We start from the raw sequence: 144179 nt of genomic DNA, 5'->3' as shown, positions 1-144179 counted from the left end.
GTGTCTTGACCGTTCCATCAACTGGCCAGTCCCCCGTATCTCTCCCTCTCCTCTGAGCTCTCTATTCTCTGAGACAGGACAATATCGAGATTGGGCCAGTTAGTAACCTTACAGTCGTCTCTAAGTGTTCAAATGAAAGGAAGGGTCACGTGTCTCTCACTTGAAATCAAAACCTAGAAATGAGTCAGCTCAGTGAAGAAGGTATGTCAACAGCTTATAGGCTGAGAGGCAGGGCTCTTGCAACAAACAGTTACCCAAGTCGTGAATGCAAAGGACAAGTTCTTGGAGGAAATGAAAAGCACTGCTCCAGTGAACACATGAATGAGAAGAAAGGGAAGCAGCCATGTTGCTGATCTGGAGAAAGTCTGAGTGGTCTGGATAGGAGATCAAACCAGCCACAACCTTCTCTTAAGCCAAAGCGTAATCCAGAGCAACATCCTCACTTGCTTCAATTCTGTGCAGGCTCAGAGAGGTGAGGAAACTGCAGGAGAAAAGTGTGAAGCTAGCGGAGGTTGGTTCATGAGGTGGAGAGACAAAAGCCATCTCCATAACTTACTAAAAGTGCAACACAAAGCAGCAAGTGCTGATGTGGAAGCTATAGCAAGCTCTCCAGAAGATGTAGCCGAGATAAGTCATGAAGGTGGAGACGCTAAGCAACAGATTTGCAGTAGATGAAACAGCCTCCTCTTGGAAGAAGATGCCATCTTGGGACTTTCATAGCTAGAGAGGAGAAGTCAATGTCTGGCTTCAGAGCTTCAACATATAGGCTGTCTTGTTAGGGGTCATGTAGCTGGTGACTTTTTCTTAAAGTCAATGCTAATTTACCATGTGAGAATCCTAAGAACCTTAAGAATGGTGCTGAATCTACTCTGCCTATACTCTAGAAATGCAACAACAAAGTCTGTATGCCAGCACATCTGTCTGCAATATGGTTCACTGAATATTTTAAGTCCACTGTTGAGAACTACTGCTCAAAAAAAAAAAAAAAAAAGATTCCTTTCAAAAGATTACTGCTCACTGACAATGTACCTGCTCCCTTAAGAGCTCTGATGGAGATGTACAATGAGATTAATGTTGTTTTCTTGCCTGCTAATATAGCATCCTTTCTACAGCCCGTGGATCAAGGAATCATTTTGACTTTCAAGTCTTATTATGTAAGAAACTTATTTTGAAGGCTGCTGCTGCCATAGATAGTGATTCCTTTGTTGGATCTGGGCAAAGTAAATTGAAAACCTTCCAGAAAGGGTTTACCATTCTAGATGTCATTGAGAGCATTCATGATTCATTGGAAGAAGTCCAAATATCACCATGAACAGGAGTTTGGAAGAAGCTGATTCCAACCCTCATGGATGACTCTGAGGGGTTCGAGGCTTCCGTGGATGAAGTCACTGCAGATGTGATGGAAACAGCAAGAGAATTAGAACAAAAAGTGGAGCCTGAAGATGTGACTGAATTGCTACAATCTTGTGTAAAACTTGAATGGATGAGGGGCTGCTTCTTATGGAGGAACAAAGAAAGTGGTTTCTTGAGATGGAATCTCCTCCCAGTGAAGATGCTGTGAAGATTGTTGACATGACAACCCAGGGTTTAGAATATTACACCTACTTAGTTGTTAAACAGTAGCAGAGTTTGAGAGGATGGATTTCAATTTGAAAGAAATTCTCCTGTGGGTAAAATCCTATCAAACAGCATCCCATACTACAGACACATTGTGCGTGAAAGGAGGAGTCAGTGGGTGTAGCAAACTTCACTGTTGTCCTATTTTTTTTTTCCAACGTTTATTCATTTTTGGGACAGAGAGAGACAGAGCATGAACGGGGGAGGGGCAGAGAGAGAGGGAGACACAGAACCGGAAACAGGCTCCAGGCTCTGAGCCATCAGCCCAGAGCCTGACGCGGGGCTCGAACTCACGGACCGCGAGATCGTGACCTGGCTGAAGTCGGACGCCCAACCGACTGCGCCACCCAGGCGCCCCTCACTGTTGTCCTATTTTAAGAAATGGCTGCAGCCATCCCACCTTCAGCAACCACCACCCTGACCAGTCAGCAGCTGTCAGCATTGAGGCAAGACCCTCCACCAGCAAAAAGACTATGACTCATTGAAAGTTCAGAGGATGGTTAGCATTTTTTAGCAATAAAATATTTTTAAATGAAGGTGTGCATTTTTTTTTTTACATTTTTTAAAATGTTTATTTTTGAGAAAGAGAGAGAGAGACAGAGCGTGAGTGAGGAAGAGGCAGGGAGAGAGAGGGAGACACAGAATCCGAGGCAGGGTCCAGGCTGTGAGCTGTCAACACAGAGCCCGATGTGGGGCTTAAACCCACAAACCGTGAGATCATGACCTGAGCCCAAGTCAGACGCTTAACTGACTGAGTGACCACGTGCCCCTAAATTAAGGCTGTGTATTGTTTTTTGACGTAATGCTATTACACACTTAATAGACTATGGTATAGTGTAAACATAACTTTCATATGTGCTTTTTAATGCAAAGATTCATTTGACTTGTCTCATTGTGACATTCACTTCATTGCAGTGCTCTAGAACCAAATCCACACCATCTCGAGGGTATGCCCGTAATTAGAAGTCGAGTCGCCATTACGAAAGTGCTGATGGCGACCTACAACGTGACAAGAGGAGTATGCAGGGTGGGAACCTGATGATCTGGGGGAAATCTGCTTCCCAGGTGGATAGGAAGAGGACAGTTTAGTGGTCCAGGAACATTGACTGAATACAAGATCCTCAGTCCTAAATCTGATTAATACTGGCCCCAAGGTATCTGATCAGTTGCTTGGAGTATAGCAACAAGATATTAAGGTGTGGGTCAAATACTGTGAGTTAAGCTAGATTTTTGTTTTCATCCAGGAATCTTTCCAAAGGTGACTGATGTATGTGGTTAAATCTGGGGGTAGAAGGGAAGGATAGGAGTCCAGAAAAGAGCCAGGTGGGGTCTTAAATTCTTATGTCAGTGGGTTGGGTTGAGGGTGTGGCTTCTGGTCCTAGACAGGAGTCCTCATCAGGGCACACAAACAGAATTAAGTCTTCTTCCTTATAAGGTTAAAGTGCTTAGGCAGATACCTAATCCCAAAATGAAGCCAACATTGTAAGCAGGTTCAGCTAGAACTTTGGAGCTACTCGAGCACCAGACTCTTCCTCAGTAGATTTGGGACCTACCTAATTTTTGGCAGATAAAGATTCCTGCAGTGAGACTAGACATCTGGGTCTGGGTCACAGGACTCACAGCTTAAGAGTAGGTCAAGTTCAAATCCACTGGGTACAGACTTTTGCTTCCTGCCATTCGGGAACAAACAGGCTGAAACCCGCATGTGGATACCATCAATAGATCTGGTTGTGAGGAGATGGGGATGAAACATACAGAGGAATCAAGTAGGTACTAACACTCTTGGTCCACAGTCACACTATGAATCAGTTTTGAGCAGTACTCCGTCAACTTTTTTACTGAGTATCTGGTATGTTCCGTATATTGAAATATATTCTTTAATTTCCTAATCCTTATAACAAGTTCCTGAGCTAGTTGATTCAGAGAGTATAATAATTTATCCAAGAGAAATTCTTGTCAGAATTATTTTTGTGGGAATAATACTGGAACACAAACCCAAATCTTTATGCTTCCATAGGAGATGGTGTACTTGTTTCCTCTTGCTGCTGTAACAAATTATCACAAATTTAGTGGCTTGAAATGGCACACATTCATTCTCTTATGGTCCTGGAGGTTAGAAGTCTGAATCAAGGTGTTGGTAAGTTGGTTCCTTTTGGAGACTTAAGGACAGAATGTGTTGCCTGGCTTTTCTTAGCTCCCAGAGGCCACTCGCATCCATTGGCTTGTGGCCTTTCCTTGGATCATTCCAGCCTCTTGCTTCTGTCTTCACATCTCCTGCTATTCGTTCTAACCTCCGGCTTCCCTCTCATATGGACTTTTGTATTAGATAGGGCCCACATGGATAGGCTTGCCGTCTCGAGATCCTTATCACATCTGCAAATACCTTTTTATTGTGTAAGATATATATCCACAGGTTCTGGCGACCAGGAGGTAGACTTTGAGCGGGGGGGGGGGGGGGGGGAATCGTTCTGCATTATTCACAGGAAGGAATGGAAGGAAGGGCTTTGAGCTGGGGAGGCAAAGTTGGCCAAATGGAAGAGAAACCATTAACTTTCTCTGAGGCTGGTGTGGGGCAGGGAGAGGGCATGGAGGCGGGAGTACCTGGGCATGTAGGAACTTCAGCGGAGAATGCGTGCAGGAGAGCAGTTCTCAGTAGGGAAGGTTCATTGGTAGAGGGGTCTCTGGGCTGCCCGGAGCAGCAGGGTCTAGGGACAGGTGGCAGGACCATTTCTCAGCAGCAGCATCTTGTAGCTAAAGAAAACGCCGTAAAGGTGATGACCATCGTGTAGAAATGTGCACCGACTCCCCTTGGCTTTCTGGAAACATAAGCCAGGATTCTTTGTGTGACCTCATAGAGTCGGGGCCCGGGTCTCCAAAAGACCGAGATCGAATATCTGGTTGAGCTGACCAGTGGAGACTGAAACAAGATGTGATATCATCGTTTTTCAGGAGTTTTTTAAGGGAAAGGAATGTGGTCTCGGACCTTAGTATTGTGGTTTTAAAGTCATACGCCTTGCAGTTGCAAACTTTTGCCATGGCTAGCAAAGGTGGAGGGGCCGCTGAGGGCCGAGAACAAAGAATTTTCAGCCAGTGTGCTCCAAGCAACCTTACTGCCGGGACTAAAGACGAAGGGCATCTCCCTTGCAAACGCTCCTTACTTGGGGTCTAAACCTAAACCAAACAAGCTGCTAGTGAGTCAGGCTCCTTCGATGGCAGATATTACCTGAATAACAATAGCCATATTAATAAGTATGCCCAGCAGGGGGTATACAAAGGTGGTAGGGTATTCCCAAGAGGAAAATTAATTTCTCTTTATAATCCTCCGTAGTTTATTTCACATTATTCACGACCCGCCCAGTATGCTTTTTTTTTTCTTTATGACGAGCCATAAAAATGACAAAATACATTAGCCAAGTTCTTCGTTTCTGCTAAAATGACCATATTCAAAAATAATAACAGAGACTTGTATCAGCGATGCAAAAGATGCATGAAGTAATTGGGGCTTAATTTGTACACAAACTGTCAAGGCAGTTTTCCTCACGGCCTGCATCTTCTGAATTCATTAGTCTCTAATTACGGCCAGTGGGGACCAGCAGTTAGAAGGTTAAAGAGGTTCTGACAGGCCTAATCATTGCTCAGGAAGCTGAAAATGTATGCAAAGTCTCAGCAGATGGGGTGAGAGCGGCTTCTGCCAAGTGATAACTGTTATTCCTTTGCACCTCCAAAGCTGTCATCCTAATAGGCACATTTTAAATTTATTAATGCTCTAGTTACAATGCATACACAGTCTCTAATGGTATGTTATTCTGAGTATATAAACTGAGCAATTAACACATATTACCTGGTAATGGTAAAATTATTTGTTGCCCGTTTGATTTTTTTTTTTTTGGTCGTCTCCTATTCCAATAAGAATTGTCCCAGGAAAATCTTCCCTTTGTTAAAATAGAAGCAAAGCTGTATTGTAGACGGGTGTCTCTTCTTACTCTGATATTCTAATCAGTCTGAATGGCTTCGTCGACACTCTCTGTACTCGACCTGTCTGGACTTCTGGCCTCCCATCTCAGGATCTAGTAGCCAAAAAACAACTCAAGGGAGAGGCTTCATCAGACTTTTGGGAAGTGGCAGAGAATCCCAAGTTGGGATGAAGTGACCCTTTAACGTGAGAAGAAACCCAGGGTCGTAGCTCTTGTCTGTGACTTTATCCTAAGTCGTAAAAGGAGAGGTGATGTGCAGTGTCCAATTCAAAAGTCACCCATATCTTACCCTTCTTCGGTGGGCCTCCGTGACTTTAATCCTGATTGCTTTAATGCTAACTAATCTCCAGCAAGAAGTGTGTGTGTGTGTGTGTGTGTGTGTGTGTGTTTAAACAAATGAGGTCTCTTGTCTTTCCTGTGACTATACCCATGACATGGGAAGGGCCTTTAATTAAATGCAGCACTTAGCGCAACAATTGTTTGCATGTAGGAGGCCACAGAAATGGAGACAGCTGGAATGGATAGTCCCTAAATTGTAGGCTTTGTCAGGACTACAAGATTCATAAGCGGTCCTAATAGCATGATAAGGTGTTAATCTCAGCAACAGAGCAATTATCTGTCCAGTGACTGACCGCCACTCTCTGGACCCACTAGCCAGTTTCAGTTAATTGATTTACGCCCTTTAGAAGTAATATAACAACAACAAAAAATGTCGCAGAGACTTTACGTTAATTAAAAACTGTGATTACATTTCCCTCCTAGGTGATGTGTTTGAGATTTTCATACCACACAGAAAAGATATCCAACTGTTAGGTAATAAGTTTTCTTTGCCGGAGACCAAATAACCCATCCATTGTGGTTCCTTCAGTGGCTGGAAGAATAGTCCCGATTGATTCACAGACTTGAGTTGTGTGGCCTCGGGCAAGTGTCCTCATTTCTCCGAGCTGAGCTCAGTTTCATCATCCCCCAAGAAGAGAAGTCAGCCCAGACAATCTCCGACCTCTCAGATCTTTCTCGGTTCTGAAAGTCCTCACTTCTCTGAGTTCGAGTACTGTGTAGCCAGGGGAGGCTTATCCCACGGGGCCAGAGGACTAGCTCCGAGTGGGTCAGCTCTTTTATCGTCTACTTCCCATTTTCAACTTGGAAGTTCAATCTGGTTTCTGACATCCTGTTTATTTATAACTTTTTTTTCTATGTGCACAGCGGATTTTTCCGGCCCCTTTGCTGTATTTTTGCTGTATGACATAGCCATTCATTTCCAGAGATTTAAAAACTGCCTCGGCATCTCTTTAATGGGAAACCCAATGAGGAAAGTCTAGACGCGCCCTGCAGTGTTTGCTTCCTTGGTGTGATGTGGCGCTGTAGGGAGAGGGGACACCCTGGGGGGCTCTGTGGACAGATAGGTAGGGCTGCTTGGGTGGCCTCGCCTATGCATCTGAGAGTGGACCCCAGTTTGCGTCACTGGTTTCCCAGCCCATAGAGCGGACACACTGGGCTGACTGTTCCCCAATGTCTGTTTCAGCAGCAACTTTTGATGACTCTCATTCATTCTGAGGAAAAGGACTTTCCTTGAAATCAGAGCCTTAGAAGGCAAATGGGTATGTGCAAAACCGGCAGGTAGAGAGAGAAAGAGAGGCCGCGAAAGCCATTTACGGGAGCAGAGTTTGCCTGAGAAATCCTGTCATTTTGTGGACGGCAAGTCATGGGATAGGACATGACTTATTCTTCAGTGAAAAGAAAAATAGTGATGAAGATTATTAGCCAAAGGAAGCAAAACTCAGCCTTGGAATCTACCAGCCACCTGTGTGTCTTAGGGCCATGTGGCCCCTTCACGTGCACGAGCTGACCTGCTTGAACTCCCAGAAGTGGCGACGTAGCATTCTCTGCTCTTAAGATGAAGGGAGTGTGGTCAGGAGGGGATTGCTGACCTTCCTCTGGGAACATCCCCACCGTTTTGTAGATGAAGTTTCCCAAGGAATGAACTGTCTACATCAGAATTGCTGGAGGGTTTGTTAAAAAGTCAGATTCCTGGGCTCTACCCCAGACCTATGTACTCAGGACTCTAGGGGACCGAGCATGGGAACCTCCCTTGTTTTTAAAAAAGCTTCTCAGGTGATTCTTATGTACAACTGAAGTTGGAGGATGCCAGTTCTAGAAGGCAGAAGGTCAGGCTGCCTAGTCTTCTTCCATCCGGGAACAGTGCCCTTCATTTCCCCCTCAACGTGATGGACTCACAGCCTCCTGTGGGGAAGGTAGAGTGTCCAACCTGCAAGGTCACAACCATAAGCTAGAGGTCAAGGTTGTTGCAGGTAAGCCCAGTTCTGTTCAGAGCACAAGACTTTTTTCCATAATCAGAGCCTGGTGGGCTTTCTGATGTGAATCACTTGTACCCGGGCCTTAGTTCTCAAGCATCAACAGGCTTCCATCATAAGGTCTCAGTAATATGTGGGGGGTCCAGGAAAAACGGTTCCCAGCTCCCTGCCCTTACACTTACTTTGCCCACATACACCCAGAGACACACATACAAAAGACCCCAGTCGTGGCAGGTCCGCGGAAGCATGACCACCTCGGAGTCACGCAAGCCTAGTGTTAATCTCAACGGAGCAGCAAATTAAGACTGCAGAGTGGAAGTCTATTCATATAATTTCCAGAGTCACTTCTGGAGATTGGTTACTAGAAGCTGTGTAGAACCTGGTCCCGGTCTGCCTCAGTTCAAGTCTTGCTCTACCTCGTGGATCCATGGGTAGGACCTTTAACTTTCCCATGCCTCAGTTTCCCTATCATGGGGAGAATAGTAGGGCTTTTCCGCTATGGGTGTTCTGAGGATTAAATGAATCAATAGGTGGAAAGTTCTTAGCCAGCACTGGTTAAATGTTTGCTATGGTCAAGTCTGTACCATCTATGAGCAGGCTATCAGTGGATGTGTGGTCTGTGAAGCAGCAAAAGGCCCCATGCATGTTTAATACTCTGTTGTTGTTATCTTGAGAGTCTTAGTAATTTATGAAAAAGGAACCTTCCTTTTTCACTTTGCACTGGATTCCGCAAATCTGTAGCTCGTTCCGTCTACAAGGCTGTGATGCTAACATCTAAAGTCTATATGATGTCGATAGCAAGATGGCCAGCCTTGGCATTACCTTGTTGAGAAAGGTCACATTTTCCCTTAAAAGAATTTGTCTGGTGGGGTGCCTGGGTGGCTCCGTTGGTTAAGTGTCCGACGCTAGATTTCAGTTCAGGTCATGATCTCCCGGTTTGTGGGATCAAACCCCTTACCGGGTTCCGTGCTGACAGCAGGGAACCTGCTTGAGAGTCTCCCTCTATCTCCCTCCCCACTCTCTCTGCCCCTCACACACTCTCTCAAAATAAATAAATAAACATTAAAAAAGAAGAATTTGGTAGTTGAGCTGAGGTAAATATTTTGTGCATGTTTGCATGGAGGTCAACTGGACTTCTATGGTTGGTCTACATTAAAATGAACAGTAGTGAGATCTTAAACTTAAAAAAATTAAAGTACGATTCTTAATGTCTTGTATTAATTTCTCATTGTTTATAAATTCATCCTTTTTCTCCTAAAGATGGGGACAGTTTAAGTTCTCTGCATTCTCTAGAGCGCCCACCAGAGTCCTGGCAACTACTGATTAGTTAGGAAATCATTTCAAAGTTGTCCATTCCTCGCGAGGGATGGTGAACATATCTGAGTAACAGTGAAGTGAATCTACGATCGGCCCCTCCTCCCGTCACATATTTTGACTGTGCTCAGTTCATGAGCTTTGATTAAAATGTAAAAGCCAGGTTAGAGGGGGGAAATGCTGCTGCTTATTTTTGTGGAAATTGCCAGCAACCACTCTACGGAGAGCAAAGGCTCTTCTTGATAATATTCCACTAGCGGCTCTTATTAAAGTCCAGTACATTAGAGCTGGAATGTGGGACTTCAGAAATTATGTTCTCATTGCCTCATTTTGGAGTCAAGGAGCCTGATACCCACACAGGTAGAGCTGTCTGAAAGTCACGCAGTTCGTTGGTGCTTAGCAGAGGGTTCATGGTGCCCTAGGTCATTGGACGGAGGATGATCCATGCGGTGGGGCAGAGTCCCAGGGCACAGACAGATTATTCTAGCCTGGACAATCCAGGAATGAAGGGCGGGGTGCAGTACAAAGGGCTGCCATTAACTGTTTCATAGAACAGCGACAAGGACGCCTCAGTCCCAACTCAGCTTCCATCTAGCACTGGGGAGAGGCTTGAGATTTCTTTTTTGTTTTAATTTGTTTCATGTTTGTTTATTTTGAGAAAGAGAGAGAGAAGGAGGGGCAGAGACAGAGCGAGAGAGAGGATCCCAAGCAGGGTCTGAGCTTGATGTGGGGCTCCGTCCCATGAACCCGTGAGTTCTGGACCTGAGCCAAAATCAAGAGGTGAATGCTCAATTGGCTGAGCCACCCAGGTGCCCCAAGGCCTGAGATTTCTTAAACTAGTGTTTTCTGTCTCCCAGCCCTTGTCTTCATTTTATCCACATGTTCTCTGGGAGACCCGCACTACCGGTCTGCCTTCAAATCTTTCTGTATTAACATTTAGACTAGCAGTCTTTGCACATTATATTTGAGTATCTGCAGCCTTTGTTTCTGGTGCTGTGAAAGGTGAGTCCTGTCTAGCTGTGAGGAGGGGACCTGGGGGTTACCCCTGAAAGCATTTGATGAGTCCAAAAGAAGGGTGAGATGGATGTAAAGCATATTATTGATGCTTCAGAGCCTTAACTATAACCCAGGAGTCTTGCTTCCCCAGATGCCCTGTAACTCCTTTTGAAATTGGTTCCATTTATCTTTTTACTTGCTCACTTACTTGGAGAGACATCCCTCCCCTTCCCCTACTCCTTCTTCTCTGGTCTGGCACTGCCTGGAGGGGGCAGAGGCCTGCTGGGAGCAGGGCCCCAATGTCTCCTGTCAGTTCTTCCCTCGAGAAAAGCAGCAGGCCTCCAGGCAGCCTGTTTGGACCACAGCCAGCATAGCAGGAGGTGGCCATCAACACGTAGGCCTTGGGGGGCGGGGGTGTCTCCATTTCTTGGCAGAGTAGATGCTGTGATTTTTTTCAGAAGGCACATGTCTTTAGGTGCTACCTGGCAGGTGAAAGGGTTGAGGACCTAGGGCATCAGGACTCCGTTTACCAGATGGAGCTGAGCTAACAAGTGGGGCCAGGGACTAAATCAGTTGCTGCATAGACTTGGTTGTTCACTTGAGAATGTGAGGCAGACACAGCCCTGAAACCAGGCTAGGAGAGAGCGTCCACAATGAGGGAGGCAGAGGGCCCTCACAGGGCGAATGAGGGGTCACTGACTTGATGACACTTTGGGTGCAATCACATTCCCTTAGTGGGCATGGGGGTCCAGGACCTTCCTCACTGCTACTTAGGATGTCCCTAATGTTTGTTGCCCTTGTCCTCATGGTATTCTTCAAAGCTTTAAGCAAGCTGGGCTAAATCTTGACAAGAGTGAGGGTGAGGGGGCCAGACGTTCGATGGGTAGGAACTCCTGGGAGACCTTTACTGAAACATTTAAAAATCTCAGAGATATTTGGCCTTTTCTCTTACCAGCCATGTAAACTTTGAAGCTACTTAATCCCTTTTGTACCTCAGTTTCCCCATCTGAATGTGGAGATGAGATTCGTACCTGCTTCACAGAGTTGTTAAGTCATCTAGATGAGATACTCTACGTAAGAGTTTAGAATCGTGCTTGGTGCTTCGTAAGATCTTAATAAAAGTTTGTGATTAACTTTTATTACTGTTGGCGTGTGTGTGTGTGTGTGTGTGTGTGGTCATAATAGCAAGCATCAAAGTTGCCATAGTTGGTGCATGAGGAGCAAAGTCTTAATGTTTTGGATAGACAGCATGGAAAGAGGGAAATTGGCCCCTTGCTCTGGGATCCTCCAACCTGGTGGGAAAAGGAAGTTGAAGTTATTACACTTAAGGAAAATGTCCCCAAAACAACAAGCTCACACAGAAGCACAATCCTAGCTCCCTCTCTTTATTAAACTGTGGGTCCGGCTTGTCGATCACCAAGTCCTGATGGGCTCTCACAGGATGTAGAGCTAAAGACCTTGTCCATTCATTCATCAGTTCATTCATTAACTGAACAAATATTTATTGAGTGTCTACTATGTTCCAGACACTAAGAAAGGGCACTGGCCAAACCAGCAAAAATCCTTGCCCTCAAAGAATTTAGATTCTAGTTGGAAGAAAGACAGTAAGCGCACACACGGTTACATACTGGGCGATCGTACGGTAAGGATATGAAATGAAGCAGGGTGAAGGGAGAAATATTACTTGAGGATGGGATGGTCTGGGAAAGCCTTTCCGAAGGGGAGATATCTGAATAGAGATGGGAACGAGCAGAGGGAGAGCCTTCAAGCAGAGGAAATAGGACATATGAAGGCCCTGGTGCATGAAGACATGTACCTGGTGACGAAGACAATGATGGCAGTGTTCTGGGTGTTATCAGAAGACACTGGCTTGGGGAGGGGAGACTGGCATGAGATGACTAACGATTTGGAAAGACCATGGTGACTGCTATTAGAGAATAGATTATAGAGGGTCCAAGAGGCAAAGCAAGGGCCAGTAGGGACTCTGTTACAGTAATCTAGGTGACAGCTCCAGGAGGATCAGAGTGGGGGGGAGAGGTGAGAAGGGTGCTAGCGTTAACCGGACTGCCTTCTGCAGTGCAGGAGAGAGAGAGAGAGAGAGAGATTGGAAGCAAGGAGGACTGCGGGGTTTTGCTCTGAGCAACTGGAAGAATGAAATTGTCCTGAGCAGAGACGGGAGAGAACACACGTGACAGGGAAGCCTAGATTCCTGCCCTGAATTGCTCTGGTTCATTTGGAGATGCCGACCAGACACCGCAGTGAGACAGTTGGATACATGAGTCTGCGTCTCAAGGAGGTCGGGGGGTGGGGACACGGATTTGGGAGTAGCGCAGACATAGAATTCGGTGAAACCATTGAAATAGCCACTTCGTAGATGAAAAGATTGAATATCAGATGTTTCTTATGATTCAACCAATATTTAAGTCTAAGTGACAGCGATGACAAAGGGAGTTAGTGTGATAGAGAAGAGGTCCAAGGACTGAGCTCAGGCTTACTCCATCTATTAGGCATCAGGAAGAAGAGGAAGACCCAGCAAAGGAGTATCCTGGGATGTAGGAAGAAAGCCAGGAGCTTGCGGTCCCTGGAAACCAAATAAAGAATGTGCTTCAAGGTTAGTCTGAGTGTATATTGTGTCAGAGGCTGCCCAGGGATCAGGGGAGGGCATAGAGGGGATCACGAGACATTGGCCCCTGGGTCACCCAGGGAAAGTGCCTGACGTTGAGGAACTGTCAGGCCAACTTCATGCGACCAGCAGTTTCTTGGTGCCTGCATGCAACTTTGATGCTTCAACTTTGGAGGGTGACCATTCATTAGGAGCACTACAAACCTATCGGGAAGCCGCTCCTCCTTGAGGGACGCTGAGTACTAATGTCTTATTTTTCCCAATTGTTTTCCCAAATTAAAACAAATGGAATTCTCCATCGGCAGCAACCTCTCCCCGGCTCTTGGCTTTGAGTGATCTGGCTAACCTCCTCTCCCGCATGCCCTTGTCTTGTCCAAAGCCACATGTCCCCAGCAGTATCCATGTATACATTTTCTGTTCTTGGTAATTTCACCTCCTAGGAGAGGAATGAGATCTGAATGGCCCCAGGAACTGTGGCCTCACCTGCCTGCAGCCCTGGGGGGATGAGCTGGGGAAGGAGTGGCTAGGAAGGGTGGGGAAGGGCAAGGTGTCTACCCAGGGTATCGAGGCACCTGTGGTTGGGTAAGTTGTTTGGGTGTGTGAGGGAAGGAGAGTATAGATACAGGAAGAGGGAGGGAAAATCAAGACTGAAACATGGAGGTTGTCTTGAATGTTTTTATGTAACAGGCAGCAGATTTCCAGGCAAATATGTGATTTTACCAGTTACTGGCAACAGTTAGCACAAACAAGGAACGTTACGGTGGTGCTGGGCTTTGAGTAAAAGATTAACAGTCAGTGTTTTCTCTGCAGTGTCTGTTTCCTTCTGGACTTCCTTAGGGGAAAGGAGGGCTGGAACTGACGTGCCCGCTTCCCTCACCCGCAGGGGGATCTCCCCCGGGCCACTTTGTGTCGTTCGTGCATTCGTCGGTCACTCCTCAGGCATGGATGGAGCCCACTGCTTGCCCAGCACTGAGTTGGATTGCATGCGAGTCAGAGGTAAAAAAAAGTCAGAGGGAGCATGTGACAGCGACAAATGAAAGTCATGAAGGACAGCTGATCAAGGACTAAGGAGGGAAGATTAAATGGGGAGCTTTCTAGAGATAAACAATAGGACTGGCCTATGTTCCCTGGTTCTGCAGGCTCGTTCCCCACTGTGGGCTGTGCCCGTGGGGGATGTCAGGGGCTTGGGTCAGAGAGGAAGCCTAGAGATGAATCTGTTGGGCCCGAAGGGGAACATCGGAGACAGAAATACTTGCTCCATACTGGGTGTTGTATGTAAGCGATGAACCACGGGAATCTACCCACCCAAAAAACAAAAGCACACTTTACACACTGTATGTCAGCCAATTTGACAATAGATTTAAAAAAAAAAAAAAAGAAATACTTGCTCAAGGGGAGAGGATGGGGGGGTGGTCAGGGTCTGCCAATTCCCACTGTGCAGTTAGCTGACGGCATGGCTTAAACATGAGGCAGCTCTCTGGAGGAGTTTGCTCTCACCCCGAAATGCACTGTGGGATTCCAGTTTCTCCACGAAGGGCCAAAGCATGACTCCCCTCACTTTGCCCTTGAGGGACACCTGCTCCCGCGCAACTGGGTGTGGAAATGTTAAAGTTCCCCTCTCGGAACACATTCCCCACGATGCCAGAATGCACCCAAGAATGTCTGTGGGCCTTCCCTAATCAGAACTTCGGTTTCCTGTGTCTATTTGGCAATAATCGAGTAGGAGAGAGAGGTGGCCTGGGTGAAATGACAAACTTCTAGGAGGCTCTCTAAGTCCAGGCCACCAACCCTAGACATCAGCAGTTATTTCATACTTCACTGGGAGCCTCTGTTGAATTAAGGGAGGAGAGAGAGAGAGACAGAGAGACAGAGAGAGAGAATGAGAGAGGTCCCATCACAGATCGTCTGTAGGCCATCTCCAGAGCATAATTTTTGTTTTACTTTCTTCTGATATTTGCCCTTCCTTTCCCCCAGGGAGACCAGGGAAACAGTCCTAAGGCCGCCTCAGGGCAGGCTTTTTCCAGGAAGAGGCCAGAGTCTCCCTCCACCCAGCCAGGAGACCTGTTGGAGGCTGGCTTGGGTTTGGACACGATTGCCCAAGCGCTGGGAGGGTAGACGAGTCAGAAAGAAACTGGGCATGGGCTCTAACATCCTTGTCTACATCACTGCTGTCTGCTAATGATTTTTGTTTGTTTGTTTTGTACCGATCACATCAACTTAAAGCCAGTTCTCAAGAAGCCCCCCTTGGCATACCCACCAACTGTGTCCCTTTCCTCCTGTTAGTCAGTGGCTGCTAATTAGAGAACAGACCGTTGCTTATCTACCAACACCCCCACCCCAAGGCAGCTAAATGAGTCACTCTTATTAAAAAATGACTTGTTTATCAAATCCTATTTGTGTCTCTTTCATATCCCAATTTTTTTTTTTTATAGATTTAATGACTCTGAATGATAAGGTATTAGCAATAGGAACTTATCCCTTGAGTAACACAGGGCTTGGCTGTATTTCGGTGTGGAGACAACAACAGCAATAATGCTAATAATTACTAACCTTACTGAGCATTTTCTCCTTGCCAGGCACTACGTGCAGCACCTCACCTGCGTTATGTCATTGAATTGTCACAAAAATCCCTTGGAGGTAAATATTATTATCTTCATTTGCATTGAAGGAAACTAACAGTCGAGAAACTTGAAGTCAAATCCTGGCTGCTGAGGTCGCACAGGTGGTATTTCAGAGGCGTCTGTTGCCCATCCTACTTTCTCTTAGTCCAGTGCCTCTCACGATGTGGTCTTTGAACCACTGAAATCAGAAGATCGTGGGACTTTCTAACCTTCAGATCCCTAGACTCTCTCTTAGACTCAGGGGATGGAAATCCCTGGGAAGTGGTCCTGGAATCTGCATTGTAAACCACATTTTGGACCTTGGGGAGGGAATGTGTGGTTAACCCTAGGAACAGAACCGGCCCCTCCGTGTGGAGGCTGACCTGTGTTTTAGTCCTCGACTGAGTTCACACTCTTTATTTAATCTCTCTTGGCTTCCATTTCCTCATTGTAAACCAGGGTCTCCTGGTGGTTGTGAGGCTCGAAGATGATGTGCAGAAAGTAGAATAAAATGTTAGACGTAGAAAGCTCCGCGCAAATGCGTGGGGTATTAATCGTGGGCTTGCCTGGGGACCGGGGGGCCGGGGGGCAACCAGGGTACTGTGCACAGTGCTGGGTGCTTTGTGTGGAGATGGGGAAGGGAGAGCAGAGAACCTCTGGGAGCAGGATACCTTGGGGGTCTGTCCAGCCTTCTTAGGAGGAGCCACGTCCGCCCCAACTCAAAGGAAATCACTCCTTTTCTTTCAAGGGGGGCCCACTTTCTCTCTGGCCCCGGCCCTCACTTACCAAGCTATTTCACATGGGACCGAAGTGTGCTTTCTGCCTCAATTTCCCCATCTGTTCAGGGAAGAAAAAAGCACCCGCTCCCCCATGGCCGCGCTCGCTGTCGGTTGCCGTTTCCTTAGGCCAGAATTACTCAACATTCTCTGTGTGCCAGGGTCATGATCGTTCGTTTAACTCACACAACAGGGTTACGACGTCTGTAGTTCAGTCAGACCCGTTTTATAGACGAGGGGACAGACTCGGGGGGTTTAAGTGATGTGCCCAAGCCAGTAAGTGATGGAACTTCGAGACTCGAGTTCTTCCCCTCCACACCACACCCCTGGGAGAGGGCTTGGGGAAGGGCTGGGACTGAGAGTGTGCTAAGCTTTGAGCTGCTCTGAGGCGTCTGAAGGAACATCCATGTTTGAAAGCAAACTCCTTTCCCTGCCCCTCTCCACTGCGGCCTAAGTCATTCAATTAGGGAGTGAAATAATTGGCAGTGGAGAACGCCTCTAGCAGTGGTAATTACCTCCAGCGCCTTGTTGGAATAGTCAAGCTACATTTCAGTTTATGCTGTAAAACCTTAATTATAATATAAACAGCTGCCCTTCAGCCCTCCGGGGGAGCCTTTCCCCCCGCCTCCCTTCTCTGGCCTCGGAATGGTGCCTGTCTCATGAGTGGTCAGGGAGGTCCAGGAGTGGGAAGGGGCTTTCGGGAGGAGGGGAGCTAACCCTTGTGTGTGCGCAACGGGGTTTGAAAGGCTAAGCTACGGGGAGTCCCTGTCAGGGCCCCATCTTCAAACGAGGAAGCCAGAGAACAGCGTCCCCGTCTCTACACCACTCACTGAGAGTCCCTTGGGGACGTGAGGCCCCAGAAGTTAGCAGAAAGCCTAGTGCCATTGGGCTTGGATGGGGGTTAGCAAGCTGTGGTGTCGCTTCAGGGTAATATTTCTTTTTGTTTCCTCTCCTGTAAGGGATAGCAGAGTCTTTCCTTCTCGCTTCCAACCCCTTGGCCATGCACAGAGCCATACCGAGCGCCCGGCGCTCTGTAGGTACCGTACTAGGCATGGTCAAAAGTGATTCCCCACTTAAACTTCACGGGGGGATTAACTTCTCCATTTGGCTGTAGAGGAAAACGAGCCTTTGAAAATTTAATCAGAGATAAGGCTTGAAATGCAAATAACCCCATGAAATACTTAAGTCCAGGTAGGTGGATGGAAATGAGGTACTTTTGCTGATGCAGGGAGAGGCAGAGGGAGGGGCGGGTCACCACAGGGCACCGAGAGGGCCGAGGAGCAGGGGGATAGTGAGGGGAGGAGGGCACAGGAGCAAGAGACGCTGAAGATCCTGCTTTGCTGGACTCACGGGTTTGCTGATGACTGGTCCTGGTGTCCCTCAAGGGGATGATTGGGTTTAGGGCCTGGCCTGAAAAGATAAGATGTCAACGTGGTGAGGCACTGTCATCTGATGGGCCCACCTTGCTCTTCAGTTCTTGTGGGCCAGAGACAACAATGTGAGTTCTTAAGTGGGCTTCAGATAGAATACACAAGAAGATCCCCTGAAGAGCAGGTATAATTATCTGAACTTCTATTTTTTGTCATTCCTTCTTTTGCATTTCTGATTTCCCCACATTTTATCGTGGGCATATGTACAACAGGGCATTTCTCTAAATGATGCACAACTAAATATATGTGCATCTATGGATGCATGTTTCCCGACTCAAGAATAGTTTACAGCTAGGGTGGCTCCGTTGGCTTAGCACCTGACTTCGGCTCAGGTCATGATCTCACGGTTCGTGGGTTCGAGCCCCGCGTCGGGCTCTGTGCTGACAACTCAGAGCCTGGAGCCTGCTTCGGATTCTGTGTCTCCCTCTCTCTGTGCCCCTCCCCCACTCACACTTTGCCTCTCCGTCAAAAATAAATAAACATGAGAACATTTAAAAGACAAAAAGAATATTTTACAACTTGAGGTATGTGATCAAAAGGTTTGAAGTCTACTGGGCTAGATGCTCACATGGTTACATGGGTTTCTAGCTTTAAGAAAACCCATGCTCAAGGGGTAATGGCTTATTGGCTATGTTGGTGACTAGAAGCGGAGATAATTATCACTCACGGAGTACCTCTTATTTAATCCTACACAAACCAAGTAACGTGTCCAGAGTATGGATGCTGGAGCCAGACTACACAGATTCCAATCTCTGCTCAGTCATCTGCTGTGTGACTTGGGGTGAGTTACTCAGCCTTTCTGTGCCTCAGCATCTTCATCTATAGAATGCAGCTCACAGAGTCTGGTCTACATCATAGGGTAACTGTGAGGATTCCATGAGTGAATGCGTAGAAAGAGCTTCTAACAGTGCTTGACTGTAAACAAACATTCAGTAAGAATTTGTGAGCGGGGGTGGGGGGTAAGGAAAGATAAGGAAATGGAGGTTCAGGGAGGTGAGTTCGGGAGCTGCCATTCTGGCCTCCTCGTGGCTGATTCCAAAGCCCGTGTTTTGGGACCCACAATGGAAACTATTCTAAGTCTTTACCAACAACCAGATGGAGCTGAGAAGATATATCTGCTTCTGCTTCTGACAATCTCTGACTCTGAACCTCCTAGCTGCACCTGCCCTCTCTTTGCCCCCAGCCAGTGCAGAGAAAAGACGATAATGCCTTTTGGTGCTGTCCTCTCGGCGGGAAGGAGCCCTGCAAGTTGTCCCTCACTGCCATCAACCCCAACGGGTGTGCTGCTCGATCTCTCTATGCTTCTCCAGAACGCTCCCAAATCCCTCCTGTGTTTTTGCTCCAAGGAGGGATTCTAGAGCCTTCTGGAATGGCAGACAAGTAGGAGTGTTGCAGAAAGGAAGGTGCTGCAAAGGACTCAGCAAAGGGTGTGCTCCCACTGGCACTCTGGGGAAGATGTCTGGGGGGAAGGGACTGGTCTGGAACTCACATCGGTGCCTCTTCCTTCCGGTGTTCCTTGACAGTTCTTGAGGATGACGCCCACATGTTCTAATTCTGTATAAAGTTCAGGGGCAGGATATCTTTGCTGTAAAGACTTGAATCCTTTGGGGAGGTTTTAGTGACTTAATGGGCATCTCAGGTTGCTGCACTCTGACCTCCTGCCCTGATGGCAGCTGCTGGGTGCGTTTGGGGTCCATTGAATCCATTAAGCATTTCAGATTCAGCGCTTCAAGGAGGGGAGAGGTGTTGAGCGTGGGGAGAGTAGGAAACTCTGGCGAGCTGAGGGCATCCTTTGCTGTAGACTCCCAGAAACCAACTTGCCGGTCAAAGCCCAACTCTGGCCCAGCCTTGGCGCATGGCCGTCCCGCTCCCTGCTTCCAGCTGCATCCCCATAAACACCAGAGAACAGAGTCCCTGCCTCCCTCCCCCTGAAGAACATAGCCTTTAGGAGGGTTCCTAAGGGTGTTCCGTGTAAGTAGCTATCCGAAAGCAACAGTAAGTACGATTTTCAGAAACGAAGGGAAACTTTTAACGTTCTAAGGCACTTCGACGATGCACTTGAAATCAAAGTCTTGCATTAGGATTTAAATTAAAGTCCTTGAGTGGCTTTTGGTACATACATATTTTTTATTTCATGTTAACCTGACAACAACTTTATCTTCTCCATCCACTTCTAAGAAGTCCTTCTTTAATGAAGAGTTGAAGGAAGAAGCCCTTCCTTACTCTGCGTGGGACAGGCCTGCCAGCTTTGTTCTGTTGGTTTTTCCTTGTGGCTGACCGTCCTCTAAGAGATGATTAAAATGGTGCTTTAAGAAATCCTCAGCCAATAAAAAGTTGCTTACAGACTTATAACGCCTCTCTCTGTGTCAGTTTTCTTAACCTCCTGATCTCAACTGTCCAATTATAGGTTTACAAACCCTTGGGGACTGCTGTAGTAAGTAAATGGAAGAGGAATGGTCACATTTAGCATGAGCTAAAATCCCCAAGGCGAGTAGTAGGAAAAGGAGCTACCTATTAGGTCTTTCATAAAACCAGTCCCTAAAGTAGAAAGAATAGTTCCCTCAAGACTTGCCCTATGGACTGCCTTTCATGGGCTGGTTCATATTTATAAGCCAATTTGTCTGGAAATAAATCTCTTTAACACACTCAGCTAACTCCAAGAGGTGTGTCCCATGAGGAACAATCTTCCTAAATGAACTGGCTCAGGAAGGGGTATGGCAGCAGCCTGGAATTTTCAACTTCAAGAGGAAAAAAATATACACACACACACACACATACACACACACACACAGACACGTGTGTGTGTGTGTGTGTGTGTGTGTATGTGTGTGTGTATACACAAATTGAATCCAGACACCTAAAAAAAATGTTCATAGGCCTAGTTAAGGAGATGGCAAGACATAGATTTTTGTTATACAATCCTAAAGTTTAGTAATGGTCCATCTGACCTGAGGTTAATTTGGACAGCAGTTGGACTGTTTGTCTGCCATAATTCCTTCCCATATGGCCAGAAAAGAGGGCATGAAACATGGGTTTTCTTCCCTTCCCTCTCTCCTTCCCTTCTCTTCTTCCCTACCCTCCCTCCGTTCCTCCCACTCTGTATGTGTGCACATGCGTGTGTGTGTGTGTGTGTGTGTGTGTGTGTGTCTCTCTCTTTCCATCTCTTGAGGGTAAAAAAGGGCATTTCACCAAAGTTCAAATGAAGCTTCAGGAGAAAACTGCCTTTTGGTTTTGGTTGATTGTGTGTGTGTGTGTGTGTGTGTGTGTGTGTGTGTGTGTGTTGTTGTTGTTTTTCTATTTTGTTTTGGTTTGGTTTTTTGAGCTCATACAACTTCATCTCAAACCTGGAGGTGTTTTTATTACATATTTTTCTTGAGATATAATTAATATACAATAAAGCTCTCTAATTTACAGAGTTGTTTTGAGTCATAACTTAAAAGTACACATGAAAGCACCTTTGTGCTCAACATTGATACATTGATTGGATTATAGATATGACATAACCACCGAAGCCACTTGTTGACTTAAAAACTCTCATGGCTCCTCATTTCCCACAGAACACTCTAAAATCTAAAGCTCAAAACCCGAAGGCTCCTAATAATCCAATCCCAGTCTTATTTGCTGCCACCATCTCTTACACATCTCAGACAAAACCGATGACCGGGAACTTTCCTGTTTCTCAAATTTTCGCAAGCAGACCCATCTTGGCCTATCAACATCTTTCCCATCCTTGGAGGTCGGAAACCAGTTCTTCCATGGAGCTCTCCTGACCACCCCAGGTGGCACTAATACCCTTTCCTATGTCCTATTTCATGACACTGTGTTGTTTCTAAGTGAGTTGTCACATTCCTTTTGTATTATCTACTTTTGACTAGTTCCCTTCTTTCATATAATTTCGATAAACATTTTTTGAGCATCTATAATTCGTGGGCAGTGAGTTAGGCATGAGGAGCAGAGGGGCAGTGGCACAGAGACAAATGACATGGTGTTTGCTCGGGAGGAGCTTATGGCCTGGTGGGATCCATGAGGTTGGAAATTTCACCGTGCTCAGTTCTGTGCTGTATCTCTGGCAGTGTCTAAAGTGCCCCACGTAACACAAGAATGCAGATCTGAAGGGGCACATGCACCCCAATGTTTATAGCAACACTATTGAGAACAGCCAAAGTATGGAACGAGCCCAAATGTCCATCGGCTGATGAATGGATAAAGAAGATGTGGTATATATACATAATGGAGTATTAGCGATCAAAAAGAATGAAATCTTGCCATTTGCAACAATGTGGATGGAAATAGAGTGTGTTACGCTAAGTGAAATAAGTCAGTCAGAGAAAGACAAATATCATATGATTTCACTCATATGTGGAATTTAAGATACAAAACAGATGAACATAAGGGAAGGGAAGCAAAAATAATATGAAAGCAAACAGAGACACAAACATAAGGGATTCAAATACGGAGAACAAACTGAGGGTTGCTGGTGGAGTGTTGGGTGGGGAGAAAGGCTAAAAAGGGGTGAGGGGCATTAAGGAGGACACTTACTGGGATGAGCACTGGGTGTTATATGCAAGCGATGAGTCACTAAATTGTATTCCTGAAATTATTATTCCACTATATGTTAACTAACTCGGATTCAAATTTTAAAAATATATAACAAAAATAAAAATATGTCACACATACCAGATACAGATGCTAATTTAATCAAAGGGGGTTAAAGGTAAAAAAGATCTGCGTGTTAAATGTAATTTCTTCATTTAGCTAAAGAGGAAATTAAGGCTTGAGCAGGCTAAAGAACATGTCCAAGGGCACCAATGACTCCAGAATTATAAGCAGACTTACTATAAGTATGCACAATAAAACCAATGTGAGTCCAGATGGGAAGATCAGGTGGGACTGGTGTTGTTTTCCCAAAAATCTAGAAGAAATCTCGTGGTCACAAGCAGTCCCTTTTGCCCATGGAAATAAACATCATCTCCTATGAGGTGCCACCATTTGCTCAATACTCTCACGTCAGTACTCATAATGCAACTACATTCTAGACAAGCCAGCAGCTGAAATTTCAAAAGTATTTTCAACTCGACTTTCATCAAGAGAGATAGAAAAGACAAGGGAATATACTGGTAATCAGAATTAGTTACAAAAAATTATTCTAGAGATTGTGTTAGAGCGAAAGCAGATTCAGACCCATCGTGTTTACCCTCTCAGTATCCATACTGCACCATGGTCTCTGGTGGACAGATTACTACCTTATTATCAAAAGACTGCCCAGGTGCCTTGCGAATCATCAAAAGGTACAAGAGATTATATCGCAATGAGTACACTTTTGATATCGAAAATGTTGTATTTATCTCTAGTTCCTTGAAAATCAGTCATTTGTGAAGACATATATGGTAACTTTGTCCAACTAGAATATTCAGTTGTCCAGATTACTTGCATAATTCGAAGCTTTAAGAGTTCATTGAGGGGCGCCTGGGTGGCGCAGTCGGTTAAGCGTCCGACTTCAGCCAGGTCACGATCTCGCGGTCCGTGAGTTCGAGCCCCGCGTCGGGCTCTGGGCTGATGGCTCAGAGCCTGGAGCCTGTTTCCGATTCTGTGTCTCCCTCTCTCTCTGCCCCTCCCCCGTTCATGCTCTGTCTCTCTCTGTCCCAAAAATAAATAAACGTTGAAAAAAAAAATTAAAAAAAAAAAAAAAAAAAAAAAAAAGAGTTCATTGAGCTATTCTATTCTATGCCAGCTCTTTATTGGACAGTCTGGAGTGGCAATTCTTAACCTCTGTGTCTGTGGACTTCTGAGAGGTTTATGAAAGGGCTTAGGAAGTGTATGAACCCACTGAGCTTGTGTGCAAAATTTGGTATGTGTTGGTTTATGTTCATTTTTCTACGAGAGAATCCGCAGCCTTCATCAGCACTGTTGTGAGTTATAAGTAGACCTTATGTCAGGACCTTAGATGGATAGGTGTTTTCACCATTATATGTGCTTTACTATGAGCATGTCACAGATTTAAATAATGTTAACCAAGCATTAGCTATATTTCTCCCAGAACGTCATTAACCCAAGGGAGGGTTTCTGGCTCCAACAAAATCACTCCAAAAGTGATTCTGTTCTTTTTGTTGTCGTTTTATTTTGCTCAGACCCTAGAACGGCAGAGGATCCACACTCTCCTCCCCCCGCCCCATGGTGAAAATTCCTTTTCTCATTTCTTTCCTCCGCCACTTCGATTTTTTCCTTCCTGCTCTTTCATTCGTGTGCTCCAAATTCTCGCCGTCTATTTCCTCCCTTTGCTTCTCTCATTCCGTCTCAGTTCCCCCCACCCCCACCCCCGCCCTTGGCTGCAAACCTGCTCTGTAATTCACAAGAGAGCAGCTGTCGTTGGCTGGGAGCACCAGGCTCCTTGGTTTTAGCCGGCTCCGGAACAAGGCAACGACTTTGGTCTCGGGGCTCCTCAATAGACTGAACAACAAAGCTGTGGTGAAAGAAGGTGTCTTCTAAGAAGTTCACATTACGGCCCATAGTAAAGGAAAATGGTGATATTGTTACAGCCACCAGTTTCTTCCCATTGTCTTCCTTGTCAAAAACATGCCCCTCCAAAGGGCTGGGATGCGTTTCAGTACAATTTGAGAATGTTCAGTAACCCAATATTATCTTCATTTCCCTCCTTGTGTCATGTTACTTTCTGATCCTTGATTCTTCCAAGTTCACAGCAGTCCATGACATTATGGTGACTCACTAACTTTCCCATTATACTTACAGTCAATGGGAGAACAATAGATTGTGTTATTCTGTATTTCGCTTCCCTGTCACTCAGTGTTTTATCTCCGTTGATACCCCGGTACCAGACACAGAAACCAAAGTAGGTTGTCTTGTCTTCAGCGAATCTTGAATGCCTTTTGTTCAGAGAGGCGTTTTATATTCATCAGTCAACTGAGGACTCATCCTGAAGAAGCCCTCAGTCAGCACACAGCCCCAAGTGAAAAAGGGATACTCGGGTTGTGAAATATTCATAGCAAAAGGTACCTCAATCATGTTCACCTTTTGGCCCCCTGAGCCCTGAAGGATCACCAACTGTAACCTGCAAATCTTGTGGACGTGAACATTTCCTGGATGAGAGCGCCTGCCATGTCTCATATCCACGTTTGATATTAAACCTATTCACACAGGCCCATTTATCTTCCTACTCGATCTGCCAACACGCCTGTGTCAAACGGTTTAATAAAAGTCCAAAGGTGAAATGACAATGATCAAAGTTTAACCCTATTCTTCCCCCTCATCTTCCAAAGAGGTAATAGATCGCTTTCCCCCCCTCTCCCCCCCCCCCCCGCCCCACCTCCCATGCACTGCCTCTTTAACCGCCTCCCTTATGGTACTTAGAGACAGTACTAAGGCTGAATTAAATGGCAGGTTGCCTATGTTTCTAAAGAATAAAATCTTACCAAATCAATAAACTCATGTCCACGCAGAGAGTAACTGGAGAATATAATGGCTGTTAATTGGATACGATCACTTGACGACTACAAGGTGTCAAATTCAACCAGAAAATAGTTGAAGAATCTAGAGCAATGCCCAGAGACGGAGGGGATAGAGGAGGAATGGGGGAGGGGGGAGATGGGGACAGATGGGGTGGGAGGACTGAAAATACCACTTCCAATAAGAGTTTCTCTCTCAGGGTCCCTGAAAAAATAAGAGCTAAACAGTCAAGTTGCAGGGAAGCTTTGTCTTTATGTCGATCTAGATTTCAATGGTGAGGAGGATCTATTTCCACGGTAAAGAATGTAGATTGGTTACAACAAGGCAAGAAACAAGTCATATATTCCCCACTCAACTACCAGGCTCTGGGGTATGAATATCAAGAGTGGCCTCTGGCCAAGTCTTTCCGCACAAGAGAAGTCTTTAAGAGATAGTTCGTTACAACTTCCCCGGGGCCTTTGGAGATGAGAAGGATTTCGGTGAAGAACGGCAAAGAGAATCCGACTTCAATGATGCCTGGGACAGACCCTAGTTGCTGCCTTCAGTGGTGTGTTAAGCAGGATTCTGAGGCCGTGTCCAGACTCAGAGGGAAAGAAGCAAAACAAAGCTACGTTGGAAGAGCACCTTCTCCCAAGAGGCAGGCGGAAACGTTGGTAGGCTTTTGCCAGTCTGAGCTTAGACCCAGGTGTTCTTAGTTTCTGAATCTGTTTAAACCTCAGAACACAAGAAAAGCTGCAAAGGATTATGAAGCAGTTGACTCTGTTGGGAAATGTTGATGCTGACTTCAGATTAGGCACCTAGAGGTCCCTAGAGCGGAGGTTTCTGTCAATCTAATGAATAAACACAAATACAAATAAAGCTTCACCTACGTTCAAGCCCGTGTGCCCCAGGGAGACATTCTCTTGGAATGCAGTGATCGAGGTGCCTGGAAATCTGTCCTGGACCCATCAAGGGGGACCAGGCTGCATCGGTGCCCCGACTCCCAGTGCCTATCAGCAGCCAATCTGGCCCCAGAGAAAGCAAATAATTAAGCAGGTCATTAGGAAACCTATAAAAATACGGATGTGCAGCTACGCCCTGCCGTTAACTTCAAAAGGTGACCAAAAGGCAGAGATTCTTTGCAGCAAAGGAAAAAGCAATGGAAAAAGTGAAATCTCATGACACCCAAGAGCTACCCGGGGAGGAATTTATTCCACAAAAATCTGCAGCAGCCCAAGCAGGCCAAAGTGGCTTCCCTATTAGCTAGGTCTGCGCTCTTAGAATCCACCCTGGCTTAGGCTGTCACTGAGGCCTGCTCTGCCCCGTAACCAGAGCAGAGCCTGGGGGTGAACAGGGTTCCCCCAGGAGGCCAGCAGGCCTGAGAGTCTCAGAGCTTGCCCTTTGGCCTTGGCCTAAGCAAAGCTGTGAAGTGTGCGTCTTTCATTTCCTTCCTTCGGGGCCCTTCCCACTTACATGCCCAGTGACCGCAAACTACCCAGTGTCTTGTTTGGGCAGGAAAGGAGAATCAATTAAACCCTCAAATGCTACTCGCTCAAATGTAGATGACCCAAATATCCTATCTAGGTTTATTCAACATTTCAACAGTTCTCCAGAAAGAAGATGATATTGAATGCTGGAGTTTAAGGCTGCGTGGCCCTTATGTGGAGACAACGTTTTAGGCTCTTGGAAAGTCTATTTTTCCTTCTCCCCCAAATCGTATTTCTCATTCAAATGAAGGTAAAGCCACTTTATCTGCCCTAATGTAATGCAGACCCATAGCTCTAGGCCAGTGCCTGATTCCCTGGGCTTCTATGTTCTAGGCCTAAAACGGACTCTCATGGTTAGGCTAGAGCACATTGGTCCCAGGACATCCTCCAGTCCCTCCCAATTCTTATCTTGCCCTAACTGGTTTGGAGATGGTAAAAAAAAAAAGAAAAAAAAAGTTTGAAATGCCAATAATAGAGAATGAATTTGGCTGGGGTAAGACTACTCTAAGTGTGCATTTGGGAAAGTAGTTAGAATATTTTCATTAATTCTTCCTTCCCTTCTGTCCACCCTCCTGCCATCAGCTGGAAATAACATTTCATTGAGTACAGTTTTTCATTTTTAGAAGACCTGAGTTCCTTCACTAAATTTATTTATCTACTGGAGCCCTGATGTGATGTAATTTTGAGGAAGGACAACACTGAGTTGGTGTAATTATTTCTTAATATTTAAAAGCTCCCTTGGTTAATGTGTTTCGGGAACAAGCTGTTAAATCATTAGGGATGGTGTTTTGCGGCCTTTTTCTAAGCAGCAGCTAATGCCGACTGGATCCGCTGGGCTTAAAGACCATCCTGGCCTGAGCTCCCCATTAGCCCGTTGGTAATGGGTTAGTCACCACCTAACAAGTCTGATTACTACAACTGTACTTGATGGATGTGATCGTAATTGAACATTTTTTACTTTTTAAAAAAGAAAACTAAGGGAAGTTTCCCTGTCAGACTTTATGGTGAGCTCTAGAAGCTAAGGGAAGGAGAGGAAACTTCTGGAAGCCGGAATCCGCAGATGACCTAAGGGGTCCTTCAGATGTGCTCAAGAAGTAAATGGTGGTGTGAGAGCAGTTTGAGAAGGGAGAACAGGATAAAAATCACTCTATCGTGGTTCCAGGGAGCGGAACCAGGAATAAGCTCCGATAGACATGGTGAGAGGACCTTCAGCTCCATGTAAGGACACGTTTTTCTTTCCTTTTTTTTTTTCCAACGTTTACTTATTTTTGGGACAGAGAGAGACAGAGCATGAACGGGGAAGGGGCAGAGAGAGAGGGAGACACAGAATCGGAAACAGGCTCCAGGCTCTGAGCCATCAGCCCAGAGCCCGTCGCGGGGCTCGAACTCACGGACCGCGAGATCGTGACCTGGCTGAAGTCGGACGCCTAACCGACTGCGCCACCCAGGCACCCCAGGACACGTTTTTCTAATAGACAAAACTACCAAAGGACAGAAGGAGGGGTCGGTCCTACCACAAGGAATTCCACATTATCAAGTAGTGTTCAAGAGTCAGGAAGAGCACAGCTCTTGTAGAAGAAATTCGCATAGTGAATAGGAAGTGGGAGTGGTTTACCTCCAAGTTCTTTCCTGGCCTTAATTCTTCTGTGATTCAGTATCAAATTGGAGCCAAGGATTCAGGTTGAGTTATTGGTGGAGGGAGGGTCACTCTCATGGATGACGTTCACCAGTCAGTTTGGACAAATCTATTGATGGGAAAGGAGATCACAATTGCCCTGTGCTGTCCACGTGTGGGTCATGTGGGTACTGTAGGCAAGGGACAGTTCTCCTGGTGGACTAGAGTGGCTGAAGAAGACAGGAGCCACAAGCCCGGAAGTAACATCAGTCTGGTCATAATGTCATCAGTCTTTCTTATCAGACACTAAACCATCACATAGTCTTCTTTTCTCTTTTAATCCGGGAGCGGCAAATCTACTTCAAGGATTCAGCACCTGTGATGGCAGGAGGTGACTTCAGCTTTTATTAAAGTTTTGCTTTAATAAAACTTTATTAAAATAAAACTGTAGCATCTCGGTTTGATTAGAATTGAGCTAATGTTCTTCCAGACCAATGATAGTGAACCTCAGCTGATGGGACATGTGGTTTCATGAAACTCACATTGAACCTCAACCTGGCCATTGTTGTTCAAGGCTCTTTTCCCATCCGGGTCCGGTTTTCTGGCAATCTCAGTCTCTATTCCCTTGATCTGAGGAGCGAATGTGGAGTGCAGAGACGTCTGCTGAGCTGGATCTCTCTTCATCACCTGGTTTCTCTCTTGAAATTGCTGTCATTTTGTCATCTGAGTGACATCTTAATGTAGCCCCATCTGCATGGACTGGTGACAATGATGTGCTTATGATATTCTTCCAAGAGGTCACATCGTATCTAAGCAGCAAAGACATGTCTTTTGTTTCTTTAGTCTTAAAGAAATGTACACACGCTCAGCACAAGAAGGAAGTTTTTAAAATTTCAGTTTATTTCCTTTTACCTCTTTTCTAAGACACGACTATGGTTCTGTTTCCACTTCCATGTAATGTTTTAAATAAAGTCTCGATTATATTTATGACTATATATATATATTTTATAATACATATGCATTACAAATTAAACATATGTAAATACATAGGAAGAAGGGAAAAAGCAAGGATGAAACTCACTCAAAATAACTTGCTTTATTAAGGAGAAGCAAATGGCACGGGCATGTTGGTTAATGTTGAGTGCTTGTGATTTGGGCAGCCCATCATGGTATGGGGCCGCCTTCCCTGAGCTGGGCCTTTAGGAAGAAAATGGAACAAATTGGAGAGGGGAAATGGCTGGTTAAAGGCCAGATGGCTAATATGCCATGTGTAAGAAAGCGTGTACTAAGACAACTGCCCAATGGATTACTTATCCCAAATTCAGTTTTCAAACGGGATATGTGACACGAACAACGACGCTACCTGTGTTCAATGTCTTTTACGGTATCAGTAGCCACAGCTATTTCATCAGTCGGTACCAAGTCTCAAACTGGGAATTTGAATACAGAATAAATAAAGGCACTGTTTCCGCCTCTGACGATTCTTAACCTATAAAGCAGGACCTGTTACAGCTCTCCGACATATTCTAAGAAACACCAATAAGCAAATGAGTGGGAGATGAGTGGTGCACCCACCGCAGGGGAATGGCCCCAATGGAACGGAACACACCAGGCCATAGGGCAAGGAACGACCGAATGAATTTAACTCAGTTTAACTGCTACCCCTCTTTCCATAGTTTTGAATAATCCTATTGGGAAAAACACATCCCAGGCACATAGGGAAGAAGTGCTAAGAAATCCAATCTGCCGCTGCTGCTTTGGGAAGCTAACCAGCAATGGGTTTTAAACTACTTCCTGCTGGAGGTGACCCATGTCAGGAAGCCCTCCGATGTTATTGGTCACAGAAAACGGACTTGACCTCCTTGGCAGAGATACGCTTTTCCCTATCAGGGAACATGTGAGCGTTCACCTTTCTGTGGGCAGATCTGTATCTCATTTTTATGACACACGTTTTTGTATATTTGACATTTGTTAGGTGCGACTCTTTATCATGACGATCCAGGAAAAGAAGGCATTTCCACAGTATTTCTAACAATGTGATGCTTTCCCTCAGGAGATCTTGAAGACATTTTGTTGACATTATGGAACTTCCCTTTTAAAAACAGGATTTAGGGACACCTGGGTGGCTCAGTCGGTTAAGTCCCCAACTCTTAATTTCAGCTCAGGTCATGATCTCATGGTTCATAAGATTGAGCCCTGTGTCGGGCTCTGAGCTGACAGCATGGAGCCTGCTTGGGATTCTCTCTCTCTCTGTCTCTCTCTCCCCCCCCGCCCCATGCTTCTCTTGCTCTCTTTCTCTCTCTCTCAAAAACAAATAAAACATTTTTTTATAAAAATAATTATTTTATAAAAAGAAAAGAAAATAAATAAATAAATAAATAAAATAATAAAATAAAAATAAAATAAAAACAGGATTTAGCCTCGGAAACACAGAACGTTGAGAGAGCATGTTCCCCATGCCCCACCTCCTTGGCCTCTGTTTCCTTTAATGCTTGGGGTGTGGGGAGCTATCCAATCTCTGGTCTGCCATTGACAACCAATATATACATCAGAAAGAACTGGGACTGTGTCGTGTGGAGAGGAGAGGATTCTAGAGAGACATGGTGACCATCTCCACCCATGAGAGGGCTATGGAAGAAGGTAGCCAAGGAAGTTCACTTTTTCTGATTATCTGCAATGAGAGGTGCTCCAAGAGGCATTTTGCCACATCTTATGGCACCGTCACAACAACATAACCACCTTCAGAGGCAGATCGTTTAGATAAGGGAACTAAAAATCAGAGTCTCATTGCCCAGCCTGTAGCTAAGAGGCAAAGCCAGACTTAACTCTATATGACTAAAAACCCTGAAGTCCTTCCATGACCCATGATTATTCTGTATGGTCTTATGGCTAAAATGAGAGTCAGTAGACAAAAATAGTAAGGCAGTGGATTTTAGCCCATTCAATATAAGGAGGCAATTCTCAATTTCAGAGTGGTCCAGAAATGGTAGGGTCGGGGGAGGTAGTGAGGGTTATCTCTCTGGAAGCTGTGCTGGACGTCGACTCGGTGTGGGTCATCGTTCCCCAGTGTGTGTTCTCCAGAACACTCTGTCTGAAGAGGGGCAAAGGTATAGAGAAACAATGAAAAATGGGAGTGGAAAGAAGAAAGGGGTTGTGTGCTTGAATAAATGCGGACTTGAAACATGTCATTTCCTGGAGAATGTCTCTGCGGCTTTCACGTGCTAATCGTGATTTTTGAAATCTACGGACTGAGATCTACAAAACGTAGAACTCATTTCACCCTGGAACTCATTTCTCTTGGAATACCTTCAGGGACTAATGCTCCAAAGAATGCAATCAGAAAATGCTGCTGCGGATTATGCCAAAACACCGCCTGAGAGTTGGGTCGGGGGACCTTCCAGCTTCTGGCATTTCTTTCATTTATGCACTCGTTCACTCACAGACCAGGAATCACGGGGGACTTCCTGGGTACCAGCCTCTGAGCGAGGCGTGGGAGATACAAAGGTAAACAGGATCCCATCTTCTATATCTTCTCGCAACCCTGGTGACCCCCCTCGGTCCCCCAAGCCACCCTCGCTTCCCTCCAGCCAGCTGGGCCTCCTTTCGATTCTCACGTTTTTGGCACTGGCTGCTCCGCTCCCCAGAAGGCTTCTTTCCCACGTAGCTGTGTGGCCGACTTAGATCCGCCCTGCGAATTGCCAAATGCCATTTCCTCGGCACAGTCTGCTCTGCCTTGCCCCCGCCCCCGGGCACGTCTGACCCTTCGTACTCTGTTTAATATTGTTTACATGGCCCTTGCCATCTTCTGGCATAAACATAATTAACTTGATTATTTTTATCGTTGTCTGGCTCCTACACTAGAATGTAAGCTTTATAAGGACAAGTCTGCTTTGTTCACCGATATATCCCGAGCACCTAAAATAGCCCTTGTGACATCACAGGTGCTCAATAAATCCTCGTGTAAATGAATGACTGAAACAGAAAGTTCTTACCCTCCTGGAAGTAATTTTACGAACACCCAAGAAGACTGAAAACTTGTGGAATTCATTATATGAGAATTTCTTTTACATACGTTTATATCTATATACATATATGTCTATATAATATACATATACATTCTCGTCTCCCAACCCTCGTGACCTCCCTCTGTATCCATGGAGATATATATATATATATATATATATATATATATATATCAAGATATCAAAATAATTTTAAAAACTTAGATAATGTTCCAAGGAATAGATCAAAAAGTTGTAAAAATAGATACTAAGGACCACTCTGTGCTCTAGTAACATCCCTAAACTTTACATGTGAAGCCCTTTATACCCAAACCTTGCTGACATCACCACCAGGGTCTGGAACATTCAAGTCTTTTCTAGAAGTGCATTTATGGCCTATTTATATTTTACTATTTGGGAGGTCAAAATCAGGTAACAGTGAGTTGAGTCCTAAGAATTTCAGGATGGCACCTACTCAAAGGTTTCAGTCAAATATGTTAAAGGTCACCACGACTTGACTATCATTTATGCCTTTATATACGGACATGAACACTTTAGAGGCTTCTAGATCTATTCTCCCCAGGCCAAACAATTAGCTGCTACCTTTTAGGTGCTGGAAGGACACTAAAAGTGTGCCATCAGACACAGATAAGACTTCACCCTGACTTTTTGCCGACGAGACCGCTCGCTTATACATTTCAGAAACCCACCATTGTCACCGGACCAGCAAAAAAGGGAGGATTTTAAAATGGGATCTTTATTTAAACCAGCCTGGGTTTTGAGACTGTAACATTTTATTTTCCTTCTCTTTAAAGGAGGAGTAAAGCTGTGACTTGAGTTACAAAATTGCTATCACACCTTGAAGTAGTACTTGCTGAATGCCACCCCCCAAACCCATTGTGGTTGGGCTTCCTGATTCGTGTTCCCCTAATTATTGTTCTCAGCTTCGAGAAGAGAAAGGGCAGAGAGGTGAAGGTTTCATTCCAAATATGGGAGAAAGCGAGGCATCGTGAGAAACAACCCTCTCATTGTTATTTTTACCTTTATATTTATGGAACGCTTACATTTTGTTTTATGTATACATGGCAATTTAAAAAAAAAATGTTAAGTAACAGGCGTTAAGCGAATTGGAATACTTAATATGGGTTTTGAACTTCTGCCAGGAGCAGACTCCAAAGCCAGTTCTTCCTATTTGCATTGTTGCATTTATCCATTTCCAAACATTAGAAGATCCATCTATCAGATTCTGTGTCAATCCAGCACACAGATAATTTGTAAAAAAGCTTTCTTTCAAAATGTTCTGCGGTTTTTCTAATCTCGTCGCTTTTCTAATTTTCTAATCACATAACCTTGAAGTCGAAAGACACAGCCTGTGATAATCTGTGTACGCTGTCTTCATTATTATCACAGACATTTCTGGAAAAAAAAAAAAAAAAGAAAACACACACACACAAAAACACACACAAAAAAACCCCTTTCCGCCCCCCACACATTCAAAGCTGCCTTTAAAGTCCCCACTTTGGTCACAGTTCAATCAGATCCACATTAGTCCTACTCATCAGACAGAAAAGTGTTCATGAGCATAAGGGGGATATTGACTTTAAAAATTTACTGGCGAGGCGTTCAGAGCCTGCAGGAATGTCAAAACTCCAACCTGCATTTTGATGTTTTTGCCTCCGGTTAGTCTTGACTGACATGCTTGGAGCACTTTGGTCTGTGCTCTGGCACCCATTAACTGTCCTTGACTCAATGTTACACAGGCCGTTATGGGCAGCTCGGTGCCTAATGGTTCCAGTGGATTAGACGCCCCAAGGTGTAAGGAAAACTCCCGCCCCGTTTTAAGGGATCACATTGGCTATTCTTGGCTTCATTAGGGGGGCATTGTTTGATCCTAAATAATGAGAGCCTGTTAATTATTATTCTGATAATTGGGCCTCATGTGGGAGCATGGCAGGGAGCGAGGTGTTTTACAAGGAAGCGAGTTTGGAAACGGGAGAAAGAAATGTCAAGGTTGAGGTGTCTTTGAGAGGAGTTTGTTTATATGCAAAGTGTTTTCACCTAGGTGGGGACGTGGTGCTGGATGGAGGAGAGGGAAGGAGGCTAGAGCGAGCTCAGGTCTATACTTACTTCAGCTACGGCAGATTACAAAATTACTACCTTGGGCGAGCCATTCAAAAAGGCTCACCAATCCCACGACCGAACCTGCAATTCCGTACAAAGAGATTGGGAATTGGTTTCTCTCGGAGGAGAGAGAATTCATAGGGAGGAGAGGGGTCCTTAGTGGAAGCCCATCTGTTCTCTAGGGAAAACTGTGAACTTTGTTTCTTTACACGCTGTTGTTTTTGCTTTTTTCCCCCATTTAGGAAATGACAACCCAGCCCATTAAGGGTATCGCGGTAAGACTGCTGCCTGGTCAGACGGAGGGGTGGCTGTCTGTCCAAGAGACACAAATGTCAGGAGTGCCCGCGGTGGTAGGGAGGAGATGACCTTTGTGCAGAAGGTGGTGGGGACGGCGGGGGAGATTTCCCTGAGTAGTTGAGTCTCAGATGAACTTCTGACATGCTGTAAAAATGTTGCTTTCTCGGACTCTTCCATAAGTCAAAAGGAGAGCTTTAAAGTATTAAATCTGGACTTGGTCTCTTTTTTCCTTGGTGCATGCTGAGTTATAGCAGCCACAGTCATTTTTAATTACATTTAGGCCACTCATGTAATTGTGGGAGAGAAAAATCCAGAATCTACGAATCCACACAATATTGTCTCTTTCGTGGAATCCAGATAAGAGCCCACATTGTTTCTATCCACGTGAGGGAAGAGTGGGGTTTCAACAAATGCCTCGATTTAAAAGGAGGAGAGAGAGTTTGGGGGGAAGGTAAACTTGCATTTGAAGCTTTAAGCTGGGTTTTTGTCAGACTTACACATACTTCAGGTAGAGCTGGCCAGCTGAGATGAGAGCTGGCCTGCCTGTAGACCAGGTGACAGTGACCGACAGGAAGAGAAGAAATAGAGAGAAGGACCATACTCGTTTTGAGTTCCAGTCCTATGTTCACATGACTTCGCTTGGTTCTAAATCCCACTCTTCCAATTAAACTGGAGAGACTATCAGAAGTACGTGTTCAAAACAGTTACATAGCCTGGAGCTTTGGACTTGCCGGAGCCTTCTTCATACGGCTCTGTGATTCTCTTTTGTACGTGTGAATGTTCTTTGAGATGCACCATGGGAGTTAGAGCAGGAGGAAAGGGTGGGAGGGCCAGGGCCACGGTGTTGGGGAATTGAAGAGTTAGTGGCCAAAACAGGTGATCCTGTCTGTGATCTCTCAGCTGTTCCTAACAGCTTCAATGCACCTCATAGGTTCATCAAAATGACACTGCACTTCACTAGAACATGGCATCCTAAGTGCACAGTTATTAGAAAGCAGAGCCATCTTGGATCCTGTGCACAGGGGAGTATTAAAGTCAGAGTTGGCCAATAGAAGTAGGTAGGTAGCAATTGCAGGCCAGTGGAGACTTAGACTTCACTTGACCACTCATTCATGAGGTAACCTTGAGCTTAACTAACATTCTTGGTCTGATTCCTCATCCGTAAAATGAAGTTAGGTATGTCTGCCTTTGAACCTGATAAAGAAGTTACGAAGCTAGAGTAAGGTTGTAATCACAGAGCAATTTGTAAAAATGGAATACTATGCAAACACAAGGTATGTTATTATTTCCAGGTAAGTTAGGACAATAGGAACCCCTAACCCTATCCCTTCCTTCCCTCTCTATCTCCCATCTTGTTGCTTCTTTTTTAAAGTAAGCTCTATGCCCAATGTGGGGCTCGAACCGACGACCGCAAGATCAAGGGTCCCGTGCTCTACCGACTGAGCCAGCCGGGCACCCGCCATCTTGCTGCGGTAGCATTCTCAACTTTTCATCGCTGAGAGGATCACCCCCCTATTGAAATTCCCATAAGAAGGATCAGAGATTTCTTCCACTGGAACAGACTAAGGACTCTTTAGGAATAGTACCTCTAATGGTGGCCTAAGTGCCCATATCTCTTAGATTTAATGTGAATCATTGGAGCTAATGTGTTATTGTGTCTGCAAACAAGTTTGGTAGCAAAGAATATATCGCTTTTCCACCCAAGATTTACCCAGACAGGTGAAGAACGTAAGACTGACTACCCTAACTTTCCTTTAGACAAGGTTCTGGAAGAGTTATTAAAACTCTTTTTCTATCTTTTTAGATTTTCATCCCATATCATTTCTCAGAATTTCAAGTCCTGGATTTTAGTTGGCCATTTTCTTTTTTTATCTGTCCTGGAGAAGTTGTTTCATGTTTCCATGAGTGACAATGAACATGTCTTTCTGAGATTGTTGAAAAGGGGTGACATTATCCTATCCAAATCTTTCCATCTTATATACTTACTACCATGGTTCTGCAAGGCCATGACTTTCACATGTGAAGGATCCTAATCTTTTTAGTTTGTTTTCCTGCAGAAGCCTCTCTCTTTCCTTTGCCTGAAGTTCCAATTGCCAATTTTATGAGATGTTTTACTACCTTACAATTATTGCAGAAACCACAGTCTCTCTCTGGAGAGCTCACAGTTTGCTAAATTAGATGAATGATAAATCATCAAGGGCCATGGGTCAGAGGCACTCCTGGATGAAAACACTATTTAAAAAAAGGAATACAGCTTGGTTTATCCCCAGAACTTTTCTATTCCAAATAGGAAAGCTTCCTCGGGTTTACCAGTTTGCAGTGATGTCATCTTGTGTCTTGACATTCACTAGGGCAGATGATTGCCAAGGTCTTTGGTGCCTTTGAACTTGTACAAATAGTTCCACTTCAGTGACTGTGACTCAGAAGGCAATCTCACAGCTGCTGCTCTGTCCTCTGGATGGCAGGGCATTTATGTTTCATGGATGAACCCTGGATAGTGAATGTTATGGCAAAATGTATATCCATACTCTCTCTCTCTCTCTCTCTCTCTCAATAGTTATAGAGTGCTTCCTCCACTTTTTAGCTGAGGTTCCACTGGCCATTCTTCTAAGCTTAGCATTTCCTATGGCACACAAAATATTTGCAGTTCAAAATAGCATGCTCTTTTCCGACAGTGTGTTCCCTAAGAAAAGGACTTTGTCTTGTCTATCGGTCCTCTTCTCCATCTCCTGTGTCTTGCTCACTCACGTGATGGAGAGAAAGTCATAAATACCATAGATCACAAGCTCTGTCCAGGTAAAGATCACACAACTGATCAAGTGACCAAGGAGTGGATTAAAAGCTGAAGTAAACATTTAGAATTAGGCATTTGAGCTGAATAGGAACGTAGGATAAGCCAATGTGGAATGTAGTTTGGAACAACACCCAACCCCACCTCACTTCTCCCATCATCCATCCATTTATGGGGTCACTACTATGTAGATTATCTGTAGTGATTTCGGAATGCTGGTCCAGGTCAATCTTCCTACGAACCCACCTCCTCTCCTCTGCTTTGTATCCAGAGGAAAAGTGATTGAAGAAGGAAGATTTTAGGCTATTCTGCTTTGGATTTATTCATAGCATCAAGTTAATTGAAAGTTGTTAATTCAAGAGGAAATAATTTTTTCCTGACCAGGAACAAAGACACTTCCATTTAATAGCCACAAATAACCAAAGCCTATCTAAGCTCGACTTGTTCAAAAACTTCTGGTAGGGAATGGTGTGGGAAGCTGATGAGGATGGCATTAGGCAAATTTGTGAAGACATTATGAATTCATTTCTCATTTTTCTTGTCACCGTTTTCTTGTCACTGTTCTGGTAGATATAAGACTTAATGCAATTGGTCACACAGCACTCTCAAATACACTTGACAGAACACCTTATTGTCTCAAGGGAAGTATTTTTATCCCATCGTCTGGGTCAGGATGGCTTCCTAGAGCCTCTGTGACTTGTGAACAAATTTGTCTAGGATTAGGAAGGGCTAAACAGGCACAGCAGGCCATGTGCGCACCTGGTGACATAGACCAGTCAAGACAAATTACCTGAGTTACAGTTGTTAAACAAGGCATAGGGCTTTTGGCTCAAATTGAGCTATCTTGGCGGTTTAAGAAATAGCTCAGGCTTACTTCTGCAGAATTCTCTAAATACTAAACTCTTTCAGAAGCAGTGCCTATAAGCACAAATGTTTTCACTAATTCAACAAAGATTTTATATCAGATTACAACGTGCCAGGCACTACCCTAGGTGCTGGAGATGGCTAACTAGCTGAACAATATAGACATGATCCTTGTTCTTTTTGGCTGTGTGTATATCTATCTATCTATCTATCTATATATCTATCTATATAGATATATATATATTTTATAGTCTAGAAGGGAGGAAAGACATAATTAACAATGCACAACAGAAGGAAAAAACATACAATTGCTATTGACTAAACTCACATCTTCTTTTCTCAAGTAAACTGGTTCAACTGAAATAACTACTTTTTTTCTCTGCCAATCGTTTACCTCCCCACTGCATGGCTTCTTTTCACTGGATAAGAGCCAAGTGCCTGTCCCAGAGGAGTCTGGTCAAGTCTCAGGCTTTCAGACTTCTATAGAAATGTGCTGTTGGCCCCTGCTACTTTCTTCCTCTCTACCTCCAGAAAGCTATTTGAGACAGAGGTTTTAACATCCACCCCCTAGAAAGAAACTTTCTGTATGTGTGTCTATATGTCTGTGCGTGGAGAACGGGAATCTTAGAGATTATCCATATGACTCTATTTTCCAAATTCATGCATTTCAGTTGCCAGCTGAGACCGAGTTACCTACATCCCCAAACTCAGAAACTTCGTCACCAGATCGGTTAGGAGGTCAGCCCCAGGAATGTGAGAAAGAATTTGTAGCTTGGGCCATCTGTGTGGTGTCAGATGAGTAACCAGAATTGCCCTCTTTTGAGAATTTGGTGCCATTCTGCATGATTAACTCTAAGTGTCCTGTAGTCCTCATTTCCATCACAGCTGCCGCACGACTCTGATAAGTATGCGTGCAGGGGTGTGGGAAGGGAGTCAAGGGAAGAATGGAATTTGTGTGGCTTGAGTGTTGGTTTGCTTCGCTATTTTCAAACTCAGAAGAAATGCACAATAAGAAGTAGGTCAAGTTTAGCAGACATAGAAGACTTTGATATTCATCTAAGTAGATGATACACAGTCGCTTCTAACATTGTTAGTTTGGCATACCTAGTTGCTAAATAAAATCTTTGGCATAGGTTTACCGCACCACAGAAGAACAGAAGCCAGTTGTCTTTTGGTAAGATGCACTTTGCTCTGGTTTAGAATAGGCACGTTCCCTGGTCTGTATCTGCATCATCGCGAAGGAAAGTTGGGTGGTTGCTACACAGTGTTTCTATATCCTGAGTCAAAGCAATGTCTTCGCGATTCGTAAAGTGCTAAGTCATTCAATTCAAGAGAGAAAAAAAAGACAATGTTTTTACAGAATGGACCGTTTGATCTGGTAGTCCTCTATAAATGGCCCCTCTGTTTTCCACCATGCCACATGGGGTGGATTCAATGCAGAACTGTGAAGCATTCAAACCATGACTTCATTCCCTTCTTGCTTCTCCCTCCTAAACTTGATTCCCTTCTACCTGCGTCCTGGCCTCCACTCCATCATCATCGTCTAGTGGCTTGACTTTATAAGGACCACCCCCATCTCACAAGTTGATTTGACATTCCTGTTCATTGTTCCACGTAAGTCCAATTTATTGAGCACTTGCTCCACACCAGATTCTCTACTAGCCCCTTGGAATGGTGATCTCAAACACCAATAGGTAAGTATTGTTATGATGGCCACTTGTCAGATTTTCTAAATACTGCAACAATTTTATCAACATGTTACGTCTAAAGCAGAACTCTTGCCCGCCCCCCCCCCCCACCAAATCCTATCTTCCTCATTCGCCTTGTTGTCAAACTAACCCCCCAGTCATTTTTTGACTCCTCTCCTTTCCTCATCCCCATACCTAATTCAGCAACAAATATTGTCCACTCAACTTTTAATATCGATCTCAAATCTGACCATTTCTTAGGAGCCTTATTGTTATTTCCCAGATTTAAACAAGACTTTGCATTGACATTTCCTCTCCCTTGAATATTCCTCCCTCAGACTTTCCCTTTGACTCACACTCTTTCTTCATTAAGATTTAAGTAAGATACTACCTCCTCAAACAGCTTCCCTTGCCTACCCCGCGTTCCCTTCTCACCTTCTCTTCCTCTTGATTCAGTTCTTTTTATGGTAGCTTTTCTACTTCTTCTGAGTGCTTACTCTCCTGTGTTTCTCGGTTTCTATTCTGTCTTCCCTGATAAAATGTCAGCTTCATTAGGATAAAGAACTAGACTCTCAAGGTAGTTATAAGTAGTAAGACAAGGAGTAGACACTCAATAATACTTATGAATAAACAGACAGACAAAGAAACACAAGCCAACAGAGATTGGGTAAACTTGCCCAAGGTTACACAGCTGGTAAATGGCAGAGCCAGGATTGGAGCCGTTGTCAGTCTGTCTCTTAATTGCTGTGCTAAACTGTGTTGCATTCTCTTTTCCTCGCCCTCACAACACCCCAACATCCTGACCTCTTCGTTCTGGTTTCCTAAGAAATCCGACGTGTAGCCTACTTCTCTCTAAGTAAGTATCTTCCTTCTCATAGAAAAGTAGACATCTTTAAAACTTTGCTTCAGGATGGTAATTTGATTATGCAAAGGAATGAATCTCTACTTCCAGTTAGAATTCCAATCACTAAGAAACAGGAATGGGGAGACATTGAAGAAGGCTGTGTGTTGGTGGGGGGAGCTTTGAGACAATGAAGAATGTCCTTTCCTCAAAACACAAAAAGAAGTTGGATCCATCCAGGCAAACAATAGACTAGTATTATCATCCTTCACGTGCACTCAAATACACAGTTGACAAAGGTGTTTCTTGCATATTACCTTCTTGCCATCCTCAAAGTAACCCTTTAAATGAGCAAGTGAGCTTCCTCATTCCCACTTTACAAAAGAAGAAACAGAGTCTCAGACGGCTAGATGATTCTGTCGAAGGACACTCGGCCAGGATGGCAGAGAAGGGGATGATGTCTGTATCTTCTGAGTCCTCTCAGAAGGTCTCTACTCACTACCCTGTAATATATTTTCATTTCCATGTTGTCCCTCTGACAGTGTGTAGCATGGAAATAAGAAACTATATATTGACAAAGGGGAAGAGCTATGAAGTATAGTTTGTTGTGGGTGGGGTCCTCTTTTTTTTATCCAAAATAGAACAATTTTATTATAAACTCGAACGCTGATACTATGGTTTAAAAAGGGGGGAGACTTAAGAAATATTTTTTAGTGTTTATTTATTTTTGAGAGAGAGAGAGACAGAGCATGAGCAGGGGAGGGGCAGAGAGAGAGGGAGACAGAATCCGAAGCAGGCTCCAGGCTCTGAGCTGTCAGCACAGAGCCCGACGCGGGGCTAGAACTCACAAACCACGAGATCATGACCTGAGCCAAGGTAGGACGCTCGACCAACTGAGCCACTCAAGTGCCCCCAAAGGGGCTGACTTTTTATGCTTCAGAATTTCTGATACTTTGTCCCAGTCCTAGTCTCCCCACCAACTCTCTGTTCTTCCTGCCAATCTTCTAGTCCATTGTTGAATCCTTCTTTCCTCCCTCCCTTCTTCACTCCTAGTCTCCTTTCCTCCTTCTCCTACTTTTTCCTTTCTTCCCTCCCTCCTTCCTTCCCTCGTTTCTTCCTTCCTTTATCATTTAATTTTTGGAATAAGTGGAGTAAAGGGTTTTCTTGGTTAAAAGTTTGTTCCTTTCCTCCCTTATAGAATGATCCCAATTACTTGCATTTATCCATAGAGACTCATCCTCAGGCTAGTAGGTTGACCCTCTCCATCATCATCATCATCATCATCGTCCCTTCAATTTTATTAAGCACTTACTATATGGCATGCCATGTGATGATGGCTTCACATTTATTGTCATTCAACTCTCGAAACACAGAATGAGGTATTACACCCATTTTACAGAAAAGAAAACTAAGTCTGAGTAGTTCATCTAAGCTCACAAAGCTAGTAAGTGCAGAATTAGGTTATAAACTCCTGGATGAGTTCAAAACTTGTTTTAACTATTCTATCAGGTCTTGAAATTACATACATATATATGTGTCTCCACCCTTGGCAGATACTGCTAATCATTCACGATGGCTTGACTACTGAGCCCAGAGTTTTTCTTAATCCAGCCCTTCAGACCCCCGCTAGCACTTATTTAGAGTGGGCATGGAGATAAAACCATTCTCATCGTTAAATTGTTTTATCTCACCAAAACAGCTCTGATTTGCAGGGCTAGAGATCTCACGATTTTGTTTGGGGTTGATTTTCTTGTTTTGTAAAGTTGTCACAGTCCCAGTATTTCCAGAACAGATCTCCTGACACTCCCAATGTGTTCTCCTTCACTTTCAGATTTAACTGCCCCCCCCCTTTCTATTTTGAAGGTCTGGGAAGTTTCCAGGGGCCATCCTCTTTCTCCAGTTGTAAGCAGGCCACTTAGGATCCTTGGGTCAAAACCCCAAGCTACTTGGTAACCACCCACAGCCAAGTTGACATAACTACCTTGGTAGGAAGAGGCACAATGCCTGGTGTTCTCCATGCTGCCCCGGACAAAACTAAGTAATGAAGTAGCTGATTTGAGCTACTGGATCATTAAAGAGAAACAGATGGTCAAATATATTTGACTGGTGTCAAGGAGGTGGCATAGAACGTCACACACAAGTGAGATGTCTTGCACTGGACCACATCTAAATGAACAGCTTCCCCCTCTTTCCTAGTTTTTACTTCCATGAGGTGTCTCGGGGATTAGCAATTATTTCCTCTGCCTTTAGTATCTCCAAGCCCAGAGGGGATAGGGAAGAGGGAGGGTGAGAGAAACCCAGTACGCACGGTACCAGGAAGTGTTGTTCTGACTGGGTTGGGAATCCGCAGGGAAGAAGGTGGTGTGGCCGGCAGCAGGAGTTTGCAGGACTGTGACTTGTGCCTTTGGAGGCCAACCCTCACCTCTCCCTGCTGAGAAGCCCCATCCGCTGTCCACTCTCCTGCTTTCATCTGCGGGTCGGCCTCAGAGGGCTGGGCGCTAGCTGGGGCTCCCATCGCTGGGTGTCAGTCCAGCTGTGCCACACGCTCGCTGTGGGACCTTCAACAAGGGTCGGAAGCTTTCTTGTTCTCAGAAGCCTCCTTGCTCTAAGGGTTGATTCTCAAGCCTCTTTGGAAATCGGAATCATCCAGAGAACTTTTATAAATACAGGCGCCCGTAACATAGCCTCTGTGGAGCAGCAAAGCCTGAGCTTTTTCCTCCCCACCAGCCCCAACAACAAAAAGGAACTTCTCAAGGAAACTCTACAGTGGAATTCAAAAGGAACAATAGACTCGGATTTGATTTGTTTAATTCTGAAATCAAGGTCACCGGCGAGTCGCCCAAGCTCTTATTTGTGTGGTTTGGGTGGGTTTTCTTTTTTGTTTTGTTTTTTTGTTTTTTGTTGTTTTTTTTTTTTTTTTAAACAACATCTTTCTTTTCATTTGATGGTCCTGTCATCTCCAGAACTGTGTATGTTACTGATCCTGACTGTATTCAAAGCTGTTATTAAGTGGAGTCTTTTAGATTTTAGAGAAATGATAATGGTTCCAAAGATGACAGAAAGTGGCAGCTGGTGACAAAAAAACCCCTTGATAAGACGACAACAGTAAATCAAACTACCGCCACTTTTCCGTTTCATGTTTGTTAATACCACCTCGCCTTTTGAAGTTTAAAGCAAGGTTCAAAAAAGCCAGGTGCTGAATCATAATATTAAAGCAAGTAAGGAGCTCCATGAAAGCGAGGAGATCTGAGGGGGGGAAGCAACAAACACAGCTTTCAACTGCCTTTTGTCGGCCTTTCCGCAGATGTCACCAGTGGTTATCCCAGCAGAGGGTTCGGCTTGTAGCAGCGCCTCTGGCTGATTCCTGCTCTGCGTTTCAAGTGTCAATCAAAAAGGAAGGACGCAGCTTAGGTCCTGGTCATTGTCCTGTGAAAAGAGCCAAGCATTTAACATTGATTTAGCTCCCTCAATATACAAAGATAGAGCCAGCTTTGTGCATCGAAAAGGGCCTTTGGCAAGGTTACTTGTAGAGCAATTCCATTGCATCCGACGCGCCTTGGGTTCGCTGTCACACTGCGGTATCTGGAGCCCTCTGAAAAGTTATTCAGGACTGAGTGAGCAAATTAAAAAGAAATAACACATTCCCCGCAAGAGCGGTGCCGGTTAGTGGGAAAGGCCTGTTAGCGTCTCTTGGTCTTGAGAACATTTTAAATAATAACAAGAAATAGCCAGCACTTTGGAAACGAGCTGCAGCGTGCAAGAAAGGAAGCCGGAGGAGCCCCAAGAACCCTGGGTGGGTTGGGGGTGGGGGGGGAGGTGGCCTCAGCGGGGTCAGCTGGGTTTGCAACATTCCTTCCTCCGACTTCGTTCTAGTTTGTTTGTAGCCCGTGTGGCCTTCCGGGCTGAAAGTTCGCACAGGTTCCTATCGTGCCCTGCCTTTATTTATGTTTCCATTTCCTGTGAGTAGAAGCTAGCTTGGCCAAACTGGGCATGGGGCTTGGGGATGCAATTATAGCAACGTGTGAGTTTTACCAAACGCCCTTGTTGCCTTTGTTGCTCTTTTTCTTTTCTGCTTTTTTCTTTTCAAAACTCAATCAATCATTTTTCTGAAGTTCAGTTGACACACGAGGCTGCATCGGTTTCAGGGGTACAGCATGGTGATCTGACAAGTTTATACGCGATGCTATGCTCACCGCCCACATACCTACCGTCATCAGTCACCAAACAGCGCCGGTACAATACCATTGACCATATGCCCTATAATCTCTATATTCTTTTTTTCTTCTTCCTTCTCCTCCTCCTCCTCCTCCTCCTCCTCCTCCCCTTCATTCTTCTTTTTGCCTGTGTTTTCCCACAACAATATGCAATTACAGAATTATAGTTTGACTTGTGTTTTTATTTTTCAGCTGCTTGGCCTGACCCTCATGGGGATAGTCAGGCGCATGTGTTGTTCCAGTTCTCATTTTGCAGGTATTTTTCTCCTGATCACTTAAGAGTCAAGCTCCCCGAGGGGCGCCTGGGTGGCTCAGTCGGTTACGCATCCGATTTCGGCTCAGGTCACGATCTCACAGTCCGTGAGTTCGAGCCCCGCATCGGGCTCTGTGCTGACAGCTAGGAGCCTGGAGTCTGCTTCAGATTCTGTGTCTCCCTCTCTCTGACCATCCCCCTTCCCCTTCATGCTCTGTCTCTGTCTCAAAAATAAATAAACATTAAAAAAAAAAAAAAAAGAGTGGATCTCCCTGAAACTTACTAAGTGGAGGTCTTGGGATACTTGGTGGTTGATCCGGTTTAACACATGTGATGGATGCTTCCTGAATGTCTGTGTGCTCTCCTTCACTTCCCAGCTTTCTTTGCAGTTGGTTTGGGGAACTGGGATGACTTGGAGCTCATGGGAATGTGGACAAGGGGTTGTATCACTCCTGCTTTGAGATACAAATAATCAGTATGCCTCATCTATCCTTGCTGCCCCTTTAGAGACTGAGCGCTGAGATGGCAAAAGCCATAAAGTAGAAGCAACTGTTGTTACCCCTAAGTAAGGGCAAGCTAACCGGGATGGTCACCCCACCCCCAGTGGATTTTGCATGAGCAAGAAGAAATAAACATTTTGGGGGGGGGGGTTAAACCACTGCAGTAGTGCCTCACCGGTTGTGTCTGATATGCCAGGTGTAGCTAGAAGTATCCTGATCAGGCAGTCGTCGAAAGGGGTGGTTCTGGAATTTGGGCTTGGCATAGAGCTTTTCCTGGCAGCTGATCTAATCTGTGCAAATATAGCGAGATGATAAATGGAAACACAACAACGCAAAAATGGTTCATGTTCCATTTAGCCAAAGTTCTGAGTCCTCAAACAATGAGCAGAGTGTTGTACTGAGGGATCACCTCTCCCTTCACGCCCCACCCCGGACCCTCAACTCCTTTGTCCAATTGTGCTTTAGCTGCATCTGCCTGTCACCATCTTGACGCAGAATAAACCAAACCTTCTGCCTTTTTCACTCTTGAACCCAGTGTGACTTACAGAAAAGAAATCAACCACGCTGATGAGTGCCACTGCTGGTTTGGAGTCTCCAGGCTCAGTTGCCCCCTCAATGCCAATTGGCAGTTCCATCACATGTCCTTAGTTTCTTCTTCCGTCCTCTTAGCAGATTATATTGTTTTCAATTTCACAGCAAAACAACAAAGGTAATTGACATGGTTTCCCTAAAATTTCTATCCATACCTTACAAGGTTTTCTGTGTCTCCCTCCAATATCTCAAAGGATTCCTCCTTTCCTCCAAGGATGAGCCACACACCTGTCCTCTGGAATTCATCTCCTACGACTTTGCTCTCTCTCTTTTTTTTAATGGTTATTTATTTTTGAGAGACAGAGCATGAGCATGGGAGGAACAGAGAGAGAGGGAGACGCAGACTCTGAAGCAGGCTCCAGGCTCTGAGCTGTCAGCAAAGAGCCCGACGCGGGGCTCAAACCCACGAACCGCGAGATCATGACCTGAGCCGAAGTCGGTCGCTTAACCACCTGAGCCATGCGGACGCCCCAACTTTGCTCTATTAATTATCTTTTTAGTTACTGGGATTTCCAACTTCAATGGCTTCATCTTCCCAGCATAGAAACCAAGCCTGCTCTGTGGGTTTTTGGATAGAATGGTCTTCAGTGACATTCTCCTTCTTCTCATTCCCCAGCTATTACTGGCTCCACAACCATCTGCTTTCTTTCTTCTCCATTTAAACCAATAACCTCCATGTTACTTCATAGGAATATTAGATCGTTGCCTTGTCTACACCTGTCTGTTCTATGTAGACCTTTCACACTGCCTTCCTACTGCATTCTCCAATCTTGGTTTCCATCATGTTATTTTCTCCCAACTTGCCATCCTCTGCTCTGGCCTCTCTTTCTGGATTTCTTTTGCTAGATTCCTATCCCTTTGAACACCATCCCTTCCCTGGAATGCCATCTCTTGAGCTCTAACTGTGGCCCTTTTTCTTTTCCGATTCATGGTTTTTGAGATAGTCTTCATGGTGCCGGCTAGAATCTGAAAAAGGACTGAGTTAAAAAAAACTCAACATAGGGGCACCTGGGTGGCTTAGTTGGTTAAGCATCCAAATTCAGCTCAGGTCATGATCTCATGTTTCATGGGTTCAAGTCCCACATCAGGTTCTGTGCAGACAGCTCAGAGCCTGGAGCCTGCTTCGGATTCTGTGTCTCCCTCTCTCTCTGCCCCTCCCCCTGCTCTCTCTCTCTCTCTCTCTCTCTCTCTCAGAATAAATAAACATAAAACAATTTTAAAGCTCAAAATAATCTATTCATTAGCAGAGGGGTCTTCTTGGCCCAGGTCACGACTCTGTAATTGACTACTAATTCTCCCAGTACGATTGGGTTGTAATTTTGCAAATAGCTATGACTTAGATTTGCACCAACAACTGGATCTCCACAGTTTTATGATGCGAGGCCTCTGCACAGAGCTTCTATAGGTGAAGTTCCTTAGATTTGTTGTTGTTGTTTATTTAATTTTTTAATGTTTATTTATTTATTTATTTTTGAGAGAGAGACAAAGCACGAGCAGGGCTGGTGCAGAGAGAAAGGGAGACACAGAATCTGAAGCAGACTTCAGGCTCCGAGCCGTCAGCACAGAGCCTGACGTGGGGCTCGAACTCACAGACTGTAAGATCATGACCTGAGCAGAAGTTGGACACTTAATCGACTGAGCCACCCAGTGAAGTTCCTTAGATGTGTGACACTCCCTGTGCTATCTAGTGGTTATAGGGGACAGTTTGTCAACTGGTTGCTGCTTCTTGCTCCAATGCCTTTGAAAATGCACTTCCTCACCTTGAACTTCTGAACTCAAGTGCCCACCTGGGAATCAAGCTCAAAGCAATTCTACGAGAGAGAAAACTGCACCTTCGTCTGCTCTGTTCCAGAGATGCATCTCTAAAGACCGTCTTGCTTGATTCTTCGTTCTGCTGTACATCCTACCAGTGAGAAAATTCTTCACTCCTATTTATTTATTTATTTATTTACTTATTTATAGTAGGCTCCTCACCCAACATGGGGCTTTACCTCACAACCCTGAGATCAAGGGTCTCATGCTCTACTGACTGAGCCAGCCAGGCACCCCAAAAATTCTTTACTGCTTTTTAATGCTTACTGACATGAGTTAGTAATGTTACACGCGAATCTTTTCCTTCAATTTGACTTTAAACTCCCTGATTCAGAGAGCACGTTCTCTGCTCCTTATAGCCTTATACCCCATTCCTAGACACGCTCCTGAACACGTAACCACACTTATACTAAGACCTCATGCTAAAGACATAGGGACACCCTCCTCTTCAACCTTTTTCTTCTTACTATAGACACAGAACACTTCTTTACTGCAAGGATGATCTGGTGCCTTTATCCTTGAAAAGAGAAATAAACACGCTGGTCCCTTCAGAAGCTGAACTTCTCTGGGCGTCCCCATGTGGCCACTGGTTCAACCCTTTTGACTGAAGCTGTTAGTCTGGTTTACCAGGTCATCAACTTGAAGTGGTTGGATCTCAGTGCAGACACACCCTGCTTTTGTGACTTCCTCCCGGTTCCCTGGCCATGATGACAATTCGACTTTGAGTCTTAAGCTGTGATTCGTTTTCAAGCATTTACTAAGTTGCTAAACCACCAAGCACGGACACCGGTTGGCCTTCTCCTCGCTGGCCCTCCCTCAGTCTGCTTCTGTCAGAGCAACGCTTCATGAATCTCTGTTGCCAGGAGTCCCCGTTCCGCGTCTCTAGCATGTGTGAGACTTGTGCCCCTTTGACTTGTGGACAGCCAGGAAACTTGTGTTTACCTCCTGCCACCCAAACAGCCAAAGCAAAATGAAAGAGAGAGAGAGAGAAAAGAAAATTTTGAAAGAGAGTCAGATCACGTAGCTAGAGTCATGGAAATTAAAACAAAAACAAAAACAAAAACAAAAACAAACCTTCCTCTAGCACTCTGACTGAACCCAATCTTGTGTCTTCCGAAGGGAAATTGTGCCTGGGGGGGAGGAGTGCGGTGTGAAGAGAGGAGAAAGCCACATTTCAGCCTCTGCAGCCTGGGTCCAGTCGTACCAAGGCCTGGCTTTGCCGTTATTTGATTTATTGCAGTTCATCAGAGCAGTGGAAATGGGTATGAGATTCTGCATTCCACCTGGGCTGGAATAAACGAGCCACCGGGGATGTGGACAGATCAGACGCTTTCATTCTGGTTCCGTCTGGCCTTGGCTATGTCAACGGCAGACACCGATGCGTTACTGAGGTAGTTCTCTTCATAATTCGTGGATGGCTCCTTCTGCATCCCACCTCTCAGAGTCAACTAAACGTGAAAACCCTGAGGCTCCCCTGGCCAGTCAGGGAGCTGCAGTGCGATGGGACTGTGGGTTCGGACGGCCCGGGAGCAATCCTGCCTCCAGTTACCCACTAGCTGAGTGAGTGGAACTGTAGGAGAAAGATGACCGTACTGAAAGCACCCGCCTCACGTGCTGCTGGGGCTGGGGGTAAGTCAGATAATGCACAGAAAGTGCTTGAGACCATACCTGGCACCCAGCAAGTGGTCGTTGGATAAAGCTGTGACCATTATTTACCGTGGTTTCTAGTAAAAACACTCAATTCTCAATAGACAGCTCTTTCAGTTGGGAGATTCAGAAGGGCAATTAGGGTATGGTAAAAAAAAAAAAAAAAAGGAAAGCAGATTTGCTATATGAAAGGGGGGAAAAGATCGGAGAAAAAAATTAAATGATCGGGGAGCCTGGGTGGCTCAGTCAGTGAAGCGTCCGACTCTTGATTTCCGCTCAGGTCGTGATCTCACGGTTTGTGAGTTCGAGCCCCGTGTCAGGCTGTGTGCTGACAGCTCAGAGCCTGGAGCCTGCTTGGGATTCTCTCTCTCCCCTTCTCTCTGCCCTTCCGCTGCTCACTGTCTTGCTCTCACTCTCTCTCTCAAAATAAATAAATAAACATTAAAAAAATTAAATGATTAAACTCACTTATAATCTCTTTGCCCAGAGATAACTCAGGTTAATATTTGGGTACTAGTATAATATATATTTATACAAACAATGTAAATATTTACATTTATAAATGTTTTTTATTGTATACATGCATACAAACACATATACATATATATTTTGTCTCACAGGGACTATACAAGAGGTATTATTGACTAGAACCTACCCTCATCATCGAAGGAAAGAAGGTGCACTGTGAAAACGGCGGGGTCCCCATGGCTCATTTTCTCAACTCCCTTCCCTCAGGTCTCTGCTTAGATGGCCCCTGCTAATAGGTCTCCTCTGGCTACCCTAAATAAAACAGTGCCCCCCAGGACCTTCTATCGCCTGGCCCTGCTTTATGTTATGAGGCACTTCTGTAGTTTGTCAGCGAAGGTGTAAGCTTCGGCCACCACGGCACCTCCCTGTCCTAGTGCCGGGCTGGGTTGCGGTCCCTGTTGCCCATGTATTTGTGGGAGGAAGGCATACTTCCCTCCAACTCCTTCCCTGCTCACACTTTCCTAGTAACTTTGGGCCAGGATTCTTTAGTCATCAACTAATGTGCTCTGAGGGGATGCAAACCAATGTCCACGGTTCCCCAAACAAAGCATCAGAGAGAAGGTAACCCACTAGTAAATACACACATGGAATGGTTCACAGTTAAGTACAAATGGTTCTTTAGAGCCCGCCATTTTAGAGTTCATTGTACAAGGTATATGAACTCTGTCACCCGTGAAAAGGTAAACCCTCGGTTTGCACTTCTGTTCCACTGCAGATTTATGTCTCCCTTTCGTTTCTGGTTTTCTATTCACCTGCCCCTTCTAACAGTAGACTGCAAGTCCTTAGGGGCCGGGCTCAGGGAGCTCTTTCTGGGCCTTTCCTCAGCATCTACTAGACAGCTTTGGTTCTGGAAAGAGCTGAGCAGAAGGGTGCATAGATGAGCGAACCATGGCAACTCTTCCCTTTTTATTCTGAAATCACGCTGAATCAGTACTCAGGTTGCACCAAGGAACACTGGAAATGGACGGAAAGTTGACATTTTGGAGTCAGGATTTAATTCTCTGACAAGTGACATCTGTCTTACCTCTCACTGGGAATCTCTTCTCTCCAAGTCGAAACTGATTTACCACAGCCAAGGTTATCAAGTATTAACTATGGTTTTTACTCAGATAACTTGCTGAAAAGAACAACGAATTGTTTCTGGAAGATGAGATCTTGACATCACCTCCACAAGGCACAGTGGCCGGTGGGGGGTGGGGGGGTTGTTTCAAAAGCCAAGATGTGTGTGTCTGAAAGAAGATCATGCAAGTAGAGAAAATACCGTGTGAGAGAAAAGAGAGAGAAAAGGGGTGAGCACTGCTCAGAAAGTCTTATCCAAGAGGAGGGCTCACGGAGTCATCCATGGAAGGGTGGTGTGATGGCCGGATTTATGTCAACTCGGCTGAGTTATGGTCCCCAGTTTCTTAATCAAATGTCAATCCAGGTGTTGCTCTGAAGGTCTTTTTAAAATGTGGCTGACGTCTACCATCAGCTGACCTTAAGTAAAGGAAATTACCTTCAATAATTTGGGTGGGCCATACCTAATCAGTCGAAGGCTTTAAGAGGCATAACTCAGATTTTTCTAGGGAGAAGAAATTCTACCTCACGACTGCAGCATCAACCCCTGCCTGAGTCACCAGCCTTCTAGCCCGCCTTATGGATTTGGTACTTGCCATCCCCCTCAGTCACCTGAACCAAATCCTTAAAACAAATTCTGTTCTTCTGTTGCTCTAGAGACCCAGGACTGATACAGTGGGGAGGCGGGTACTACTCAGAAGGATTGCCAAGGAAAAAGGGGAAGGAATTCAAAGCCATTCCTGTCACTGCTGTCAGGAAAGAAGGACATGCCAAATGAGAGAGAGTAATTGAGACACGAAATAGGTCTGAAACGCAGTGTCGGTAAAGAACAGTGCACGTGCCTCAGGGCCCAGGCGGCTGACAGAAACCACTTGGACTTGAGTGGGTGTTGGGACAGATGTCATGGTTACTTCCCAAAGCTGTCCCCGTGTTTCCTGGTTTGGTTCCCATTCCGACCCTGCGAGCTGGCAAGGGCAAGGATTAACATGCCCATTTCACAGATCAGAAAATGAACAGCCACTGGGACTCCCAAGGCTGGGGACCCCTGGACGCAACTGAGAAGTTTTATCCTGAAGAGCTGGAATGGCGCCTCAAACCTTGAGGTGGGCCGGGGGGCTGGGTCGGCCCCCACAGCAGCATCACCTCAGACCGAGGGGGCCGACAAAGGTCGTCTGCAACGTTAGAAATTACCTACCTGCGATTGGTCTTGAAGAGAGTCCCTGTGGACCAGAAGACATTTCACAGGAGAGCTGAAGCGGAAAGGCTTTGGAGGACAGAGTCTTTTCAAGGGGACGTTGAGTGGTGGCAACAAAAGTTACCCATCGGCAAAAACAGCTGGGGAGCCATCTGTCTGGGAGAAGCCTCCGGCCCATTTCATTACCCCGCTCCCGCATTTGTGAGAGGCCTGGCCGCCGACGGGAGGCGGTTTATAGCAGAGGGAACAGAAGGAAACCAGTTGGCCCTTGTATAACCTTGGCCTCATTAGCATCAGACCCAAGCCCACTGCGCTATTGACTTCTACTAAATATCCACCCATCAAGAAGATTTCCCCGAGCCCTGCCTCAGGGGTGTTCAGACAGACAGGGCCTCCTTGCTCTCCATCCCTGGCTTTGTGATCCAGGAGGGGTTCCTCCCCACCCACAAAGATCCAAGCTTAGCAACCACTCCATCTTCCCGGAGAGGAAAGTGGGGGGAAGGAAGGAAACCTCCGTGGTCCCCTCTCTGAAAGCCTCCCTTCCCTCGCTCCAAAGGGCCAAGCAAATAAACCCTAGAGAGGCGGCTCGGCAAGTGAAATGCACACAATTATATTTCCGACTGCTTGGCAAACTTTTATTTCTGTACAGCAAATGACACATTATCTTTCCGGAGGTCAGTGAATAATGCAGTCAGATTCTTGCAACGTTGTGAGAGTTAATGTTTCTATTTGCCATTGTGTCCTGTGCAAAGAAAGGCGGCTGGTCACCTAGGGTTACCGCAACACAGCGTGGAGATGGTCGAATCCACGAGAAGTGCTTTGATAACGTTGGACACTATTGTGCAGACGGCCTGCTTCCTGGCCCACGCTGCATAATGGGCCTCCGAGCACTAAGGAGATAAACCGTCCTATCCTTGCAGTGTCAGAGGTAGAGCTCTCCAGAAGCTGCATTCATAATTTCCTCGAACTTGAGGACTTCGATTTTTTAATAGTAATTGAAACATATAATTCAATAGAAGTGTCACTCTAATGTAATAATTGCCAAGGAAATTGAGCCACAAAGGAGTATCATAAATTGCAATTTACCTTTATTAGAGTACTTGGAGCTGGTAATGTTTTCTCATCAAGAAAGCCACCCCCCTCCCCAGATACCTTCCCCTTCCGTCTTTCGAATGTTCATCCTCATTCACGCGGCCCTCTTCAGCAGTACCTTCGCTACTTCTTAGGTTTCCAATCTCTGGGTTTGACCCCTCTTAAAATGCTTATCACGGCAAAGTGTTTATATTAATTGCTCTGGTGAAAGCTTTATAATATAAACTTCAGCGAAACTCTATTGTCAAATGTCAGCTTCCTCACATTCCACCCAGAACATTTTCTTTCCTTTTGTGGGTATGAGTGATATAATGGTGCTTTGTGTATTTAAAGGACCGTGTGAGTATCAGTGGATGTTATTGTGATGCCTTCCGCACATCTTTTTAAAAAAATGAAACAATCTTCTCTTCGGTTGTGTCTTAACACCACTGAGCTAAATCCGGGACTTAGAACAAAACAAGAAGCCCACTCACCCTCCTCAGGAGGCCTTGCTTGGAACCATCTGAACAATTATTACCATTATTCTTTCTGATTGTCAGTAGGCAGTGAAGCGCTTCGTCTCCTTGTGCCGTGGAAACGCACAACGCGCTCACTTCCTTTCCCTTCCTACAGCCACTGAGCCGGCATGGCATGTCCCCACCCTTGATTCTGCTGGATTCTGACCCATTGCTATCCCACCCCCTCCCCTTCTTCCGCTCACTTACCCCGATATACTTCTGGGAGGCATCTGGCCTGAGACTGACCCGAGACAGGAGGCTGCTTGGAGCTAGATTCCTGCGCTCCTGGAAAAGAAAGCAGGTGTCCTAACCCAGTCAGGACTCACTGTTCCCAAGACTCTTAGGAACCTACAGCAAGTTTTAGGCTGGATTACAGGAGAAAAACATAGAGGGGGGGAGAGACGAAGGGACAAGGAAGGAACAGGGGCGGTGAATAAAAGAAAGGAAGGGAAGAGAGGCGCTAGAGAGGAAAACAGGCTAACCACGCACATCCTGGAGAAAGTTGATGACACAGAGTGAAGTGGGGAGGGGAGGGGTGGTGGGATACAAAGCATGTGCCCATTATGACTATAACCATTAAAATCTATGTTTTTGGAAATACAGAATGGGAATAGAATTTACCAAAATGGAGCCCTATACATATACATACATATACATATATAGACCGTCAGGATCATACGTATCATTTTTCCGTTTCCTGGACTTTCTATCAGGCCCCATCTTTATCACAGAAAAGCGGATGCGATGCGGTGCTAGGGATCAGAGAATAGATGCACATCCACAGGGGCCCTTCCGGGCCCCTCCACCCCCAGGCCCCAGCTTGTGTTGTGTTGAAGTTCATGGGCCTGGAGCCTGGGTCTGAAGCATTACCCACAGGTGGGTATCTCCTGCTATCCTCACTCTGAGCCCACCAGGCTTGAAGGATGAGCTGAATAAACGTGGAAGTCAGTTCTTTATGTAGGGATGTGCTGATACCAAAGGACCTGTTTATCATTCTTTCTTTTTTTTTTCCTTAATGTTTATTTTTGAGAGAGACAGACAGACAGACAGAGCTCGAGTGGGGCAGAGAGAGGGGGAGACAGAGGATCGTGCTGTCAACACGGAGCCCCACATGGGGCCCAAACCCACAAACCATGAGATCATGACCTGAGCGGAAGTCGGATGCTCAACCAACTGAGCCACCCAGTCGCCCCGAGAATTCTTTTTACGTCGGGAGCAGCACATGACAATTAAATGACTCTTTCTAGATGTTTGAATTCAACTTTTCTTTAATTGAAATTTTTTCTCATTGTCTCCTTTCTTGCCTTTCTTTCTTTCTTTCTTTCTTTCTTTCTTTTTCCATATACAGCCATCCCCCACAGAAGCACATATCCTGGAATTGGCACCAAGGGAAGTGAGTCTGGCCCTGCATAAGGGTGGCATGAAAAGCCAAAAGCATCCCGTTGTCAATAAATACAGAAGCCTCGCGTTCTGAAGTCACCCAGACTTGACTTGTCTTCCTCATTTGGCAACTCAGTTCATTGTGCTGGGCTTCACTCACCACCGTGGCTGGATGAGGGTCATTTATGCTGCTTCACTGGGCTGCTGGAAGAAGGTCTGGGGAGTGCGGCACGTGTAACATACTTGGAACACGTAAGTGGTCAGCTGGTGCGGTTCTCACTTCCTCCAGACCCAAGGATCCCTGTTCATTCCTATGCACTTGGCTGGACCTCTTCTACTTCAAAAGAACTTAGAATAACACTCTGGGATGACCTTAGTCATTATTGAGCGCATTTAGACATGCTACCGATTCAATCATGACCCCTAAAGTGTTCCGACCAGAGAGAACAACAGTGTCTTATAAAACACACCTGCTTGACAAGTTCTGGTATCTCCAGGGTGTGGCTGGGGGCTCAGGAGAAATGCTCACTGGACAAGGAACAAGGAGTTCCGGGCTTAGGTCCACATCGCCACCAATGCGTGGGGTGACTTTGGGCAAGACCCTGCTTCTCAGATGCTCAGTTTTCTATCTGTAACCTGAGGGGATGTGGTCAAAATCAGGAATTTTAAAACAATCTTTAGCAGTACTTTTCCGTCAAGTTGAATCTTAGCCAAAAGCAGGGACGCTCTGGGGGGCAGTGTCCCCCCATTCCCTCTCCCCACCGAGTCGGTGACTCTCACTCCCTGGTGGTTGACCTTGAGGCCCATGTGCAAGGCGACAGAGCAGAGCTGCAAACCACAGATTTCCACACTCTCTTGAACCACTTAGCAATCTGCCTCATCCACAATTTCACATATTTCCATTCTACTCTACCGACACCCAGTCACAAGACATGACAAATATTGCCAATATATACCAAAGCATATTATCACATTGCCTTGGTCACTCTGCATTTCTGGACATCGAAAGAATATTCAGCTCATGGTTTTGCTTTCCTGAGTGCCTTCACTTTCTTTTTCTGCCTCTTCTTCTTCTGTTCCCCCCACCCCTCATTATTTTACTTTTTTTCATTCCTGCCCTTTTCCAGAAGGAATTCTCCATCCTGCTGATACTCTACCGAATTCCTCAGCCACCTCCCTCCCTGGGATCGCCTTGTGTACTTGAGAGTGAGGGGAGAGGGGCAGGAAAGTCAGCCGCTGGACGCCTGTCATTTGGCAACACTTTTCTCTTTCAGATTTCCCTTCCAAGCCCTTCCCGTCTATCTCCAGACATCCCCTGAACTGGCCCGAGGACCATCGGCAATGACATTACCTTGAAGGCTTTTAGAAACCCAGATTCTCGGGTCTCATCCTCTGTCTCCACGGTACGGCTTTAGGCAAGTAGATGATAAAATGAGGTCCCAAAGTGATTTTCCATATCTTTAAAATTGGAAAACTAACTACCTTTCAAATCACTTTCCCCGCGTTCCCCCATTTCTCCGTCTCTTGCTCCCCAGTTTCTTTCCCTTCAGTGTCATCCTAATTACCAGCTAACTGGTGGATGTCACTGCTACTTAAACGCGCTCCCACTCTGGATCCCTAATCACGCCCATTGTGCTCCTCAAAGCTAAGTCAAGAATTGCCGTCTTTTGATTTCCCTCTCTCTCTATATTGTGGAAGGAAGCAGGTCCCGGCGCTTTTGTTGTCCCTACTTCTGGGCTGAGCTCCATTTGCTGGTGAACGGGGCTTATCTTTACTCCCCCCTCTAAATACTGTAACATTCAGCATCCTTTCATGTCTGTGCTTTTAAAGTAAATCTTTGGACAATTAAAGATATGAAATGGCTAAATAGAGTTTCTGCCGGCGTTGTTCTCTCCTTTTTAAAGGTTTAATCACACTTAATGGCTCTCTTCAAAACTTGAATTTTCCATTTTGGTGTTTTGACTCCATTGAAAGAGTTTACTAATATTCTTTCAAAAGTATTCTCTACTCAAATGAGCTATTCAATAAAGTTTTGTGCCATGCTATAGGATTCACGCTAAATGGAAAATAATTTAAAGGGAAATCAGAGTTGGGGGGTTGCTATTCCTCTCTACGGGTTTTGTTAGTTAAACCGTAATCATCAATATAGAGCCCATTAAAAGTTGGTGTGAAGGAACAAGAATTATCATTTAGGGAGAAGGGAGACTATTGCGAGTGCAATCTCAATACCCCTTTTCCTTGAAGATAGTTTATTGCTCAGTCTTGTGATTCTATAAATAGGAACTTGTGATAAATTCTTCCTCTTCCCTCCCTCCCTTCTCCCTTCTTCTCCTCTCTCTCTCTCTCTCTCTCTCTCTCTCTCTCTCTCTTTTTTCCTGAGGAGTGAACAAAGGATTAAGGGAGAGTGAAAGGAATCCATTTTGTGACCAACCTTCTATTGTTTTAAACAAATCGCCTTGACTCTTCCCAGTCTTGGCCCTGCCAGGTTGTAACTTGCCCTTACTCGTCACCGTCAGGAGGAGGAAGCCGGCCGGACACTGAGTCCCCCTTGGGTCATACTCACAGTGTAAGTGATAGAGTTTGCCACTTGCAAGGGAAATTTAGTGGAAAATAAAAGCCAGTTCTCCCTGACGGCGTCTTTATTAACCCTGGGACTCTCTGGTGGGCTAAGCAATATGGATACGCACACGATATTAATGAGGGGCGTTGGCTCAGAGAAGAAAAATGAATGCGGTGGGTCTGGGACCTATAGGGACACCACCTCTCCCCGATACCTTCTTGCTTGTCTGCTTTCCTTCATTCTTCCTTCCTACAGGTAACCACTGAACACCTGAAAAGTGGCCAGTCACGTGCTAAGTACTAGGACAAGTTTGAGAAAATGATGACCATACCTCGAGACGCTTAACATCCGGCTAACGAAACAAGAAGTAATGTAGGTAACAGAAAGAAAACAGAAGTCATGATCTATGGCCCACACATTGTCATTCGATAACTAATGACCTCTGAGAAGGACTTTAACTTCTCTGAGATTCAGTGTTTCTCTTTCACAAATGGGGTTCTGAGGCCAGGTAACATTTATCGCTATCCGAAATATCTCATCATTTATTTGTTGTTTTGTGTCTCCCCCTCCTCCCCAGTGTAAGCTCCATGAAAACAGGGGCCTGTGCTGATTATTCCTCTCTGTATCCCAGTGCCTAGAACAGAGGCTAGCACTGAGCAAATGTTCGATACCCATGCACCTCTGAGACTCGGCAGGGTTCAGTTCCAGACCACTACAATACAGCAGATATAGCAAAACAGTGAGTCCAATGAATGTTTTGGTTTCTCGGTGCATGTAAAAGTTAGGTTTAGCCAGTAAGATAGTTTATTAAATATAAAATGGCATTATGTCTATGAAGTGTATATACCTTCATTTTCATTTTTTAATTATTTATTTTAGTTGTTAAAAATTATTTATTTTGCGAGAGAGACAGTGTGAGCAGAGGAGGGACAGAGAGAGAGAGAGAGAGAGAGAGAGACAGAATCCAAAGCAGGTTCCAGGCTCCAAGCTGTCAGCACAGAGCCCGACACGGGGCTCGAACCCATAAACCGTGAGATCATGGCCTGAGCCAAAGTTGGACGCTTAGCTGACTGAGCCACCCAGGTCCCCCTATACCTTCATGTTCAAACACTGCATTGCTAAAATCTGCTAACCATCATCTGAGCTTTAGGTCAGTCATCATCTTTTTGCTGGTAGAGGTCTTGCCTCAATGCAGTGGCTGCTGACTGATCAGAGTGGTGGTTGCTGAAGGCTGGGACGACTGTAGCAATTTGTAGAATAAGACAACAGTGAAGTTGGCTGTGTCCACTGATTTTCCCTTTCACTTTGTTCCTCATCTGTTCAAGCTGCATCATGAGATGGCAGAATTCACTCACTATCTTCAGGCTCCACTTCCAATTCCAGTTCTCTGGCTGTTTCCACATCTGCAGTGACTTCCTCCCCTGGAGTCTTGAACCGCTCAAAGTCATCTGTGAGGGTCAGAATCAACTTCCTCCAAACTCTTGCTAATGCCGATATTTTGACCTCTCCCATGAATCACAAGTGTTCTTAATGGCATCTGGAATGGTGAGTCCTTTCCAGAAGATCTTCATTTTACTTTGCACAGACCCGTCAGAGGAATTACTAGTTATGGCAGCTCTAGCCTCACGAAATGTATTTCTTAAATAGTAAGACTTGCAAGCCCAAATTACAACTTGCTCCATGGACTGCAGAGTGGTTGTTGTGCTAGCAGGCAAGAAAACAACAGTCACCTCATTGTACGTCCCCATCGGAGCTCCTGGGTAACTAGGTGCCTTGTCAATAAGCAACAAACCTTTGAAAGGGATCTTTTTTTTCTGAGCGGTAGGTCTCACCAGTGGGCTTCGAATAGTCAGTAAACCATGTTGTAAACAGATGTGCTGTCTTCCAGGCTTTGTTGTTCCATTTCTAGAGCACAGATTTAGCATCATTCTTAAGGGCTCTAGGATTCTCAGAATGGTAACTGAGCATTGGCCTTAAGAGCAAGTCACCGGAAAGCCACACAGCCCCTAAGAAGCCTGTCCTTTGAAGCTTTGAAGCCAGGCACTGACTTCTCTCTCTAGCTATGAAAGTTCTAGATGGCATCACCAGCCCCCCCGGCCCCCCCAAAAAGGCCGTTTCAACTACTTTGAAATCTGTTGTGGAGTATAGCCACTTGCATTAATTCTTTGAGCTGGATCTTCAGGATCACTTACTGCAGCACCTACACCAGCAACCGGTGCTTCACGTTGCACTTTGATCTTGCGGAGACGGCCTCTTTCCTTAAACCTCTTGAGCCAACCTCTGCTAGCTTCAGACTTTCCTCGTGCAGCTTCCTCACCTCTCTCAGCCTGCATAGAATTAGACAGTGAGGATTTTGCTCTGGACTGGGCTTTGGCCGGAGGGAGCGTTGTGGCTGGTTTGATCTTCTATCCAGACCCCTCAGCCTGTCTCCGTATCAGCAATAAGGCGGTTTCCCTTTCTTATCATCTGTGTGTTCACTGGAGCAGCACTTTTCATTTCCTCCAAGAACTTGTCCTTTGTGCTCATGGCTTGGGCAACTGTTTGGCACAAGAGGCCTAGCTCTGAGCCTACCTTGGCTTTCGATATGCCTTCTTCACTCAGGTTAATCATTTCTAGCTTTTCATTTAAAGTGAGAGACGTGTGACTCTCCCATTTACTTCAACACTTAGAAGCCATTGTAGGGTTACTAGCTGGCCTAATTTCAATATTGTGTCTCAGGGAATCGGGAGGCTCAAGGAGGGAGAGAGAGATATGAGGGAATACTCAAGACACGCACATTGACCGATTACATTTGCCGTCTCACGCGGTTCTGGTTGTGGTGCCCCCCAACGATTACAAAAGTAAAGTCAAAGACCACTGGTCACAGGTCACCATCACAAACATGATGATGGTGAAAAAGGGTGAAATATTATGAGAAGGTCCAAAATGTGACACAGAGACCGAAAGAGACCCAACAAATGGCTTTTTGAAGACTGAACTGTAAGCATGTAGACCTAGTGAGATTTGCATCAGACAGATGATAGGAGGGATATTTTTAAAAGATGGCAACAGAAGGAGCGAAATGGTGTAAAGCAAGTTCTATCTCAAAGATACCGAAGAGACCAGTTTGCACTCAAGGGTAATGGATTCCTCTGGGAAAAGTAGATTTGGGCCAGCTTTTGGAAAGTCTGAAATGCCAGCGTTAGCCAGTGGGGATTTTGACTGGGGGTGTTACTTTAAGAAAGTAATGTTTTAGGGAGATGAATCAGGCAGCAATATACAAGGCTGAAGGTGACAGAGAAGTAACTTAAGAAGACAGCACAGTACCTGGGACGTCAGGTGACAAGGCCTGAATTAGAATCGTGGGAGAGAGGGGCACCCGGGTGGCTCAGGTGGTTAAGCATCCAACTTCGGCTCAGGCCGTGATCTCACAGTTCATGAGTTCGAGCCCCGCGTCGGGCTCTGTGCTGGCAGCTCAGAGCCTGGAGCCTGTTTAGGATTCTGTGTCTCCCTCTCTCTCTGCCCCTCCCCACTCGTGCTCTGTCTCTCTGTCTTAAAAATAAATAAAACATTAAAAAAAATTTAGAATTGTGGGAGGGAAAGCCTAAAGGAAAGAAGAATCAGGACCCCCAACAAAGTAGGAATCAGTGGCATTGGATCACTGAGGAGCTATGAAGAGATGAAGGAGAAGAAAGCATCAAAGGTGCATGAAGACTGGAATTCTGGTAAAATCCATAGAAATAGGGAAATGGGGAGGGAGGTCATTTTGGAGAGAAATACAGTGAACTTGTTTTCAGTTATTTTGAGGTGTTGGTGGAATACCCAGATGGAAATGTCCAGCAGGCAGTGGAAAATGTGGGGCTGGAAAAAGGAACATGGGTGAGAGCCAAAGATAACAGATGTGAAAGTCATCTCCTTGGAGGTAACAGAAAATCATGGGAAGAGATGCCTTCTCTGAAGTAGAGAAGGAAGAGCAGGGGCCCAAGGGCAGAGCCCGAGTGAATGAGTCAGTTGGCAGTGAGAGGGGGAGGAGGAAAGGTAGGAACAGGAATACTCAAGAAGGGACAGGACTCAGAACCAAGGCAAGGGAGGGAAGGAAGATTCTAAGGCATTGCAGGCAAATGAGCTAGAATGGTTGAAACGCCTGGCACCATGGCTAGGGCACAATACATCATTAGTATAGGGATCAGTACGATGAAAATCCTTGTTAAGTATGAGGGAACAGTCACTCATATCAGGAGCTACAGAGAACATGTCAAGAAGAGTGAGAAATTGGAAACGTCTTTAGATCTGCCCATTAGGAGGTCACTGAGGACAGGAGGGAGGCTGAAGGGTTGTCCTCCACAGGGACTTACTTCCCAAGGTAATGTTACACATTTCCAGCCTTTCTGTAAGAGCCCATGCTGGAAAATCCTATGTTGCCTTATCCTCTCCAGTCCACATGGAATGTCACATGGAGAAGTCTTTATAAGCCATGTGACGGCAGCCCAGTTTGTGTTCTTGATTATGAGCACGTCAATAGTTACTCATTAATTTTATCCAATATAAGAGGAGTGACTGACTTCCTGTCCCTGGCACCTGACGTCACCACTCCTTTGGTTTGCCGTCTTCTGGAACGAAGCTCTTACAAATAGCATGTGTCCAAGACTCAGGGGGGGAAAGAAGTAATAAAATGTTAAACAAGGCAGGGCACCTGGGTGGCTCAGTTGGTTAAGCGTCCGACTTCAGTTCAGGTCATGATCTCACAGTTCGTGGGTTCGAGCCCCGTGTCGGGCTCTGTGCTGACAGCTCAGGGCTTGGAGCCTACTTCGGATTCTGTCTCCCTCTCTCTCTGCCCCTTCCCCATTCTTGCTCTGTGTCTCACTCTCAAAAATAAATAAACATTAAAAAAAATTTTTTTAAATGTTAAACAAGGCTTGGTCAAGTCTCTGGCTTCAACAAATTTACTTTCATTCCAGAAAGACACATTGGGAGATTGGATTTCATTAGCTACGGAGCTGATCTGACAGTTAAATATGCTAGGTTGCTGGCTGGCTACTTGTTGACATTTGGGGTTGCCTTTTAAAATATCCCTATCTTTAAGATACTTTTCCCAATCTGTCCATTTAGACTTGGGATTCCTTTAAAGGGGACAAAGTCATGAATCCCCAAGGAGAGGTCAAGCTTCAAATACAGCAACTATACTGTGTCCCCACTCCTATTACCACCTGGTTTCAATTAACCCTAAAGAACAAATGACTTACATCGAAGAATTTTAAAAACCACAATTTAACTTACAAGATTTATCACAGTGTCCCTAAAAGCTGGTGGTAGGGAATGGTTTCAGATTTCTTAGGACAGGTGACTTGGATTGACTGTTCTCATAAAGGTCAGGGTGGGAGTTGGGGGAGGGGGTTGGGCATAGGTGCCTGAGGTTCACTCACTTGTTTAGTTTACAAAGTGTCTTCAGTGAAACAAACAGCAAGAATCTAGAACAGGCTCGGACCGGGGGCTGGTGATGCAGTGGTGAAAGCCGTCCCTCTGTCCTCAAAAGACTCTAATCCGTGGTCCGGACAGACTCGGGCAGATCATTACAAATCAGAGGGAAGTGCTGAGGCAGAGGAGAATTAGCGGGTGCCCTCACACAGAGGAATTCCTAGCCCTGACTTCACAAAGTCTTTGTGAAGTGAGTTAAAGGGACCTTAGAAATGCAATTTCTCTTTCATCCTGAAGAGGGATTTGAGCAGAGAGGCCTTGTCAGGGTCACTGCAGGAATGTTCTATCTTGGTCTTTCCCGCTCCCATTCTCTCTTCTCTGAGGGGAAGTGGAGAAAACCCAGTCATTACCAGAGAAGGCTAACGAAGGTTCGCGGTGCTCGTTAACACTTTCAGGCCAGCTCCCCCATCTAAACTAAACAGAGAACAGATTACGACCTTCCGGGGGTTGGAATCCAGGGCTAGAAGCCGGCCGCATCAGAATGGCAACCCCAACAGAGTGGCAGTGGAGGACGGTGTTGGGGGTGGGGGGGAGGCGCTGGCGGCTTACTGCCTGCCAAAGGGGCCTGGGGCCTTGCTGGAATGGACCAGAGGAAAGCAATGGACACTAGGGGCTAGAGGGACCCACCCCAGAGGGAACTCTCATGGAAGGAAATGGCCTACTTCCGACCGGTCTCTGGAGGGAAGCAGAAAAGTGCTGGGGAGGGACAGACCTGACTGGGCTGAGATCGGCAGATGACGCCCACCACACATGATTCTCCACAGCCTTATCAGAGAGGCAAGCTTTTCAGCTTCGGGCTTGACTTGGGTCCCTCCACTCTCCCAACCCGGCATGCGACCTTGGGAGGAACCAACACCCCACGTGCATCTGGGGTTGCAGTTTGCAGAGCTTTGCATTGACTTCCCCATTCCCTGTCCCCCAAGAATGTTCACTGCAATGCTGTGTTGTCAGAGGGACCCACGCGGGGCGGGGCCCTGGAGGCCAGGGCGAGCTTGGACGATATTAAACCAGAAGTTTTAAGTTTATTTATTCTGAGAGAGAGAGAGAGAGAGCGAGAGAGCATGTGAGTTGGGGAGGGGCCCTGAGCGAGGGAGAGAGAGAGAGAATCCCAAGCAGGCTCCACACTGGCAGCCCAGAGTCTGACAGGGGGCTCGAACTCACGGATCGTGAGATGATGACCTGAGCAGAAACCAAGAGTTGGATGCTTAATGACTGAGCCACCCAGGTGCCCCGGTCACCTTTTCACTTTTTGTTCCTCAGACTCTGGTAGCAGAGACTTGCCAACAAGAGGGTTTGACAGGACAGCAAGTGGGCTGGTCCCGGACCCTTGCATTTCAGGAGGGGAGGCAGCCCAGAATGGGAAGGAGAAAGACAGGCAAGGGAGGGGTGAGCAGTGCTGGAAATAAACCTTGCTGGCCACACCACGGTTCCTCCGGGTCAGCCTTTCTTGGCTCTGGGAGATTTGAGGTCTAAGACAGACTCCCTCGCTCTCCAAAGTTTTCATTTCCAGGAGAAATAGCTTCTCTCTCTGCACGTTTCCTTTGACTCTCAGCAAGACACGAACAAGCGCATGAAGGTTGTAAACCTGCTACTTCACTGGGGCTGTTTATTTCCAGTCGACAAATATTGTGCCAATGTTCACTTCAATTAGGAGACACATTTGACAATTTGACTACTCCATCTGATGCCTCAAGGGCAAATTTCAGCTCTTTCAGGAAGGGATGGGCCAATAACGGATCCATATGAATAAAATATACAGACAAGGAACATTTGCAGCAGTTTGGGGAAACCACCTTCGGCAGCAAGGAGAGTAAAATGTCTACATGAAAAAAAAATTCACATAAATAAAGCATGGGGCTTAAGCTGGAGGGAGGCTGAGAATTCAGAGTGAAGGCTCCAGTGCCTGCTTGCCCATCATCTATCTGCCTGGAGTTGGGAATTGGGTGACAATCAGGACTAGAAGGGTAAGACATTTGTAATTCTAGGGGAGAAATCGCCACAGAGTGAAACTCACTAAGGTTGTTACTAGTCTTCCAGCTTTTACAATCATCCCAGCAACCGGAAGTTCTTCTTGGTGTCTAACGTCGATCCTTCTGTTTAATCCTTTCTCTTCTTTCTTTACCCTGAAGACAACCAGAAAAGCGGCTCAGCATCCTCCTTTCTACAGCTTTCCAAGTTCTGGATGGTGGGAGTCAAGGACCCGGTCCCACGAACAGAACACTTCCTGCTCAGAACTGCCCCTGGATTCCGGTTACCCTTTTCCAGGCAATAGCCCACTGTGGGGGGTGGGGGGGACAGGTTCAACCTTCAGCTGCCCAGGACAAGTGCCAAGAGCCTGCTAGATTCCTGTATCCCCATCAGGGAAGGCAGAAGTCGGTTCCTTCCTCATCTTACGAGGATCTCCTGGGAATAAACTCAGGTGATAAGAGTGGCAGGAAGTGAAAGTTCGACAGAAAGGGAGGGACCCTTGCTTGGTACTTTGTTCCTGTTTTCTGAGCTGACCTGATCACGGGGAAAGCTCATCACTAAGATGGAAAATCAAAACTGCCTTTAGCTCAACGGCTCTCAGACTTTACATTCGTGTGTAGTCCCCTTGATGATTAAGCCTAGGTTATCCTAAATACTTGTATGTATATTTGTTTTGAAAAGGACATCTCTCAGCTCCCATATAAGCTTATTAATAAAATATGATCGATTCTATATTTTAATATTAGTGACAGGTATGTTCTAATGTTAAAAGGACATTATAAACAGTTATTGTTAGAATAGAAAAAAAAATCTCTTGAGAATAATCATCAATACAACTGTTTCACTTAATCTTTAAGACCTTTTTATTTCTATTGTTATTAGCAAATGGTTATAATAGCATCTAATTGAAACTATAAATTTCTTTATCATAGGGGAGTTCTTGTATTGGGCAAATCTCTAGTGATTCCTTAATTCTCTCATTTTCATTCATTCATTCATTCATTCATGGAAACCTAGGATCACTAGGAAGCTTGGAAAGCTATGAAGTAAAGATGTTTCCTCTCTCTAGGAGACAAAAAGGCAGAGATAGCCTCATGCATGACGGGAATAAAGAAGAGGGTAAGGAATGAGCTCAACTCCAACTCTGCACCGAGGAGCACGATGACGATCTGAGACCCAAAACGTGAGTCGTGAGTCAGAGCTGGTGTCGGACAAAAAGGTCAAAGGACATTAGGTGGAGGGCGCCGTTTGTGCAAAGGCACAGAGGCCGTCGAGACAGCACAACTCTGGGTTTGAGAACCGGCCTTGGTTTTCCTCTCCCTCCTCTTCCTCTCCTCCCCTTTTCCTCTCTCGTTCTCCCTGCTGCCATTTTCCTCTCCATTCCCTTCCTCTCTTTCATCCTCATTACTCTAACAATGATTTTGGTCTCATCTCCAATCCAGATACATCTGACTAGAAATTAAGAGGACAACCAAACACCTACATTTCAAGCAACTCCCCCAACTTCAGGCACGGTTTCATTCCTTCGATAACCGCCATGCTGAGAGGGGGAGACCACACGCTGGCCACCTCACCACTGAGATCAGCTCCGAGACACCCCTTCCTCCCACTTGGTCTCCCTGGGGGAGACTCATTCTTGCCTTCATTCCTGCCCCGTGGCTGCATTTTTTCTACATGCTTGAAAAACTCATTTGAAGAACCTGGGGACCTGGCCGGACATGGAGAGGATGCCTGAGTGAGCAAAGAGGGCACCGAGCCATTGGAAGTTCATCAAGGACCCAAAGGCAGAGGTGTGTGGGCAGAAGTCATTGACGTGTTCACCCCTCCCAGCATTAACCAGAAAGCGTGTGGACGGGTCCCGCCATCTTGGTAACCTTTACACAGATACAATGTCGACGGGAAAATTACCGGGGAAGTCTTATTAGAACAAAGTCCCATTTAAATTATTGGGATTCTTTCCATCTGATACATTCCACCCATACAACCCAGATAACAGAGATGATTAAAACTACACCCTCCTGATCTCATGTTCTGAAAGTTTGCGACAGAGAAATTGCCCCAATGTTGGCCATGATGACCATTCAGCCATCCACTCACCCAAATTCATCTGGCTATGCTTTTGAGCTAAAAAACACGCACCCTCAGACTGCATAAATTGTCATTCCTCTGCCCATCCGGAGAGCAGAAATTCATGACTTGATCTCCATCAGTGTAAAAACCCAAACAAAAATACATCTGGACAGACAAACGGGATGCCAGGTTTTTGCTTGATGAGAAGGGAAATAGCTCAACCCTGGCCCCCTGAAATGAAGGCTTTATCTCAAAAAAATGCTCACGGAACCCTAACAGAGTCGCTGAGACCAGCTTCCCTTTATAATCTACAACATAAACTAGATATGGAGCTCATTTTGCGCAGTGCTTTGTGACCTGGAAAACATTTTGTTGGGGCCTTAAAAAAAAATGATCTCACGTTCGTTTTCTTCCCCCAAATGCGATGATCATCATTTTCTGTTCCTGTAGCCCAGGTGAACAGCAGCCAGGGAGCTGGGGCAAAAAAAAAAAAAAAAAAAAAAAAAAAGGACTCGCAATTTCCTGACACAGTTAACAGGCCGTTAAAATTCTGTCTTGCGCAACCTCAGCATCGGTGTTCAGGGAATCAGAAGGCTGGAACTACAAGAGAGAAATGGATGCTCATCACCCTGGCCGGTATCTGTGCACAAAGTAGACGAAAGAGCAAACAACAATGCCCTGTTGACCGGTCAGTTAAATAACCCGTTATCCACAAAATGGTTACTAACGCAACATCCACAAAATGGTTACTGATGAATACACATTTTTCTTAAAAAAAAAAAAAAAATTGTCTTGGGTTTTGTAGTTAGAAGTGCGGTGTATTGTTTAATAGAGGGAGATCCGTCTGGAATCTCCCCGTTGAAACAAAAGCAAATAAATGTTACTTGAGCTGAGATCCTCCCGGACCAGGAGGAAAACCTAAAAATCGTCGCTACGTGTTCCTCCCACTTTATGCTTTCCGCACCCACCCCTGCCAGATCCTCTCTCCAGCTGACCTGGGGGAGACTGTCTCCGGACAAGAACAGCAGCAGCCTATATGCAAATGTTTTCTTAATTGTGTCCTAGCCATTACCCCATTGTGGAGGCTTTTAAGATAATTTATTAATATTCGTTTTAACCACCGTGGAGGAAGCAATGGGCTGCTGTGGGTTTTTACGGCGTGCGTGTATGTGTGTGCGTATGTGTGTGTGATTTTTTTTTCCTGAGTTATTTATTTGATAATGATATTAAATATTAGAAACTCTAACAGCTGGTGTGTTTATCCTGACTTGAGTGTATTAACCTCTTTAGCCCTTTTTTCCAGAAGAAGGATTCGGCATCACAGATTTGACTGTCAGCTGTGGTGCCTGGCGGCCCAGCCGATTGGCATTCTGACAGAATCCAAAGTCCAGAGCAGCAAGTAAACATGGATGACATTGCAGGGAGAGAGGGGGAGAGAGAGCAGATGATGACTTCAGGCACCTGCAGCTGCTTGCACCCAAATCAAAGTAAAGGCTGAGCAGCTCACTGGAATGGAAAAACACTGACTGCACCAAGAGTGAGCTGGCTTCCGTGCAAGGTGAGGGAGGAGGGGGCTTGATGGAGGGCATGGGGGGGGGGACGATGGAGCCCTGAGTGTTGGCATCCTGCCCGCTGACAATACTCAGCTGAAGTACCTTGGGGGAAATCCCTGGGTCCTAAGGCCCCCGTCTCCCCTATGGAGGGTAAGGATTGGAAGCAGCCATCGAGGGGCTGATCGGTCAGTAGATTGAAGGCCAATCTACTATTGGAGCCCTGGGGGGGGGCTCAATCTCCGGGTAGGACAAAGGTGACGTCCACTTACAAACCGTGGCTCTAGCCCTAGAAATACCTTTCACTGGCCCTGTGACCTTCAGCAAGTTATTTAATCTCTCAGCCTCAGTTTCCACATCTGTGACCTGGAGCCCATTGTATGTGGTCTCCGTCACGGTGAACCATAGTGAAACGACATAGTGGATGGATGAGACGGAAGTCTAAAAAGTTAGTAATGTCTTGTCTCTAACCTATAGGAATTTGCTTGAGACCCTCCACCGTAGACAGCCCCCACATCTGAAAACATTGAGGCATTCCAGGCTTCTGCGGTTTTCTTTCCTCCTGGAGTCCGAGTTAACGGTGCAAGATGCCATTCTGGAACCCTGGAGCTCCGCACCCCATGCTCTGGGCCTGAGTGTTTATAGAATGATGACATGGAAAGGAGGGAATGGATAAGTGGCCGTGTTCAGGTTTCCTGGAATGACTTTTTTCTTGGAGGAGACACATTCTCTTCTCGGGCCACCTGTAGCCTTCGGGCCCTGCAGCGTGAGTTTTGTGGGCAGCTCGACTCTTCTGAGTAGAGCAAACGGAAGGATTGGTCCGAGCAGGTGGGCGCAGCATCAGGAGGGACCAGCCAGAGAGGCAGCCTGAGGTGGCTTTCAAACTGGATGAGGTGCTTCGGTTGCTCCAGAAAGACAGAGCTGTTTCTATACATCACAACATTTGGCATATGGGGGGGGGGGGGGCGTGAATTGGTTGGTGAGTGAATGAAGAAATGAACTGTTGAATAAAAATAAAGTCCATCTCGGGGCACCCGGGTGGCTCGGTCGTGGTGGGTGGTTAAGTGTCCTACTTCGGCTCAGGTCGTGGTCTCACGGTTTGTGAGTTCGAGCTCCGCATCGGGTTCTCTGCCGTTAGTGCAGAGCCCGCTTTGGATCCTGTCTCCCTCTCTGCCCTTCCCCCTCACGTCAAAAATAAATACACATGAAAATATATATATAGCCCATCTCTGCAAGAAAGCATGCGTAGAAAGGGCGTTTCGGCGAGTCCCACACTCACAGCAAGGAGTTTCAGCATATTGGACAACTCTTATGTGTGCCTCATCTCAGATCCTTTGGCGCTCACCAGTACCCCAGGCCTCGTGCTCTGTTCCAGCTGCCTCTGCAGGGACCAACAAAAGCACAGCCTGACCATGGCCCCTGGGCCTGCACCAGTGCGGGTCCCCGTTTGCCACTACAGTGTGACTCACTATGGGAACTTCTTGGTGCCACACATGTGCACCTGTAAAGTACAAGGAATTAACTCCCCACTGCGTCAAGATCTGGTGGAGACATTCTTCTCCCTTCCTTCTGCGGTGGATTTTCCCGAGACAGAAGTTCATGAGGCTTCCGGGAAGTGAGTCCTGAGACACGGAATGTTCGGTTGTGCATGGATTCGAGCAGCGATGAGCATGCTAACGTCCCTCGTAGGCTCTCCCTCCTTCCCTGCCTCACCCTGCCTTTCCCCTGACTCCCCATCCCCGTGATTGAACTCCTTCAGGAAAAAGTACTCCTTCGCCTTAAAGGTCATGGAATTGTCCGGGAATAGTTTTCTATCTTTTAACTTGGGTGCAGGAGGATTGATGCATTCTTAGCACACATTTGCACCACGGATTACAAAGTTAAGTTAAGCCGAACTCGACAGCTCAACTAGATTTGTTGTATCTACTTCTATTCAAATCAAGTTCAAATGCCAGATGGGTTTCTAAGCCACATGGGCTGGGGGCAGCTCTGAATGGAAAAGAGAAGGTGTGCCGAAGGATGCGGGCTCCCAGGAGGCTGGATGGACTAGATGATGTGACTCGCCCCTCTTCCCAGCATTCACCACCCTCAGAGGGCTCAGGGGTGGGGTGGGGCAAGGAGATGTTAGTGGTTAATATAGTCTCCTCCCTCTTTACTAGCACCAGAGAAGGTGATCATTCGTGTGACGTGAGCGTTAAAGTTGTCCATTGTGAATTAATTCCGCAAACATTAATTGAGCACCTACGCATGCTTTGGGGTTGGGTAATATTCCGGGGTGCTCGTGGTGGTGGTGATGGTAGACTCATAGAAGTCTATGTGCCTTCCAGGTGCTTAGGGCCCTTGGAGAGAGGCGTACATGCAAGTTCTGGTAGAGCTCAGAGAAGTGGCTCCGAAGGGCCACGTGGTCCCCAAAAGGTGAGTAGAGGCAGAGACTGGAGGTGTGGATACCCAGAGAGCACATGATACTGGGAAACACGGTGAGTGAGGTGAGGGCCATCTGGGAGACACGGAGCAGAGCAGCCTGGTGGGACGCTGGGCATGGCTTTCGTATTCTACAGATTTTGTCTTCAGCTGCCCTTGGAATGAAATAGATTACAGTTTCTTGGACCAAGTGATCTTCCCAAATAGATCCCTTTGCTACCCTGTCATGCTGACTGAGGATGTCTCCGCAGCCTGCCATCGTCCCCACTGCAAAGATCAATCTACAGCCACTGGATGCACAAGTGAGATTCTCCCCTAACATAATTTTGACCTTGCACTAAAATAGCCTTTGCTGCGAGTCCTACCCCTTGAATTCTGATTCTCGTTCCCAATTTTTGGGGGAAGAGGTAGGCTGCCACTGGGTGTGGGAGTCAGAGGTGGGGCTGAGAGACTGGGAAGGGAAGGGAAGGATCTCTGTGCTCGTATCATTGCTGATCTGTGCACCAGACTAGGAGTCCGGAAAAGCAGCTGGCTGGACTCTTGCACATCTGTTCTAAGAGATGCAAACCTGGAACGGTAAGGACTCCAGGCTTTCAGAATTGTTGAAAGCAGCCACTCACTGTCTCAGAAAGAGGCAGTGAAGGATCAACTCTCTGGTTTGCTCTTTGTGATGAAAAAATCTTGGCTTGGAAGTGGGGAAGGAATGCAGAAGGGGAAGGAGTCTAAGGAGAGGCTTGATTTGGAAGACCGGAGAGAAAGTCCTAGTCAAATCCATTCCCTTTTTTCCCTCCTTCTACCCATGTTTAATTCTCCTCCCTCCAGGTGCTTGGTGACTCCCAGCAAAGTCAAGAGCAGTCAGTTCAAGAGGTACACAACGTTACAATTCAAACTAAAGCTTAATGTTTATTCTCTCTATTTACCTTTCAACAGGCACCTCTCCTTTCTCTGGGGATCAGTGTTTAATTCAAAGGAATGATTCTCTAATAGTGGAATTACTAGTATTTGGCATGTCATGGGGGATGATAGTGGGAGGGTGAAGTCCTTTTCTGCTTTTCTCTTAACCATGCCACGTCAACAAGCACCTACACGTGAGACGAGCTCTATGCATGTGTCTGAGTCAAAAGACAGCAAACCATACCCACAGGTTAACCTGGGCCAACTGCCTGTCTTTGTAAACCAAGTGTCATCAGACCTCAGCCACGTTCATTTGTTGACATACTGTTTTTGCCTTCTGTCGGCCCTACAATGGTAGAGTTGAGGATTTGGGACAGAGACTGGATGGCCCACAAAGCCTAAGATATTTACACTCTCTCCGGCCCTTTACAGACAAGATTTGCTAACATCAGTCTAGGTCAACACACAGCTTAGATTCACTGCAGTGTAGAGACCTGGGTATGGTCTCAGCAGAATTTTGACCCTTTCAAGGGGTATTCTCTCTAGAAACATGAAGCATGAAAAAAGCCCTATGATCAGATATTTCCAAAAATGATATTAATGCTACCTCAAATTAAAGCCTTTTACTTGCTTTATCTGATCTTAAGACTCACGGGAGCTTCAGATACCGTTGACGAGTCTTAGAGTAAAACCGTGGCTCTTGGAAGTTGATACTGTGCCCTATGTCTCGTAGCTGGTAAGGGGCAGAGCTGAGACTCTTCCTTCTTACAGGTTAATTCTGCTCACTTCTGGGGAACTCAGTTGCTCCTTTATCTTCTTCCAGGCTGGAGAGCTCAGCCTTCAGCAGCCCTCTCCGCCATCGGTGCAGCTGGGCTTGCCTTGCAGGGTGGCAGGCGGTAGAGGGACTCCGGGTGTCTAACCGGGAGGCGGGAGTGACAGTGCGGACCAAAGCATGGTTTGGCTGCAAAGACCAGAGAAGTGTGGTTTCTCAGCGGCCGGCGTGCTCTGGCTCGGGAAAGGAATCGACACGGGTGCTTCCGGCTTTCCAGCTTCCTGATACGTGGGAGCCGCTGGGTCACAGAGAAGCACCACTCCGGGTAGATGCACTCCCAGCGCGGCGTGCCCTGGGCATGCCTTCTCGCCTGTCCAACCCATCCTAACCGCCAGGGTGATTTTCTCATCTGCCGGATGACTCTGCTGTTACCTCATTATACCACCACGGGCACTGGGGGCCGGATGTACTGTGATGATCTGTTGCCTGTGTAGAAAATTCATGCTCACGTGGGAAGTTGCTGAAACTGCTATTTGCTTCTTCCAAGAACTTCCAGCCACCCAGTACTGCCAGAGGACCAACTAGAAAAGCAAAGAGCTGTACTGAGTGGCTATGGTACTCAGCACTTGGGATTTCTTCTCTTCCTCCTCCTCCTCCTCCTCCTCCTCCTCCTTCTTCTTTTTTATTTCAAATGTTTTTTTATTTTGAGAGAGAGACAGAGCAAGCAGGGGAGGAGCAGAGAGAGAGAGGGAGAGAGAGAATCCCAAGCAGGCTCCGCACCGTCAGCACAGAGCCAGATGTGGGGCTCGATCTCACAAACTGCGAGATCAAGACCTGAGCCAAAATCAAGAGTCGGGCGCTCAACCGACCGAGCCAGCCAGGCGCCCCAGTGGGATTTATTTGTACTCAATGTCTCTTACATACTTTGGTTCTCCTGACTGCACATTCTTTCTCAGTCTGTCTGGGGCAGAAAACAGGAAAGGGGGCATTTGGGAAGCTGATATCAAAATAAACATGTTTCCTTGGTGTGGATTGCAAACTTGTGTAACCTTGCACACTTTTGATTTTTGAGGGGGTGAGGGAGGGATTGGAATTCTGTCGCAGACAGCATAAGTGTAGACGGAGACACTGCCTCGCCCTACTCACTCCCAAATCCTAAACCGCCATGAGTAACTGTTAAGTCTCCATCTGGATGTCCCGCATATACTTTCAACAAAACAGATTCAAAGGACACCTACTTTTTCTCCTTATTGGTGATGGACCTCACCCTCCACCTAGTCCCCCAAGCTAGGAACCTGGGGGTCACCCTGGGCATTCCTTTTTCCAGCCCACATCTCCACCCCCACTCGTCCTGGCGTGGGCTCTCACCAGCTGTCCCAGACTGTCACCGTGGCCTCCCAACATTCCCTCCAGCCTGCATTAGACCGTAGACTCTTTGCCAAGCAAGAACACACAGAGATAAGATGTCAGTCAAGAAAACGAGTAAGCAGGGGGGCGCCTGGGTGGCTCAGTCGGTTAAGCGTCCGACTTCATCTCAGGTCACGATCTCACAGTTTGTGAGTTCGAGTCCCGCACTGGGTTCTGTGCTGACAGCTTAGAGCCAGGAGCCTGCTTCTAATTCCGTGTCTCCCTCTCTCTCTACCCCTCCCCCACTCATGCTCTGTCTCTCACTCTCTCTCCTTCAAAAATAAATAAAAACATTAAAAAAAAATTAAAGAAACAATAAGCAGGGAGAAGGATAGTGCCAATGAAGAGCTGAGAAGGAAGGTTTGCCCTCTGCCTACCGGGAAAACGAAATGTTTGAGAACCAGCGTGTGAAGCAGAAGATTCAGAAGATACGGAAATGTAAGCCCTTGCCTTTTGGGGGCTGGAAAGCATACCGAGCATCGGCTGTACTGTGCTTCCTTATAGTCATGACTGATGTTTGCCGCAAAAGAGTCATTGCTAAATTGTCGCTAACTCCAAATAGAGTAAGCCCCAAACAGGAAATAGGCTCTTGAATTTAACAGAACCTGTTGTCAAATTTCAAAAAGTATTGACTGCGACTAAAAAGGCTGTCTTCATTTGACGTGTGTCTTTACCCAGCGTTTCATGTTTGGACAGACAAAGCAGGCTTTGTCGATGCAGTTCCCAGCGAGAATTTTGCAGTTAGGTAAACAAATAAATAGTGACCATGGGGATGTGCCCCCTCGCTGTCCCCATGATTCAGCCCTCCAACATCAGATGCCGTCACTCATCTCTCCAGTTTATTGTATTCGCTGTCCTCGTAACGCCATGATGATTCCAGCGGCAGACCCGGGGTGCCCACAGAGCCCTCCCCTGAAGTGGCCCCTGATAGAGATGGTGACAGTTTAAGTGGTCTTCACAGTGGCTGCCATGCAAGACACTGTGTTGAAACGTTGTGCAAAGTGGGCAGGAGAGGGGAGGTCCAGGGCCGATGATGCCCCCAGAGAATGTGGGGCCTCTGGGCACCTGCAGATCCTTCTTCCTTGTGGGATGGTGGGGGGCTCAGACACTGCTCCCAGTGTGCCTCTCTCACAGCCTCTAGTCTACAGAAAAGCTGGCAAGTGGGTAAAGACCCAAGAGGCAACCCCCCTGCATGAGCAGGGGCACATGCCCGGCATTCCTAGCCCCCTCCCCTGTCTTTGGCTAGCGATCCCTGTGCTTGGAATTCCTGCTCTCCTCAATCACTAGGTCTCTCTTCCCATGGTTCTGGACCCAGAAATCTCCTGTTCACCTTCCATGTCTCAATTCTAGGGCCTCAGTTCTAGGGACACAGGTCCCTTTGTTTTCCTGCCTCATCCATGCACATGGCTGCCTGTCACCTCAAACACTCCCTTATGGGTGCTCATTGATGAGCCTGAGTCCCTGCCTAGACCATCAGCCTCTGGAGAGTTTGTGCCTGTATCCCAAACACCGTGCACAGTGTCCAGCATCCGGTAAGGACTTGCTTCTGGTATAAAGGGATTTTATGGAATAGCCCAGGAATGGGGATGGTAATATTTGTATCTTTCTAGGGAAGAAAGCAAATCTTGAATTTCAACACCTTGTCCAGCCTGGTGGATATTTTCCTAGCCAATTCTGTGGGAGTTCAGGTTTATTCTCTGGACAATAACGAAAGCCACTGCCTACATGAGCTGTTCAAAGAGATTCTTCCAGGAGATCCAAAACCCAGCATGGTATCAGTAAATGTGTTAGTCAGAAGGAAACGGGGACACAATTCTGCTTGGGCTGGTGTAAAGCATGAGTCCGAAGGGTGAAACATCTCTCCCCCTGCCTAGAACAGGCAATAGAGAATTGCAATAATGTTATTAGGAAAATGGACATTTCTCCAATGCTTCCTGAACTGTCTTGTATACTGCAGCATTGTTATTTGGTTTGCTCTCTCTTATGATTCTAGAATAGCAAAAAAAAAACCTAATTTTTACCAGAGACCCTGAGATACATTCCAGGGTCCGACAGAAATAACTGACACCCACATTTGGGATTACTTGTTCTCCTATCCATAAGGACAGTTCACCAAGAATTTTCTATTACAATGGAGATATCAGAGAGCTGAAGAGAGTTGTAATTAATTCAGCGGCTACAAAATTATTCTGGCCATAGTGGCTTATAATGCAAAAAAAATCCAAGCTAATGCTAGATAACATCTAATAGACCCCACTCCAGTCTGGCTCTCCATAAGCCTTCAAAAATAGGTTCCTTCATATCCACTTCTTCACCGAGTGGAGTTGTGTCTAGACACCAGCTCAAAAGGGAAAAGAGATCCCAGAAACACCAAGGTACTTTTGAGGATGCCTTTCCTAGGTTAATTCAGGAGGAACGGTGGGAAGAAAGGTCTGACTATGAGCTGTGGCAAGGGAGAAGGGCACAAAAGGCCAGTTTCCCCTGTCCTAGGTCCCCCAGCTCTTTGAGCTCCTGTCTGTGAGTTCTTCCAGCATCCTGAGGCCCTTGCCTTGATGGTCCTTCTAGATCATGAAAGGAAGAGATGCATTTAGGTATCTTTATAACCCACATGGATCCTTGCACACAGTACATGTTAAATTAATAGATCAGAATTAATTAATATCTTTTCACCTGGACAGTGAACCTGCTTATGGAACCATGGAAGCTCTCCAACGAGATTACAATATTATCCATGATATAACTAAGTGTTGCCATACAGCAAACCTTGGGTCTGGGATGTGTAAGTATATCCCAGGAAATATAAAAATAAAGAAGACTCAGTCTATGCCTTCTAGGAGCTCAGAGACTAGCAAGGCAGAGAGCCCGGTAAGTGGATCATTTCAAAACAGTATGGTCCATTTCAAAAATAAAAAATAAAGTTAATAAGCGAATGCTTATTGTGTTCCTAGCGCTTGCGTTACCTCCTACAAGTATTACCCCCATTTCAGAGTTCACACAGGTTAGGTAAAATGAAACAGGCCCATAAGGGGCAGAGCTGTTGAGCAGGCTGATGTCGGGCGTGAGCCCTTCTGTACTGCTCTGAGAGAGGTGCAGACGACCTGGGCCTAAAGAACCGGCCACACGGTTAAATGCTTTAGCCGATAAACATTTTCCACCGAATTTGACCAAATGCTGTCTCCGTTCTCCCTGTGTTCTGAGCTCCCACAGCACCAGAGTCTATACACCAACCACTTTCAGTCCTATCTACGGGCCTTGCTATTGGGTGTGTTTACAGCTCCTTGATTTTCTTTTCTAAATGATTTACACTCTTAACTTGGCTATAAAATCCTTGAAGACAAGAATCTAGTTTTTATTTCTATTTCTCATTCAGCTCCTGGCACAGCGTTGATATATGGCAACCATTCCATATATTGGCGAGTTGACTGATTATTGCTATATTTTCCCGTGGTAAAACTAAACCAAATCCACTCCCATGTTCTCTGAAGCACTATGTATAATAGACAAGATGTGGGAAAAAAACCCAGATGTCAAGCAACAGATAAAAGGAGTAAAAATATGGCGTATACATAGAATGGAATATTATCCAGCCTTAAAAAAAGAAGGAGATGGAGGGGCACCTGGGTGGTTCAGCTGGCTAAGCATCCAACTTTTGGTGTCGGCTCAGGTCATGATCACAGTTTGCGAGTTCGAGCCCCACATCAGGCTCTGTGCTAATGGTGAAGACCCTGCTTGGGATTCTCTCTCTCTCCCTCTCTGTTTGCCCCTCCCCTACTCTCTCTGTCTGTCTCTAATAAATAAATAAACAAACAAACAAACAAACAAAAACGGAGATGGTGCACTATGTGACAACAAGGATGAGACTTGAGGACACGATATTGACCGAAATAAGCCAATCACAGAAGGACAAACACCGCAGGATTCCACTCATATGAGTTGTCACAAATTGTCAAGTTCATAAAAACCAAAAATGAAATGGTGGGCCAATGAGATACCACCTCACACTGGTCAGAAGCTAAAATTGCAAGTCAGGAAAAACAGATGTTGGTGAGGATGTGGAGAAAGAAGAACCCTATCGCACTGTTTGTGGGGATGCAAACTGGTGCAGCCACTCTGGACAAGAGTATGGAAGTTCTTCAAAAAATTAAAAATAGAACTACCCTATGACTCAGGAATTGCACTACTAGGAATTTGCCAAAGGATACAAAAATGCTGATTTGATTTGAAAGGGCACATGCACCCCAATGTTTATAGCAGCACTATCAACAATAGCTAAATTATGGAAAGAGCCCAAATATCCATCAATTGGTAAATGGATTAAGAAGATATATATATAATGGAGTACTACTCAGTGATGAAAAAGAATGAAATCTTGCCATTTGCAACAACGTGGATGGAACTGGAGGGTATTATGCTAAGCAAACTAAGTCCGAGAAAGACAGATATCATGTGATTTCACTCATATGTGGAATTTGAGAAATTTAACAAATGATCATAGGGGAAGGGAAAGAAAAGTAAGATAAAAACAGAGAGGGAGGAGGGCTTGAGGGTGAGGGTGGGCTAAATGGGGAAGGGGCATTAAGGAGGACGCTTGTTGGGAGAAGCACTGGGTGTTCAACATAGGGGTTGAAAGACTGGATTTTAGTCCTGAAATCTTTATTGCACTATATGCTAACTTACTTGGATGTAAATTAAAAAATAAATAAAAATTGGTAGAAAAGCAGACACTTAGGTCAATGGAACAGAATAGAGGACCCAGAAATGGAGCCACAAACGTATGGCCAACTAATCTTTGATACAGCAGAAAAGAATATCCAATGGAATAAATATAGTCTCTTCAGCAAATGGTTTTGGGAAAACTGGACAGCGACATGCACAAAAATGAACCTGGGCCACCTTTTTACACCACACACAAAAATAAACTCAAAAACAGATGAAAGACCTCAATGTAAGACAGGAAGCCACCAAAATCCTAAAGGAGAAAGCAGGCAAAAACTTCTTTGACCTCGGCCTCAGCAACTTCTTACTCAACATGTCTCCAAAGACAAGGGCAACAAACACAAAAATGAACTACTGGGACCTCATCAAAATAAAAAGCTTCTGCACAGCCAAGGAAACAATCAGCAAAACTAAAAGGCAACCGAAGGAATGGGAGAAGATATTTGCAAATGACATATCAGATAAAAGGTTAGTACCCAGAATCTATAAAGAACTTATCAAACTCAACACCCAAAAACCAAATAATGCAGTGAAGAAATGGCAAGAGACATGAATGGACACTTTTCTAAAGAAAACATCCAGATGGCTAACAGACACGTGAAAAAATGCTCAACATCACTCATCATCAGGGAAATACAAATTAAAACCACAATGAGATATCAACTCACACCAGTCGGAAAGTCAGAATGGCTAAAATTAACAACTCAGGCAACAACAGATGTTGGCGAGGATGTGGAGAAAGAGGGTCTCTTTTGCACTGCTGATGGGAATGCAAACTGGTGCAGCCACTCTGCAAAACAGTATGGAGTTTCCTCAAAAAATTGAAGATAGAACGACCCTATGACTCAGTAATTGCACTACTAGGTATTTATCCAAGGGATACAGGTGTGCTGTTTTGAAGGGGCACATGCACCCCAATGTTTACGGCAGCACTATTGACAATAGCCAAAGTATGGAAAGAGCCCAAATGTCCATCGATGGATGAATGGATAAAGAAGATGTGGTATATATACAATGAAGTATTACTTGGCAATCAAAAAGAATGAAATCTTGCCATCTGCAGCGACATGCATGGAACTAGAAGGTATTATGCTGAGCGAAATAAGTCAGTCAGGGAAAGACAAATATCATATGACTTCATTCATATGTGGAATTTAAGATACAAAAACAGATGAACATAAGGGAAGGGAAGCAAAAGTAATATAGAAACAGGGAGAGGGACAAAACATAAGAGACTCTTAAATACAGAGAACAAACAGAGGGTTGCTGGAGGGGCTGTGGGTGGGGGGATGGGCTAAATGGGTAAAGGGAATGAAGGAGGACACTTGTGGGGATGAGCACTGGGTGTTATACATAGGGGATGAATCACTGGAATCTACTCCTGAAATCATTACTGCACTATATGCTAACTAACTTGGATGTAAATTAAAAATAAATAAATAAATTTTTAAAAATTAAATAAACAAACAAACAAAAAACAGAGAGGGAGACAAACCATAAGAGACTCTTAAATACAGGGAACAAACGGAGGGTTGATGGGGGTGGGGGGTTAAATGGGTAGCGGGCATTAAGGAGGGCGCTTTTTGGGATGGGTGTCATATGTAAGAGATGAATCACTGGGTTCTACTCCTGAAGCCTAGACTACGTACGTTAACTAATTTGAGAATTAAAGAATAAAATGGTGGTGGCCAGGAGCTGGGGGTGAGGGGATATGGGGAGTTGCTGATCGGGGGTATGACAATTTAGTTATGCAAGATGAGCAAGTTCTAGTGGTCTGTTGTTACAAACATTGTACCTGTGGACAAAACTATATCATACAACTAAAAAGCTAAGAAGCTAAATTTCATATTAAGGGTTCTTATCTCACACACACACACACACACACACACACACACACACACACAGAGTCATATAATCCCTAATGCCTTTAAATAAAAAATAAGCCAAATTAAACCAAACTAAACCAAACAAACACTTACCCTGGCCCTATTTCTGCTGCTGGCTGTTATTCCATTTCTTTGTCCCCTCTGCAGCAAAACCCTTCAAAAGAGTTTTTCCCCTAGTTTTCTTCAGGTAAAATTTACATATAATATTGTATTAAATTAAGATGTACTATATATATGTGTGTGTGTATTGATATATGTGTGTGTGTGTATTGTGCATATACATTGTGTATATATATTGTATATATATATTGTATATATATATATATATATATATACACATATAATGATAATCACCACAAGTTAACATCCATCACTTTAAAAAGTTACATTTTTTTCCTGTGATGAGAACTTTTAAGACCTATTCTTTTAGCGATATTCAAATATACGAGACAGTATATTTAACTATAGCCACCATCCCGTACATTACATCCCCAGGACTTATCTCGCTTATAACTGGAAGCTTTTACTTTTTTATTACTCTCCCCGTTTCCATCCCTCATCTTCCACTTCCGGCAAACACTTATCTGTTCTGTTCTTGAGTTTGGCTTTTTGAGAGTCCACATATAAGTGAAATCATATGATATTCATCTTGCCCTGTCTGACTTACTTCACTTACCGTAATGCTCTCCAGGTCCATCCATATTGTCACAAATGGCAAGATTTCCTCATGTTTTATCACTGCAGAATATTATCCAGTCATAAATATATATTTACTTAGTCATATATATTATATATATATTCAGTCATAAATTAAATATATATATTCAGTCATATATATATATATATATATATGCATGCTGCAACTTCTTTATCCATTCAGATTGTTTCCATGACTTGACTGTTATAAGTAAAGGTACAATGAACCTAAAGGTGCCGGTATCTCATTGAGGAAGTGATTTTATTTCCTTCAGATATGTACCAGAAGTGGGACTGTGGGATCCCACGGGAGTTTGATTCTTGATTTCGTGAGGAATGTCTATACTGTTTTCCATCGTGATGGTGCCGGTTTACATTCCCACCAACGGCGCACAAGGGCTCCCTTTCCTCCTATTTTCACCAACACTTACCTCTTGTCTCTTAGATGATAGCTATTCTAACAGGTGTGAGGTGGTATCTCATTGTGGTTTTTATTTTCATTTCACTGATAATCAGTGAGGTTGAGCACCTTTTTACCTGCCTATTGGCCATGTGTATTTCTCCTTTGGAAAAATGTTCAGTTCCTCTGACTATTTTTTTACACGTTTATTTATTTATTTTGGGAGAGAGAGAGAGAGAGAACCAACTGGAGAGGGGCAGAGAGAGAGAGGGAGAGAGAGAATTCCAAGCAGGCTCCACACTGTTGGCACAGAGCCCAACATGAAGCTCGATCTCGCAAATGCACGAGATCATGACCTGAGCCCAAAGCAAGAGTTGGAGGCTTAACTGACTGAGCCACCCTGCTGCCCACTCTGACCATTTTTTTAAATTGAATTTTTTTTTACTATTAACTTGTATGAGTGCCTTACATATTTTACACATTACCCCCTTATCAGACATAACATGCGCAAATATTTTCTCTCATTCCATACATTGCCTTTTCATTGGGTTGATGGTTTCCTTTGTTTTCGGTGCAGAAACTTTTTAGTTCTATGCAGTACCATTTATTTATGTTTGTTTTCATTGTCAAACCCTAAAACTCATTGCCGAGACAGATGTCAAGGAGCTTAACCTCCGTTTTCTTCTAGGATTTTCACGGTTTCGGGTCTCACATTCAAGTCAAATGAGCAAAGGAGCGTTCTATATTGTTTGCAATCCCTCTCCTCTCATTTCCTCTTAGACGTGATCCCGTTGAACGGTTGTCCACACCATCTTTCCAAACCTGCTGTTGTCCAGGTCACCAGTGACCTCCATGTTGCTAAAAAGAATGACAACATCTCCATTCTCATCTTTCTTGACCTCCCTACAGCATTTGAATCAGTTGATTCTGATATGTTCCTTTACCTGGCTCCAAGAACCCCACAGAACAACTTCTTGAGTTGCTGTCTCTCAGGTCTTTGGTCGGTCTTCTCCTCACCCCGACCTCTTATACTGGAGTATCCCAAGTTCCTCTTCCCAAGAGTGCCCTTGGTCCTGTTCTCTTCTTCCTTGGTGATCGCATCCAGCCTGATGGTATTTAAATATCAGGTGTATGCAAATAACCTCCAGATTTACATTTAAAGCTCAGATATCCCCTTCCAGGGTAACTCCAGACTTACACTCAGCATTTCCACTTGGATATCTGTAACTGATATCTCAGACTCAACATGCATAACACAAAACTCCTATTCTCCCCTACAAAACCTCCCTTCCATCTGAGCTGGGAGAAACTCAGCTCTTTCAGTGCTCAAGCTCAAAACCTCAGGCTACCACCAAACCTATCAGGAAATCTCCAAACTTATGTTTGGAAATGGAGCCCTTTTTACAACCTCCACCTCTACTGCTTCTATTCTCTCTCTCCTCCTCCTATCCATTGCTTGATCTACCCTTGCATTCTAGTCTCAATACAGCAACCAGAGTGATCTTTAGAAAATCGAAGTCATATCATGCCATTCCTCTGCTTAAATTTCTCAAGGGGCTCTCCATTTATCTTAAAATGAAAGGGAAAGATCTTACAGTGACCAATAATACTATGTAGGATTTAGACCCCAGGGCCACTCCGGCGTTATCCATCACCCAGTATTGGCCACCCACCTGCACAACGCCCTGAGCTAGTCACACTGGCCTCCTTAGTTTTCCTCGAACACCCAGGTACTCCACCCCCTAGGGTCATTGCACGTAGCAATTCCTCTGCCTGGGGGCTCTAGTTTGGGACATCTGCACAGCTGAGTCCCTCCCCTCCCTGCAGTCTTTACTCGAGTGTCACATGCTCAAAGTTCTCACTCTGACCAGCTGCAGAGCACCCCCTGCTCTGCTCTCCCAATGTCCTCTACTTGACTGTATTTTTCTTGTTCCAGAGCGTTGCTCGCGTTAGAACATAACGATGACTTGCTATTTCTTATTTTTATTGTTTATTGTCCATCTTCCCCCGCTGACCTAGAAGCTTCATGAGGGCAGAGATCTGTGTCCGTTTTGCTCCCCGAGCCATCTCCACCTCCTGGTGCATAGTAGAGACACTCAAAGAATATTCGTTGAATGAATGAATAGTTCATTAGCCCATCCCTCTGGAACCAGGTAGGCAGAGTGAGTGTCTAGAGTGGGTCTTCATAGACCAAGAAACCTAGTGGGTACAGGGTCCCGGGTAGAGGAGGGAAGGAGGATTAATCATTTACCCGCATGTCCCTCTCCCGGCGGCGGTGTAAATAGAGATTTAACCTGAGCGCCCTTCAAAGCACGGAGCCTTCCCAGGAGGAAAGTGTCGACAAAGTACAGGGGGATGGGAGCCGCCGAGGGTGAGACTTTGATTTGCGGAATTTCAGTTTATTGGGAGAGCACGTTGGGGTGCTTCCCCCCTCATGAGACTGGCCCCCTTTGTCCTTCCTCTTCCATCCGGGCCTCACAGCTACATCTTGTGATCAATCCCCTTCCCCTGGGGGACAAGGAGGGGCTTGGAGCTCAGACGCCATCAGCAGCACAACCCCAATCAATGCTGAGATCAATGCTGGTGTTTGAAATCCAAATCCGTGGCATTCACTTCATCCAGCAGCGTTTTCCTCAGCCGAGTGGGGACTCCAGGAGCTGCAGCCTTTTCCCTCTAAATTGAAAGTGGTTTTTTTTAGTCACAGTAGTGGGTTTCAGAACTGCAAACCAGAGAGGCGTTTTGATTCCACAAACAGCCCCCAGAGGAAACCATTTCAAGCCTGACATTTTTCTTCTTTAGCCAAGGGACCCAATGGCATCATCTCAAAACTCTCCTTCCCCCAGGCCTCCCCCACCTCTTGCACACACACACACACACACACACACGCGCGCGCGCGCGCACACACACACACAATTTACCTCCCATTGAACTAACTTAAATGGGAAATAAAATCACTTCCTTCAGCCTATTTTTACTCCATCAGAATGAAGAGAAGAAAATGTATTATAAAGAAGGGTTCTAATGACCTTACCTGCTTAGAGCTACAGACACCAGAGGATCTTATTAGCTGAAAAGTCTCTTTTGTGTTCACATCTGTCTAGGTAGGGACACTACTGCCTTCGTGTTTGTGTTTGGACAGGGCCGCCCAGCCTCCCGATGTCCTGCGGAGAGGGACACCTTGAAGTGCCTCATGCCGACATCACAGAGCCCCGGGTCTGCTTATCTGGGTCAGCAGAGAGCCTGCTCCCCACAAGCAGCCAAGCACTTCTGGGGAAATAGAGGATTTGTTAAGAACTGCATGTTTGTTCCTGTGCCTTTGTGAAGCCTCTACATTGACTAGCGGCTCCCACCTTCCCTTCCCCGGAAAGACAAGAGAAATCTATCGAGAAAGGAGAAGGGGTACCTCCTAGGAAGCCTGAAGCATAAGGAGCATGAAGACGTGAAGACATGCCCCTCACCTTGTCCTTGCCTGGTTTTCAGCTGCCTCGCCTGATGAAAACTGGGGAAGGGGAGTGACCCAGAACATCCCTTACATTTGGAGAGCGGAGAATCTGGGACTATCAGAGTTGGAAAGGATACAAGAGGTCAATCAATTCCTGCTCTTCCCCGGTCCCATTTTACAGATGAATGAACTAAGGAACAAAGAGAAAATGCTATAAAGCAAATAGGAAGCAAAGCGAGGTCCAACGAGAGTGGTAATTCACTTCAGAGGTTCCACATAGGGGGGTAATTTTGGAGGGGGCAACTGGGAGACATATGTTGAAGCTGCTTTTGCATTCAAGATGCTACCTCTTAAGATGCGTGTTTGTTTGGGAGGCCTTGCTAGAGATTGATCTACCAGGGACACCAAAGAGAATCCAGAAAGCCTGATTCCTAATCTAGAGCTGAGTTCACCACTCCTCACTGCCTTGTAATAGCAAATCATCATCAGAATCTCTGTCAGAACATCCCCTAGAGCCACGGTCATGGACTCCACCTTCCCATAGGCTGGATAATGTCTCTCCTCTCATCATGTGCCTGGTCTGGGGCGCCTCATAGACCTTCAAGCTGCTAGACTTCAAGGAAACAAATGGCACCAGATTTGTCCTGCCTGGAAACTTCAAAACTCTTGGCCCAGAGATTTCTCATTTCTCTGCTCACTCTGACCACACCCACCTTGACATTTTCTGTGCATACAGTGCTTCCAATCATCTGCTACCAGGGAGCCCTTTGGGCTGCTTTTGCCTAAGTCTCATCCCATAGATCGCACTTCATAAGCAAGAGCCTTCATGGGCCCGGTGGATTTGCCCAAACCCATACCACCTATCCCTACACGCATTGTTAACAAGAGAGCCATCAAAAGTAGGTAGGGTGGGTAAGTAGGTGTTACCCATCCCTTCTCTTGAGAAAAGAATGAGAAGTTCTTGCCTCAGGGGTGGGAGGTCAAGAATCTTGATCATGGAACCAAAAGTATTCACTGTCATGGTTTCTTTCAGCTAAAATGCTCTTGCCCCTTCCTCCTGCCTGAGAGAACGCTGTACATTAGCAAATTCCAGACCAGGTAATACTTACCTCTAATGAACAGCAAAATTATCTGTGGGTCTTTTTCCAAATACAAAGTCTTAGTCACTTTGAATCAGAGTTTCCGAATACTCATTGAATTGGAGGGATGGGCTACGAGCAATTTTTTTTAAGTCCATTTCGCTCTATTTCCCTCCTGTTCACATGTGCATTTGGTTCAAATAAAAAAAAAATGAAATAATCTGGAAGGGCTTTGAAGAAACGCAATAACAAATTGCTAGCCATTCCTCTAAGTCTTTATCCCAAAGACAACTTCATTTCCTCCTTCTAGTTATTTTGATGGTTACCATCATGTGTTGTAAAACCTATTTCTGTTATTTTTATGGGTATTGTTTGCAAGGGATGAGGATTTGGCTCATTTATACCACTTCCTCCCTTCCGTCTCTCCCAAAATGAGCGGATCGCTCTTTTCCGTCACCCCAGCTCTGCAGCAGGGAGCAGCAGGCTCAAACCTACACTTCCTGTCCGCACCACCACCCTCCCCCACTCCCCACTCCGCACCCCCCCCTCCCCGTCCCCGACACAATCTGCAGACTCTTAGGATGAAGGTAGTGCTGGCTGGTAGTGCTGGGCTCCCTACGCTTGTCAACAGGCTGATTCAAAAAGTTGCAGACCAATAAACAGTGTTTATATGATTATGCCCACATCAGTGTTGTTCTCTGCAGAGTCAGGAACAGTGTGTTCTGGTGCTTATGCAACTGGTAAATAAGGGACCCCGTCAGGACACAGAAAGTGTATTGGTTCACGGACAATTTTTGTTTTTCAGGCACGCTAATGTTTGAAGCAATCAAGTACGAATTTTGCCACAATGAGGGAGACACGCTTGATATTATATGCAGATCTTCAGAAAACACATATTGGGAGTAGCGCCTTTCATCCATTCAAGAAGAGGAGGGTTTAGGAACTTCTGTCTTAAGTAATTGAGGGAAGCTACAAATGTCTTACTGCAAAGATTTGCCCAGGTGTTAAATTAAAAAAAAAGAAAACAGGTTAATGAAGAAGGCTGTTCCTAGACTGTACATTTTAGTTTTGATGACCCTGACCTCTATTAGATGCAAACGTCTTCAGGGACCAACAATATCCAAAGAAAAGCAGACCCCTAGTGTTTAAAAAGGAATTAATTGTGATTCTAGCTGTAGGCGCCAGCAAATAGTTAACTGTGCTACTACTTTTCTTAGGATTGCTAGTGGTTTTGTTCGTGCTTTAAGTTACAAAGTTCCACAAGTTTTGAGTCATCAGCCAAACCCTATTTTTCCCATAAGCCCTATTATTTTTATTGTGCAATTTTATAGATCATGAAATAGTTCAGGGATGCCTGAATGATGTTATAGCAGAAATGCCTGACTGTTGTTGGGTTTATGTTTCCTTCTCACTGAAAGTGAGAACTTATCAAAGCTTTGATGTGATCCCTGTGATAGAAATATATACATTCCTATAGAGGCAACTTTGAATGAATTATTCCTTTCTATATTTCACCGTTAGAATTTCTTCATTTTTTTTTCAAGCTTTCAGGTATCATCTCTGGTCTATTAATTACCCTTATGCCTAGAAACTGATTTCATTTCCTCATTTTGCTCCAGCCGAGACTGGTTGTTCTTTCATCGGCCGGTGTGTGCATAGCTGTTTACCCTCAGACACAGTCCATTTTTTCTTGAGTTCCACATTTTCCTCTTCCTTGGTTTAACCACTTTTGTTTACTGGCATATATTCTTTAAAAACATCCTATAAAAGGATGCAAGAGGCATGCTTTTGAACACTTGCGTATCTGAAAAGGCTCTATTTCTAGCACTTAACTGAAGCTATGTCTGGGTATAGAAATCTACGTTCAACATATTTTGCCTCTCAATTTTAAAGGCATTGACCCGTTGTCTTCTAGCATCCAGTGTTTCTGATAAGAGGTGTGATGCTAATGTAATTCTTATTTCTGATTTTTTTTCCTGAAAGGCTTAAGGATCTTTTCTTTATTCTTATTGTTCAGAAATTTCACATATGTGTCTAGTTGAGATTCTTCTTACTCATTATGCTTGGTACTTGGTGTCTTTGCATTTGAAGAATCTCAGGAAATTCTCTTGTGTTAATTCTTTGATAAGTTCTCACTTCTGTTTTTACTGTTCCCTATTTTGTTACTCTTATTAATCAGATATTGGACCTCCCGAATTAATGGTTGACATCTCTTATATTTTATCCTATGTTATCTTATATTTTATCTCATTTCGTTCTTTGTAAAATCTTTTCTGAGATACATCTCCAACTGTATCTCTTGAGACTCCTATAGAGATTTTTTTAATTTTAGCAATCATATTTTTAAGTTCCCAAAGCTTTTTCCTGTTCTCTGGTCATTCTCTCTGGTCTTCTACGTACCACCTTTTTTCTCACATATAGAAGCAATAGACTCTCTAATTTCTCTGAATGTATTTACACATATTTAGGTTTCCCTTCTGCTCCCTGAAATACTTTTTGCCTCTGGTAAAATACAAGACTTCCTTTGCCTTCCCCAGTAGCTCTGGGTTCTCACAGGCTCATTGCCTCTTTCTCTGTGGCATATCTTCTAGTCCGGGGCTTCCTGAACTCTGCTTCATCAATTGTCACTCCTGCCTCCACTTTTCTCGTCCAATAAAGCAATTTGTGGAAAACTCTTGTCTGTTTCTGTTTCTCCTTTGCATTGTCTTTGTTGATGTGGGTTTATACCTGGGTTGTACTGTTTACTTCAATAAGATCCCCTCACGGACAATGTGCGTCTGTGATCAGTTCAACATCTTGTGAGAGAGGTTGGCATCTAGAGTTTTTAAAGGATCTACAGGATGCCATATGACCTAGCAATTACACTTCTGGGCGTTTATCCTAGAAAAATAATTTTTTTTGCTCATATAAAAATACTTACATGAATTTCATAGGAACTTTATTTGTAATAGCCAAAAAAAAACTGGAGGCAATTCCAATATTCCTTGACTGACAACTGGATAGACAAATCTGTGCAATGGAAAACTACTCAGCAATAAAAAGGAACAAATTATTGATAAACACAATGACTTGGATAGATCTCAAGGTCCTAATGCTGAGTGAAAAAAGCCAGTCTGGAAAGGTTACATACTGCGTGATTCCATTTATAGAACCTTCTCAAGGTGGCAGAATTCTACATATATAGAAAAGCTCTGTGGTTGCCAGAGATTAGGGATGTGGGAATAGTGTAACTACTAAGGAGTGATGTGAGGGAGTTTCTTTGTGGTGACGGAGCGATTCCATAACCGGATTGTCCTGTTGGTTACTCAAATATACACCTGCGACAAAATTTTGTAGAATTATACACGCGCACCAAAAAAAAAAAAAAAAAGGTGTATGTAAAAGCTGATGAAATCCAAATAAAGTGTGTATCTGAGCTGTTAGTACTGTTTACAACCACATTAATTTCTTTGTTTCGACAACGTACAATGTTTGTGCAGAATAGTTTCACTGGGGGAAGCTGGATGAAGAGTAGCTGGAACTCTGTAGTATTTAAGGTGATTTTATGCCCGTTGTTCACTTTTAAAACCCACTATACTAGTGAGTCTTAAATTACAAAATAAAAACCTATTTAAAAAAACCATACTTTCCCATGAACCAGACAAACAAAAAAGCTCTGTAGATGATTCCAGTTATGAGTCAGTATTGAGTTTTGCTACATGAAACTGGGCTCTGAAAAGTTCGACGATAAATTCATCCCACTGAGCTCTGTGTAATCCAGCATTTACCAAACTCATTTAGCTGAGAAACCTCTTTGTCACATATTTAGAAACATGCTATGGAAAACGCGGTGGAAAATTGTGATAAAAGAAATGCCAATATTTTTGCCAAGCGTTTCCTTGAAAGTGTATCGAAGAGAAGGCAGAGTCCTTCTCCACCCCCACCTGCCCGTTTATAAAGTTGGTTTCCTGATGTCCTTTGTACTTGAACAATTCTTTTTAACTGATGTTCCAGAGCTGTTTTGACCAGTGTGGCTGCTCTTAGGGCCAACAAATGGGTCAAGAACTTTGGGGCCATAAGGCCCTACTGCAAAGCTCTTTGGCTGAATAAACTTGGACAAAGAACTTCACACCTCCAGAGGTGTCAGGAACATCACCCTACTTTGAACGTCTCTGATTCTGTTTGGGATTAATGAGGAAATAGTGCTAAAGCAGATGAAACTTCTCTGGGACGACCATTCCAAGACATGAGACCTATTTATCAGCCAACCTAGACTGCGGTTTCCAATGACAGAAATTTGTCCAGTTGGGCAGGTGGGAAAATGGATTATTGCTCTGGACCTTCTTCTTGCCTGCAGATACAGAGTCACTATGTGGTTTATTGGTTTATACAACAGGGGCTGGCCGCAGCAGGCAGAGTTTTGCTGATTAGTAAATTGGCCACCTTCCCTAATGCTGTCTGAAACCATCATTCTACTTGCCCACATTAACCTTGCCTTAAACTTTTCAAGACTTACATAATCTTGTCTCCCCTCAGCCCTTATGAGCTCTGCTTTCAGCAGGTCAATTTGTACTGGCTTATGTTTTACGTTGAAAAGACCAGGAAGTCCTTGTCTTGGGCAAAAGCTGGGTATTCAGCCTTGGGGATTCACACTTAACCTGTATTGTTTTGAAATAACATGCAACTGCAGGGTAGATCTACCTGTTACTAGGTAGCTGAAATCACCATTTTGACTTCTTTTTTTTTTTATTTTTTTTTTAAATTTTTTTTTCAACATTTATTTATTTTTGGGACAGAGAGAGACAGAGCATGAACGGGGGAGGGACAGAGAGAGAGGGAGACACAGAATCGGAAACAGGCTCCAGGCTCTGAGCCATCAGCCCAGAGCCTGACGCGGGGCTCGAACTCACGGACCGCGAGATCGTGACATGGCTGAAGTCGGACGCTTAACCGACTGCGCCACCCAGGCACCCCTACCATTTTGACTTCTTAGTAACTAGTTGATTCAGATAAAGCTGTCAAGCTGAGTATGTCCTGGCTCTAATCTAGGTCTTTGCCAATGTGACTGGAAACTCCTTATGGGTAGGATTTCGTCTTTTCTTAAAAACAACAACAACAACAACAACAAACAAACAAAAAAAGAAACAGAAACAAAACCCAAAAGTCTCTTCTTCCCTACCCTAGCAGATGGCCAAAAAATGCGTAGCTCACCAGCATGTTGTCATAGAACTCTGGCTTACGAGTCAAGAGACTAGATCCCAAGATGCTTCTGACTCCCCTGGAGACCCGGACTGTTCATATGTGAGAAGAGAATGTTGAGGCATCAACATTTGGCCGTAGAAACCGAACTTCACACAGCAAATCACACAGAACCCAACATCTGTGAGCAAGTTGGATGCTAGTTTATTTGGTGACAGGATGCGAGGACGGGGCCGAAAAGCCCACCCAGTCACGTTACCTTGCCACTTCCTTCAACTCAGCGGACCTCCAAGGGCTGCTTAGAGAATCTGTGGATTTGACCACCCGTGGATAAAAGCATTTTGGTTTCTCTTTTGCCCCTGATACCAGTCAAAAAGAAACTAAAGAAGGTCTGTTATCTGCTTAGGGTGACCAGCTGTGCCAGAGTTATTGAGCTTCAGAGGCTACCCAGAATGCAGGACTTTCTGTGCTAAAACCAAGATAGTCCTGAGGCAACTGGGATGATGGGTCTCTCTACTGAAGTTCATTCAAGAACATGGGAGAGAATTGCAATGAGGTCAGAGTGATAAAGCAAGATGGGAAGAGGTTCCGGGCATGTGGCAGGTGAACCCTAAATGGGTCCCCCATGACCCCCACCTCTTGGTGCTTGTGCTTTTGTGTAATGCCCTCCCTCTTAGGGTAAGCGGGATCTGTGACTTCCTTCTAACCAATGGAATATGGCAAAGGTGATGGATATCACCCCTGTTATTATGGCGTGTTATAAAAGACCCAGCGTTATCACACTGGGGCTAGAGCACTTCTTCCAGGCTTGAAGAAGTCATTCCCACAAGGAATTGTGGGAGGCCTGCGGCTGAGAGCCAGCAAAAAGTCGGAGCTCTCAGTCATACTGGGCTTGCAAACATTCTTTTCCAGGGGAGACTCCAGATGAGGACACAGCCTGGCCAAAGCCTTAACTGCAGCCTTGTGAGAGTCTGACCAGAACACCCAGCTGAGTTGTGCCTGGACTCCTGACCCATGGAAACTGAGATGATAACTGTGCATTTGTCAAGCTGCTGAGTTTGCCCTAATTTGTTCCGTAGCCATAGAAAATGAAGGCAAGGTGCTTTTCCCTGCGCTTGTGAGAATTAGCTCCCACAGGAAAGGGCTAATGTCCCCACCATTCTGTGATGCAGTCTTCTCCTAGCACTCCTTCCGAGAAGGTGGTACCACCAGCTGGGTGTTAAGATCTACCTCTGGCCCTGATCCTCTGTGCCCTGAGTTACCACCTTCTTGAGCCGTGTTCAGTGTTCCACAGAGAAATTACACAGAACCTATGAGTGCCTTCCTTGGTCACAGAGTTCGAGTCTCAAAATCAGAGAACCAAGGCTTTGAAAAATAGGTCACTTCGGACTAGAATCACCCTCCTGTACAGCAGTGACCAGCTCTCATTATAATCCTATATTCGCTTTTAACAAATTGTCAAGTTAGGAATTGAAAAAAAAAAATCAGGATTCAAAACGATTCTCCTCCTTCCTTTCTGTTTCCCTTTCTTCCTCCCCTCCTGCCCTGTCCTCCACCCCTCTCCCTTCATGTGCACTCATTTCTGTTGTTCAGAGAACACGGTAAAAGGATTAGAACATATAGCATTGTACCAAATTGGTCTAATGGAAATGAGGACCCTGCTATTAGAAATGCAGGTAGGACAGGGGTGCCTGGGTGGCTCAGTCGGTTAAGCGTCCGACTTCGGCTCAGGTCACGATCTCACAGTTCGTAGGTTCGAGCTCCGCGTCGGGCTCTGTGTTGACAGCTGGGAGCCTGGAGCCTGCTTCGGATTCTGTGTCTCCCTCTCTCTCTGCCCCTCCCCTGCTCGTGCTGTCTCTCTCCATCTCTCAAAAATAAATAAATGTCAAAAAAAATTTTTTTAAAGAAAAAAAGAAATGTAGGTAGGACATAAAACAGAATAATTGACAGTTTTCACATTGTAGGCCAACCTTAGCGTTCCTTTGTTTGACTGGCCCACACCCCAGCTCAGTGTGATTATCCATTTTAGAACCAGTGGAAGGAACAGAAGAAGGGCAGCACTTAAGTCTAACGTGCCACCTGCCGAAGCAGCAGCACATGGGAGTTGGCCAAGCCCCTCCTGGCACCTTGTCACCATATACGGAAACCGAACATCCTCAGGCAATGGACTTGGTACCAGATTAACATATATTATCAGTAGCTGTCCTGGATATCCTGAGCTTTGGAACAATCCTGCCAGCAATCCAAGGCTGTTTCCAGTTGGAGAGGACCAGGGAAGCAGTCTCCTGGGATAGCACTCACAGAGACTTCGCTTTCACATAAGAACTCACCTGACTTCTCAATTAAGGGGCAGCCAGTGCCCCAGGCAGAAGGAATAAGATAGCTTCAAAGCCATGACATATTTGCTACCCATGCCAAGGTGCCGGCAAAGTAGCTCTAGGACTCCAATATTAATTATTGAAAATTACTTTGAAAGCCGATAGATTTACTTACACCTTCTCTTAATCTAAAAATTATTTGAGGTGAATGTTCCAGTATGTTCATCAGTGGGCCTGGCCACCCATCTTTATTCACAATATACTATAGAGGAGCATTTTTTTTTTTTTTGCATATATCCTGGGTTTCAAGTGTCTTTACACAGCTGCATGAGATATGTCACTCCTGCTCAGCCTTGAAAAGAAGTCACTCACACAGTGAAAAATCTCTAGTCAGACTGTTCTGTGATCCACTCACAGCAAAAACTATATGGGATCTCTAGTTTCGTTTCTTTTCTTTTCTTTCTTTCTTTCTTTCTTTCTTGACTTGAAACATATTTGTAAAAGCAAAGAATAGAATGTGAGCCATTTTTCTACCTACTCCTATTACTAGCCACTCTTACATGGTCATTTTAATCACTTGGACAAATCACTGGCTTAAGTAATGTCAGTGGAAATCAAACAGATGTGATGTTGGGATGCCTGGGTGGTTCAGTTGGTTAAGCATCTGACTCCGGATTTAGGCTCAGGTCATGATCTCACGCTTCATGAGATCGAGTCCCAAGTCAGGCTCTGTGTTGACAGCCTGCCCTTCCCCTGCTCTCTCTCTCTCTCTCTCTCTCAAAATAAATAAACTTAAAAAAAATATGTGATGTCTAATGAAGCTATTTCATGGAGGAGAAATTCAGCCATGAAGCCTCCCTCAGGAAAGGCTTGGGCAGTGGTCACCTGGTCAGCTCCTTCCTTAATCTTCAGCCTCCTTGAATGTGATGCATAAACTCTAATTTCTGAAGGGAATTGTAAATCAGCAATGATCATGATCACTTTTGTCACATGCTAAAGCCTGGACTATATATAAATAACCGACAGTCATTTTTCCTGTGTGTTCTTTTTTTCCATTAGGAAGATGGGCTTCTTCAAAGTGCTTTGCTATTTTAAGGCCTCGAACATTTCCAGCACTTGCGCAGGGTTGCTCTGAGCCTTGACTTATTTACAGAGAGATGTTGAACTGAGATAAGGCTACTTAATAATCCACCAGTTCTTGTTAAACACACTTTCTTTCCATATCCTTGGTGGAAGCTCGGAGTAAGCACTCTCAGATAGAGATACTGCTTGGATACTCAGATACTGCTGTTTTTATTCTAGAAAAGGCTACTTGAACCTTGAGTTACCCAGAATGGCTTCACTGGCTGGATTTTGACACCGGTCAATGGCTAAACAGTTTCAAAGGCTTTAAGGTAAAACACGCGAGAAGGGGTTTGAAAGAAGGGAATCATCTAATTCTCATCCTTCCAATAATTTTGCAAGATCCATAATAATATTCTTCTATTACAGAAGAGGAAATAGAGGATCAAATTGCTTGTAGGCGGCAGAACCAGGATTTGAATCCAGGTCAGCCTGATCTATCACATCCACCACTGCCACTGTCCCCGCCACGCCAGTGACCTCCAGAAGCCATGACCTTCCAGATGGAAGAGAAGTGACTGCTTTGCCGGCAGGTACTACAAATACTTGAGGCTCAAAAGTCAGTTCACATGTCAAATGTGTATTAAGCACTTACTATGGGTCAAGCACTAGGCTAGGATCTGTCCAGTCTGAAGAGTCCCTAGTCTAAATGCTTAGACTAGGAACATCCACCAATAATCTACATTTACCAACAAGGCAAAGGGGTTAACTCTTCATATCTTAGGCTTATTCTCTCTCTCTCTCTCTCTCTCTCTCTCTCTCTCTCTCCACCCCCCTTTCTCTCATACACACACCATTCAGGCAAAATCTTTCTGACAACTTTTTTGCTTCAAAACCACACTTGGATTCACTGCAGTCTATGTACAGCAAAATTAATAAATAGGGGAAAATTGTCCTTTTCTCCTTCCCCATCAGGGATAGCTCAGAAAGTGGTGTCACCTTGATTGGGAGAAGAAATCCCAACGAGTCGAAACAGTGAGATGTGCTTTTTTAATGTAATTATTTACTTGTTTTAAATGCTGTTCATTGTAGGAAAAATAGAAGATACAGAAAGAAAAAATGATATCACACCTTCCCATCCCCATAACACAATCAATATTGACACCTCGCTACTTACTTTCACAAAGTTTTTCTAGGCACGCATATGTAAACACCTAGAGTGTACCTAGATACTGTTTTGTAACTCACTTTTCTCATGGTATATTATATACATCTTGCTGTGTGAGTATATATTAATATCACCTAAAATAAGTATATACAGGGGCGCCTGGGTGGCTCAGTCGGTTAAGCGTCCAGCTCTTGATTTTGGCTCTGGTCATGATCTCACAGTTCATGGGATCAAGCCCCACACTGGGCTCTGCGCTGACAGTGTGGAGCCTCTTGGACTTTTCTCTCTCCTGCTCTGTCTGCCCCTCCCCCACTTGCACATGCTCTTTCTCTCTCTCAAATAAACATTTCAAAAACAATAAAGTAAGTGTATGCATGTACAATGGAATACTACTCAGCCATCATAAAGAACGAAATCTTGCTATTTGCAACTCTGCGGATGGAGCTAGGGCATATTATGCTGAGTGAAATAAGTTAGAAAAAACCAAATACCATACGATTTCACTTTTATGTGGAATTTAAGAAACAAAACAGATGAACACATGGGAGGGGGAAAAAAGGAAAAGAAAACAGAGAGAGGAAAATAAACCATAGGAGGGTCTTAACAGTAAAGAACAAACTGAAGGTTGATGGAGGGAGGTGGGTGGGGATGGTTACTAAGGAGGGCACGTGTTGTGATGAGCACTGGGTGTTGTGTGTAAGAGATGAATCACTGAATTCTACTCCTGATACCAACATTGTACTATATGTTAACTAACTAGAATTTAAATAAAAATTTGAAAAGGAAAAAAAATATTTAAAAGAAAAGCACTACATTTTATATCATTTAAACACAAAACTTGTAACTAAGTCCTCCCATGTCAACTTATATTTTCAAAGTACTGGGTTCCACTGTTCCACTTCAAAAAGATAACAAAAAAGGAAAAAATTTAAAAAATAAGGATAAACATAATTCACTGCTGACTCCATTATGACTTATTTAATCAATTGCTACTGTTGGACATTTTAGAGTGTTCCAGTAAGTGGGTTCTACTGAACAGTCTTGCCCCTTCCTCTTTGCACAATGATTCGATTTCTTTACACTGTATCTCTAGGCATGGGAGGGCTGGGTTCAAACTCATGCATGGATGTTAAGGACTTGTGCTCTTCAGAAAATCTATAGAATCTCACATCTCCCCCGTGGAAGAAGGAGGGGTCCATTTTTCATCCTTTCCTAACAAGCATTAGAGACTTGAAAAAAATTTTTTAATGTTTATTTATTTTTGAGAGAGAGAGAGAGAACATGAGAAAGGGGAGGGGCAGAGAGAGAGGGAGACACAGAATCCGAAGCAGGCTCCAGGCTCTGAGCTGCCAACACAGAGCCTCACGCAGGGCTCAAACTCACCAACTGCGAAATCATGACCTGAGCCAAAGTCTTTCGCTTAACCAACTGAGCCACCCAGGCGCCCCTAGAGACTTTAGACAGCAGTCAGGTGAGAGAAACTTCTAAGACCACAAGGGAAGCCCAATCGCAATGGTGGCTCCTGGACAGAATAGTCCCTGGAGCGGGCTTGAAATAAAAGTCATTGCCTGGAGACAGTGCCGGCATTTCGTGATCTCTTTTCTCTCTTGGTTTGAGAATTCTATGAAATGACTGATTTTCAGAGACAAACAGGCTTCCAGAAAGCCTTCCCTCCTCCTGGTGCTTTGATGGTAACAAAAACATGACAAATAAGAGAATCTTGGCCAGTTTAAGCCCAAGGAAGCTATTTTTTGCATCAGGACACAATAAACGATGCTGCCCTTGGAAGCGCAGGTACATTTCTTGATCCCTTGTTACAAAGGGCCATCACAGCCATAAATGGAAGGTGTGATAGGGAAGCAAGCAGATGGAAACCCTGACCCCAGGAGACCAAGGGAGTTGGGTGAAAGTTACAGAAGCTGCTTCTGGGTTACCCTGGGTAAATACTGCAAGATTTCAAACCCTCAGACTTAAGAATGAGGCTGGTGGAAGGAAGAAGGGGTGACCAGCTCACTTCTGGAAGTCCAGAGTCATACTGACTTTCCTGGCTCCTGGGAACAACAGTGGGTCAATATGAACACACAGGCTCAGGGGCCCCTGGCATTAAACTGTCCCTTTGCCACTATAAAAACCTAAAGGTTGTCTTGTAAACTTTTACCTCTCACTAAGCACCCCCGGGGCAGATCTCCTGGTCTCTGTACTGACCTTTGCCCTCTGTTTTAAAATGTGATCACCGCGCCTGCCCCCCCCCCCCCCCGGGGGTGAGTCCCCTGTTAAAAAACCCCCTCCCTTCCTGAGGAATCCGGAAGCCTGAGCTCTCTTTCTGTTGGTGTGAATGTCAGCCAGTCCTGGAATTTCACTGCGCTCCCCGATGCATGTGCCCTGTATGCCAAAGCGGAGGGCCAAGCAGGGACCCCTCTGGCCTGAGTGGCAGAAGTCAGCGTGGGCATCCCCGATCCCTGTCTCTCCCAAGTTCTCCGCCCTTTCGTTGTCCTCCCGTGTAGAGATCCTTCCGACGAAGCCGAGGAGGAGGGACCCCCTTGCAAGACTTCCAGCCTCCCTTTACCTCTTCGGTGCTTGTGCGATGGGCCCTGCTGTAATCCCGTATTTATAGACTAAGACACAGAGGCACAGAAAGAGAGGGCCGCCAGGGAACTTAAATGAGTTGTCACCTGTGAGGCTCGTGGAACAGGGCCTGTCACAGAGCAGGCTCTGCACGCGAGCTGTTATTTACTATTTGTGATTTTTCCAACTTTTATCACCGTGGGCTCAGCGAGAGGTGCCTCTAATGCAGCTGCAGCCGAGCAAGGAACGGTGAACGGTGGCCGCTTTGCGATCAGCATAGCCTGGGATTCGGGTTGCTGGATGCCAGCTACACATTTTTTTTTTCTTTCACAAATTTGGAGTCGCAAGGCTCCCCAAAGACGCGGGCCCCTCAGATAATTTCCTCCCAGAACTCTTGGCCTCTGCTGGAGACTTCTTTATGGGGGATTTATCTCACCCTTGCCCGGTTTTTCCTCTTCACTCTGCGTCGCTTATCACTCCGCTCTGCTCCTCCGCTCTGCACTAACATCTATTATCTGTTCAGTCGCCCACAATGGCTCCCACTTTGCATACAGCCACTGCATTCTGGCTCCTTCTCCCCTGTGACTTGCTTCTCTTTGTCTCCACACTCCTGAGTCCGATACACGCATTGCCGGAAGGTCAGGCATACCTCTCAGATATGCATTTTATCTCCTGCGGTTAGAAAACAATTATTGCTCTCCTCTCTGTACTTTTTGTCACTGGGAACTTTTCCCCTTTCTCCCTACAACTTCCCCCCCCCCTTTTTTTTTTTTTTTTGCCGAACATCACCAGTGGTCTATTTCTACTTTTGTGTGTGTGTGTGTGTGTGTGTCCCAAATACCAACTAAATGATCGTTTTTACCGAATGCATAAAGATGCGGGGTCTGGATCATCTCTTCTAATTTTCTTTCTTCAATGTTTGTCATTGAGAAAGTAGCATGTGTATTTCTGGCCCCCTCTTTTTTATTTATTTATTTTTTTTTTTTGAGAGCACATTTCGACAAAGAACTACTTTAATGGTGTCAGCAATAACCTTCTAGCCTGTCAATAAATCACTCTTGTGGCTTCTCGGAAACAGTTTCTTTGCAGACCTTGAGTTCCATTCACACTTGAAACATGTATTATTTGTCTTCAACTTCTTGGAAATCCTCTCATTGTCTTGCTTTACTTTCCTTCTCCATATTGACCCCCGCCCACATACAAACGACAATCTGCATAGTCTAAGCCATAGCTGATGTTGAATGTATTCTCTCCCTTAAGCCTGAGGACCTGTGCATTATTGACTTCCTTCTAGGCACGTTTTTCCTAGTTAACATTTGCAAGCAGAATATCCTGACCTGTGAGTTTTAAGCAGAAATCAAAAATATCAACGAGGGCTCCAGTTAATGCTCAGTCATGTAGGTGCCAATTGTATTCATAGTCTGTTCGTGGCAGGCTGGCCTCCCGTGATGCCTACCAAATAGCCCTTGTGCTCCCTCACCTTTCCAGCCTGCACGCGCATGCGGTTAGGTGGGGTCGCCTTACAGGGTTTGGCCAATGAGCTGTGGGAGGAAGTGATGTGTCCCCACTTTCAGGCCAAAGCATAGAAGAGCCAGAACAATCCTCTAGCTATCCCTCCACCCGCCCAGTGACTGAGGAGACCTTGTGTTGAGACAGTGGAGCCCTAAGATCGAAGCAGCCTGGTATGTTCTGGACCACTGCTGAGAGCAGGAAGGAACTTGAGTGAAGCCCTGGACTTACTGGTAGCACATCTTATCGTTCGAACACTCTAACATTCCACGCTACAAAAACAGGGTTGTCCCTTGTGGGTTAGTTTCGCTATGTTTTGAAAACTTACATTCATTTTGATATCGTTCCATACAAGACACAGGCAACCAAAAAAAAAAAAAAAAAGTCCGTTATCAAGACATACATATAATGTATGTCAATCTCATAACCCAAATAGGTAAATAGATCCATAGACATGCCAAGCATCATGGAGGGAAATATGGTGGAAAAGGATTTAGTATTCTTAGAGGCTTAAATAATTGCAATTTGACTTAGTAGAGTGAGAGGGGAAAGAGACAGACTGCCCCACAATTGAGATCAAGATGGACTGCAGAATGAGAGACATGTTGAGCAATTCATCACCTGCACCTTCACCATCAAGACAGAGAAATCTCATTCTTTTTTAAAAATTTGTTTATGTTTATTTCTGAGAGAGAGACAGAGAGAGACAGAGCATTAGCTTGGGAGGGGCAGAGAGAGGGGGAGACACGGAATCTGAAGCAGGCTCCAGGCGCTGAGCTGTCAGCACAGAGCCCGATGCAGGACTCGAACTCACGAACTGCCGGATCATGACCTGAGCCGAAGTCGGACGCTTAACTGACTGAGCCACCCAGGTGCCCCAGAGAAATCTCATTCTTAAGGAACATTATCATATGCTACAAAGGCAGACACCTCTTTATTATGACAGCAAATGTCATTTGTCCTGTGAATAATATGTTTCAAACAGCAAATACAAAATCTAGAACAAAACTTTAAGAAAAACTGTGGATAATTTTTGACAATGGAGTATGAAATGTGGAGTGCAGTCTGCAGATAATCTTTAAGACACCAAAAGCACATAAAAATGGAAAAATCCAAATCTAAAATTAAAACATTTATATGATGATGTAAAAAGAGGAGTCCCAAACTGGTCAAATGAGTCACAAAATAATTGTTTGCATGCACTTAGCAGGAGATTAGCACTGAAAATATATAAAAAACTTGTTAAAATAAAGAAAGAAAATACCACAAAAAAAGTAGAAAAATGGGCAAAGGATGTGAACTGGAAATCCTCGGCTGTGGCGATCAAGTGACTCGAACCACGTGAAATATGCTCCATCTGTATGATAAGCAGGGTTACCTGCCAACATCAGATTTTTAGCTAAATTCTGGTCCTCACACTTAGCAAAAGAGGACACTTGTCCCCAGAGCGAAGATCTACTTTGAGACAAAAGAGAAGGAGACTCTGGATTTCTGTGGCTGAAATAGTATTTACAGCAGCGAGTCCAGGACTCAGAGCGTTGACCAAGAGTCCCCCGAGAGAGCCCAGAATGCTTTTGAGCAGACAAACATCTCCAAAAGGACTTCTCCTACCCATGCGGGCCACTTGCTGCTGAGTGGCCTGAAACACCGGGAAGACTGTGCATTAAATCTCCTTGCAACAGATGCCCTCAAGAAGACTTCATTATAATCGGGACAGCCAGCAAAACTTCTGGAACTGTTGTCAAATATTTCATGCTGCTGTCAAAGACCGTGTTGCTGGGTTTATGCCCAGTGTTTTCCTCATCACTGTGGACAGACTGCAGTAGTTCATGCCTTGTATTGAAGTCATGAGTTACAATTGTTGGGAAAATTTATGTTGCAAATTTTTGCATGTTTAAGGTTGGCAGTCGCTTATTGGAAATAAGATTTATTAGTCCCTTGGTAAAATGCTATGCTGGCGGCTTTAATTGAGGACGAAAGTGTGAGGAAGCCGATGGAACTTGCAACCCCAGCTCCGTCAGTGACCCACCCCTCCCCAGACAGCTCAGCACAGGGACTAAGGAGGCTAAAACTCTGGTGCATCAGATGGATTTGGGCGAGTCACATACCCTCTCCGGGCTTCAGTTTCTTGATCTGTAAGGGTAGAAACAAATCGTGCTCTTTGGGCTTTGGGGACGGTGAATGAGAGCGGGCACAACACGGTGCCCAGCAATTGGGGCAGGCATACTCCGCCTGCAATTGATGTCTGCACTCGTTAGTCATGTGACTCACGGATTGTCAGGTTGTCATCAATGGGAATGACTGTGCTTTTGTCTTCCCAGCCAGAGGGTGAGTACTTTGGACTGTTTCTCCACCAGTGGCCCTTGTTTGCAGAAAGCCAGCCACAGCCTTGCTCACAAAGCCCCTTGTGACCCTGTGCTTGTATTGGTGAGACAGATGACCAGGACACAGAGAGGAGAGAGTATGTGTGTGCCTGTGGAGAAAGCGAGAGTGGAGACTCACAAAGGGGAGAATTTCTAGCCTCATCCTTCCCCACTGTACTCTGTTGTCCCTCCTCGATTTCTCCACCTTCATCAAAAATTTGTACTCCGTTCTGCCTGGAAGTGGGGGGGATAGATTAGATGATGCTCCCAGTGTCCCGACCTTGCTTTAATTTCCTCCATAGCCTGTATGATTACTCGACATGCCACATAGTTTTCTTATTGTCTGCATCAGAATGTCTGTTGTGTTCACTGCTGGATCCCCAGCATCTGAATAGAGCCTGGGGCCGTGTAGGTGTTCACACATCTTGTTGAAGGAATTGAATAAAACTCAATTGAGTAGAATCCAACATTGCCCAAAGTCACTGTTATAGGTTGAATTGTGTCCTCTAAAATTTGTATGTTGAAGACCTAACCCCAGGTCCCCAGAATCTGACTATATTTGGACACGGGGTTCTTATAGATGTAGTGATGGCAAAAGGAGCTCATAGGAGTGAACCCTAATCTAATATGACTGCTGTCCTTACAAGAAGAGATTAGGTCACATGCACACATAAAGGGAAGATTGTGTAAAGATGTTGGAGGAAGACAGCCATGTATAAGCCAAGGAGAGAAGCCTCAGAATGAAACCAACCCTCTGACACCTTGACCTTGGGCTTCAAGCCTCCAGAGCTGTGAGGAAATCAGTACCTCTAGTTTACGCCACTCCATCCGTGGTACTTTGTTACGGTAGCCTAAGAAAACTAGTATAGTCACCGAGCAAGATTTCGGTACCAGAAGTAAGGTCTGGATTTCATTAGCCTGAAGCACTAACTCTTTAATAGTCAGCCATTCAGAAACAGAGTACTCTTAAAAGCTGAGCAAATCCCTAGGGGGTCTAAGGACTTGAAAGAGTTTTCGGGGGACCCAGTCCCAGGATTTCTCTTCCTTTACTGCAAATGTCAGAGCACACAGCTGCATCCCAGGACTTGCCCTCTAAGAAGATCCCTCTTCCTTCCCTTGAGCAGGACAGACACCTCGCACAGCTGCTTTAGACTCCCAAGAACTCACGTGGGATTGCTTATTGCGCAGACGGTATCCCTAGTCTACTCTGGGTCTTGCTCCCCTGGAACATCTGATTTCCCTCCTTATTTTCCAGTCCAGAGATTTCGGCAGCACCATTAACATCCTCCGTGTGTTGGACACTGGCTGGGCAGGACGAGGAGATAAGGGATATGGTCCAACTCACCTCCCTAGGGAAACCTAGAGTCTAGTACAGATAATGCAATTTACAAACTCGTAACAACCAGAGGCACAAACACACCCAAGGTAGGATCTAGTAATCCCCATCCTAAACTGTAGTTAAAAAGATGCTATCATAATTCAGGAAAGAGGAAAGACTCTGAGAGCTGGAGTGGAGGGAAGAAGGGGCCAGGAGCAGAGTCTCCTTGAATTGTCATACAGGGACTTGTAGTTGTCATGTAGCATCACAATGTTGGGACTGATAGCGAGGCAGGAATAGGCCGGAACATTCCAATGCTGGAGCACTGCAGAAATCAATGCCGGGAAAGGGTTTGGGCATGAGGTGTGTTTGTCATGTCTCGCAGAGGAGATCGGAGGTATGGCGAGACCAGCCACTTCTCTCCACAATACATCCCTGGGGGAAATGAGTAAAGCATCTGAGTGATGTTCGGTTACTTCATTTCTGACTCAGGTCTTTTGCCGAAATCCTCAGGGAGACTTCTGGTGAGTTAGGGGAGAGCACGTGGAATAGCCTGTCTGTGTCCTTTTACATGCAGCCCCCGGTGCCACCATACTAACACCACAGCCAAATCTCGGCCTTCAAGATCTCAACACCTGGCAGTGTGCACAGGGAAAGCGAAAGAAAGGGAATGGATATGGAGGCAGAAACTTCTCACTTGCGGGTGAAGTAGCGAAAGTTACTCAGTCACTCATCCTAAATCTTCCTCAGAAAGATGTAGCCTCAAATCTGCCTTTCCACTCCAGGGAGAGAAAGAGAGAGAGAGAGAGAGAGAGAGAGAGAGCGCATGAATGAGAATGAATCCCCAAAGATAACACATAGCATAGATTTGGAAGCACCATTAATAATGTCCCTGGATCGCTCCTAGCTTTATCAAAACTCTTCTTCTGGAGGTACGGTGGGAGGAGAGGGAGTAGGTATTGCTCTTGGTGATGCCTCTGAGATGTGGCAAGCAGTGACTGGTCTGGTCTTTTTGGAGTAGAAGGCAGAGCCACATTACGTGAGCACAGGACGAAGAAGGTGGCATAGGAGGCCACATCAAGATTTATTTTTTCCCATACCTAGAACTAAGCTTCACTGTGAATACCTGTCGCCTTCCCTCTTCTCCCCAGCCATACACGGACCTAGCAGACCAGACAGGAACTGAGAGAGGGTTTGCTTTTTCACTAGGAGGAGTTCCATTACCCACAGTTCCTTTGCCCCATTACCATGGATGAAATGTTATTACTCTTATTATTACTTGTTCAACTATTTGCTCAGAAGCTTTATAGAATTTTCTTCCCTGAAACCAGAGTTAAATCAACCCATTTATGTATATACTTTAGAGTTGCCCTGGAAGATTGCCCTGTGCTTTGATGCATTATATTGTCTTTCCTAGTGATGGCAATGGAGGGTGAGAGAGACCATCTCACTTTTGTACGATTATGTAGTGAGGTCATATGGCATCAAAACACAGGACATGTATTAATTGTCTCTTAATTTTTCTGGAGCAAAAGGGGTTTGAAATACAAGTAGACACCACCTCAAATGGAAAATAAGGGCATTGTAATAGCTCTTAGCCACCTTAGGTGAAATCTTTCTGTAGGTCACCATGTCTATCTCCCCATCTCCCAGTCCTCCATACCTACAATGAGTTCTCTGGCAGTTTATTCTTTATTGCTGTGCCAGACAGCTGAAAATGTGAATCTATTCGAGTAACTTCCTTCTTTCTAGCTGTAATCAAGCTACACGATGTTAAAATTCCAAGCAAGAACCTTTGGAACTTTTTTTAAAAATTCCCTTAAGCCAATTTTTCCAACGTCAAGAAAAATTTGTGATGAGCCTCCAGGCTATCCTCTGTTGAGCTCTTCAATTCTAATGATAGATGGTGTTACTAGATCTTAAACACTCCCCGACTTCTCTTAATTGACTGGATTTGGCTTGGTTCCTAGAATCAGCTCCTTGGTAGCCTCTGACCATGTAGACTGTTCAAAATAGTGGAACAGAGGTGGTAATTTCATGTGACTTTGAGCACCACATTTCCTCCTTATTGACCACTTCACACCAGCCTGAGCAACATACCAGGGAACAAGATCTCCCATGACTCTTGTTTGAACCCTTGAACATCAAACCTTCCCACTACTTTTTACTGAAAATTAGGTTCACGCTTCTTCCTCCAGGACTGTCCTTCTCAATCGTTTGCATTTCTCAGCTTTTACAGATTTGGAAGCAAGGACTGTGGGGAGAGACGTGGGCAGATGAAATGCACTCGTGGCAAAAGTGAAGATACACAAGTGAGAAGTGAACAGAAAAGTAGGGAGCACAAGAGAGAAGGAGGCAGAAAGAGAGAGAGAGAGAGACAGAGAGACAGAAATGAAGACTTTTGGCACAGACCTGTCTCCCAACACTCCTTATAAGAAAGTCAGTTGGCTCTAACTTAACATCTTCTGATTTCTCACCAAAGGGCTTGGAGTGACAGCCATGGAAATTTCCCAAACTCTCTCTGTGATTCCTTGACCAAGGGTGTTCAGTCACAGATGACAGCCTTAACAAATACAGGATCTCAGTATGAAAATGCTTCGGGCTTTCTCTGAAATTATCCTTCTCCAGACAGTGCTGATGGAAGGTCCAGGAACTTTATCCTTTGTATTTAACTTTAAATTATTATTGGCATTCACCTGGGTCGCCTCGGCAATTCCCAGGTCAATGTTTCATGTTCCTGGATGGTGCTCTTGACAAGGAATATCCATTTTCAAAGCAAATACTTACTGAATACGGTTTGTACCCAGAAATAGAAGGCGAAGAGAAGATGGGCCCAAGGGTAAGGAAGAGCCAGCCTTGCCTTTGGGCTCCTGTGGGAGTGAGGCAGACCAGCTGGTCACTGGTGGGCTTTGTTCTCGCCTAGCTGATGGAGGAGGCGGGTGTTAGGAAGCTTTCTGAGCATCCCAGGCTTGCGCCCTCAGTACTCTGCTTGCACTTTTCGCCGGGCAGCACACAAGCTCCTACAGGGGGTGACCACTCTCTCTGCACCCCCCCATATGCTCAATCACTCTCTGCCATTTTCCTTCTCACGTTGTTTGTCTCCCTTGATTTTTTTTTTTTTTTAACCACGGACCACTTTACGTATCAGTCTTTTTCTCCGAGTACTCGATAAAATGAGCTTTAGAGGGAGTTTCATTCTTCTCCCCCTTCCCAGTTCCAACTGCTCCTCCTCTCTATGTGTCTCCCTCACTTCGGCACCCCTGCAGGAGCAGGCAGCTCAGGAGAAGCTTCTTCACCTGCTCCGAAACTGACGCCTGCCTACCTGAAGATCTTGCTCTTCCCAGGTCTCCAGGTGGCTGATGTCTCCAGCTCTCCTTCCGTCTCGGTGAGCCCACAGTAGTGCACAACGTTCACTGGGCTGGACCCCGCAGGATGCTTGGGAACGCTTCCTTGAATTAAAACACTGTCCACGTAGCCTCGGCACCACCTGGGTTAGGCTGACCCTCTGGAGAATATGCGGTTAGAGCTCACTTCACAAAGAAGGGGACAATCTGTGGGTTCGTCACTCATCTGCCTTTGTAATGCTGCCAGGAAGTTGCTGTGGGTCTGGCCCTCCTCTGACCTGTGCACACTGAGGTCTGCAATGATTGTCTTTCGGGGAACTCCACTCTCGACATCTCTAAATCTCCCTGAGAACTCGTTTCCAGTCTTGGAGTCGTTTGAAGGCCTCATAGCTCTGTGTATTTACACCCGGAGAGAAGAACTTTGAGTCATTCAAATCCCTGTAGTGCTTCTGAAAGTCTTTATTTTGCCTGTCACACGTGGCCTGTACTGGAAGGTGTGTGGATATGTCCATCTCTCCCAATCTCATAGAAAACTCTTGGTTCGTTCACCAATAATTGGCAAATAATTTTGCCATAATAAAAACTGGCAAATAATGGCCATGTGGATTGCCATTTTCTACTTCTAAACCGATTGTAGGCCTGATTAATAGATCACCCTTTCTTTGCCAACAAGCTTAGATTCTATCACAGAATCTTTTTTAGCATACTATTCCAGGTTACCATTGGCAATCAATTGAAACTGGTACCCATCATAAACTGCATTTGCTTTCTTTATCCCATAGCAGGGGTTTTTAAACTGCAAGGTACAGCCCATTGATGAATATATTAATTTAGGGAGGAAGGAAGGAAAGAAAAAAGGGAGGGAGGAAGGAAGGAAGGAAGGAAGGAAGGAAGGAAGGAAGAAGGAAGGAAGGAGGAAAGAAAGAGGAAGGAAGGAGGAAGGAAGGAGGAAGGAAGGAGGAAGGAAGAAGAAAGGAAGGAAGGAAATAAGGAAGGAAGAAGGAAGGAAGGAGGAAGGAAGGAAGGAAGGAAGGAAGGAAGGAAGGAAGAAGGAAGGAAGGAGGAAGGAAGAAGAAAGGAAGGAAGGAAATAAGGAAGGAAGGAAGGAAGGAAGGAAGGAAGGAGGAAGGAAGGAAGGAAAGAAGGAAGAAGGAAGGAAGGAAGAAGGAAGGAAGGAGGAAGGAAGGAAGGAAGAAGGAAGGAAGGAAGGAAGAAGGAAGGAAGGAAAGAAGGAAGGAAGGAAGGAAGAAGGAAGGAAGAAGAAGGAAGGAAGAAGAAGGGAGGGAGGGAGCTCTCCAGGTGATTCACATGCAAATGCCAGTCAGAATGGTACCTCTCCAAAGTCCAGCTCATGCTGGATGAGGACTAGGTGTCTAAGAAATGAGAGGTTGACTAACCAAGGAGCTTTGGAGACTGAAGGAGATAGTTACCAGCAGATGGTGTGTGCAGAGGATGGGACCCTTGGAGCCCCTGTTTCCCTGAAGCCTTGGAGAAACAGAGAATATTGTCATTGCTTCCCAAAGACGTCTCTCTCATCCAGTCAGCCTCTTTTGGTAATAAAAATGGAGACTGAAATGTCCCCAAGGGAGGGACTACTATGTTTCCAATAGCACAGGTGAAGAGGGCATGGTGTAACCAGAAGGAAAACAGACTAGTGCTAGAAGCAGCCAAAGCGGCTCACCCTCACAGGGCTCAGTTTTCTTACCTGTAAAAGAGGGATAGGGGCGCCTGGGTGGCGCAGTCGGTTAAGCGTCCGACTTCAGCCAGGTCACGATCTCGCGGTCCGTGAGTTCGAGCCCCGCGTCGGGCTCTGGGCTGATGGCTCAGAGCCTGGAGCCTGTTTCCGATTCTGTGTCTCCCTCTCTCTCTGCCCCTCCCCCGTTCATGCTCTGTCTCTCTCTGTCCCAAAAATAAATAAACGTTGAAAAAAAATTTTTTTTTAAAAAAAGAGGGATGATAACCGCCATCCTGACCACTCGTGGAGTTCCAGTGGAGTCCCAGGTGTGACGAGGCAGCTGATCACCAGCCTCATGGTCTGGGCAGTCGAACTGCCGGGTTGTAGGAGGTTAGAACAGTTGTACCGTTTTGCCACAAGTACCTGCAGGGACAACCGATGGCTTTGAAAGGCCTTTCTAAAATTTTAAAGTTTATTTTAGATGGAGAACTAAGCATTTAAGCTCATTAGCAGAAGATAATTTGCTCAGCTTGTTGAAGGTCCGTGTCTCTAGTCGGCCGGGGGAGCACAAAAAGGCAACAGAGAAAGAGGTGGGGTTGGAGCGACAAGATGACCCCGCCGGCCTCCCTTTGCTGTCTTCATAGGCACTCTGGAGTACAGCGGGGGTGAAAAGATGGTGGTGGGAAGCTGCACTGGGAGAATAATGGCGGCTGAGGAGGGTCTCTGGGGAATCTGTCCACATGACCATTAACATAGGGAAAGGGGGGGATCTGATGCTCTCGGTGGAGGTTCACATCCAGGCAGAATCTGGTCTGCAAACTATTTTTGCAGGTAAAAAGACGGGCCCTGAGAAAACATCTCTCTCTAAAATATACACACTTAAAAATAAATAAATAAGAAAGAAAGAAAGAAAGAAAGAAAGAAAGAAAGAAAGAAAACACACCCACTCATTCAGTCAGTGTTCGTTGAGTGCACACTCTGTGCCATGGATCAATCGGAAAATAAAAGGCGAAAGAAAACACATTTCCTGCCTTCAAGGAACGTATACGATCACATCCGTTCTTCTCTTAAAACTCTCAGTGACTCCCATCACACAGAAGGTAATATCTATGTAAAAAGATGCGATGCGTAGTTGCCAGGAGCTTGGAGGGAAGAAGGGAGGGGTGAATAGGTGGAACACAGAGAAGATTTAAGGCAGTGAAACTATTGTGTGCAATACTGTAATGGTGGATGCATGTCATTATAAATGTGTCCAAACCCATATAATGTACAACACCGAGAGTGAACCTAATGTCCACTACAGATTTTGGATGATAATGATTTGTCAGTATAGGTTCCTCAGTTGTAACAAATGTACCACACTGGTGGGGAATGGTGAAAATGGAAGAGGCTGTGCGTGTGTGGGGGGAAGAGGTATAAGGAAGATCTCTGTACCTTCCTTTCAATTTTGTGTGAACACAAAACTTCTCTACAGAATAAAGTCTATTAAAGAGAAAAAAAAAAGAACAAGGATGCACACTGTTGCCTCTTTTATTCAATGTAGTACTACAAGTCCTAGCTAGAGCAATTAGGCAAAAAATGAATACAGAAAGAAAGAAAGAAAGAAAGAAAGAAAGAAAGCATCCAAATTGGAAAAGAATTAAAATTGTCTCTGTTTGCAGATGACATGATACTACACAAAACCATTCTAAAGACTCTAGCAAAAAGAAAAACAATGTTAGCACTAATAAATTCAGTAAGGTTGCAGGATACAAAATCAATATACTAAAATCTTGCATTTCTATACACTAACAATAAACTATTAGAAAAAGAAATTAAGAAAAAAATCAGGTTTACAATTGCATTGAAAATAATAGAATAATTAGGACTAAATTTAACCAAGGAGATGAATGACCTATACACGGAAAACTATAAAACACTGATGAAAGAAAGTGAAGAAGACGCAAATGAATGAAAAGATTTTTTGCATTCCTGGTTGGAGGGATAAATGTTGTTAAAATGTCCATACTACTCAAATTGATCAGTAGATTCAATGGAATCCTTATCAAGATTCCAATGGCATTTTTCACAGAAAGAGAAAAATTAAATCCTAGAATTCATATGGAAGCACAAAAGACCCCAAACAGCCAAAGCGATCTTGAGAAAGAACAAAACTTGAGGCATCACACTTCCTAGTTTCAGACCATATTACAAAGTTACAGCATTAAAAATAGGGTGGCATTGGCTTAAAAAAGACAGATCAATGGAACAGAATAGAGAGGTTAAAAATAAACTCATGCATAAATGATCAATTGATTTTTGACAAAGGAAGCCAAGAATATACAACGGGAAAAGGATAGTCTTTTCCATGAATGGCGTTGGGAAAACTGAACAGCAAAGAATGAAATCGAACCGCTATTGTATGTGATACACAAAAATAAATTCAAAATGAATTAAAGACTTAAACATAAGACCTGATACTATAAAATTTCTAGAAGAAAACCTAGTGGGTAAACTCTTGAGATTGGTCTGGGCAATGACTTTTTGGATTTGACACTAAGAGCACGACAACAGAAGCAAAAATAATCAAATGGGACCACATTAAACTAAAAAGCTTCTTCACAACAAAGGAAACTACCAACAAAAAGAAAAGGCAAGCTATGGAATGGGAGGAAATATTTGCAAACCACAATACCTGACAAGGGGTTAATATCTAAAACATACAAAGAACTCATATAATTCAATAGCAAAAACCCAAATAACCCAATTAAAAAATGGAGAAAGGACATTCTGAATAGACATTTTTCCAAAAAAGACATAAAAACGGCCAAAATGTACATGAAAAGGTGCTCAACATCACTACTCACCAGGAAATGCAAAATAAAGCCACAATGAGAGATCACCTCACACAGGTTGAGATGTCTATTATCAAAAAGATAAGCAATAACCAGTGCTGGCATGGATGTGGGGAAAAGGGAACCCTTGTACCCTATTGGCGGGAATGTAAACTGGCACAGCCACTATGGAAAACAGTATGGAGGTTCCCTTAGAAATTAAAAATAGAACTCTTATATAATCTAGCAATCCCACTTCTGGGTATATATCCTAAGGAAATGAAAACAAGAACTCAAAGCATGCATACCCATGCTTCCTGTAGCATTATCCAATAACTAGGCTATGGAAACAACCAAAGTATCTTATGGATGAATGGAGAAAGCAAATAATATAATATAATATAATATAATATAATATAATATATAAATATATATAATAGTAAGTTGAACTCATAGAAATAGAGACTAGAATGGCGGTTTCCAGGGACTAAGGAGCAGGGGAAATAAAGGCTGGTAAAAGGGTACAGACTTTCAGTTACAAGATGAAAAAGCTCTGAGGGAGGGCGCCTGGGTGGCTCAGTCAGTTAAGCGTCCGACTTCGGCTCAGGTCATGATCTCACGGTCCGTGAGTTCGAGCCCCGTGTCGGGCTCTGGGCTGATGGCTCGGAGCCTGGAGCCTGCTTCCGATTCTGTGTCTCCCTCTCTCTCTGCCCCTCCCCCGTTCATGCTCTGTCTCTCTCTGTCTCAAAAATAAATAAAAACGTTAAAAAAAAAAAAGCTCTGAGGATATAATGTATAACATGGTTATTACAGCTGAAAATACCATATTGTATAATTAAAATGTGCCAAGAGAGTATAACTTAACTATTCTTCCCCTTGCGAAAAAAAAAAAAATAGTGAGGTGATAGATATGTTAGTTAACCCAATGCTGGGCATCCTTTCATAATATATACATATATCACATCATTATTTTGTACATTTTAAATATATTACAATTTTATTTGTTAATGATACCTCAGTAAAGCTGAAAAAAATAGAAAAAAAAAAGACATCTAAATTCTCTTTTTTTTTTTTTTTTTTGGCCATTCAAATTCTGACCCCAATCTACCTGTCTAGTTTCTTCTCTGGCCAACCCCACTTCTGTCATCCCTCCCACATAAACTAAACATTTAAGTCTATTAAAGCCCTTTTCAATCCATCAGTTTAGTGTGTTTTTAAGGTATCATTAACTTCACACAAGCTCTTCCCTCTGTCTGAAATATCCTCTTTCCCTCTTGTCTGTCTGGTCCTTTCCTACTCCTGCTTTAAAGCCAATCTCAGAAAATATCTCTCGGGGTGCCTGGGTGGCTCAGGCGGTTAAGGGTCTGACTCTTGATCTCGGCTCAGGTCCATCATCTTACGGTCGTGGGATCAACTCCCGCGTCAGACTCTGCACTAAGTGTGGAGCCTGCTTGGGATTCCCTCTCCCTCTCCCCCTCCCCTCCCCTCCTCCCCAAAGAAGGTACCCCTCCGTGCAGCCCCCTTGCTGTCCTCCAGCAGGGGTGATTGCTTTCTCCTCTGTGCTTCTGCGACACATAACAGTGTGTGGTTCTATTGCACACTTCATTTAACGATTTACATACAGCACCTACCCCTGGACTATGAGCTTCTTGAAGACAGGGTCATGTCTTTTTTATCTTTGTACCACCAGACTTGGATCAAGGACAGAGCTGGAGCTATGACCCAAGCTTCTAAAATCCAGTGTCCTATTCATTTCGCCATGCTGCTAACAAGCCAGCCTCGCTTGGCACCTTCCGCCTTTATTAGCTGGGTTCCCCCAGCTAATAAAGAGGACAAGGACAAGAGGCTTTGGAAGCAGAATTTCATTTCTTAAACTTTCTTTCTGGCCCTCTGATTCAGAGTCTATATAACTTGGTTTTTATTTTATTTCTGCCATAATTAGTTCATCTTGGGAAAATGACTCACTCTTTCTAATTTGCCTTAGTGTCCCCATAAGTTAAATAGATATAATGAAACTTTCCCGAGTCTTTCTCATAGGAATGTCATAAATATTAGCTAAATATTTAATAAGCACCTATGGAACCCCTATTGTGTAAAACCTGGTATGAAATTTTATTCAGGGGTAAAATAGGTGAAAAGTCATAGTCCTTGTGCCTAAGTAATTTATCATATAATAGATATGAAAAAATGTGTATCCCAATGGCAATAATAAACTATAGACAATGTTAAGTATTATAAGAAAAGTACAAATTAGGAGCTACAGAGGACCGAAGAAGAAAATCACAGAAATGCAGTTTCTATATATCTTTCATCATATTTTAGAAAGTGAGATTATTGAAATTGCCAAATTACATTAAAATATTTTGTAATAAGATCTGCTTAAAAACATGAGGTACTTTATTCATAGGAGGCTTGGCGAATTAGGAAGGAGATTGTCCACCTCCCTAAGAATAGCAGGGGAAAATGGTCTCTGTTACCAGCACACCAGTTTCATGGCAAATAGCTACTGGGCTGAGTTTTCAGAAGATTGAATGTTCTGGAGCAAGCTGTCTTCAGGAGCATCAGAAAAGTGTCTCTCGGAATTAGGCAAAGAGCCCAGGAATCCTGACCCACAGAGGCCAGCTGCGGTCCTCAGCAGCACCCAAGTGGGTGCTTGGACCAGAGCCATGGGCTCTAGAGTAAAAAGCCTTCCCCATGTGCAATCCAGGGGATGCTAGGAATTGTATTGAAAAAAAGAACTCACATTTGGGAAACTCCTATTGAAACAAATTAAATAGACATCCACATTGTAGTTCTCAGATTCTTGAACGTATTAATGTGCTTCAAAAATTTCAAAGAGGAAAATAAATAAAGCCATATTTCCCAAATTTATTAGACCATAAAACTTTACACTTTATAAAACATTTCAAGGGACTTGTATAGACTATTTTGGAAAATGTTGGAAAAAAACATAAAACAGATCTAAAACTTACCAGTTACCTCTCACATAAGTTTGTGTATTTATTATAAGTATGTAAGCATTTGAAAGAGAAGTTTGGACACAGTGGGTCCTCCCTACATGCACCTTACTGATTCGTCAGGGCAAAGAGAAAAAGGGCTAACGGGGAGAATGAATGACTGATTTTTCAATCTCAAGCGCCTTGCCTGGTTTTATTATATTTTTCCTTCTTACAAATGCCACAATGATGAAAACAGACGACAGGCTAATCTTTCTGATCCATTTGCATTACTGGGGTCCAGGCAGATCGCAAACAATTCAAGAAAAATACATACTTCCCAGAGTTTACCTCTTAGAGGGAGGTATCTTTGTTTCTAAGGCTCTCTGTGAATTTTCAAACAGCTAGGAGCCAAGCCATGAGTGCCACCTAGAATTCTTTGGGGCCCCAGGTCTTATCTTATTTTGTTGGCTTCTCACTTACCTCGAAGACCTGAACCAAATGCAAGGTGAGACTGTGTTGTGCATTTGGATTCGTTAATAAAGGATAGTTGAGACATTTAACCATCTCCCTATTCAATCAAAATGTATAGGCACTTGTCTGGGACCCAGCGTTTTTCCAGAAGGCTAGGAACATGGTCTTGTCCACATGTGAAGATATGTAAATGCCCAAGTATACAGTCTCCTGGCTGTTTTAAGCTCCTGGATCTGTCTCTGACTTCTCCCCACATCAGAGACAGCTCCTCGTAAAAACAAAACATGAGTTTCTGACACTTTCATAACATTTACAGTCACTTTTACAAACCACTACGCATATTTCTTTCAACTTCCTTCCAACTGTCCCTACTTCTGACCTCCCCCGTCTTCGTTTCTCAGTCTTGCCTCACAGCTTAGACCTAGATGACGGTCTCAGTTCCCCAGGGTTGGCTTTTTCCTTCTCTCCTCGGTTATGATCTGAACAATCTCTCTGCTCTTCTGCTCTTCCCACCTCACGCCGGGCCCCTGCTGACTCCCAGAGACTCTTCTCTGCAGCCCCTGGCCCTGCTGTCCCCTTCCTACAGGGAAGCCTGCAGAGCGATGCTCCCCCCGCCACACCCCAACACACACACAGAGCCCGCAGTCAGTCTCTCTCCTGAGGGCTGATTGGCAAACAGCCTGTGAATGGCCGCACTGTTGGTCTCCTCCACCCCCAGCAGCAGCAATGTTTATCTCCAGGTTGAATGGTGGAACACAGGAAATACTCTCCAAAGAAATCAAGCCGATCTGCCTGGAAGGGCCTAGAGTTCCCAGAGTGGAAGTTGATGCCTGAGAATAGGGCCCTCCTTGTTTTGGCATTGGGCAGAAAGAATGGATTCAAATTTCTGCGAGAAATGATTTGAACCTAGACTTACACAGCGAAGGGAATACACCCATGAAGGGAAGCCCACACTGTGCCATGCCCTGCACACCTGCCCAGACAGGTAGTCAGGGTTCTCAGGACCGAGAAAGGCCCGACATGGCGGAAGAAACCCACAGGAGCCACCTGTATTAATCGCCTGAATCTTTCATTCTCAAGTATGAATGGACGACTAAGGATAGATATTGAGGAGAATGAACAGGATAAAAGGGAAGGATAATGTGTAAAGATGGCTAAGTCAGCACTTTCTTCTTCCCAGAAACCATCCAAAAGCACAAAGAAAAATTTTAAAAACCCAACCTGACATTTTTGGTGAAAATAATCATTATAACAAAATAATCACAGCCAACCATTATATAATAATCACTATGTACCAAGTACTTAAAAAAAAAAAAAAAAAGCAATTTTGCACAAGCAAGCACTCAAGGAGTATTGTCCCGATGAGCTCTTCTTAAGGAAACTACTGGAAATGAACTTCGGCCAAGCAAGTGATAACTGAGAACAGTATGGAAAAATGATATTCTGTCAGAATTAAATATACTTATCCAAAAAATCAAGGTAGAATCACAGGTGGGAATTACAGTGATAAGCCAGACATATGTATTATTAGTCTGGCCATGTAGAAATGATCAGACTAATAAAATTAGAAAAAGAAGAAAGAAAGAAAATGGGAGGCAAACTAATTTCATTGATTGAAAGGGGCACATTAAAGTTTCTACAATTGGGGCGCCCGGGTGAGTCAGCTGGTTGAACCTCTGACTTCAGCACAGGTCATGATTCGTGGTTCATGAGTTCCAGCCCCACATCGGGCTCTCCGCTGTCAGTCCAGAGCCTGCTTCGGATTCCCTGACCCCTCTCTCTGCCCCTCCCCCACTTGTTCACTCTCTCTCTCTTAAAAATAAACATTTAAAAATAATAAAAATAAAAACAAAGTTCCTGCCAATAGCTGAGAGTCAAATATATTATTTAATAGTACAAAGGTAAATACTAAAAAAAGATAATGTTATCTACTAATAGCAAGTGAAAATGGAGAAAGAAGGGGGGATAGGGAAGAAGAAGAGATATGTTAATTTTGTCACTGCTCATAAGGAATTAAAAAATAGAGAACTAAACGTATTATCCAAAGTTATATTTTAAAGGTAACCACTATAATACAAACCTTCCTAAATATCAGAGGAACAATATACAAAAAGCAAATAGAACAAATCACATAATAGAATATATGTGTGTGTACACATATATTTAAACAATATTTAAAATAATATGGCCAGAGTAAAGCTAAACATATTTCTTGTGCTAAAAATATGTGTGCCTAATTTATCATTCTAAAGAAAAATAATTTTAAATTTTAAAATTTCTTTAGAAAAAGAATAAAGCAAAACCTAACTTTATGCAGAGATACAGTAAACGAATAAAAACAAATAAAAAAGGAGTAGATGTTCAGATAAGGGGGAATTAAGGCCAAAATTAGTTAAGTAAAAATAAAGAATGGTAATTTATAATGCTAAGGGGTGAAATTCACAGTGCAGAAATAACATAGTATTATAATTAAGAAAGTAGAAATTCAGGAATATAAAGGAACATTGTAACATAGAAGACTTGAACTCACTGCTTTCAATTCGTGACAGCTCAAGTGAGGGGAAAATAACATGGGTAGGTGACATAAAGGATCAATCCAGAAAGACCAATTCTCTTCTCCCAAAGAGAAAAATAGCAAAATGGAAAGGAGAGATTAAACAGAGAAATAATAGAAGAAAACTTTCTAAGGCAAACTAAAAGGAAACAACTAGTACTAGCATGACTAATAGAAAAAGACACACATCTAGGCAAATCCTCAAGGATTATCAGGACATCAGTGATCACAAACAGTTACTAAAAGCTTCCAGAGAGAAAAATCTAGCTCATCTGTGGTAATGGGCAGGCTTTGAGATGGCTCACAATGACCTCCATCTCCTGGAATTCATATCCTCATGTAATTCCCTCCTTCTGAGTTAGGGCAGGATCTGTGGCTTACTTCTAACCAGTAGAGCATCACAAAGGTGATGGGATGTAACTTATGTAACGCGACTATGTTACATAAGAGTCCCAGAACATTTACCGAGATGGCAGCTCCCTGTACTTTTAGGGGATTTATTTTTCACTCTGCTGGCAAACAAATGTCTTAACAAGGAAGCTAGGGTACTTCCTGCTCTTGGGGTCTTACCGGCATAATATTTTTAATTTGGTATACCATGGGATGGTGAGCCAGAGAAGTTGCCTGCAGATTAAATCATTGCATGGTCGATGTATCCCTGAGCACAGCTGATGTATCTCTGAGAGGTACTGTTAACTCCTTCAGTAAAGACAAACTATCCTGATATTTGGGGGGGGGGGGGGTTGGGAAAGAAAGAAAAAGCTTTTTACTAGATTACTAGTTTTATACCAGGTTTCAGGGACTAAAGTGATTTATTCCAGTGAGGAGGCATATCTAGAATGTCATTTGCATTTAAAGTCAACTGATTAAGCTTGTCATAATCCAAGCTTGGTGGATGTGTTAGAAATCTCAATCATTCTAGCATTTAATGTATTGATGGTGGTACCAATCCCTGTGATCCCCTCAAGGTCATTATATTTGATTTACCATTTGGGGAGGGAGGAGAGCCTGGGGCTTCTGCTTGGCTTTCTCTACTAACATAGGCTTATCCTATTTTATCCTTATAGGTAAGGAAGTAATGTGGGTTTCCGAAGACACGCATTTCAACTGTATATTCAAGAGCTGGAAAATAATCAATGTTTTACCTTGAAGCAGACTCAATTCAAAACTCTGTTTTGTTTTGGTTTTTATCTGACCTCAGAAGTCTCCACTTTGACTGGAAGGATATTCTGGATCCCAAAGAATTAGTGAGACTCAGAACCGTTGTCTAATAATTTCAGAAATACCAAAGTATTTACTTTCCATGTTTTGGACACATCATTTGTGTTTCTCAGATTCTCTTGGCTTCATCTATATCCTGGTCCCTCATCCTTTTTCACGTATTTCAACTGGGGTAACCAGACCAATGTATGGGCCCTACATAGTTCCTACGAGGACTTAGGACTACATTCAGAATCCAAGTCTCCTCCAACTGCTTCCAAACTCTGGTGAGGCCTCACTCCAATGATTGGAGGATTTGAATTCCCAAACAGCTGCAGAAGGAGCCAAGTGACACAATCCGGAAGTGCAAGGGAGTTAATTTTCCACTGGACTAGCCAAAAGAGGCAGGCGACAGGAGACAGATAAATTTCCTCTCTAATCCTCCATCTGATCACCTGTCCCGAGGAACAGTTGTTGCATACAACCTTTCTGGAGGATCCCCTCTGGCTGAGTGGGTACACCTGTTGGGTTGCAGCTCCCTTAGCAGCATGTCCTGAAGCGGTAATGCACAATACTGCATTTATCTGTCATTTTCCACTCCTTGTTTCCCATTTACCTCACTCCCATTACCCTGGGATTTTATTTCCCCCCCAAAAAAATCCTTGCCTCAGGTTCTCTTTTCCAGAGATTCTGGTCGAAGACAACTGGGTACAGTTGCTTTAGTAAATGACAGTCTTTGGGGGGGAGATTAGGAAGAAGTTGTACAGGGGTTCCTTGTAATGTTATTGTAGAGTCCCAGCCAGCCCTCCCTCTATTCAACAAGCTCTGGATTTGTGAATTAACAGGTCTAGGAAGGGGTCACTCCAGGCCTTTATCCATTGGATTGAGAGTTTTGTTTGTTCTTTTTTGCCTTTTTTGTTTTTTGTCTTCGGTTGCCTTTGCTTGCTTTCTGGTCATTCTTCTCAAGTGGGACCTTTGTGAGTATCTCATCTGTTTTGGTCCTACAGCACTATGAAAACTTTATTCTAGTTTTAGTGATTTAATTCCTCCATGCCGTATGAAGATTCCCATCTCTGAATATTAGGAGTGCTGCTGTCTTCATGCTGGGCCACAAAACCAACCCCAGATTCCTTCCATTTCCCTTTTGTTAGCAAGTGTTTCTTATGGATAATCCACTATTGGTACTAATTGTCTATATAATTCAAGATGCTTGGTTGTCAACAGTGGATACCAACTTTGGCTAACTTTAAAAAAAAAAAAGGAATTTACTGAAAGAATACTGGACTATTCTGTGGAAAGGTGAAAAGTTTGAGAGCTCCAGGTTGGGAATAAAAGGCAAAATCCAAAGGAAGCAAGACCCAGCTGAGGCCACAAAGATGCCATCTCCACGGTCTACTCCCCATGTTGCGTTGCTGGACTCCCAGAGCTGCCACAAATGTTCAGACCATCCTCTATGAATCACTCCATCAAGATCCAAACCCTCAGGTTCATCCAAATGGCCTAGCTTCTGCCTCATGTTTGCTCCTAGTTGTTAGGATTCTAGGAAAGAAACTACATGGCCCCTTTCAGCCTTGAACAACCTAAAAAGCGAGCATCTCCTGTGGTGAATGAAAAAGCATATTTCTTTTCCAACAGGAAAAATAACAGGTAATTGGAAACTCCGAAAGTTGCACAAGAAAATCATGGCCCAAGATGAACTCTAAAATAGATAAAAGTACTTTGCTTTTTGGCAGTTAGACTCAAACTTTGAATAAATCCCAGAAAATTGAAATATAATTATACTCATAATGTACATGCAATAAACCTTGACAGGGCCAAAGAAATATGACCGAGATATTTATGAGGCTCAGGGAGGGGAAGAAATGGAGGGGAACTCAAGAGGTATTGGTTTCTTCAACCTACTAAAGAGTCAGGATATGTTGTCTCAAATTAATGTATCAAGAAACAACGTTTTAAGTATATTGTTAAAATTTATAAACAAAATCAATAGAATAAACCAGCAAAACATGTGACATAATATTAGAAAGAGAAAGGTGTACAAGAAGGTAAGTAGAAATGAGGTTGTTTCTTAAATATTGTCAAAAGTTGAGAAATCAATACACTGGAGGATGAGCACACTAAGGAGAATCCTGGAGGAAACCACCAGAATCAACAGAAATGGAAAGAATAGGGCTGAGGGGCAGGGGAAAGATTTTGCCTTCCATTTTATATCAATCTGCTTTGGCCAAGCCAGGCAGCATGGAACTCTGTAAATTATCACAGTCCCAACAGACAATGGTCCTTGTTAGATTCAGTCTCAGGTCTCAGGCAAGATTGAAGCCGGGGTACAGAACTCAGGAAATGTGAGATGGCAGAGGCTGAGTGATGGGGAGACAAGTGTTCTTAGATCCCAAAGGAGATAAAACACGGTCTCTGCTGATTACAGCCTGCCCTGGGGTTGAGGGAGACACTTTCCTCTTGAGGGTGGTGAATGCCATGTTGGGTCAGAGGGACCCCATCCTGTCTTGTTGGGTTTCTCGCCAGAGGATTGCAATCTGCTGCATCCAGACGTGCTGGTCTGTTTGGGCCCTTTTGAGACTGAGGTCCACACTTAGCCTCGCATCTCTTCCCCCAAACTAACTTCAGTCTACACAGGAACTAAAAACAACAATAACAAACAAAGAACAACAGACAAAGAAAGGAACCAACAAACAAAAACCCATCAGGAATGTAAATCTGCACAATTATTCATTGTCACCAAGATGTGGGTTTCCCCAGGGCTGCCCTCCTGGTGACTACTGACCTGACTGTCTTAGCCGCCGCAGAGGTTGTGAGAAATACTGCTTCCCAGGGCCCGCCTCTTAGTACTCCGAAATCAGCAGTTTTCAGTCGGATACCGATATTCTGCATTTTTCACAAATCCCTAGGTAATTATGATGTGCAGCCGGGTTTGGGAATTCTTGATATAAAATAGTGTAGCCTTCAGGTGGCTGAAAACCAACCACGAAAGATAAACTGAAGTCAGAAATACAGCCTCTCCCAAATGGAGCGAATTCATCCCTGTTTCTAGTCCAGTCTGTACGTGCTGATTGTATGCATGGTGTGACTGAGGGGGGAAATGCTGATAATTGTGGAGATGAAGGGAAAGAGGGATTTGCCTCTGGACATCACACCTTAACATTAAAATAACCAGATGGCTATACTTTGTTTTAACCACACAGGGAACTCCGGGTCGTACAAAAGGCTATAGCCTTGGGGATTTCGTTTACATCCTGATCTCAGGACCCAAGGCTCAGGTAATGATTCATTTGCTCTGGTTCTGGGGGCACAAAGACCAGTCGTAGTGAAATCGATATATATCCCTGATGTAGCTATGCATAATTAAAGCAACTATAACTATGTATAAGGTTTATATAAGTACAGATCTACGTTTACTAAGCATATTAAAATTTCTATTTAGACAATGTTCTAACAATAGCTGGGTACATAGCTCTTGGTCTAGAAGGGACAGGTTTCTTTTCTTTTCTTTATTTATTTTTTATTTTTTGTTTAAGAAACATTTTATTAATGTTTATTTACTTGTGAGACAGACAGAGAGACAGAGCATGAGCAAGGGAGGGGCAGAGAGAGAGGGAGACACAGAATCCGAAGTAGGCTCCAAGCTCTGAGCTGTCAGCACAGAGTCCCATGCGGGGCTCAAACTCACAAACTGTGAGATCAGGACCTGAGCTGAAGTCGGACACCTAACCAACTGAGCCACCCAGGAGCCCCTAGAGGCAAAAAGCTTTAAATAGGATAGAGGATTCCTTTACATTAATAAGTTCTACTTGTGCAATAAGAGCATTAAGATTAAAAAATTTTTTTTGTTACTGTTTATTTACTTTTAAAGAGAGAGAGTGAGAGTGCACACGTGAGCAGGGAAGGGGCAGAGAGAGGGGGAGACCCAAAATCCAAAGCAGGCTCCAGGCTCTGAGCTGTCAGCTCAGAGCCCAACCCAGGGCTCGAACCCACAGACCACGAGATCATGACCTGAGCCGAAGTCAGGTGCTCAACCGACTGAGCCACCCAGGCGCCCCTAGAAGGGACAGTTTTAGAAGAGTTTCCCGCATATATTGAATTGTCCCTGATTCTGAGTCTTTATGATCGTTTCTGGTTAACTGAAGAATGACTGTATCTGTTAATGATTATCAGATCACACTCTGCTCAGAAAGGTGTGAAAATATCAGGTTGAGAAATGTACTCGATTGGAAAGAAAGAAAATTTTTAAAGTTTTAAATAAGTCGTAGATGGGACACTTCCAAGTTTTCTGCTCTTTCTCTCAGCTTCTTTCTTAAGAAGAGAATTTCACGGAGAAAGGGGTGCAGGAATTATTTCCTCAGCAACCTAAAGGCAAAACAGTACCAAAAGTCACTTCTCATACTGATGAGATAGTCAACAACTACGGGCTGTTGCAAGATGACCTTGATTCCAGGCAGTGGAGGAGGCGAAGGCAGTTCACTGGAGGAAGTCTGGATTTGAATCTGACCAAAGGCTTTGGAGGGATCCAAGCCAAAGCTTTCGGACAATTTAAGAGACCAGCTTTCTCATCTTTAAGGTTAAGATAAGAATGATAATAAAGTTATTGACAACAATTTAAGACGCTTTGTGTTTTATTTAAACACAGTACACTTTGGACTTTCTACTCTACCCTTTGATGAATGTCCTTAGCTGTTTTAATAAGCTGTTCTTTTAAGCTGTCTCAAAAGGAATTGCGGGTGGGTAGAAAAGAATGCTGATGTCTTGCCCAGCTATGGCTACAGAATGAGATGATAAAACAATACCACCGGCCTGATGGCCACCCATCCTGGGTGAAGGCAAAATCCCCAAAAGGGAAGGCCAGCCAGTCGCAAGCTGGGTTTGCAGTCCTGATCCTAGAGTCCTCTTAATAGAATGCTATTAGCGGCACCAGTGGGCTTCCTGCCCACTGAGAGCATGAAGAAAAGGGGAGATAAAACCTCTTTTTGCAAAGCATTCCTTCTGCCCCCACTATAGGTGCCACTGTCATTCATTGAACAAATAGCTATTGAGTGCCTACCATGCTGCAGGCATTGTGACAGACGTTAAGAAAGCAGCAATGAGTATGTCAGACAAAATGCCCAGCCTCATGGAATGTACCTTCAGTGAGGGAAGGAGTCACCTCTACTGGGACCCCCTGTTTGGGTCAGCTGCTCCAACTCTGGGTTTCTCCCAATACTCTCTGGGCCTCCATTATGCCATTCTCACGCTGGGCATCTGTCTCCATAGGTCTGTGGGGCTTTGGGGAGGTGGAACTTGCCTTTTGGTTTTTCCTGCCTCTTTAGTGCCTGGAATGGAGTAGATGTTCAGTAAATGCTCATTGATACATGAATGTTAAAGAAAATGGCTCTCTCCCCAGCATTCATTCCTTTTATTCTGCCTCCTTCCTAACTAAACAAAACACAATTACTCTTGTTGAGGGGAATCTATCCTCCTTCATACGGTCCTGTGTTGCCTTAATCCAAAATCATCACGATACACAATGGATACCAGGAACTGGGTTAGGCAAGAAGTGGACCCTACAGTTAGACTGGCCAGAGGAAGGAAAGGCAGGAAGCAGGGAGGACCCCGGCATTCCTCGTGGGGAAGTTGGTGACTCTTGTTAGATGGTAGATATGCAGTCCAACTGTCTGTCTCCTGCCAGTCAGGACGCTAGCCTTGAGCTTACAGAGTCTGTGGTATTAGGGGAAATGCCAGGGGAAACACAGAATATTGGCGTCTCTTATTTTCTGAAGTCTTCAGTCAAGTTCTACATGAATGAGATCAGCTCAGACTAAAGGTCACCTATCTTAAAACAGAGAGGGGGAAAAAAAAGCTTTGCTAAGAGAGGCACTTTCTGTCTGTCTACACTCTGAGATCTAAATTGATTGACTAGGAGTCCAATAACTTGAAGCCTTTCAGGGTTGAAAAAGCAGAATTCTCTACTCTTAGATAAAGTCAGTGGGCGCAGAGGCAAAGAGGCAGGAGATTGAGCAGGAGATAAGATTGAGCCAAACTATAATCCGGATCCCCAGCCTTCCCAGCACCTCCTGTTAAGCATTCTCCATGAGACAAAGGAGACACTCATGCTTATTGTGAAGATGCTAGCTGGGAAAAATCAGATTATGGGTGGTGTCTCCCCACCAAGCTATTGTTCCAAACTGCCTCAAGGCAGGGGCCATTGAAGTGGGGGCTGGGGTGATGGACAGAACCCGGAGGCCAGATGGTGTTGGGGGGGGGGTGTGGGGGTGGGAATTCTCAGACTCCAGGACCATGACTAGACAAAATCTTTGCCCCGTGGAATTCACTGGGCACTAGCAGATTCCAAACCAAGCTAGTTTTTAAAAGAAATGTATTATTGGCTGCTTAACACAGAAGGCAATGCCCGGGCCCCCCAAACTCACACCCATAGGAAGTGGACCGCCAAGTTACTGTCGCCCCCCTGAAAGGGTCTTCTTCTCCATGCCCTCGTCTGATTTGCTTTGAAGGACCCTGCATAATAGTGATTCTCTGAAAAGCAGGGTGGGGGACTGCCGACACGACCAGGTTCCTTCCTCAGCCGGGGCAGGATGGTCGTAATTTTTGTTCTGTGGGCCGGGAACCATCTGGTGTTGTCTCCCCTTCTTGTCGTGTCTGAACAAGGGGTTTGATGGCAGCTGTTGGGTTCCTTTTCCACCCCTGACTGTCGGGCCTGGGGCGCTAGGAACACACCTGTAAGGAAACAAAGGGTGGTTTTCAGGGGGCTCGCAGTCTAGTTTGGCAGCAGCCGTGCAAAGGGCCGTTGCCATACCTGCACACACAGCTCGAGAACCACAAGCTCGGCATGAGGGGGTGGGGTGGGAGGAGGGTGTCTATAACAAGCATCTTAAATTGAGATCTGAAGGATAGAACACAAGTTTGTCAGAATGGAAGCTGGGGGTGGGAGCCGGGATGGCATAGCCAGAAGGTACTCTTGGAAAACCCTCTCTGGCAGATGAGAATGGACTGGAGGAAGGCAAGAGGGAAGGGACACCAGAGGACAGTTGGGAGGCAGTTGACATAATCCAGCCCTGAAGGCCAGACTTTAGATTTTGTTCTTATCTGCCTTTGTTGGTGTATCCTGATGTCCTTGCTAAGCCCCTTAGGGCAGGGTTTTGGGTCAGTACCAGGAACTGGAGCCTCAGGGAAAGTGAAAGCGGGTCTTCTGCAGATACCCAGTCCCCTTCTGTGTCACTTGTCCTTGAGCCTTCCTGCCCCTCTAGGAAAGCTCTCCAGCCAGAAGGTCACTGCCTCCTGCCTACGGAAGATGCATTCTGATAAGGACTACAGTCCTGATAAGCCTTCTTCCTCACACCTCTGATGAAATAGCCCTGAAAAATTCCTTCTCATGGGTGCTTTCAGTACCCCACTACATCCCAGATTAATAGTTCCACTAGCCAAAACTATAAGAAAACACGGTTTCCCTAGGGCCATTTTGTTCCTTGAATCTCTCCTATCATTAGAACCCAAAGTTATTTAATTTGGGCTCCTGGGTCAACCACACTGTTTAGAAGGTGCTTTGGAGGCAGAGGCACTTCTCTGAGACTGTGATTTCCACTAAAAGGAAGTATATCCTTGAAAAACTGGCTATCCAGATAGCAGCAGAAGTTTCTACAAGACGGAATCTAATAGAAAATCCTGCTTGAAATATTTATAAAATCTGTTTTAAGGGCACTTACCAATCCACTAAGGAGTCCCTTTGCACAAATTCGTAATGTACGATTGCAAAGAGGCCTCTTTACTGGGACCCCAAGGTCTCACAAGAGGAGTTTGCTACAGACAGGAAAGAAAAGCATGAGATAAAAGGACTGCATATCCGCTCAAGTATTTGCATTTGGAGGTTTACATTAAAAAGAGAATCTTTTTGTACTGTCCTGATTGGGGATTTTCAATTAAAATGTGAGTCTCAAGGATGGGGTGAGCTGGGGGTGGCCCTGAGCCCAGGAGGCTTACAGTGGACAAGCTGACCAGTGGAAGGGAGGGGGGATGCCTGTTTCCTGGAGCTTACAGGCTTGGTTTGTAAGAAAAGGGAATGGGCAGCTCTTGGAGAGGGGCCCCTCCAGGGAGGGACAAGGGGTTCCCCTCACACTGTCTCTTGTTAGACACATGTCCACCTGTTGGATTATGTCCACCAACAGGTTGAGGGGTGGAGAGTAAAGCAGTCAAGGGGGAGATGGTGGGATAATAAAGAAGGCAACTGTGGGGAGAGCCCTGGACTTTCACACAAGTGGACAGCCTTTTTCGTGCTCCTTCAATGGCTGATATTTTGGAGTGCCCACTCTGTGCGAGTCACTGGATAAATTGTCTCAATTGCATTATTTCATGTATATTTATTCCTACCCCCCCACCCTCACCAACAAACCTATGAGGTAGACACTCTATTTTTATCCCCATTTTGCAGCTCAGACAACTGAGGCTCATGGAGATTGAGAAGTTCACAATAAGTAAGAGAGCTGGCAATATGTAGGGCCAAAACTGCAATGGACATCTGTCTCATTTCAAAACCTAGGCTCTAAGCTACTTTGGAGACAGTATCCCCTCCAAAAAAGAATAAGATCACCTTGTCTTACAGCTCAGTGCACCCTACTCCCAATGCTAGGAGACCAACGTGGAAACCCTTTGCTTGGCCAGTCAGTGAACTTGGGGTCACATTACAGGGAGGGTTTCCCTAGACAAGCATCTAGTGACTGACTGATGAGATAGTACTTTCTAGAGGGAACTGGAAGGACATGGAGTACCTGGTTCTCTGCTCACTCCTTCTCTCCCTCCCTTCCAGAAAATCTATTCATTTACCTGCCACCAGGAAAATGGCCTGCTAGGTAGAAGTAGGTATCATTAGCTAGTAGACAAACAAATAGAAAATATCTTTCCTGAGCATTGATTGCACTGAGCACTGAGGGAAGAAACAAAAGAGAAGAAATAGAAGCCCTCAAGGACCTTGCTGCCTGATTGGAGAGACAAGATAAACCTACAGGGTGAGCTATCCAAGGGACTTTCAAAGCAATAAACATGAGCCATTCCAACCAATGCAAAGGAAACACAGGAAAACACAGGAAGAACATAGCACAAGAACAAGTGTGTGTGTGGTAGGGGAAAGAGGCAAAAGGCCAAGGGGCATGCCTGGAGAAGGTCCCTCACAGGATAGCTGCTTGGAAAAGGCAAGCCAGAACAGAGGAAGGAGAACCTTTCAGGAAAGTCTAAAGGTAACTATGCTCCATGAGACTGTTCTCTTGTCCCTGGACCACACAGCAGGTGGGTGGGGAGGGGGGCACTTAAAAGGTTCCAATTTGGCAACCTAAGGAGGATGCCTACCTCCGGACTCATCAACCTCTCAGTCCTTGGCTGGCTCGACCCCTTTGTTCTCCATGTCTCTCAACACCGTGGTTTTGCAGACCAAAACCTGTGGCTCCTCGGAGTCCTGCACAATTTGCACAGACTATGTATTGCCAATGTCCCCACCCCTGAACACACATCTTTTGGCTTCCATCAGAGCTGTTTGGTTACTATTGGTTGATAACATATTCCAGGAGAACTTGGATTGTAATCCGAGGATTCTTGAAGCATTCAAAACTCAAGAAGTTAAATCTATAAAAATATTTGAGGGAAAGGCTAGCCATCATCAGCTCACAGAACTTCACATTAGCAGGCAGCCACCTACTCTTTCTGTGCAGGAAGTTCATCCCGTTGACTTTCCCCTTTGAAGGAAAATGCCTAAATGAAAGCCCCAACCCCCTTTTCCTGTAGGGCTAATAGTCAGGCTCTTGGTTTCTAGGGAGTTCTGCCCTGGTGGTCACAAGAGGGGCCCTTGTATGTTTATTAATAGACATTCAGTTTGGAGACCACCTCACCCAATGTTTCTCAAAGGGTGTTCTCCAGACAATCTGCGCCCAAATGAGGTTGGTTTAAAATGCAGACTCCTGGACCTTGCTACAGAAATATGGCAATAGAATCCCTGGGATCTGAGACGTGAAGCAGCTTTTAAAAAATTCTCATTTTCAGAGGAATTTGAGAACCTTTGATCGAGTCCACAATTTGCAAAAGAGGAAACCAAAACTCTGGGAAGTTAGGTTCTTGCCTTACACAGCCCATCATTACCTACACCCAATAAACAGAATCCTGGCCTTCACAGAATGGAATTGCATTGAACCGCGGAATCATGGTAGCCCAGTGTGAGAACGGAGACCTTCAAGGGCCCTAGAGGGAGGAGACCGAGAAGACTGAAAACTACTTCACGGCTGTGTAGTTGGAGCCTGCAACTTCCATCCAGCAGGCGGGTCCTGTGACAATGCCACCAGAGCTAGTCCTGGAGCTGAGGGTGGAGGGTGCTGAGGAAGCACTGAACATGAAAGGGAGGGAAGTAAAGGAAGGGACCTTGGGGGGACCCAGAGATTGATCATTCCTCCATTCCAGCCCAGCCCTCAGCCACCTGTGCAGAGGGTTGACCCAGGTCCGCCTCTAAAATCCAGACAGAGGGAGGAGATGAGCTTCAAGTTAGTGGGGGAGCCCTCCTCGAACTGTTGCCAGGAGCCTGCCAGGGGAAGATGGACATTCAATGAAGAGTCCTCAACACACAATGCAGCAGTTCTATGAAGTATACCTAGATGCACCTGCAAGACGATGAATCTCGCTGCCATCCCCTTCTCTCCAGCCTTCCTATTTTTTCTCTCTCTCTCTCTCTTCCCCCAAAAAATGAGAAAAAAAAAAAAAAAGAACCTTAGTTAGAGGGAAGATAGACCACAGTGCTGGAAAAATTCCCAGCTTTCTGAAAGTGTGTTTTCTATAACCGGCCGGGGAGGCTCACTACAGAGCAGGTGGTGATTGTGGTGTGGTGCCTGGATCACCGTGTGTGTGTGAAATGCAAAGGCAAGGGGCTGCCGAGAAAACCCCGCTCGCTTCACAGTTATGCCAGGGCTAAATCCTGAATCAATATACAACACACACATGCCTTCAGAAAAGGGAGACAGGGACAGAAAGATGGTGAGTTTGGGGGAGCTTGTTTATTGATTGATTGATTTTTTTAACATTTATTTATTTTTGAGAGACAGAGAGACAGAACATGAGCAGGGGAGCAGTAGAGAGAGAGGGAGACACAGAATCCGAAGTAGGCTCCAGGCTCCAGGCTCCGAGCTGTCAGCACAGACCCTGACATGGGGTTTGAACCCACAAACCATGAGATCATGACCTGAGCTGAAGTTGGATGCTTAACCGACTGAGCCACCCGGTGCCCCGAGATTTATTTATTTAAGTTTAATTACTTATTTGAGAGAGACAGAGACAGTGTGAGTGGGATAGGGGCAGAGAGTGATAGGGAGCGAGGGAGAATCCTAAGCAAGCTTCCCGCTGCCAGCACAGAACCCAGTGCGGCACTCAGTCTCACAAAACCCTGAGATCTTGACCGGAGCCGGAACCAAAAGTCGGATGCTTAACCAACCCAGCCACCCAGGCACCCCTGTGGGAGTTTAATCTAAGGAGTACTTAGGATAGGTCTCTGAGGAGAAGGGCAACATCATAGTGAGTCAATCTTTACCCATCAGGTCTGGCAACTTGCCCATTTTTCAGAAAGTTTTGGGAAATACAAGCAGCTAAGTTATTCCCCCCCAGCTTGCTCCTTATCTGGGAGAGGTTTGAAAGCAAATTGATTTACCTCTGGGCGTGTTAGAAGCGCAACCCAGGAGGTTCCCAGCTGTAGAGACTGAAAGATCGGAGAATCTCTAGAGAGAGTGCAAGGAGGGTGGGGACTAAGGAAGAAGTTCAATCGGGCCAATAAAACAAAGTAAGTGATATGATGATATTTATGACACCAGGGAGTTTGAAGGCTGTCTCAGGTAGTGCATAGCCAGGACTACTAGAGGTGGCCTTGAACTGAGATTGGGGAAGAGGGAACTAAGCTATTGAATGTAGGCAGAGGGAGAGCTACCTCCTCTCTGTGTCTTCCATATTGCATAGGGTGTCTTCCAAAAGGATGGGAACTGGCAAAACATTTCTTAGAAGCAACAAGAGCTTGCTTTTCCTGGGAGAAGCTGTAGAAAGGAGGAAGCTAATTAAATGAAAATTGAGGAAGCTTGGGGCCACACGTAGGCTGGGAGTAACCTGGGAGTGGTCACTGATCATCATAAACTGGCATTTACTCAGCATCTTCCTCTCAAGGGCCTGCCTTACAGGCACTGGGTGCAACTGCTTCCCGGAGACTCCCTTGGAACCTGAGCAGGAGTGAATTAGGGAGTCAGAACCCAAGATTGCAGATATCTCCAGTATAGGGTGAACCAACTCAAAGACATCTATCTCTCTGTGAGAATTAACGCCCGATGGGTTAATCATTCCCTTGCCAATAATCATGGCTGTAGTAGGGATTTTCTTAGCCGTTCATAGATGCTTGGTCGCTCCTGCTAATTGTCAAGTCCTTGAGGCCAGAGAACTTCTAGCACATTTCTGTCTCCACATATCTCCATTCATCTACCACCTACCACTGTGTGACATATTTCCCTATGGTTTTCACCTGCTAGAAACGCAGAGGAAAACAGTTTTCAATCCTTAACTTTGATGAGTTTATGGTATTATATATCCATTCATATATGTGGTACCACACATAATTCAATGAAGTGCCGTTTGTATAGGAAAAGGCATGGGCACCATAGATTCTCAGCACAGATGAGGTGGTGAGGTGTGGCCGGCAAGAACTCAGACCCTAGAATGAAATAAACTTGGGCATAAGACCCAGCTTTCCCCTTTACTGGCAATGGGACCTTCTGGGAGTTATTTAAACCTGTCTATAATAGTGGACTACTAGAAAGTCTCTCAGAGATAAGTTGAAAATTAAAAAATATACTGCATATTATGTGCTCATTATGAGGGCTACCAGAGGTAAGTGCTCAAAATTAATAGGAAAAGACAAAAAAAAGAGGGGGGACGTTCATGACACGATGCCGAGTTCAGACATTCAGTTCTCCTGGTCCTCCACACAAAACGATTTAACAAACAACTATTTCCTCAGGGCATTTTCAAATTCCCTGGGTGAAGTCCACCTGGGTGAGTGACCAGGAATCTAAAAAGGTCAAGGTTGCCAGGAGCTTGCTTTTGAACTACACCGACCTCGGTTTCCAACTCAGGAGTTCTCTCTCACCTGGAACCACAAAGGAGCTTCAGCTACCACACGTTCCCTCAGATGAGTGCACCAAAGCTTTGTGGCCTCCAAAGAAGGTCCGCAAAAAAGGCTCTGGAAATGCATGGGTGTCTTCCAGAGGGTAATGTTCTAAGCCGATCTCACTTCTCTGGACTTTTTCTTGATGGAGAGGGCTGGCAAATGGTTGGAACGAGGGGACTAGAGTGAGCAGCTGTGGACTGAGATGGCAGACACCACCTCGTCTCCCTCTCCTCCAACATGGCCTCCAACTCAGAGATGGTGCTTGAGCCAGCCATTGTGTGGCCTCAGTGCAAATGAAAGGCGAAGAAATGCCTCATGTCTCCTCACCTCCCTCGGAGGCTACACAGCTTCTCTCACCTGGTGACGGATGTCCCGCGATGAGGAACTCTACTGACAAATTTGCCAAGTAAAATGTTTACAGCACTGGAACATCCGAATGCTCTGTTCCCAATGTGCCATCAACCTGCTCATAAAGCAAGGCAGACAAGCAGGGGATGGCAGTATACAAAAGCTGTGTTCAATAATTATTTATTTTTTTAGTTTACCAGATGCTTCTACGGTATTGACGACATGCCAGACACTGTTCTGCATAATGTCTTACGTTTGGAAGAGCATTTTGTTTTAAAGTTTGAGGAGGACTTTTATATGCATCACCTCATTTGATCCTCATCATAAGCCTGAAAGGTAGGGCTTTCCCTCTCTCTCTCTCTCTCTCTCTCTCTCTAACTCTTACAGATTTTTTACAAACTAAGTTTCAAGAAAATGAAGTTATTCACTCGAGACCATTCAGCTTGTAGTGAAGGCAGGACTCATGCCTGATTGTCTGATTCCAAAGCCTGTGCTCTTTCCACCGCACAAGTAAAAGAAAAGAAAGTTTCCTGTCCTCAAACTGCTTGTAAGAAAGTAGAAAAAAGACTGAAGCGTGTTATGCTGATAGCGTTTTAATCCAGAGTAACAGATAAGCAGACTATATGAGGGGATGTAGAAGCAAGGAATAAATAGAGGATTTCCCAAGGGGGGGGGTAGTTGGTGGGAAAATGAGTCAAGGCCGTTTTTTAATACAGAGGACAGAAACCCAGCTGAAACCAGCTTCAGGCAACCAACCAGCCCGAATTTGTCTTCATGCACAATAGAACCCAATGACTTGAGCAATCTCTTTGGGACTTGGCTCCCTCGGTCCCTACTTTGCCTTGCATTCCTTCCTGGTCAGTTTTATTCTCAGGCAGGCATCTCCCAGCGGTGACCCCACAGGTCCGTGCTTACATTCTCCAGATTGAGAAATCGCCACAGAAAAGAGTCTCTTCCCAGATAACTCCAGCAGAAGACCTGGGAATGCATTTCACTCTGCTGGTTTTGGTCACATGTTCTTTTCGGAACCAATCTCTGTTGTCAAGGGGATGCACTGCTTGGATTGGCCAGCTCTGATCCTGCGTTCACCAATAGACCCAAAGGATGAGGTCACTCCCACCCGAATCACATGATCTGAGGGACTAGAGACTGGGGGAAATTGGGGTATTATGACTCAGGCAAAAATTAACCCAGAGGCTGAGTTGGGGGCAGGTCCTGGAGGCATTCTTAGGTAGGCGTTTTACTGGTGAAAGGGATATAGCATGGGGCAGTGGAGAAGCCCCGGGAGGGGCAGCCGCAAAGTCCTTGTTCTAATTCCAGCTCTTGATGTGACTACTGATGTGACTTTGAACAAGTCATTGAGCCTCTCTGGGTCTCAGTTCCTCAAATGTAACGGGGAATAATAATTTAAATAATAGTAATAACAAAACCCTCTGGGTAGCCGTGAGGATCATGATATGATCCAATTGGGTGAGATCACAGACATGAAAGCCTTTTGAAATGCTAAGTGAAAGAGATTTATAAATATCAGAGTGTGTTTGAGGCAAGGGGCTACCATCAGCAGAGACAGGAGACAGGAGTAAGTAGGGTGCGTACGGAGAATGGTAACTACATTGGACTGCTAGGTCAGAAAAACCAGGGCCATGAATGCACAGTCTTACATACAGCAACTCCACACACATCAGCTTGGTCTGAAACTTGGTCTCAGAAAGTTGGTCTTATTTTCTCTCTTTGAATGGTATTGGAAAGAGGGTTTTTTGTTTTGTTTTGTTTTGTTTTTTTATGGCTGTAAGTTAGTGCCTGGAAAGGAGCTCCAGGTAGTTCTAGTTAAGGAGGACTTTCCCACGCAAGGCCAGGTTTCCCAGGTAGGGGAAGGAAGCTGGCTCTGCCCATGGCCAGTGTTTGGTTTCTGGGAGGCCCTTTCCCCTGCCCACCACCAAAGAAATCACAGCAACAGGTGGGGAATGGAGAGTTCGGGAGGCCTGGGCCAAGGTCCCTAGAGGGTGAGAAGGGGGTGGGGTGAGGAGGATTAGAAAGTAGCAGGTGGGAAGGAAAACGCATTTTTCTAACTGTGTACATTGTGGAAAGAGCCTTAACCTGGAGACCTCGAGAAATGGATTTCTCATCACAGTTAGGGGTTTGGTCTGTTCCACCTCCAACATCCTGAGGATAAATAAAGAACAATGGAGAGCAGTGCTCGACCAGCAAACAGGGAAGGTAGTTGTGTCCCTGGCCTAGCTTGAGGATTCCTGACCCCAGTGATCCCAGGTTGACTCAAAGAAGATTCCAGGGCAAAATAAGAATGAAGATAAAGAACTACTTACTTGCTTGGAGCACTTAACAATTCACAGAGAAATTTCAAATAATTTACCTTATTCAATTTTCCCTACGATGCAGGCAGACAGGTTTTATTACAGAAGCAGTTCAGAAAGGTTACGTCATTTGGTCAAGATTCCAACGGTCAAGACACACGGGAAAGCCATGATCAGAGTCAACTTCTTCTAACTCCCAAATTCAGTGCTCCTTAGCTATGGGGTCTGAAACCTTGTAAGGCTGGCACTGTCTGCCAGCCTGGCTATCCGTGCCCCGGAAAGCCTTTTTGGGTTCTTCTGGTTCTACTTACGGGGCCTCTGGAGTGGTTAACAGGGGGCAGGGTAAGAAGTCTGAAGGTGAGTGCTATGATCTTGGACCTGCCCGATCCGAAATTGCTCAAGTGACTTGCTCCGGGTTTTAGCTTTGTCACCTGCACCAGGGAGGTGGCATCACCTGCCCAACCCACCCCCTCCCACAGGCAGGGGTGCCTCAGTAGTGGGGTGTCGCAAGTGCCTTGAAGAGTTCCCTGTGCTGTTCACGGGTGACAGAGGCTTCCCAGTTTCTGTTATTCTCACTCTTCTCCCCTTAACTGTGGATGCCCCCCAAAGCCCCAAGCCAAGGGAGGGGTCTGTGTCAGTCTATGATCTGGGCTGCTGCGAGCTCGCTCTTCGCTCAGAAGCCCTCTCCGGCAGCCTGTTTTCACTGACTCCATCCTGGGCAAGTTGCCCAGGGGCCCATTTTGCTGGAAGGATGAGCCAGTGGGGGGAAGAGCAGCTCCACAGGTGAGCAAAAGAGACAGCCAGCTCCGAGCCTTTAAAATGTAAAATGTTCTCTTGGGAGTGTGCAAAGACCTGATTTGTGAAAGATCAAAGTCAGAAGTACCGCTCCTTCAGAATCAAAGCCTCCTTGCTCTCAAGAACAGACAGCAAATGTTCCCCCAGCAAGAAGAGCCAAGCATAACAATGGAGAGTGAGTGGCTGCCTCCCTCCCCCAGGCTGGGATGGGGGGCCTGGCTGTGTTTGCAAACATCTGCACCTGGGCTGCACCTGCCAGGCGAGGACTGACCTGGAAACAGCGGAGTGCACCTGCTCTTCTGATTTCCCCTCGTTTGTGGTGGGGATGGTCCCACTGAATCATGCACATCCCTTCTTCCCTCCTGCTTGTCGCTTGTCGGTTGGCTGAGGGACGGGGCCAGGAAAGCAGCTTCCAGTTCCAGTGCTCCTACTCACTCCCTCTGTGACCTTGAGCAGGTCCCTAGCTCAGCCAGGTTCACTCAACAGTATTGCGGATTCAAACCTTTGGTACTATTCACTCTCAGGAAGCTGTGGGGCTCAATCAGGATGGGGCCCCGCTCAGCAGTTTGGAATGCGAAATTCATGTGTAACTGTTGGCAGCTTTGACTGAAAAGCACAGAGGAGGGAGAAAATCCGAGCGTTCCACAACCTTCAGCTCCAACCAGTTTTTTTTTTTTTGTATTCATTAAGAAAATTGAGGCTAGCAAGGGTGATGGCCCTCAACTTTCCAACCCCAATCCCTACCTATACAGGGATCTTTAAGCACACCCATCCTAGTATCAAAGGATGGGGAGTCCCTCTTCTTCAAGTCTTACCGAGATGATCTTGATTCCACCCCCACCCATATCTTCAGGACCTTGTTCCATTGGCCATTTCCAACCTCTTTCTCTATGAGCAAGGCTTCCTTTCAGTCCATGCACATGCTCAATATATCTCATCCTATAAAATAATCAACAAAAACTCTCCATGCAAAGAAAAACATCTCCATACAAAGATGCCCACAACCCACTCTCTTTCCTCCCTTTCTCATGCACTTCATGAAAGATTTGTCTAGACTCCGAGCCTCTCTTTCTATAGCTCCCTCTCCTTCTCATAGTAATTTCAGTCTGCTGGCAGCCTTCACTACTCTACTGAAAGGACTCTTGCCAAAGTCATTAGAAAATATCAAGTGCCAAATTCAAATCTTGATCATACCTCTTCACCGAAATAACACACTTAAAATGCCATTTTTCTTCAAATTTTAGATTACCTTAGCTTCTGTGATTGCATACCCCTTTGGTCTTCATCATATCCCTCTGATTTATTGCTCCTTCATTTCCTGAGTGGGGACCTCTTCTTCTGCTCACCTGTGAAATACAGGCGTTCTAGCGTTTTATCCAAGACTCTCTTGTCTTCTGACCTCATCCAGTCTGAGTGTTTCAACTACCACATGTAAACGAGTAACTCTCAGATCAATATTTACAGCCCCAAACTTTCTCCTCAGCTTCACGCTTGTATAGTTGGGCTAGATTTTTTTTTACCCAGATGGACCACTCAACCTATCCAATTGTGAACTCATCATTTCTCATCTGCAAACAGCATTACTTTGACCATTTCCAATCTCAGTTGCTGGCGTTTCCATCCACCCTGTGACCATACTACCAGAAATTTGAGAATCCCTGTCCCTCCACTCAAATGCCATCAAACTTGAAGTCCTGTCTGTTGCACCTTCTTTAAAAACTCTCAAATCTGCCCCATCCTCTCTATTTTTCCCATCAATGTGAAACATTCTCCCAACTGATCTCCTTGCCTCTAATCTTATCCCTCTCAAATCCATCCTCTAGAGAGCCACCAAATTAAAAAAAAAAAAAAAATCCATTTAAATGTCGATCTGACCATGGCACATCCTGGGTTGAAGCCTTTTTTTTTTTTTTTTTTTTTATCTTATCATAACCCCACCCTGGTTCCTATGGACCTCCAAGACCATTCTCTTGCATACAACCTCAGTCTCATTTTCTAGTTTTCTGTCTTGATTTCTAGGGGTCTTTGTTCCTTCTAACTTCTCTACCCAGAATATTCCCATCATGATGTTAGAACCTGGATATCAACAGTGCGAGAGAGAGTTTGGGGTTAGGTTATGCTAGGAAAACTCAAGAGCCTGCCCAAGTTCCAAGTTATATACTTCTTTCTCTTCTGTCTTTGTTTACTTCTTTAAAATATAAAAACATAGAATTTTCATTTTCCAAGATGCAATATTTTTTTTTTATCCCACGAGCACCCAGCTCTGTGGCATGGGGCAAAGACTCTCCATAATAACTCTCCCTTGGGAAGACCATCTATATAAGGAACCAGTCAATTTATATATGCTGGACTGAGTGGGGCAGGTCTCCAAATTCACAATCCTTCTTCTAAAGGGAACCCTACTAAAAACTCACCAGTGACTATAAGCCAGTCTCTGTATGATGGGACCAAACAACTTAAATAGAGTTGCCTGCCCTTCCTCTGGCTTGGTCCATTCATTGTTTTTCCTCCCCTACCTTTTAAGGCCAAGATGGGGCAAGGATGAGGGATGGAGTTTGGGGTAAAAATCCCAAGACGAGCTCTTGTAAATGAGGAAGTGAATGAGAGAGAAAAAAAGAGGAAGTGGCGATAAATTGGCATGGTCAATGTATTTATTCATTAATTTAACAAAAACATTATTGTGCATTTAGTATGTATCAGTCATTAACTCAGAGGCTGGGGATATAATAGTGAATGAGAAAGACAAAGGTTTGAAAATAGAAGTAGAAAACCTGAGTTATTTTTAAAGACTTTTGCTTGTTGATGGTTTGTTTTTAAACAACAATAACCCAATGGGACTTGACCACATGGTCCATAGTTATAAAATTATAATCTGGGGAAATGTCATCTAGAATTCTAGACTTAGGGTACCATAACCACCTGTACCCAACATTAGAATGATTATCCTAAGTTGGTGCTAAGAATATTTGAATCCCTAGATGCTGAATGTATGGATAAAAAAAGTAAATGTGGGCCCAGTTATGAGCCATGATGACTTTTAAGAAAATCATAGGCACATTGAAAAGACCATGGTAAGATTAAAATTACAATTTGGGAGAGAATACCATTAGGTAGAGAACTTTTCATTAAAAAAAAAAAAACTAGACTTATATATCATATTAAGTTTATAAAACCTAAGAGAGGGAAAAAGTAAAACCTCCCTCAGAAATAAGGGTCAGAACTGATTTTTATCTTGACCCTACAAATACTCAATTTCTTTTTTTTTTTTTTAACATTTATTTGTTTATTTTGAGAGAGAGAGTGGCAGTGAGCAGGAGAGGGGCAGAGAGAGAGAGATTCCCAAGCAGGCTCTGCACTGTCAGCAGAGGCTCGAACTCAAGAACCGTGAGATCATGAACCTGAGTCCAAACCAAGGGTCAGATGCTTAACCAACTGAGTCACCCAGGTGCCCCACAAATATTCAATTTCTTAGTTGAGTCCTTCCAGTTTGAAAGAGGATATTGGTGCCAGGTACTCTCAGGCCAGTTCAAGGCATTCTTTTTTACTCCCCTGGTTGCCACTAGACCCTGTGCCTTGGACGCTAGTCTGGGTCAGCCAAACATTCAGGCTGTGGAAGGACCAACGCAGACAAAACACATTATCTTCCATCAGATCCTAGAGAAACCTGCTAGAATGTGGTGCCAGCTACAGGTGGCAAGCACCTCCACAGAAGCTACACAGGTATGGACAAACTGTGGGCAGAGGGAGAGAGAGAGAGAGTTATGCATGAGAGAGCCTCCAGGGCTTCAACACTAAGAATTTTTCATGGGCCCAAAGCCATAAAAGACTAAAGTTTCCATGTGGTTCTGATTTAGAAGCTCTCACGCAGGGGTGACAGCAACTGGGATTCATATGCTAGATTCATTACCATGGATCCGCGGCCCAGTGAGATGCCCTGCGCTGTTACTCCTGATTAGAAAAATTGCCTCAACTCCCCATCTGCCAGGGGACTGGAGAATAAGGCAAGTCAAGTTTTCTCCAGGAAACACACAATCAGACACTGTGTGTCTAAACCACCCTGGATTTTAAACAGCACTGGATTTCATTGCTTGTCTAGAAGCCACTTAGATTTTCACTGTTGGTAGATCTCATCAGTGCTGAAGAGGAAAGAGAGGTGAATCTGTCAGCCACCTGAGAACAAGACAGACTAGCAATGCTCACACTAGAAAAACTTCAGTGGATGTTAGAAGCTGGAAGTGATGAGGGTTTGACTTTAGAATTTGATGACATATCCCTGGCAGGTGTGGGTTCTGAGCATGAAATAGGCATGTTCTCCAGTCAAGGTCAGGCACTCTTACAAGCACTATCTATAGAAATTCTGACCAGGGTGTCTGCCCCATGACCAGACCTAGATGCCCAAGAGGAGGGTAAGACTCTTACTATAAAGACATCTCCCTATGTCACGAGGTTTCAATATGTGCTGGAGAAACAGCTCCCTCTTCCTGGCTGTTAGAGAAGCCCTCTACCTTTTAGTGTGAAGTAGGTTTATTTTCCCTTTCACCAAGTTTCTCTCTTTCTAATGTATCTTTCATATTCCTGCTGAAGTGATCTTTCTAAAATATATGTTTAATTGTATATTCTTCTCTCAAGCCTATTTTTTTAATGTTTATTTTCGAGAGAGACAGAGAGCGAGTGTCAGAGGGGCAGAGATAGAGGGAGACAGAGGACCCGAAGCAGGCTCTGTGCTGACAGCAGCAGATGCGGGGCTCAAACCCACAAACCATGAGATCATGACCTGAGCCGAAGTCGGACGCTTAACCAACTGAGTAACCCAGGCTCCCCTCTTGTCTCACGCCTTTCAATGGCTTCTTAAATTTCTCACTCAACTAAACCTACACTATCCTTTGTGATCTGGTGCTCCTGTCTTCTTCTCTAGCTTCCTTTCCAATTCTCTTTCAGCTCTATTGAAACACGTGTAATTCTCTGAACAGAACATGCAGAATTGGGGCCTCCATACCTTTGTGCATGCTGTTCTCTTTTTCTAGAATAACTTTCTCTTTCTTAATGCAAAAATCAGCTTAAGCATCCCTCTTCACTCTCCAGGTTGGTGAGTGCTCTACGCCTCCAATGCTCTAAGCTCCCTCCCCTTAGCACTGGTCACATGTGGCCCTACTTCTGTCTCCTAGAGTCCTTAGAGTCCTTGGGAGAGTACCAATCATTCGTCTTCATGCCTCCAGCGCTCAGGACGGTGCCTGTCATGTAGTAGGCACTACAAATGTCTCATAGCAATTTTGTCTGAGGAATGGAGATGAAAGAAAGGAGCTGCATGTGCGGAGTTGTCTTCGTGTGGGAGAAGGAAGGTAGGAAGGCATCAAAATACTTTGCAACAACTTAAAGTTGTGGTGAGGGCTGAGCTCTAATTCGGCAATGGACAGATGGTCACAGTCCTCTGCCCCGTTGGCCTTTAGGTCCCCTAGGTCAGCTGTTCACACCACTCAAAGTCACCTCCCCGTTGCCCAGTCTCCCGTTGTATTTGGCCCTTTTGGATGAGGGCTTTGGATTTGGCCTGTTTGGAGCTGCTTTCTAAACACTGGAACCTTGTCACTTCTTCTCCAACTTTTCTGTACCTCCCACCCCGCCCCCCATACACCTGTTCGTTTCTCTGTGATCAAGTTTTAAAATGCATCAGTAAAATATCCCCCAACCAGAGCTGATCCTTCTGCTAATACAAAGTGGCAGCTTTTAAATAGGGTAGCCTTCAATTGTCACTTTCAATCACAGGCTCTGCTGAGGGGGACTTAGAAAGACTTAATCGTCTTAAGAAAACAAACAGAAGCCCTCTGCCATGGAACAGCATGCCGGCAGATAGACAGATAGGAGAGAGGACAGACACTGGCAGGCCCAAGGTCCTTCCTGGGATCCACCAGGGTTGCTCCAGCAGGCACAGACCAGGTCCCTGCGAGTGAAACTGACAACTCGACATGTCCCTTATCCTTTCCAATTAGCATCCAGCTCCCGTTCTTTCCCTCTTGCTGTCTGCCTCCCTCTGTGCATCTGGCCCTTATAAAGAAACAAGGTCTGTGCTGTTATTCCCCACCCAACCCTCCCTCTTCATCTGAGCTGACCCCAGATCATTAAAACTTAGAATGTGATAGCTGAAAATAGACTAGTCCGTGAGAAATCCAGTCCAGCATCCTCATTGTACAGGTGTTAGGAAGCTCAACCAGCGACAGCCATGTGTAAATGGTCGCATAGGCTAGAGGGAACCCAGATATCCTTCCAATTCCTAGCCCAGTTCTCTTCTGCTACAGTAGTACTTCTCAATGGGCTACACATTCAATCACCTGGGGATCTTCAAACAAACACAACTTTGCCAAAATCCCTACAGAATTCTCATTTCATTGGACTTTGGGGGATGCAGGCATCAGTATATTTTAGGAACTCCCTATATGATGGTCATGTGGAGCTAGAGTTCAGGATCACTGTATTGCATGCTCCTTCTCAGCCTCTTTCCCAGCTTCTGTTCGAATTCATTGAGTCTATGTTTGGGGTGGGGTTGGGAAGGGTAATGAGGAAGAGGAAGGCTGGGTTGCTGTATATTGGGAGGCAGAAAAGAACTCAGGTAAGAACCTCCGTGGTCCAGGCCAGGGACCCCCAACTGGTGATTGCTTAATACCTTCTGAAGGAGGGATTTTCCCTTTTGCTCAAACCCATGCTATCAACCATTTTTACTAACTACGGAGCCAGGTACTAAGCGTCATTAGTTTGTATGGGTTGTGTTTTAAAAACAGACAAAGGGGACTGGCTCTTGATTTCTGGGAAAACAGATAACGGAAAAACATATGCAAAAAACTTAAAGCCTCTACAAAGAAACATGCCTCCAGAACCTTGCATACACACAGTCAGCTCTGGACTATGAACACAGTCATTCCAGCGACCTTAAGTTATTGGTCTCTTAGAGCAAGGGTGTCCTGCTCACAATAGGCACTCCATAAATATTTGATGTGTGGACTGAAACACTGAGTCTGAAGGTGAGGAAGGCACCAGAGATCAAAATGGCCCCAGAGGACAAGGAAGTAATGAATAAGCCATCTGCAAGGTCACTCTGGAGGGCAGCTGGGCATGTGTCCTAAAACTGACTTCCCACACCTGGCTGATGACAAGACTCAACTGAGGATTGAAAAAATACAGATTTTTGGTCTCGCCTAGACCTACAGAATCAGTCTCCAAGAGTGGTGCCTAGGAATCTACATTATTTTATAAGCACCCTGGACAATTCTGATGACCAGTCAGGTTTGGTCATTTCTGCTTGAGGGAACCTGAAACCTGAACTTGATTCACCACGTGGTGAAGCAATTTAAAGTTCTACTTGGGATCACCCTGACTTAACTGATTTCGGTCATGACGTCACAACTTGCTAGCTATCCGCTTTGAGTAAGTCACCCCACCTCTCTGAGCCTGCCCCGTCGTTTGTAACATCGACAAAGGACAGCAGTCGTGTGGGTAAAACGTTTAGCGAGATCCCAGGCAAAAAGCAGCGAGCCCTCAATAACCGGAAGCTGTTAGCATTTCAGCATCCTTTCTATGCTAAAGAAGAGAGAGGAGTAGCCAAGTGTCAGAGGCCTCACATCTACCGAGTGGGAGGCTGGCTGCTTCCCTCTCCAGCCCTGGTCAGTTCAGGCTGAATAACTGGGTGCTGGGAAAGGAAGTGAGGACTTCCATTTTATGCCACGTTGCCCAGTGTCTAAGGGGCGAGGTAAAGGGCTGCAATGTTTGTGTTCTTAGAACTCACTGGCCTCTATTCCTACGTCCTTCATTGTGTGGCTGGCAAGACCTAGAACCTAGAATCTCTTTGGGTTCCAGTATTCTCTTTGCGGAATGGGTATGATAACATCCAAAGTCCCGCCAGCCTCACTGAGAGCCTGGGAAGATCAAAACACACTGAATCACAGTCTACCCCGTTCGAGCTGGTAGTTAGCGCATGTTTGCGACGATAAGGCGCCACGCTAAGCGGCTTACCTGCGCTATCTCGTCTGACCATCATAAGGGCATTAGAGGTAAGTTTTATCTTATACCTACTTTGCAGTTAAAAAAGTAAGGCTTGATGAAGACTAGTGACTCTAAGTCTCACAGCTGGTAGAAGGTGGAGTGAGCAACCAAACTCAGGCCGGTAGGACTTCCAAGTATAAAGTCACATCCATGACAGTGTCTCATGTCACCACAGTCGGTC

Source organism: Lynx rufus, unplaced genomic scaffold (assembly GCF_022079265.1).
Source record: "Lynx rufus isolate CCGP_SWC_20201006 ecotype Redwood Valley unplaced genomic scaffold, mLynRuf1.p SCAF_15, whole genome shotgun sequence".
Lineage (NCBI taxonomy): Eukaryota > Metazoa > Chordata > Mammalia > Carnivora > Felidae > Lynx > Lynx rufus.
The sequence above is the reverse complement of the archived record's forward strand: the minus strand, read 5'-3'. Positions refer to the sequence as shown.